The 115,873-nt window shown below is 57.8% G+C and overlaps 2 protein-coding genes across 6 annotated transcripts; both read left to right on the top strand.

Annotated features, from left to right (window-relative positions):
• Positions 1 to 3,654: 3,654 nt before the first annotated feature.
• Positions 3,655 to 6,555, top strand: DAND5 (DAN domain BMP antagonist family member 5). The gene is made up of 2 exons (XM_044255384.1): positions 3,655 to 3,981; positions 6,310 to 6,555. Exons 1-2 carry the CDS (start codon positions 3,655 to 3,657, stop codon positions 6,553 to 6,555), a joined length of 573 nt encoding a protein of 190 aa, XP_044111319.1.
• An 11,799-nt stretch (positions 6,556 to 18,354) lies between these two features.
• Positions 18,355 to 113,801, top strand: NFIX (nuclear factor I X). Of its 5 annotated transcripts, none has more exons than XM_044254082.1 (11): positions 18,355 to 18,431; positions 46,228 to 46,759; positions 92,079 to 92,141; positions 92,488 to 92,562; positions 92,911 to 93,031; positions 94,163 to 94,299; positions 97,069 to 97,191; positions 99,338 to 99,513; positions 104,923 to 105,070; positions 107,170 to 107,261; positions 111,792 to 113,801. In XM_044254082.1, exons 1-11 carry the CDS (start codon positions 18,405 to 18,407, stop codon positions 111,804 to 111,806), a joined length of 1,509 nt encoding a protein of 502 aa, XP_044110017.1. In that variant the 5' UTR covers positions 18,355 to 18,404; the 3' UTR covers positions 111,807 to 113,801. The 5 variants fall into 5 exon arrangements, with proteins under 5 accessions (XP_044110017.1, XP_044110018.1, XP_044110021.1 ...); XM_044254083.1 differs by lacking the exon at positions 18,355 to 18,431 and adding an exon at positions 44,751 to 45,232; XM_044254086.1 differs by lacking the exons at positions 18,355 to 18,431; positions 104,923 to 105,070 and having other exon boundaries at positions 46,189 to 46,759.
• Positions 113,802 to 115,873: the final 2,072 nt, after the last annotated feature.

Here is a 115,873-nt window from a genome sequence, read left to right as displayed (position 1 = left end):
CGATGCGGGACTCGATCCCAGGACCCTGAGATCATGACCTGAGCCAAAGGCAGTGGCTTAACCCACTGAGCCACCCAGGCGCCCCCAGCATGGTTTTTAAAAACACCAGTGCCTGGATCCCATCCCCAGAGATTCCACTGTAATTGATCTGGAGCAGGGTCTGGGAAGGAATCACCCAATTAGAACTGACTTTAATGGGCAGAGTCATATTCCAGATTGTTTCTTGCAGGATTCATTGTGGTGGGCAATGGAGAAATAAATTTGGGAGATAGGTGTGCAGCAGAATACTCTTCAGAGTAGAAATGAAGCAATATGAAGTGGATAGATGAAAGTTAAAAGGATGTGTGTGTGTGTGTGTATAATACCATGTATCCATGTATATTAAATTTAAAACAACAAAACAATTTTATGTATCCGAATGGATACATATGTAGTAGAACCATGAATACAGGCATGGGAATTACAATTGATCAATTCAGGAATTAGGAACAAGCATAGCACCAGTTTCTCTCATATCTGTAATTTTTAATTTTTTTATTGGGGTAATGAGTACAGGGTGTTTGTTATATATATATGTATTTTTAAAAATATTATTTACTTATTTGACACAGAGGGAGAGATCACAAGTGGGCAGAGAGGCAGGCAGAGAGAGAGAGAGGGAGAAGCAGGCTCCCTGCTGAAGAGAGCCAGATGCAGGGCTCGATCCCAGGACCCTGAGATCAAGACCTCAGCTGAAGGGAGAGGCTTAACCCACTGAGCCACTCAGGAGCCCTATATTTTTATTTATATTTATTTGAATGCCTGAAATAGTTCACTTATAAAGCAAGGGGGCATACCAATCATATAGATTGCTTTCATTTGTACTTTTTTTAATGTATACGTAAAAATTTTTTTAAAAGATTTTATTTATTCATTTGAGACAGATACAGAGAGAGAGAGAAGAGCATGAGCAGGGGCGGGGGAGGGAGGCAGAGGGAGAGGGAGAAGCAGGCTTCCCACTGAGCCAGGAGCCAGATGTATGGCTCAATCCCAGGACCCTGGGGAGATCATGACCTGAGCCAAAGGCAGAAGCTTAACCGACTGAGCCATCCGGGGATCCCAAAACAACTTTTTTTTTTTTTTTTTAAGTAGTCTCCGCACCCAGTGTTTAGCCCATGGTGGACTTGAACTTAAGACCTTGAGATCAAGACCTGAGCTGAGATCAGGAGTGGGAACTCTAACCAACTGAGCCACACAGACATCCCCAAAGCAATGTTTAAACTCTAGGGGCACCTGGGTGGCTCAGTGGGTTAAAGCCTCTGCCTTCGGCTTGGGTCATGATCCCAAGGTCCTGGGATCGAGTCCCACATCGGGCTCTCTGCTCAGCAGGGAGCCTGCTTCCTCCTCTCTCTCTGCAATGTTTAAACTCTAAAGTGAAGCCCTTCCCCAAAACAAAAGCTGCTGCTCTTTTCAACATGGAAATTCAAATGCAAATACAAGTAACACATAGCTGTAAATTCTTGTCCTTCTCCCTCAAAAGGTCAGCACACAATAGATATCTAGTTTGTTTTTGTTTTTGTTTTTTTTTAGAGATCTGTTCATTTGACAGATTGAGAGCACAAGTAGGCAGAGCACCACGGAGAGGCAGAAGCAGGCTCTCCGCTGAGCAGGGACCCCGGACTTGGGGCTCAATCCCAGGATCCTAGGATCATGACCTGAGCCGAAGGCAGACACTTAAGGACTGAGCCACCCAGGCACAACTAGACATCCAGTTCTGAGTTTTTTAAAATTATTTTTTCTTGGTTATATTTCCAGGTACAAAGGAGCTTCCTTAGCCCTGTACCACTGGGTAGTATTATGGGATTATGCCTGGTGAGTCTGGGGAACAGCAAGGAGGCCCCCTGTGGCTGGAGGGAGTGAGAAAGGGGGAGAGGATAGGAAAGCTGAGGTTGAGATAGTGGTGATAGGAAGGGACAGAAAGACATCGCTGGACTGCCGTGAGGACTTGGGCTGTTACCCTGGGTGAAGTGGGAGCCTTGGAAGGTTCTGCGCAGAGGAGAGAAATGCCTGGACACAAGTATTCACCGGCGCCTTCTGGCTGCTGTGGAGGCAACAGACTTGGGGGAGAGGCGTGGGGGCGGGTGTAGCTGGAGCACCACTGTGGAGGGACAGTATTGGTTCAAGTGGGACATAATGGCTGTGTCCGGGTGGGGGAACGAAGAGAGGAGTGAGAAGTAGATGGATTCTAGGTAGACTCTGAAGCGGACGGGACTTGCCGTCATATCAGATGGAGGGGAGGGGGGCGTCAGAGAAAGAGGGGTCAGCAGGGCTCCAAACTTTGCGTCTTTGGCTCCTGGCAGGAGCTGCCATCAGCTGGATCTGGAGGACAGCGAGAGGGCGGCTTGGGGGACACTGAGGAGCTCGCATGTAGCGGGGTGAGCGGGAAGCCCCCTTGCACCTGTGGCCAGGTGGGGGCATCCTGAAGGTAGACAGCCTGGGCGCGGCCGCCGCGCAGTCCCGAGAGCTACCGCCAGAGGGCGAGCGCGCCCCATCGCCCTCCGCAGCTCCGCGGGGCGCGGGAAGGACCGGGTTTGCCGCTTCTCACGGCCCTGCCGCGGGCAGCTCCTCGCCTGGGTGCGAAATACGGGCCACGGAGGTGCCAGGGCCTGTCTCCGAGTCCCCGACCCCACCCCCAGGCATCCCCGGGGCTCCAAAGCCTGGGACGCGGCTCCCAGCCTCTTTCTGTGTTTCCAGCCCTCCAGCCTCCACCCCCCACCAGGCTGTTCCCACCACTTCCAACAGCAGCTCAAGGCTCTGCAAAAATGTCACCTCCTCTGGGAGGCCTTCTCTGACCACCCTGAGGGCAGAAGGCCCCGCCCTGACACCTGTAAGGCACATCCTATTTAAATAACTTCTTTACACCGGAGCCTCTGGAATCTTTGTCTGTTTTCTGAACCTGTTTTCTACACTGAAATGTCAAATGCATAGTGAGGACCCATTTCTGTCTTGCCCCCACCCTCCCACGCCCCCTCCCCCGGATCTCCAGGGCTCAGAGTTATGCCTGGCCTCTAATAGGTGCTAAAGAAAAAGCAGCTCTAGAGATGTTCATCATAGTTTACTTGTAGTTCTACAGTGTATCAGCCTCTGCTCTAAGCTGTTTACCTGAAGGATCCCACCTGCCCAGGTAGGAAGTGTTCATAACACAAGGATCTCTGTAACAGTAGAGGAAGCTGGGGCCCAGCATGGCTGAGGGGGTCGCACAGCCAGAAAGTTGCAATGCTGAGGCTGCCACTGGGAGGCCTGGCTGGGATGACTGGTTTTGCCCTCTGGAGGGAGGGTGCCCTGGACCGGAGAAGAAGCTCCCTTCCCCCCCAACCTCCAGGCATTGTGCCCCAGAGCCCCTGGGTTTCGAGTGGTGCCTTTCCCTGTCCCCACAGCCCACCCACCCACAGACCCAGCCCCCACCCAGAACCCTGGCAGGCTGAGGGGGAGGGGTGGGAAACCAGCAGGCCTTGGTTTATTTTCCTCCCCACTGTGGTGTCTCCCGCCAGAGCTGCCCAGTTTGGGGGCAGGCCATTAAAAGCGGGTCTGAAAGGCCGAGACTCACTCACCAGACAGCAGGGTTGACTGCCCAGGACCCTGAGCCCAGTCCCAGACTGACTGACAGACGGACGGATGTTCCTCGGCCAGCTGACCACTCTCCTGAGCCTGCTCAGTGGGGCCCGGTTTCACACGGGCTCCGGGAGGCCTGGACTCCTGGGGCCCCCACCTCAGCTCTGGGATGCCACCAATCAGACCCGGGCCCTGGGCCAAGGGACCCTAGGTTCCCAGGGACAGTCCTCTGCCCTCAGCAGCTGGAAGGCCTTCTTGGGCCTGCAGAAAACTGGGCTGCTGGGGAGAGGTAGCCAGCACCATGGGCAGGAGGTGGCCCCGACCGTGTCTCTGCCACTGGACCCGCAGGAAGTGGCCCAGGAGATGTGCAAGGCTGTGCCCTACACTCAGGTGAGGGTGGGTGGGGGCAGGGGAGGGTGGTGTTTCAGCATGGGCAGAGGGCACAAGCTGGGGTCCTGCACAGATCTGGGGTCAAGCCCAGTATCCATCTGCATTTCTCCTATCCTCAGTTTCCTCCTACCCAACCATGAGGTTTGCCTCCATCCTGGTCTCCCACCCAAGTCTATTTTTCCACTTAACAGCCAGAGGGCACCTGCGCATACCTGAGTCACATTCCTTCCCTCCTCCACTCAGAACCCTCCATGGCTCCCACTTCATCCAGAACAAAAGCCATGTCCTTCCTGAGGTCCACAGGGCCCTGCACTCTCTGCCTCTCACTTCCTCGCCCTTGCCCCTCACCCACTTCACTCCTGCCATACCAGCCACCTGGCTTTTTATCTGGACACATTCAATGTCACAGCTACCTCAGGGCCTTTGCACTGGCTGTTCCCTTTTGCCTCTACCATTCCCTCCCAACTCCCTGAGCATTCTGTGGCTCCTTTTCTCACCTCCTTCAGGTTTTTACTCAGACATCATTTAAAAATGCAGCACCTGCCCCCCTGTTGCCTGTTTCCTGCTTTTTTTCTCACTGCGGAACACATCACCTAACATATAAAACTGATTTTGAAATTGCATCTATTGTGTCTCCCTCACTAGGATGTCTGCTCCAATAGGGCAGGGATTATGTTATGCCTTGTTTGCTTCCGTAGCCCCATCTCCAGGCCTGGGAGCAGAGCCAGGCACACGATAACCCCTCAGTGTTTGTTGAATGAATAAATGAATGAATGAATGATAGTATCTGCCCCCTAAGGGCTACTGGGCAGTTGAACGAGACAGGTATGGGTATGGGCACCCAGTCACTGCTCCGTAAGTGTTGTGAGAACTCAGGCCATGTGTTTAGAACACAAGCTTTGGTGCCCGGTGTACCTGGCTTCAAGTTATGCCTTAACTAATGATTTCTGTGTGACCCGGGGGAAGTGGCTTCCCTTCTCTGAGCCTCATTTCCTATCTTTGCAACAATAGACATGAATTTACGCAAGGTGTTTGGAGCCATGCCCTGCAAGGCATCCGTTCCCAGCACCCCCTGGCTTGTTATTCATTCAGCAAATTTTCGCTGAATCCAGGTGACATGAGGGTGACTGCGTGGCCTTGGACCAGCTACCTTGCCCTGAATCCTGCCTCAGTTGCCCCAGGCAGGCAGGCAGGCACACTGCACCCTGCGGAGGGAACCCCTGGCTTGGGATCCAGCTGTGTACCCTCTCCCAGAGCTATAACTGCCCCAGGATGACACAAAGAATTTCTAAGGGTTCGCAGTCCCTTCATTAAGGGGAGGGACTGCTCAGAGCCTCTGGTCTCCTCATATATAAATGAGGATTCCAAGGTTCCGGCCTGGAGCATTGTGGGAGGAGTGAGTTCACCGAAGGTGAGCAGCGCGGGCCCTGGCCTGGTGTTAGGGCTCAGCAATGTCAGCTTTCTGCACGATGGGCCAGCTGAGCCGCCCGCCATAAACAAAGCAGAGAACGTCCCTGTCTCCAGGTATCTTATGTTCTAGGAGAGGAACATCCAAAGAGACAGAACTATCAATTACTAGCAGCCCGTGAAGAAAGAGACTGGCCGCAGGGATAGAGACCAGGGAGAGACACTTCCTGTGGGGGTGCTTCTGAGGAAGGAGCAGTCGGGATGATCTCAGTCGGGAGGAGCTCAGGTGCAGGGCTCTGCAGGGACAACGGGCCAGAGGTGGGCTTGTGTTTGGGGTACCAGAGGAGCAGTGAGGAGGCTGGGGCGGCTGGGGCAGAGTGAAGGGAGGGTGGTTCATGGCGGGGGTCGAGGGCCGGCAGGAATGCAGGGTTTAAACAGAGAAGGGCCATGATCTGGGGACGAGTTGATAAAGCCACGAGGTTGGAAGGGACCCCAGGAGGAACTTTTATTGAAGGCCAACTGTGTGCCCAGCAAGGGGCTAAAGGCTTTCTGTTAAATCCCCCCAGGCTCCTATAATACCACCCCTTCCTGCCATCCCTCCTCCCCGGAGGCGCAGCAGACTCCTCCGATGCCAATCCCCAAGTGACCTCCTCTTCATCTCCTTCTCGGAAGAATCAGCCCTTCCCTGTAGTACTCCTCTCTGTTGAAAGGGCAAGACTGATTTCTTGCTTGCCTGGCTGAACTTCCACCGTTTCACAGGGGAGGAAACAGGACCAGAGAGGTTAAGTAGCTTGCTCCGAGTCACACAGCCAGGAGGTAGCATTCAGGACCAGAGCCCGGGCCTCTAGAGGTGGGGTGGATGATGATTCTCCCCATTCGGGCCCCAGATTCTGCTGCCCTTGACCCATTTCCCGGCCCCAGGTGCTCTCCCGGCCCGGCTGCTCGTCAGTTCACCTCCGCAATCACCTCTGCTTTGGCCGCTGCTCCTCCCTCTACATCCCCAGCTCGCAGCCCGCCCCGCTCGTCCTCTGCAACAGCTGTGTGCCCGCTCGCAAGCGCCGGACCCCTGTCCTCCTGTGGTGTCGGGCGAGTCGCCCAGACTCCCGTCGACGGATGAAGACATCTACTGTGCTGGTTGAAGGCTGTCAGTGCAGCCCGAAGGCGTGATCTGCGCTTGATGGACAGACACACAGATGCAAACTCCTTGGGGAGATGGGGGGGGGGCAGAAGACGCTGACCTGGATCATGAGCACTGGGTCAAGAGACTGGGGACACAGGGACAGCCAGACAGGGCTCCAGGGACACCGGATGTATCCTCACTGGGGGTGTGGGGGTGTGGACCACTCACAGTCATAGCATACACTTTTGGAGCGCTCCGTTTGCCCCGTCCCGCACTGAGTGTTTGACACCCACTACTTCATGTCCTCCTCGGAGCAGCCCAATGAGATACGGGTTGGTATCATCCCATTTCCCAGAGAAGGAAACTGAGGCTCTAGGAGGCAAAGTCACTTGCTCAGGTCACACAGCAATAAGTGACAGATCCGGCATTTGAATCCTAGGCCATGAGGCAACGAATTTTAACCACCAGGCCAGACCCCATCTCATCGAATGGAAGACACGCTCCCAGCTACAGGGAGGACGGATGCTCCTGCACAGAGCAGGCGACACAGGGATGACCCATTCTTGGGACCTCAAGAAACCAAGGCAGGGAAGCCCATGGAGCCGCGGGGGGAAACGTGGGCTCCCCAAGTCAGGGGCAGGACCATGTGATCCCAGCTGCCCCTCCAGCCCCAGCCCCTTAAGTCTCCATACAGCCCCATGCACAGTGTGGAATTAAACAGGAACCGTGATGGTTGGCCAAGCCCAGTTGTGCGTGTGTGTGTCTGTGTCTGTGCGTGTGTGTGTGTGTGTGTGTGTGTTCCTCCAACCAGGGTTCCCTGGGAGCAGTGGCCCTGGGCTGGGGTGTGGGCAGCAGGGGTGCTCCCTCCATAGCCTGGTACAGGGTCTGCGGCGCAGGAGGGCAGCCTGGCTCTGGGCGGCTGGAACCAGGGCCCTAGCAGATGGGCCCGTCTGGCACAGACGCAGGGACATGTGGCGCTGTCAAGGTTGCCTCCAAATGCCCCCCGGAGCGTGGGGTGGGTTGGGGGGGGTGGCCAGGCCCCTCTCAGCCCTCTTCCTGCCTCAGGAAGGAAGGCCCCAGGTGAGGGGAGCAGAAGGAGGGGACCCGAGGAAACAGATGGGCCAGCAGGGCGTGGGAGCTTGTGACCTCTGACCCTACAGGCCTGCACAGCGGGGTGGGAACAGGCCAGGCCGCCAGCTCCCAAAGCCTGGCTCCAAGGGCCCTGGGTGGGGGAGGGTCGCACGGGCCCACAGGGGGCGCACTATCCCTCCTCCCTCCAGGGTTCTGGGCCAAAGCCCGGGCAGGGTCCGAGTGGGCAGCTCAGCCCTGGCACCGTAGGTACCCCTCTCTCTGGCAGGCACGAGGCGCCTGCTACCCCCCTTCAGCTGTGCCCACCTCCTGCCAGCCGGGGAGCCAGCTGGGAACCTTAGTGCCAGGGGGCCCCCAGAGTCCCTGCCCCCTCCTGGGCAGTGCCAGCCGGCCCCCACCCCCGCCCCCCAGGCCCAGTAATGGGTGGGTAATGAGTGCTGGGGGAGCGGGGGAGGGGCAAGGGATGCAGGTGCCACAGGCGCTGGCACGGGGGCTGCTAATCAGGTTTGCCAACGCCATCTGTCACCGCGCGAGCATCTGGGGCTCAAGGTGACCCTGTCACCCTCAGTTACAATTATGAGTTTGGCATCTGTATTAAAGCCCGCCAGCCGGCCAGGCAGGGGAGGGCTGGGGTGGGCACGGGGGTGCACGGCAAGCCCTGTCCCAGGGGTCCTGTTCCCAGGGGCTGCATAGCTGCCAAGGCGCGGGGCTTCTCCATGCTTGGGGGAGTTTGTGTGTGTGTGTGTGTGTGTGTGTGTGTATGCCTGTGCCAGCCTTCACAATCCTGTGAGTGTGTTTGGATGCAGGGCACAGAACCTGGGGTGTCCTGGGTTTTTGTGTCTCTGGGTATGGTGGCTGTGTGCCTGAGCTTGGTGGGATGGGTTGGGGGCTCGGGGGGGAGCTCTGAGACTGCATGGGTGCACAGAAGAACATGGGTCCATGTGCTGGAAGAGGAGCATATGGCAGTTCTGGGTTTCTTTAGGTGATGCTGTGTTGCTAGGCTCTAAGTGTGTGTGTGTGTGTGTGTGTGTGTGATTGTCCATGTGTATCTGTAGTGTATGACGTTGTACGTGTGATGGTCACAGGCTGTAGGTTTTGGGGTGTGGGTCTGTAAGATCCTGTTGAAGTGTGTGTGTGTAAATACACAGGGACAGCGGCTGGGACCAACTCCTGCTGCCTAGGGTCTAACGTGGGAGGCTTGGGGAACATTGGGACCTGGCTCCGAGGAGGGTTTTGGGCTCTGAGTCCTTGGTTTTGGGTTCTGGGAGACAGGATGTAAACGTCTGGATTCTAGATCCTAGGCATTTGGACCTGGATTTTTAAATTCTGGGACCTGAGTTCTGGGATCTAGATTCTAGATCTTGGCATCCGGGCATCTAGATTCAGATTCTGGATTCTGAACTCTGATTCTGAATTCTGGGATCTGCATTTCACGCTCTGAATTCTGGGTCTGGGTTCTCGCTTCTGGACCCAGGCTTTAAGTCTCTTCAGGTCTCTGTACTAAGCCTGGACCTGTCCTCTCTGCCCTTCTATTCAGGCTGGGCCACTGGGCCGCCACCATCTCCCCACGTGATGGGTGCAGGGACCATATATGGCCACCAGGGGACACCCTTGGTCCAGGTTTGGGCCAAGTTGACCCAGACAGTCAGAAGTTAGGGGAACACCCTGGCCTGGCTTGACCAGCTCTTTGAAGCAGAGTGAGGTGGGGTTTCACTTCCTTCCGTTCCCTTCCCAATCTCCACCAACGACAGTGTCTGTATCTGAGACATGGGGACTGACCCTGCAGACCCACAGACCCCCCAATCTGGATTAGGGGACAGGAAGCCAGTCAGTGGGTCAGACCAGGGGGACAGCACATGTGTGTCGTAGAAGGGGTCACTGAATGTAGGGAGAGGTGGGCAGATGAGAGCATTCTGTGTCTGGGCGGGGGACGTATGACAGTGTTCCCTAGAGGGTGAGCCTGTGTGGTGATGTGTGACCATGTGTGACCAGGACCACATGTCTGGCAGGGTCCTCATGTAATGGGGCATCTGTGGGGCAGGTGTGGGGTAGGAGTCCCTGTCGTGGGTGTGCCTGACTGTAGCCATGACTGTAAGTGTCTCTGGGTGTCTGTGGATGGATCAGTAGGTGTCACTGTGTCGGAGTCGTGTCCCCAAGGACCAGATTTCTGTGTCGATGGTCTCTTATAGCAGGTGTGTGGAGATCTGTAGGACAGAGGTTTGTCTTCTGAGAGTGTCAACCAGGGGGAGGCGAGTCGTGGAAAGGGGAGTGGACAGAAAAATGAAGGGAGTGGAGAAGGGACTGAGGTGGGTGGGACCAGAGACCCACGGAGCTTTCCCTTCATTTCCTTCCTGGGTCTCCCTGACCCTCCATCTGGCTGGGCTCCCCCCACCTCCTAGCATCTCTGACTTTGTCTCCCGGTCCTGGTCTTCTGCCTCCTCCCGTTGCCAGGTGCAGCGCCGGACACAGTGGGCCTCTGTTTCCCCTCAGCCCTCATCTTCCGTCTTGATCCCCTGCTCTGCCTCTCCTTAGCCCTCCTCCTCTGTCAGGCTTTCCTCGTTTGGGCATTTTTCCCCATCTCTCTGTCTTTCCCCAGCTCGCTCTTCCCCTTGTCTTCTAAGTATCTTTCTTTTCGCATCTACGGCTCTTTCGGTCTCTCCCTACCTCCTGTCTCTCCCTGTCTCCCCATCTCTCCCCAGCCCCATCTCCCGGTCTCTGCCGGCCCGGGTGGGTCCGGGTGGGTCCTGGACAGCCTGGCCCGGGCGCCGCGACGAACAATGCCCCATTCACGCGGCCCGTCGGCGCCATGGCAACGCGCCCGCCCCGCCCTCCCCGCGCGGGCCGCGCGTGCCAAGAGGATGCCATGGTTACGTCAGGCGCGTGCCCGCCCCGCGCGCCGCCGCCCCGCGCGCTCTAGAAGGGGCCGGGCCAGCAGGGGGCGCCCGGCCGCAGCCTCGGCCTGGAGCCGGGAGGGACTGTCCCTTCACACGGCCTTCAGGGACTCCGTGCCTCAGTTTCCCGTCCTGTAAAACATCAGGGGTGGGCCGAATGAAATTGTGGTGGGTGCGTGCGTGTGTGCGAGAGAGAGAGCAAGAGAAAGTGAGAGAGACACAGAGATGGTCCATGAGGTCACTTTTTGGGGATTGTTGTGTGTCTGTGAGTTTGAGAGTCAGTGGAACTGTATGTATGAACATGTGGGTGCATGTTTGCACACTTATGTGGGTGTTTCATGAGAATTATCTTGTAGTTTGGAGGCGATCGTATGCCTGTGTGTGTGTGTGTACATTTTCATGCCTGTGTGTGATACTGTCTATGTAGTTTGGGTGCGATGGTGTATCTGCGTGTTTGTGGTCGTGTGACTGAGTGTTTGTTTACCTCTGCTTTTGCACGTCGTGTGTGTGTGTGTGCGCACGTGTGTTTTGTGTCTGTGGTTTTGGTATGATTATGTGTGGTTGTGAGTTCATGTGATTGTGTGTGCGCCTTTATTTGCAAGTCTGAGGGGTGTGTGTGTGTGTGTGTGTGTACACGCGGTGGATGGCTATGTTGTTGGGTGTGGTTTTGACTTTGTAGGACCGTTGTTTGTGTGTCTGGAGGTCCGTGTTCACAGATTCGTGTGTATTTATGTGTGGAACTAGGGGTGGGCTCTGAGGACTGCTCGGGCTTGGCTGAGCCCCCCCTCACCTGAGGGCCTCCTGGCACAGAAGGGGGTGCCCAGCTGCCTGGGACCTCCGACTCCCCACAGGTTCAAGAGCGCCCCAGCTGATGAATATTCATGAGCTGGGGGGGCTGGCACCCACTGCCTACAGCTGCGAGTCCATTAGCCCCCTGGCTCTCCGCACACTGACTGCAGCGGGCGGGCCGTGGCGGGGGGGGGGTGGTGTCAGAGCGGTTCTGTCCCTGTCTCCATGACTTGGGAGGCTGGGGGGTATCCTAGTGACTATTGTGGGGGCCATGTCAGAATGCTTGGCTGCTTGTGGGGACAGCTAAGGGGCTGTCTCAATGTTGTGACAGGCGCTGGGGAGAGCGACTGTTGTGTGACAGGATGTTCTTGTAACAGCGGTGGCGGCTGTCATCCACTGTTTCTTTGTAGCTCTGTCCAGGGACTCTGGGTGTTGTGTGGCAGTGTGAGATGTGTGCCTGTCACCTGCAATAGCGTGTACGTCCATAAGTGTATGTCTTCAGAGTGTCTTTGCGCACTTCTGCAGTGGCCTGTACCTGCTGGCTGCCTGCTCTGTGACACCATGACAGGGAGGGTATGTCGTTGTGTTGCTGGAGTGACTGGTCTGGTTCAAATGTTGACTGAGGGACAGCTGTGTGCCACAGCCTGGGGATGAAGTGATCAGATCTGCTTCCCCTCCTTGTGACCGGGGGTGGGGGGGTGAGCAGTGACTCTGTGGCCACGTGGCAACCACAGCTGCAGGGGCACCCGGACTGGGCGTGTCAGTGTGCCTCTGCTGGTCAGTGTGACGCTGAGGCAGTCCGAGGGTCAGCGTGTCAGGCTAGCTGTGAGGACATCGGAGACCATGTGGCCGAAGGCGTGTGTGACCAGAATTGTTGAGGGTGTGATGGTATTTCTGTGTGTAACAGCGTGGCTGAGGGTGTGACAGACAGTGTCGCTGGTTGAAGGTGTGACAGTGTGGCTCTGTGTGTGGTTGAAGGTGTGACAGCGTAACTATGTGTGACAGCATGTGTGACAGTGTGGTTGTGTGTGACAGTGTGACTGAGGATGAGATAGTGTGGCTATGTGCGTGGCTGTGTGAGAGAAGGTGTGACAGTGACACTATGTGTGTGACAGTGTGTGTGATGACATGAGCCAAGGGGCTATGCCTGCCCCACCCCCATCCCCAGGCTGCAGGGAGCCCTGCTACACTGTCACACACAACTACACTGTCACCTCCTCAGCCATGCTGCCACATACAGCCTTGCTGTCATACGTTCATGCTGGAGCAAGGGGCCTCCTGGCACGAGACTGCCAGGGCCTAACCTAGGGACACACGTGGGCCTGAGGCAGGGACACCTGGAGAGCCAACCCCTAGTTGATCTGACTTCTGCCTGCGGGCTGGGTTTTGGGAGTGGCCTCCAGATGCAGTGGGGATGGGTGTGGGGAGGGATCCCGTGGTCTGGGGGACTCCGGCCTGGGCCCTGGTATGTGGCTGGGTGGCCCCTGAGGCTTGGCTGGGGACATGGCACAGCCAGCCTCACCCCCCTGATACCTACTCCCTGGGTCAGCTGGGTGGTGGCAGCATACAGAGGCCCCATTCAGGAGCTCGGGCTAGGTTTCCAGGGCGGGGGTGGGGGCGGGGGGGCGGGTCTCCTGCCGCCTGCAAATGAAACATTTCCCCAATTCCTTCCCTTTGCCTCCAGATGAGTGCTGGCTGCCGGAGGCCTTGCTGCCTGCCTACCCTCGGCCCTAGCCAGGCTGCGCCACACGCAGCACGTGGCAATGTGTGCCTGTGGGCCTTGTCTGCGGCTGGGGGCTGGCCTCACAGTCCCCTTTGTGATTTGGGGATGTTTATGGGTGTCTTTGGGTATTGGTGTAACCAACTCTTGTGTGATCAACTCTTTCTATGTTTGAACATTTGTGATCGTTGGTGACCTTGTGTGTGTGTGATCTGTATATCTTCGTGTGACTTTGTGTGTGCCACATGTCTAGATGATTTGGGAAGCATCTGTGTGTGGGACCACACGGACTTGTCCCATATGAGATTTTGTGTGTGTACCTGTATGATTTTGAGTGGCCTTGTGTGTGTCTGTATAACTAGGCAACTAGGCTCAGGGTGATTCCAGGAACCCGGGTAACTCTGTCTCGGAAGGTCTGAGTGTGTCTTTGTTTGTCAGTGTATGTTTGAGTCTCTTTGGGGGTCTATGTGTCGGTGAGGGTCTTTGTATGTCCCTGGGGTGTTATTGGTGTTACTCTGTGGATGGATCTGGGAATGTCTGTGTGGGATTGTGTGTGTGTGTGTGTGTGTGCGCGCGTGCGTGTGCGGGCTATTCTGGAAGAGTGTGAGCCTGTGACGGGATGTGGTGATGGCTCTTCATATGATGACCCCCAGAGGAGGTCGTGTGTCCAAGTGTGCCTGTGTGTCCTCGGGATTCTCTTGTGTGTGAAACATGGTCCCAGGTGCCTGACCAGGTGTACCCCGGGAGCAGGGCCCGAAATACCTCGGGCTCAGACCCCCTTAGGGACTCCCAGCTTGGGGTGAGGGCAGCAAGCACCAAGCTAGGACCCCAAGTTTGGGGCACAGATCATGCCTGCCAGGAGGGGCAGGGGAGGCAATAGGCCCTCATGGAGAGTGAGGACTCTCAGACTTGTCAGGAAGGCCTAGAGCACCCCTCTCCTGGATCCTGCCGCGATCCACAGGCTGGCTCTTGGCCTACCCTGCCAGATGTTTACCCACAGCCCCAAGAGGCCTCCCTAGCTGCCCCAGAACCCAGTGACGCCTGGCCCCATCCTCAGTAGCCCTGGGCTGCCAGAGCCCAGATGTTTCAGTGCCCTCTCCTCTACCAACCCCCAGCATCCTGGCCAGGTAATGCCATGGGCCTGGCTCCCGATCCTCCCTCCTCCTCATTCCCCCGCACACCTGCATGGTAAGAACACACCTGCTGCCAGCTGCAGCCAGGTGGGCAGTCCCGGCAGGGAGGAATGTGGGGGATTCCAGCTGTGGCATCCCAGCTGTGCCCAGCCTCCTGGCAGCGCCCTCCTCCCCCTCGGTTTCTCGAAGGCCAGGTGTGCCCTAAGACCTGAGTTCTGTGTGGGGAGGGGTGGAGGCACGGGTGTCCTCTAGGACAGCCCCCCTTTTTTTAGAGCGCCCCTTTGCCTCATAAAAATCCTCCCAGCTGGCAGCTGTAGTGAGGGGAGCCGAGTGGATGCATGTGTGTGCGTGTGTGTGTGTGCGTGCGTGCACATGCATACGTGCACACGGTGGGGGGGCGTTGTGGGTAGGGGGAGGTGGTTCAGCATGCAGAGAATTCTGAGTGCAGATATGTGCATGACCTTGGGGTCAAGTGTTTTGTTTGCGTGAACATGAGTGGATGTAGTTTGCGACTATATAAGGAAGTGAGTGTGTATATGCACACAGTGGTGTGAGAGTGTGTGTAAATGAAAGAATGGGTATTGTGTGTTTATGAATGGAAGGAGGGGTGTCGTGTGTGTATCTGGATGTTGTGTGACTGTGTGTGTGTGTGTAAACGGAAGAATGGGTGCCCTGTGGGTGTGTGTATGGATGTTGTATCGTGTGTCTGTGTAAATGGAAGGATGCGTGTCCTTTTTTGTGTGAATGTGTCTGAACGGACGGATGGGTATCCTGTTTCTGTGTGTGTGTCTGAATGGGTGTTGCCTGTGTGTGTTGTCAATGGAAGCATGTTCTGTGTGTGTATATAGATGTTGTATGTGTGTGTGTCTGTCTGAATGGAAGGATAGGTGTTGCCTGTGTGTGTGTGCGTGCACATGTGTGTGTGAGTATGAACAGAGGGAGGAATGTTGGGGTGTGAGTGTGTATGTGAACAAAGGGTGGATGGTGTGCGTGCATGTGCAAATGGAATGGTGGTGTGAGTGCGGGTGTGAGTGGGTACGGGAATCTGGTTCCAGCAGAGCCTGGGTTTGGGGACAGATGCAGGACCAGGAGGGAGATCAGCGAGTGGGGACACCCCAGCCCCAGGGTCTGGCGTGACTGGCTGACGGGGCTGGGAGCGCAGGCCGTCTAGTGGGGGGAGGACCGGACCCAAGTTGGCGGGGGGCTTCCGAGGGGCGCCGCCCTTCATGCCCATTTGCAGAGGAGGTCTGGCGGCGGGGGGTCGGCCTGGCTCTCGAGATCTCTCTCAATCCTTCCAGCTATACTAAAGGTGCCAGATACTCAGCCCTCTCCATTTCTTTCCTGAGCTATCCAGCCCCCAGTCCTCCTTGATCTCTAAATCCCTTTCCTGTTCCTTCTTTCAACCCCTCCTGGTGCCCCCCCCAACCCTGGTCCCCCACGCAGCATGCAGCCTGGCCCCTTCTCTCCAAACCATTTCTCACAATTGACCCCCCCCCATCTTCCTCCTGCAGCGGTGCTGGGGAGGAGCAGCAGCAAAGGCCCTGAAACTTTAAACGGTGTTAAAAGTTTCTGTTTACGAGAAGCCCTTGAATTTTTAAGGACGTATCGATTCCCTCTGCCACGGCCTTGGATCGGGAGCGGCTGTGGCATAGTGGGGGAGGCCGTGTGGGACCCACAACATTCTAGGGACAGAGCCTATGAAGCGCTGAATGACAACACAGGGACCCAGACATACCCTCAGGCACACAGAGACCCCCTCCCTGGCACACGCACACACACAGAGATCCTCATCACTGCTCCCGACCCACAAAGCCCACCCCACAGGAACACACTCCTAGTAACACCCATGGGCACTTTCTGCCACCCAGACCCCTATCACAGACACACTCAACGGGACTCTTGCCCACTTGCCCCCTTGGTCACTCGCCCTCTGGGACACACAGACCCATATCCCTGCCACACATACACAAGGTCATCACACGCCCACGACACTTTCGGACAGAAAGACCCTCGGAGCCGCCGTGCACGCTGTGGTCAGCTTAAAGCACACACGTTCATTCCCCCCATGCACCCCCGTCTCCAGGACTTCCTGCCAAGCCCAGGCCCCATCCACACGTGACTCCCACTAGAATGTCAGCTCTTGGAGGGCAGAATCTTTTGTCTTGTTTCTTCCTGTGAGCCCAGTGCTTGACATGGGGCCTGGCAGGTGCTTACCATCTCTGATTCACAGACACTCCCAAGTCCATAGAGAGACCCACCACGACACAATGCTGGTCCCCACAAAGAGACTCCTGGGTGTATACTGACCTGTGTTTCAGTGTACACCCAGACCCACACAGACACCCGAGGACACAACTCCAGTCATCCTGCCTCAGTGATGTAATATGACCACACACACACACACACACACACACACCTGTGTCTGCTTGCAGGGACCCAAGGAGTATAGCCTTGGCAGCCCTGCACAGCCAGCCCAGCACGAGCGCGCGTGCACACGCACACACCTGGGAACCTGCACCCCTCCCACAGACAATGCAGGGCTTAGCATTGCCACAGCTTCTTGGCCCCGGGAGGGTGAGAAGGTGTTGGCTGTACCTGGCAGCAGGAGAGAGCTTTGTCTCGGCAGGAGCTGCCCAGGGGCTGCAGACAACGCCTCCCCGCCCACCTCAGGGGTCACCTAAGGGCTCCCCCTGCCCCACACCAGGGTCCTCAGTACCCACTTCTGCCCCCGTTCCTTTCTGAGGGCTCAGGGGCTTGCATGAGAGACTGGAGTCTCACAGGGGTGGAGGTGGGGCAAGAGTGTACGTGAACCTGAGGCCTCCATGCCCATTCTGTCCCTGCAGGGCTCTGTGGTGCCTGCTAGATCTGTGTATGTCCACGATCGGGGCCAAGTACAAGTGCGTATGTGTGTGTGTGTGTGAGTGTGTGTGTGTGTATTTGCATGAGGGCCATAAGGCTGGGGTGTGGGAAGGGCCTGGGTGTATGTGTGTCATACCTGTGTGCATGGCTGGGTGATCCCCTGGACTACTGGTCAGTGTACCCAAGGCCCAGGGGTTCATCTGGGCACCAGGTGTGTCCTGTGTATGTCCTTGTGTTGTTGTGACTGCCAATGTCAGTTTGTATCAGTGACACTTTGTATCTCTTTGTATCAGGGTCAGTGTGCTCCTTCCCTGTGTCACTGGGCATGTGCATGCCATGCCGGTATCTGATGGCTTATGTTTGTTTGACAGTGTGTTAGCACATCTTCATTTTATTAGTGTCATTCTGTGTGCCCGGCTGGCTACTGCCAGGATGTTTCGGTGTGGCTTTGTGTGTGCCTGTGGGTGTCTATATATAGGAGTTGTATGTCTGGAGTGCGTCACAGTGTGGTTGTGTGATCATGCCTGTCAGTGTGTCAGCGTGAACCGTACGTGTCAGTACGCAAGGGTGTATGTGTCTCTTGGTGTGTATCAGTGTGTGTCCGTGGAAGGCCCATGTTCGCCTGTCTAAGCATGGTTCATTGCTGGAATGTGTGTGTATAGGTTATCATCGTGTGATGGTGGGCCTGTGTGCCTGTCAGCGTGTGGGTCGCCGACTGGTGCACCAGGGCGTGTGTCTATGCTGTGTATGTGTAGGTGTCTGTGTGTGCTTCGTTGTTGGAACGTGGAACGTGTGGCAATGCGTTCTGTACGTGACATGTGTGGCGGGGTCCGAACCCTGCTGTGTGTCAGCGTGTGTCTGCGATGGAACGCGGGCCAGCACGTGTCGGGGTGGCTGTGTCGGTGTGCGCCCCCGCGCGCGTGTGTGCATGTGTGTGTGCATGTGTGTGTGTGTGCGCGCCGGCCGCCGCTCCCCCGCCCTGCCCGCCCCTCCCCGCGCCCCTCCTCCCGCCCGCGCCGCCCGCCCGCTCCCTCTCCCCGGAGTGCGCCGCTTCCAAACTTTGTCTAAACTTTCACTTTCACAGCGCGGCGGCGGCGGCGGCGTTGGCGGCGGCGGCGGGCGAGGGTGACCGGCCGAGCGGCGGCGGCATGGAGTAGACGCGCAGCGGCGGCGGCAGCAGCGGACGCGAGAGGCAGCGGCGAGCGCGGCGGCGGCGGCGGCGGCGGCGGCGGCGGCGGCCCCGGAGCCGGCGGGGCCGAGCCTGCGAGCGGCGAGCGCGGGGCCGCGGGCCGGGCGGGCGCAGCGCGGCGGAGGCCGGAGGAGCCGAGCCGGAGCCGGAGCCCGAGCGCGGCCGCCGCCTGCCGGGCCTCCCCTCGCCGCGGCCGGCCGCCGCGCTCCCGCCTGGGCGCCCAGCTATGTACTCCCCGTACTGCCTCACCCAGGTACCGGCCGCCGCCCCTGGGCGACCGGGGAGGGGAGCGGGCGCAGGAGGCCGGCGGGCGGGCGGGAGGACGGACGGAGGGGGCGCGCGGCGGCCCGGTGGGGGGGGAGTGAGACTGCGGGCGGCCGAGGGGTGCAAGCCGTGCTGTGGGCAGTCCCTGCACGCAGGCGGGCGTCAGGGTGCGCGTGCGACCCTGGCCACCCGGAGGACTCCTGGTGGGGGCTCTGGGGGTGGCCGGCTGCGTGCGTGGCGCTGCCCCCGGAGCGAGGAGCGGGAGTGCGTGTGTGTGTGTGTGTGTGTGTGGTGCGTGCGTGTGCGCGCGCGCTCGACTGGGGTGCGGTGGACTCCCGCCGACCGATGGGCGACTGTGGCGTGCACCCGAGCAGCGTGGCCACTGGCAGTGGTTGCAGGGGTGACAGAGTGGCAGGGGGTGGTCCCGAGGGCTCGGAGCTGGGACTGGGTCCCGCGGCGCTCTGTGGGGCGGGCGCAGCTTTTCCGAGGGTGGCAGCGGCCGGTATGCGTGGCGGCGGCCCCTGCGTGCAGCCGGGGTGCCCGGGGCCGGCCGAGCGGCCCGGGCGTCGCCCCAAAGTCTTTGTTCAGGCCTCACATGGGAGCGGGGCTAAGAAAATGGCGGGGCTCCCAAATTTCGGAGGGTTAGGGGAGGGGAGGGAGGGACGGGCGCGCTGCCAGCCGGGGCCGCGCCTCTCGGCCGACCCTGGACGTCGCAGCCGCGGCCCCCCCACCGCCCCAAACTTTCCTCGGCGCAAACTTTCCGGCCCCAGCTACCCTGGCTGCGGCGCGGTGGACCGGGCGGGCCGGGGGAATCCCGTCCTGCCGCCCGGAGGCGGGAGGGGCGGGAGACAGCCGTGGATGCCGCCAACCGTGCTGCGGCCACGCCGTCGGGTCAGCCACGGGCACAACAGAGCCGACCTTGGCGCGCTGCGTGAGCAGAGCACGTCCCGCCTCCAGCGAACTTCCCTTAGCGGCGCTCGGCGGCGGCAAACGCGCGGGGGATGCCTGCCCTGGCACTCCACCTTTCCTGGGCCATGATACCCAGGCTCTGAGAGGGCACAAGAACTGTCCAGAGCCCCACAGTGGCCCTGGCAGTGCTGCCTACGGGGGGCCAGGCTACTGCGGGCATTGCGGAGTCAGAAGAGGGGACACCTGGGGACTGCCTAGCCCTGCCTGCCAGTAGGGCCTGCGTGTGTAAGGAGAATCTTTAGGTCAGGCCTGGGGTCCTAATTGTCTCCTCTGCCCAGCCTGAGCCCTGCCAGCCTTCTGCCAAGTGTGCCCACAGATGGGAGTGGGAGTCCAAGTGAATACAATACGGCTGCTACCAGGTGGCAGAGGGTAGCGGGGGGCGAGCGAGTTGGTCGGGGTTGTGTGTCAGCCGTGGCCGCACCACACTCCTAGATCCACAGATGCAAGTGCGTATGTGTGTGTCAATCTTGGGGTCTGCATGTGGCTTCTATGAGTTGGTGGGGGGGAGGCCTGCATGGTACCGACATGTGTGTGGCCCAGGGAGCAGGTTTTCCTATGCAAAACTGGGTGTGAGTGTTGGTGAGGGTACAAAGGTACATGTATGTATCACAGTATGCATGGAGGTGTAAGCAGGCACTCTGGCCACTGTGGCAGCCTGGGGGACCCCCCCCCAGATCTGTGCCTCTGATGGACCAATCACTCTATCTTGGGTCCCATGACAACCCTGCCCACCCAGCGGGGTCTGAGCTATGGCTGCCTTTGGGGCTATGCTTGGCTGGACTACGTGCTGGTGTTTCGGGGGCCTAGTGGAGTCAAGACCCCATGCTTGAGTCACCCCTTCCCCACCAGCTACCCGCCCAGCAGCCTGGCCTGCCCCCTGAGCCCTGGGTAAGACTTGGTACCCTGGGAAAGAAAATGCCAGCCAGTCCACTGGTGATAAGACCAGGAAGGGTCTGGGTAGCAACCGGACTCAGGGGCATGACCAAGGCTTGAGTCTGTGACACCCCAGAGCAAGGGCTCAGCTCTGTGTCACAGGCCTGAGTGTGTCAGGGTGGATGGGGAGGAAGGGGCGCATGGTGTCTCTGGGTCGCACCCTTCAGCTCCGAGCAGGCGGCGGCTGTCAGCTGGTCAGCAGGGTCTGTCTGCCCCTCCCGACAGTCATATCTCTTGGATCCAGAGTCTCTGTTTTTACAAATCTTTCTGCTTCCGTAATTTGCCCTGCCAGTCTCTGTCTTTTTCTCTGTCTCTGTCTCTATATCTGTTTGCTCTGCCCCTTTTCTGTCTCTCTCTCTTTCTCTGTCTCTCTTTCTTAGCCTCTGTCCTTCCATATCTTTGACTGTCCCTGTCTCTGTCTCTGACTTTGGTTCTGGCCCCGTCTCTGCTTCCCCCCACCCCCCGCCATGAGTCTCGGACTGTCTCTGTCTCTCTGGCCTCTCTCTCTCTCTCGCTCTCTCTCCCCCTTTTTTTCAAACCAAAATTGGCTTCGATTTTAAAGTCAATAAATGATTGAGCAGGAACGAGCTTGGAGCAGCGGGGCCCTGGCGGGGAAAGGCACTGTGGGCGAGGGGGAAGGGCGGGGGGTGGGGGGGGAATCTCCTTCTGGAAAAAGCATCGAAATCCAGGGCGGCTGGGCGGGGCGCTTGCTGGCGCTGCTTGAGCCCACTGCGGCCCTAGGCCTGAGTCCTCAGCAGACAGGAGGGGGTGGATGGATGGGACCCCTTCCCCAGCAAACAGACACACACTAGAATGAGGACATACATTACATCACCGCCACCCCCAAAATGGGGACATGAATGACCCGCTCAGGCTGATCATCCAGACACACGGCCATGGAGGAGCCTGCAGACACAGGAAACGGTGGACCCGTGTTCGCTCTCACCCCCAACACACACGCATAAGCACACAGGCGCGCCCCCCTTGAGATGGGACATGGGTATCGACATAGGCTTACGAAGACACGGCTGTATCTCCCGGATACACTCGGATACACGCTGACTCAAGTGTGTGTTCACCCCTGCGCTTGCTCACACAGACTCAAGGACAGATAGATGGACAGACACATGCTTTTATATAAGACGTAACCCTTTTGGCTCACCTGGGTGTGCACGCACCCGTGCACACGGGCCGACATTTCCTGCCACACAGCCACGCCAGCAGCAGAATGTTCACGCACCCCTGTTTTTGTGAAGCCGCACACACAATCCTTCCAGGGCAGGGGCTGTGGGCTGGGGCCTCCCCGATGCCCCCACCTCAGCTCTCTCCTTGGGGCACCGTGGCCACGTTTCTGTCCCCACAATGCTATTGCTCCCTGGCCTGGCACAGTGTAGCGCCCCCTTTTAATGGTGCCTTTTCCCCCTGGCTCTGGCCCTACCTGCTTCATGCCCGCTTCTGGGATAGGAGGTGTGTGTAGGCATGAGCGGGGATGGGGCAGGCTGTGCTGGGGGCTAGCTTGGACTCAGATTTTTTGAGGCTGGACCAGGCAGGCCATGCTTGGGGCCGAGGGCAGGATGCTCTCTTTTTGCTGGGTGCTGGAGTCAAGGGTTTTTGCTGAGCCAGGAATGTCTTGTGAGGCCTCAAGGGTCCCCGATGGAGGCTGTGGGTGCAGAAGTCAAGAATTGGGCTTTGTCGTTAGATGGCACAGGGTTTGAACTCTGGGTCTACATCTTCTAATCCTGTGACTTGAACTGCAGATTTTCCTGGTCCGGAGAACGGGTAATAAGAGCCCCTAACTCTTGGACTGTGATTAGGCTTTAGCGTAGAGCCTGGCCTATAGCACATGTTCAGGACATGGAATGACTTGTCATCTTGGTTATCATCATTAGGTCTCCCCTAGGCCTTCCCAACTGAGGGAAGATTACTTCTAGGCGGGTGGAAGGCAGGGAGGAGCACCTCCCAACCATAGAAGTTCTAGAAGACTGCCTGGAGGAGGAAGCCAGAAACGAGTTTGGGAGGAGGGAAGCCGGCTTATGGCCCAGCTCTTTCCCTTGGATGGAGTCCTATCAGCCAGGCAGAGGGCAGCAGGGGTTCAAGCAGGGAGAGGGGATGTTGGGGATGGGCAGGGGACAGGAAGGGAGGGACGAGCCCTGTAATGCCCTGCGGGGACCAGATACCTTTTTGGGGGCCACTGGTTACCCTGACCCTTTCCCTAGTCTCGACCCTAGCCTCAACCAGGCCCACTTTGGGGCTGGGCTCTGAGGCCTTGTTCTGAGCACGCAGGAGCATCCAAACGTGAGAGGGGCAAAGAGCCTGGAGTTGGGGGTGGGTCTTGATGACTTCAGGGACGTCTGCATGGCTCCAGAGCTGCTTCTGCATTTGGACATGAGTGGTGTCACCTGAGTCCACCACAGGGCTAGGATGCATATGGGGGATCCTATGTGGGCACCTGGCAGGGTCAGGCAGCCACTGGGGGTGTGCATAGGAGATGGGCACACAGCTGTGGCCGCCAGTGTAACTCCCCTGGTAGCGAGTGTCTGATCGCTGGCTTCCATCTGCAACCTGCTGGGAGCCTGGCCTTTTTTTTTTTTTTTTTTTTTTTTGTCTTGGTCCTTGTTCTATCTGCCCTTGAAGCACAAATTTGGGGTCTCTCACTTCCCTCCAGCTGGACCAAGAGAGGCAGAGGATGCATAGACACCTGTGTTTTCCTCCAACAAAGTGCAGAGGATGGGCTCCTGCACACCACCCCACCCCCCGCCCACTGAGCTGGGGTAGGGGAAAGAAGGGTGTGTATTCATTTTCCCATCCCTGAAGCCCCAGATGTGGAGGCAAAGGAGCCAGGAGGAGGGCTGTGAATGGCTAACTGGCTTCTTCTGGATCTGCGTGTGTTCACTGGTGTGTCGGGCTTGAGAGCCACCATTTTGCTGTAGGTGGCCATGTGGCGCAAGCATCAGCACGGGTCCGTCTGCCAGTTTCCCCAGGTCTCCAAGTGTCCGTAATTGGGTGCCGCCTGCCCGTGTCTCCAGGGGTCATTCCAAGCTCCATCTCTCGGTATCTGGGAACCATAGAGTTGCGGGTGCGTGTCCCTGTGTTTATCAGGTGCCTGGTGTCGTCTTTGTGTCATGGTGCCCCTGTAGCATGTCAGTGTGCCACTAAATGTATTCTCTGGCTGTCTGACGGTCACAGCCAAGGTTGTATCGGTGTGGCTTCCCATGCACGTCGACCTATGTTGGCGAACGTATCAATGCCTGGGTCTCCGGGTGTCACCTGCCTGTGGCATTTTGCATGCTGGGCTTGTCCCTGTGGCCACCAAAGTGTATCTCACCACGAGGGCCGCCTCTCCTTGGCCCCCTTTGGCTTCCTGGCAGCGTGTGAAATGCCTGCTATGGCGGCCAGGCTAGCGGCTGGGAGCAGGCCGGCCTCTCCATGGCTTCCCATGAGGTCGGGCAGCCGCGGTGGCCCCGCTGTGGGCCCCGCCCGTGCCCCTGGCCCGGCATGGACAGAAGCCCGTTGTGTGGCGAGGTGCGGGTGTGTGTTTGGGCCGCCCACAGGCCTCCCTCTGTCTGCCGGGTGCGCATTGATCTTGGCTTCTGCCTATGTCCGTCCTGGCCTGGCCAGCTGGGGTGTCCGGCTGTCTCTGTGGGCCTGAGCCCTCCGCCCCCGCTGCCCCCGCCATCAAGCCTGCCCTGGGTCCCACACCTCCCATGCCACCCGCTGTCCCTCCGAGGCTCTGAGAGCTCAGATTTGGAAACCGAGGCCCCCCTTCTTTCTCTCTTTTTCTCTCCTCTCTCTCTCTTTCCTCCCTCTCTCCTCCCCTCCTCCCGCTCCCTCTCTCCCTCTCTCTCTCCTCCTGCCAAACGCGTCTTGGCTCCGTCTGAATATCTCTCCTCCTCGATTTTTGGCTCCAGCTCTGGGCGCGTTCACTAAAAGAAGGGCTAGCTCCCCCCTTCCCTGCCCCCCCTCCTCGCCGCCTCCCCCCTCCTGAGGAGCCCCTCCGAGAGCGGGAGTGGCCGTGTGTAGGGGCCTGGGCCCCCCAAGTGGGCTTGGCCAAGGGGGCACAGGCCTGATGGGTGAGGGGGCTGGGTGGAGGGGGCCTGGCAGCCTGAGGGGGGCCAGCAGCCAGGGTGACCGTGCTGCCTGGCTGGCCGGGCGGGCAGGTGGGGAGGGGTCGGGGCCATGGAGCTGGGGTGTCTGGCTTCTGGTGGGGCTGGCAGGCCTCTGTGAGGCGCAGCTGTGCCCAGAACTCGGAGCTGTGTTTGCCACCACTACCGATGTGGCTGCGCCAGCCGGGGAGGGGGGAGGCGGGTGGCGGGCACTGCGGCGATCCGTAGCCAATCGGAAGCCAGGGTTGCACTGGGGAGCTTTCCCCCTACTGGGGCCCCACCCTGAGGGGAGCTGGGGGTGGTAGCCAGCAGTGGGCAGGGGGCAGTGCCACCACCACTGCTGAGGACTCTGCCCCCCTTGGCAGAAAGCTCTGTGCCAGCCTCCCTGGCACAGATCGGGCATGGGCAGGGGTCCGTCCCCACCTGAATCTGTGGGAGCCAAGACGGAGAAAGGGGCAACTCAGAGGTGCATCCTACCCCCTTGGCCTGGGGAAGCGGCTCTCAGTCCCGGGACAGTTGGGACCAAGGGGTGGGGGGCAAAGCATCCAGGAGATTTCACCCCCATACTGGCTTCCGCAGAATCATCTTAGGGGTTTATTCTGGGTCCGTCTCACACAAAGTCGTACACTGTCACCGGCACGCGCGGGCATAGCACACCTTCCTAAATCAGGAGCGCAGACACGGGCGACCCCACACAAAGGGACTCGCCTTTCCACACAAACACCTAGAGATGCCCGCCCCACCCAAACACGTCAGCGTGGGCTACCCTTGCGGGGACATGCACACGGGTACACGAGGTCCTTCAATCACAGGCCACGAGCCGCACAGCACAGACACATGCCTCGCTGTGGCCCAACACACAGGACCACGGAGTGTCGCACGGACCCACAGACACTCGGCGAGAAGCACATGGCACGTGCACGAATTAACACTGTCAGACTCCCAGAAACATACACACGAGCACGGATGCACTCCCGCCCACCATCACAGAGGAGCACATGCACACAGCCACACACTCACAGACACACAGCGATACACACACGCTTGGCAATGTCTGGGAACATATTTGGTCATCACACTTGGAGGGGAGCTGGCTACTGGCACCTTCCGAGGGGAAGCCAGGGACGCTGCCCCGCCCCCTCCAGCGCACGAGACGCCCCCACCACCACCAACGGTGATCCAGTCCCCTGATGTCAACAGTGCCGAAGCGGCGACATTCAGCCCCAGTCCTCTCAGACACACACAGTCACACACACATGGGTACGATGGATACTCATCACACACGCAGGTGCACGTGTGTGTGCACACACACACGGACAAGATGCTGTCAGTGCCACACACACAGTCTTGCTCGTCAGGACCCAGGTGTTGTCACAAATGCGACCTCATCCCCATACATAAGCCCAGGCAGAGACGGTGTGGAGTTACAGTCCTGAGTTGCCCCAGTGCGTGTGGATGAGCGTCACAGCCACATAGGCGTTCACGCCGGGGTTACACCTGGCTCTGTTTGGAAATGGCGGCTGAGCGCTGGAACCTGCCCTCCTCGGGCCTCCCCTCTGCCTGCCTGCCCTCTGGCTGTCTTTGAGCCTCTAATTCCACTACCTTCACCTCTCCAGATAGAATTTGGGACTCTGAATCCCTGTGCTGGTTTGTCACACCTGAGGGGAAGAAGCGTGCGAACCCACATGCCTGGGCTGGCCCAAGACACCCCAGTCCTCTGGCCCAGCGGCCCCACTCTAACTGTCCTGCTTCTGGAAGCCATCAAGACAGTCCGGGAGGGAGGCGAGGCTAATTTCTGAAACTCTTGTCCTCCATGAGGCTGTCTCCTTAATCCTCTGGCCATGGACTCTTCATTTCTGACTCTGGAGAAAGAAAAGCGAGGGCTGGCAGATTCGCACAGGGAGAAAGCATTTTATGGGATTATAATGAGATGTCCTAAAAACTATAGTGATAGCTAAAGCGTGCTGTATGCTTGCTGTGTTGTACCCTGTGCTAAGTGCCTTCCCAGCTTGTCCCCAGAATCCTTCCATGTGAGGCAGGCGTGGCAGGGGTTAGCTGTGGCTGTGTGTGCGCTACTCTGTGTGCGGATGACAGTATAATAAGGCAGGGTTTCTTCAGTTTGGCACTGTTGGCATTTGGGACACTTGGATGTTATTAGGAGAGCGGGGGCTCTGAGCCAACTTCCTGGGTTTGAATCCTGGCTCGTTCATTAGCTGTGTGACCTTGGGCAACTCACTCAACCTCTCTGTGCCTCTAGTTTCCTCTCACAGGGTTATGGTAAGGATGACAGGAGTTGGCTTATAGGAAGTGCTTTAAAGTAGTGCTTAATGCGAAGTAAGTGCTTGGTTTTATAGATGAGAAGCTAAGAGAAGAGATATCTAGCGCCAGGGTCAAGGGCTAGGAGGTGATAGAGCCTGAGCCTCTTCTCTGATTGCCACCACTCCAAATCCTCCTGATGGGACAGAATTGAAGCTTCTTTTCTGGCCTTTTCCAAATTTCAGAGTGAGCCTGTATGTTCCGCACCGCCACCCCCACCATGTGAAGCTTGCCCCAGCTGTCAGCACTGGAACCCTCCTTACCACCCTGACCTTCAGATCTTCTTCCATCCAGGACTCAGAGTGAGAGTGGGTGGTCGGCTCACCCACTCTGCACCACCACTGGCCCGGCTTGCCTTCACTCCCCCGACGGGGCGTGATGTCTTCTCCCACACCTTGCTGGGCACCCAGCTGGAGCCTGCGTGCTGGGGGTGCTGCCGGGGGCCTGTGCATTCCTTCAACAAATATCTACTCAGCACCTCCCCGGTGCCAGGCCCTGTTCTAGGCCCTGGGGGCTCAGCAGAGAGCAAAATCAGCAGAGGTTCCAGCCCCGGTGGGAGGGCAGACAGTGAACCTGAAAAACAAGGGAGTGTCCAGTACTTGAGACAGTGATAGGTACGAGGAGGAGAAGGACAGGTAGGGCCCTCGGAAGAGCTGGGCAGCTGCTGTTTTAGCAGAGGTGGTCTGAGAGGCCTCGTGGCCCGTCGCTGACCTGCCACTCCGCGTAGCTCTACCACAGCTCAAGCATGGCCTCACAGGCCCTTTTCCCTCTCAGGAGGGGGCAGTCCGGAGGTCAAGGGTATGAGGCTTAGCCTGGTTGCCCCCACCGTCTGCCTCCGTGCGTGGCCTGTTGTTGGTGCAGCCTGAGATCATCCATTATCCGTGTTTGTGGATATACCGTATGCTGCCTGCCCAAGACGGGGAGACAAGATGGCTGGGGTTTCTCCTGTACAGAAATTGGGCCTCGATGGGCACCCGGTGTTCTCAGCCCTGCTGCTCTGAGCTGGGGGTGGGGCAGGGGCAGCTGGTGGCCCGGAGTGGCACTTCCACCTGGGCCCCTCGATTTAGCTCCCCCGGGGCGGGCCCAGTTTATTTTTACCCCAGCCCGTCACTTTGGCAGTGCCAGGCCGCGCCATCTTTGTAGGGTCTTGGGGACCTGCCCACGGGCTCGAGGGGACCTGGCTTTGTCCCTTGGACCTCTGATTTCTGCGGGGCCCCCATATTCCCCCACCCCCAAAGTTCTAGATGTGAGGGCTCTGGGCTGGGGCTGGTGGGGTCAGCGCTGCCGGCTGGCAACCACCGTGCCCAGCCTGGTGGCATTTGGCTTGGCGCCCTGCCCGCCCGCCACCCCCACCCCATGCCCGGGCAGAGCCCAGCGGCTGCTGCTGCCAGTCTCCATTTCAAAGCTTGGGGTGGGGGTGGGGGAGTGTTGGGCGCCTCCCGGCCCCCTGCCTGTCCCGTGCCACCTGGGGCTTGTCCCCCCATGCCTGCTCCCTGGAAGGCCCAAGACTGCTTTTCTCGCTGCCCCTTTTGCAGCCCGGAGCTCCGCAAGGATGCCCGCCTGGCTTCCATCTTCCCTGCTCGTTTCCTCCCTTGCTTGCTTGCTTGCCTGTAATGGCTCACCATTTTTGGCATCTCCTCCTCCTCCCCCTCCCATAGGCACCAACCTCACTTCCAAACCCGCCATTGCTGGCTCTCAGGCCTTCTCTGCTGCCTGGGGCCGGGACCCTGGAAATGAGGGTTTGGGAAGGCTGGCTCTGTGGGCACCAGGGGCTTTCTGGGTGCGTGTGTGTGTGTGTATGTGTGTATGCATGTCTGGAGGGGGACACAGGCCCTGAGCCAGCTTGTACAACCTGCCTCAAGGCTGGCAGAGCTGGGCTCTGGAAAGGGGGCAGCACAGAAGAGTGTAGACCCTTCCATTTCTAACCAGACCCAGGGACAATCAGCCTCCGGGCCACCCGGAGACCAGGGTGGGCATTCTTGCCAAAGTCCAGGGCCCGGACTGGCAAAAGCAAGGCTTTTCTCTGTGGGGTGCCCAGATCTCCCCCCCCCCCAGGGTCGCCCGGGGCCTTCAGGATTCCTGCTCCTTCTCTCTGGAGCTTTGGGGAGGGGAACTAAGCCCCATGTTGGGCACTCGTGCCCCAAGAGGGGCAAGGGACTTCGGAGGAACCGGTTTACTCCCCCCACCCCACCCCAAGCCCGCTGCCCGGGCCTCTCTGCCTCTCTCGGCACTAAACAAAGTTTGCTAAGTAACTTCAAATGTTATTTGAGGACGGCCTGGCCTCAGCCCAAGGCGGCCCTGTGGAAACTTGTTTTTCGCTGCCGAGGCTGCAAGTATCAAAGACACACTTTCGGGGGGGGGGGGGCTGCTTCGATGCCTCTCCCCACTCTGTGGCAGGGGCTGGCCCTGAATGGACACACAGACGCACAGAGGCCTGTACCGACAGAGGGACACATACATCATTCTGTGGCTTGCACACCAGACACACGACAGCCGTGGACCACAGCCCATGCCATCACGCACAAAACCTACACATCCTGACACACCAAGAGGCGGGCGGGGTTCACAGGGGGCTGCCCCCAGCCCACAGGGCCTGGGATTTTTCCAGCCGTGAGGTTTCTCCAAACCCGAAGTCCCCTATCCTCAGGTCTCCTGGGCGCAAGCTGGTGCTCGGGCAAGTCCCTTCCCCTCGCTCAGCCTCAGTTTCCCCAGCTGTAAAGGGAAGAGGTGGGCCGGGGTGGTAAAAGAAGTAGAATCCCACACAAATTAGGAGAATCCCCGGCTTTTCTCTCCCTCTGGCTGGGTTGATATGCAGCGTCCCTAAGATCAGGGGTCTGAGCGCGGAACCTGGAACACAGTGCCCTTCCGCATCAGTGGGTGTTTCTGCCAGTCCTGACCTCCCACCCACCCAACCTGATGTGTGTCCAGCCCGACTGGAGGCCCCAACCTCAAGCAGCTCCAGGTTCTCCAGGTCCCAGGCAAGTCTCCAGTCTTCTCACCTTCTCCCTCCATTTTTCCCCCTGGCTTTTCTGGAGCTTTCCACATATCCCTCCCTTCTCTTGGTCTCCACCATCCCTGTCCAGGCCTGGAGCTCAGGGAAAGTGTGGGAAATAGGCTTGGGGTGTAGGCCCCCCACTGAAGCCAGCCAGACCTGGGGTCCTTCACACCCTGAGATCCCTGATGACCAACCCCGGGGTCTTCCAAACTCAAGCAAGAAGCGGGGGGCCGGGGGACCTGAGTTGACAATAGCGGGTGCAGGGGCGGCTTTATCATAGGGCCCCTCTGACCGGTCACCTACTAAGGTTTGCAAGCAAGTGGAGTCCCACTGGACACGACAGAAAGGTCAAGGCCTGAGGGGCCACTGGACCCTGAGAGCCTCCCCCTTTCACTGTCAGCCAGAGCCTCACTGAGGGAGGTTTTCGGGAGTCCCCCAGCCCCAGCCCCACACACCGCCTCATCTCCACTCACAGTCGGTACCCGCAACACCCCGCCACCCGCAGTCTGTCGCGCAGTGACAGCCTGTCACAGGCAGTGCGCACACCGGCACAATCTGTCGTCCACGCACAGTCTCACACACAACCTGTCACACACACGCACACACACACAGCGGCACAGTCGCACGCACAGCCAGCCTCACGCGATCACACCAAGCGTCACAGCTTGTCACAGCCATAGACTCCTCACAATAAAAATAACAGCTACCAACTCCACAGCAGTTATGCCTGGGCAGCAGGCGGAGTGTGTGTGTGTGTGCGCGCGCGCGCGCGTGTGTGCTTGTGTGTGTGTGCGCATGTGCGTGCACATGACCTCCTGTAACCTTCCCAATGTGAGGCAGGTATGAGTAACCTGTTTTACAGATGAGGCAACAGAGGCCACAAGGTCAAGTGCCAAGGTCATGGGGCTGGAAGTGGGGGAGGGAGAAATTACTCAGTCAGGCCCCCAGGGGCAAGCAAGGCTTAAACAGGTCACCCTACTTTTCAACTCACTCCTATTCAGCGGAGACTCCCCCTCTTGGCCCTCCCTGTGGGAGTTCTCTTCCCATTCCCCGGATGGGCAGAACTGAGGTTCTAAGCAGTCCAGCCAAGAAACAGGGAAGGGGCCTCAAACTGTCTGCCCTCTGCTGCGGAAATTTGAGCCCTGCTCTCCAACCCAAATGCTATTTGGCTCCTCACCCGCGCATGGGGTTGCAGGATTCCCAGTGCGGGAGCATTTGACTGGGGCCAGGGTCTCAGTCCATGGGGTGGGGGAGGCGGAGAATGAGTGGGGGAGTGGGAAGTTGGCAGCTGTGGGCACTGGCGAGGTCCCTCACCCCAAGCCAGGGCCCAGAGTCTAGGGCTGCCCAGCACCCCTGCTCCCCAAGGCTCTCTGCATTCCAGGACGAATCCTCCTCCTCCCCTGCTGCCGGCCTTCCCTCACTTTCCCCTTCTTTGTTCCACCCCTGCTGCTCCCCGGGGCTTCCCCCGTTTGAGCTGCTTGAGCTGCGTTGGCCAAAACCAACACGCCTCCAGTGACTTCCCGCCGCTGAGGCTGGCTGGGCAGCTGGCCCTGCCCCCTGGCCTGCTCAGGGGTTACATCCAGGCTCTGCTGGCCTCAACGGTGGCCCCAGCACACATGGCTGCTCCTAGGGGGCTTGAAAACCCACGCGGGCGGCCCCCGGGGCAGCATCCCGGTGCCCTCTGGCGCTCGAATGCCCGTGTCTGACAACCCAGCAGGCCATGCAGGCGGGCTCTCAAGGGCACGCATAAGCACGCTCCCTCACAGAGGCTTAGACGTGGTCCCCCAGGGGGATCCCAGGCACCACCAGTTTACATGCACGCATAGGCCTAACCCCTAGTGAGACTTCGAGGAGCACACAAGCCCATAAACTCGCCCTTGCCCGACATCAGATGGGGTCCCCCTCACACACACACACACACACACACACCTCATGCTCTCCCCCGTCTTTTGCCTAGACCTGGCTCTGAGCACTGGTACTGCCCTGTGCCCCCATGGGTGTGCTGGGCTCCGGTGAGTCAGCAAGCCTACCGGACTGTTGATGCCCGCACACGTGGCTCCAGGCCCACGCAGGTACACACCTCCCCAGCCTGCACATGCGTGTGTTTCACGTGAGCTGCACACCTGCCAGGCCGACCAGGGCACCTGGCTCCAAAGCGGCATTCAGGTTGTTGGGGGAGGAGACCGGGAAGCGGAGGCCTAATTCCCACCCCACCGCCCTGCCGGATTTCTCTTAGAACACCCGCCTTCCCAAATGTCCCTGGGGTGAAGGCGAGAGCCCCAGAGCTGCTACTCAGTGGCACCCCTGCATGTGACATATATATATATATATATTGGAAATTTGTACTTTATATATATAGTTTACATAGAACCTCCCCCCATTCCTGCTCCACGTTTGCATTTGGATTTTTACCATCCCCCCACTCGGCTTGGTCCCAAACCTGCAAACCCTTTTTCGCCAAGCAGGGACATGGGGCCAGGCAGCATCAGCCTTCCCCCCTCCCTCTGTGGACGCCCCACGTTTTTTAAAGGCCGGGCCACACCAACAAATCCTGCAGCACTCCCCGAAACACAATCGCGGGGGTGGGTGCTGGCGGCCAGACGTTGCTTTTTGGTGTGTGTTTGCTGTTGCTGCTTAAATTAATCCTGAGTGACGGCCCACAATTCCTCTCCACAAAGAGGCCATTTAATGCCCCCTCCTCGGGCGAAACTTCCATTTGCCCCCCTGAGTCCAGCTTGGTAGCTCAGACCCTGCCCTGGCCTTCTGGCCTTCCCCTCAGGTGCGCCTGGGGCAGAGGCAGATTCCCCTTGGACACCCCACCAGGGACCGCAGGAGCCAGTGGGTGGATTTTGGAGGGGTGGGAGGTATCTTAAAATAGAAGCGCATTGCTGAGCAGAGGTGGGGCAGGGGTTGTCTCAGGACTCTGTAGATGGTCCCACTGCCCAACGGCGCTTTGATGCCCCAACCAGGCCACCTCCAACATCACCCAGAAGATATCCTGCACCCCCCACCTTAAGTGGGTGCATCCCATCATGTGCCTTTGCAAACCCCTGCAGAAAGTTGCCCCCAGGGCCATGCACTAGCCCCAGCACATGCATATGCCCCTTGCCAGGTGCCCACCACCTACGAACTCCTTTCATTGTCACCTCCGAGGTGTTCTTTATCCGGGTGGCATTCCTGGACCTGCTACAATTAGCTCACGCTGGGAATGGGGGTGGGGGCACAGGTGGGTGGAGGTCGTGGGGGGGCCTTCTCCTGGCCTCAGGCAGAGGGAGGGCTGTGTTCTTTCCACGCAGGCAGGACACGGGTGCTGACAGTCACGGTCACCTGCACTGCACACCACGGGGTGGAAACGACAGCGACAACATACCCCTCGATGGTGCGGATGACCCCGGCCCTGGGGCACCAGAGGACCGTTGGCCGGGCGCAAAGTCGGGCGTGCGCGTGCTCGGAGGCAAAAAGGCGGGAAGCCGTCGTCCCCGTCATGCGACCAGACGAGAGTCTGTGCGCCTGTGCGCATGACGGCTGGGTCACTTGGGCGGAACCGCGCCAGGCGCTGAGCGAGGACTGAGGACCACTGCCTCCGCGGGCAGGTGACGGGAGACCGGGAACAGGTGTGGAGGAGTAGAGCGGAGAATGACGCCTCTGCGGGGCCTCGGGCCGGGTCCCTGCGGGGGTCCTCGCCTCCCCTGCCCCGCGCCCAGCTGGCAAGGCTCCCTTCCACCCGCGCACGGCCTAACCCCTCGCGGCGACCACCCCAAAGTGACCCCGCGTGGCGTCGAGGGCCTGCCGGCTTCGCGTTCCGGGGCCCTCGCCATTTGCAGCAGCAGAGGCCGCCGCCAGAAGGGGCTCAAATGGCAGCGTTTTGGCCCGTCGGCCTCTTGGGTCCCCGGGCGCTCCGGGTGGGGCCGTGGGCCGCCTTTGCCTAAGTTCCCTCTTCGGTGCCCATCCGGATCCCCGACAGGGGCTAACGCGCGCGAGGGCTTTGGAATGAGTGCGATGCTGATAATTCCTGTAATTCTTTAGTCGCGCGGAGGACTTTTGGGGTGAAATGCCCCCAGAACCTGCAGACAACCTTAGGGCGCCAATCTGGAGAGGGTCCCTTCTCTGCCCCCCATCGTGCGCGCGTCGCTGCCTCCAGACCCCAGGCCTCCCTCCGAAGATCCTCCCCAGCCGCTGCTCCTTTGGGGGGGAGTAAGGGAGGGGAAATTTAGCAGGGGAGATTTTTGTTTGTTTCGAGGGTTGGCTGGGTTTGGGGGCGTTTGGCTTCCAGCAGGCACCGGGAAGAAATGTGACTAAGTGGCAGAAAATGTGCTTTCCCTTCCCCTCTCCCCTGCCTTCAGGCCGCGGGAGTTGCGCAGTCTCCAACAACGTTCAAAAAAAAAAAAAAAAAAATTCCCCTCTGATCCCCTCCGGTCAACACTGCCTTTCCTCTCACGGATGACTTCTTGAATTTGGGGTGCTAAGTCCCCCCCGCCTCGTCCCATTTCTCCCAGCCATTCTGCAGCACAACGTGGGCTGGCTTGTGGGGGTAAAGGATGGAAAAGCGGGAAAGGATCGTGTGCGCAGAGTGGGCCCGACTTAACCCGTTGGAGGAGGCTGGTGTCCCGATGAAGTCACCCAGCGGCCCCTCTGGAACTCAAGCAGCACCCCAGCCTTCAGTGAAAGTGCCCTGGGGGCCCTCCCGCCGGCCCATCGGAAACCAGTCATTAACGTGACTTCTCATTGTCCAAATTACTTAAATGCGCTTTGGTGGTGTTAGGTCCTTTTCCTTTTCCATGTGCAGATGACTCAGCCTACTCCAGCTGCGCCTGGGGAGGTGACCTGGGCAGCGGCTGACCCTGCACCCTGAACCCAGAGGCGGCCCATCCCAGCAGCACCTCCCTGGCCCCAGGCTCCCAGACCACACTTGGCTCCCTCCTCCCCTTATATTACAGGTCATCTTTTCCCTCCTTTTTTTAAAAAAAAAAATATTTTTAAGATTTTAAGAGTTTTGTTACTTTTTTTTTTTTTTTTTTAAAGCGTGAGACAGAGGCTGATGGAAACGGGCTGTTAAAAAAAGAAAGAAATACATGCCGGTGGCACTCTGTGGAGCTGGCGAGCCTCGCCTGCCTCACGACTGAGTTTTTGGTCGCCAGTTCCCTCGTAGAACCGGGCATGGGCACCTGGGGTATCCACTGCTGAAAAGGCACTATAGAAATGCAAGGAATTATTATGATTTTAATAAAATTGTGTCTCATTTAGGAGCGCGCTTCTGCGCTGCCTGTCGTCGGAGCCCGGGTTTGCCGCGGCAAAGTCTGTAATCAGAGAAAAATACCAGCTTTGTTGAGGGTTAGAATGTATCATTGGCTAATGTGTGTGGTTTTTTTTTTTTTAAATAATGCTAAGCATTGGAATAATTAAAGAGTGAGAAATAACTCGTCTCTTCTCTCCCCTCGTCATTGTCTTATTTAAGGGTGAAAAGCGTGCTTTTAGGCAGAGCTGGTTAGTTTTAATGCGGGCTTTTTTTCTCGCCCGCCTTTCCCTCCGCTCCGGTCTGATTCGCAAATCCCCAAACTGGCACAAGCCGGGAAACTTGCGGCAGCCGTTCTTCTCCCGGAGTTGGAGCCTCGCTTTCCTTTTTTCCCCTCTTTCAGAGACAACCCTCTCCTCTTCCCTCCCCCGCCTCTGGGCCCTGACCCACTGCCTGGTTTGCGCTAGAGCGATTTAAAAAAGAAAGAAAGGAAGAAAGGAGCCGGGCTCTGGTACCCCTGTGCCAGCCGAGGGCGCGTTTCCCAGGCGGCGGGCTGGTGGGAAAGTCAAACTGGGTGGGGGGGTGTGGGGTCTCAGAGGCAGTCTTGATGCCTACTCTGCACTCCCCCCCACAAAAAAGAATCAAGTATTTCTAAAGATCGAAGGATTAGAGGGCTCAGATCCCTTGTCATATTTTAAAATCAAGCTGAACAGTTCTTTCTTCTCGGCCCCATACGCAATAGGAAGTGAAAATTCGGTCCTTGAGCCCGCCTTGGCAGCCCCGCAGCCCGTGGTAGGGGAGAGAGCTGCCCACTTGGGCTGGGCCTGGCGTCCAGCCCCAGGACAGTGCTACCACCACCTACCGGGCCTAGGTTTGAGGCGGGAGAGCGGAGTACAGGGCCAGTGGTGGGCATCGCTTGGGAAGATGTGGGAATTGAGGAAAGGGCGCTTCGTCAGGGCTTCGGAGGTTTCCTTCGGGCTAGTGGGATGCAAAGTGGCTGCCCTGGCCCTTCCCCCAGTTGTGGGGTGGATGGGCTCAGAAAAGGGGGTTTCTGTAGTGCTTGGGGAAGTCGCAGCTCCCTGTGAGAAAGGAAAGGGAAAAGTGGGCAAGAAATGGGGGTAGGGACTAGTGCCCACAGGCACTGCTTCGAGTTGCAAAGGAGTTATTTATTTGCTTCAGGTGTTTTTAATTAAATGTGTTTCTCTTTTATTTTCCTTGTTATTTGGTGCTTAGACTTTTCCGCGATCCCTTGCATTTTGTCTTTTTACATAAGCAGAACCCCCCCCTCCTTGGAGAGATATTGTGGGAGGTACTTTGCCTTCAGTGCTTTCTCTTTCCTGCTTTTTTTAAAATTTAATTTTAAAATTATAAAGTAAATTTAGTGCGAGTGAAAGTGAGGGGGGAGCCAGCTGGGGCTGGAGCCAGGGAAAGGGGGAGGCAGATGCAGCAGGGTTGGGCCTCCCTTCCAGGGCAGCTCTGCCCCAGGACCCCCTCACTCCTCTCCCTGATAGACTTTTGGGGACTGGAATGAGGGCAGCCTGCCTGGATGGGGTGCTCATTTACCCTCCAGGAATCCCTGGCTCTGCAGAGCCACTTTTTCACCCATTATGCTCCACACCCCTGAGGGCCCAGGTCACTGCCTTCGGGCGGGGTGCACGGGGGAGTCTCTCACTCCCCCTTGGTCACTATGACTGTTGGCTTTCAGCTCGGTGGGCCCTGTTTGTCCACCACACACACGCCCGGCTGGTCTGTTACCCCGCTGCACAGTTGGTTGCCCTGTTGATGGGATCAGAGCCGGGCAGGCACAGAGAGAGACAGAGACAGAGAGGAGCGAAACCCTCTGCAGAATTTGAGGGGCTTCACTGCAGGTTTTTTTTTTTTTTTTTTTTGGTGGTCACATGAGTAGCGTATGCTGCTCTGTTAACACATGTGTATACATAGGTGCTCGAACTTGACATTACTGGTGGGGGTAGGAGCTGTTTCTAAGGCCTAGAAACTCCGAGAACTCTAAAGTTAAAAACTAAAGTCCTGTTCAGCGGTGCTGAAAATGTTCTATTTCTTAATCTGGGAGGGGTCACACAGGTGTGTTCACTTTGTGAAAATGTATCGAGCGCCAGGCTTAGAAGTGTGCGATCTTCTCTACTTTTTAGGCATTTCAGTTAAGACGTTTATTTAAAAAGAAAAAAAAGGAAGACCCAGCCTCAAAAGAAAAGGCCTTCCCTAACAAAATAATAATGATAATAAATGATGATTTAAATAAGAATGTCCTCCAGCCGGCTTTGCTTAGGTCTCCCGCTAAAGAAGGGTGGGAGGGCTTGTAAAAATTAGTGGGCTGATAAAAAAGCTCGCAGGCGTGTGGCCCACGAGGCTTCCAGACCCATCCGTGTGTGTACCGAGTGCCAGGAAACTGCCGGCAGACTCAGGTCTAGCTGTAGGATTTTGAACATCTCGGGACCAAAGGATGAAAAGTGGTAAGGAAGAAGTTACTTGCCAATTACATTTTGCTGTCAACATCTGGAAAGCAAAATTGCAGCTGTTCTCCCTGCCCCCCCCTTACCACCTCTTCTTTTTTTTCTGCACACTTAAATTTTTGTATGCATGCCATCCATATTTCGGTTTTCTGCTCTGTTAAAACATCTTCACGGATCTGTTCAAATCGAGTTGTTGGGTTTGGGCTTTAAAAAAAATATCTCTATGTCTCTCCTAGTATGACAGTATAATTTTTGGAGCAATCTATTTGAATAGGCTGTCCATTAGTTGATAATCCCTTCCCTTTTCTTTCTCCTTCTCGGCCTTCCCAGGACTGTTTAGGCCAGAAGCTTCAGGGAGAACGCTCTCGGCTGCCCTCGCCTCTGCTCCTCTGGGCAGGTACTATAGTTTCACCCTCCACGGCCCTTCTGCGGTGTTTTTGTTTTCCCTTCGCCCCCCAAAAATATTTGAACCAAAAAGCCTCTTTTTTTTTTCCTCCACCCACAGCAAACTGAAAGGGCTAGTGAACCGTGATTCAACAGAGCGAGGGCGCCTCTTTTCTTCCTTAGCATTAATTAACTCAAGTTCGTTAGGACGTTGGGTCTGTCGCCCACAGTTTTCTCTTGTGTGTGCTGAATCGGGTCATAGAGGGAGACTTCCCGTGCAAACAGTTTGTGTTGGAGCTGGAGGACACAGAGGGGGAGAGAGGGTGAGAAAGAAAGGGAGCCGGAGAGGGACGGATTGTGGCCGAGGGGTGGCCGGGTCCTGAGCTCCCGGCACCCTGGTGCCAGCCTCCGCAGGGGCTAGCCACCAGGGGAATGAGGATTCTCGAGTTTTCTTGGCCATGGTCCTGATAATAAATTAGTTGGGGGGAGCAACACGTTTTGAGGGATTGAAAAATGTCTTCCTTCCAACTCCTCAAATGGTACATTTTGGGGAAGCCGCTTGCCCAGACAGGGCCAGCCCAGCTCCCCTGAGCCCTCAGGCAGTGAAAAACCCAGGCTGTTTCTATCCTAGCCACCCTGCTCTCTGCCCCCGGCTCTGGGCACTGCCTGTTGCCGCAGCAACTGCAAGAAATAGGCTTTCTGTGGGCCAAGGGGGCGAGCAGTGCAGCCCGGTGGAGGGGATGGGGATCGGAGAAACTCTCCTCTTGCCGCGGCCCTTCTGCCTTCTGTCCCGTGGCTGGGAGTTGGGGAGGCGGAGTGGACCAGGTAGAGCAGGGGGGTGTCACTTCAGATCCAGACGGAGCTCCTGAAGAGGGCCTGGGAAGCCCGCGAGAGAGGTCTCAGAGGGGCAGGGGAGGGAGAGGAACACCTTCCCTGGAGGATCCCCAAGCCTTTTGTGGGGTCCGGGGTTACAGCTGGCCTGGGGCAAAGAGTCAACATTTTGCCATTCGCTCTAGCCTTCTCTCTGGCCCTCTGGGTATTTTTACTGGGAATGGCGGATCCCGCACCGACCTCATCTTCACGGGCTGGTTTCCCCTTGCCGTGCTTTTGCCAGTATTTTCAGCTCTCCCCGAAAGTTGTGAAGCTGGCTTGTGGGGTTCTTCCTTCCTCCAGGCGGCCTTGGCCATCGTGGAGTGACACTTTCCAGTCGCACCAGGTGGGTGAGACTCAGGCTCTGCCCTGCTCTTGCCCCTCAAAGCCCGTGGCAGTCCTCTGCCTTGCGTGCCCCGCGGAGGAGGATCCCCACGTAGCCCTCCAGCTGGAGGGCAGGGCTCTGGCCTTCCCGGTTTTATTTCTATTTGGTGACACAAGGAAGTTTCAAGCTAAATAGTGAATTCAAGGACTTGGGTTTTTGTTTTCTAGTATCTGTAGAGGATGAAAGTACATTTCCAGATGCACTAAAGAGAATAGGTGGTCTTCCCAATACCTGTATTCCTACCCTATTTTATTTGGTGCCAGGAGGGTGAGGGGAGATGTGCCTGGAGCAGGGTAGTGTTTGGAGCCAGAACGAGGCTGCCTGTTGGCCCGATCCCAGGCCACCGCTCCCAGTTTGTAGACAGGAGGAGAAAAAGAAGGGAAAGGGAGGCGGTTTTATAGGAGAGGAATGTGCGGCCTGGTTCTGATGCAGGCCGTGTCCTAGACCCAGCATGGGGGTGCGGGGCAATTCCATTCAGCAAGCCGGAGGACGCTAGAAAAATCGTGTGGGGCTGCCTTTCCTGAGCAGAGGAAAACAGGCCCAAGTCAGCCAAAAACCCGCTTTGTCCAAATTCTGTGAACCTCCTCGCAGTGTGCATTTTCTGGTTTCCATGCCTGGCATTTCCAGATTCTTGGATGATTTTACTCTGGCTGCAGAGCCCCATCCCTCCTCCCCCCACCCCTGCCCAGAGAGGGGAGGCCCCACCTACCTCTAGGATAAGCAGCCTGGCCCCTTCCTTTTGCTTCCTACCGTTCTCTTGCCACCTTTGCCCCAGAGTCCAGACACTGCCTTCTTCCCTGCCTTCTTGTGACCCTTCTTCTGTGGGACAAGAGGGGAGATGTTGGGGTTACAAAGTTGACCCCTTTCTGATGGGACCAAGGATGAATTATAAAATCCCAAGAATTGGGCAGAGTAATCAGGGCTCTATTTGTGGCTTTTTAAAATTTCCTGCTTCCTTTTTCACCCAGGCTGCAGAAAGGCCGTAGTAAAATGGTTACTGAAATATCTGGTTGGTCCTAGGAAGGTTTTACTTGCACTCACTGTGTATAGTTATCCAAATTAGCATGGCTATACATACGTAAATATATATATTTTTTTATGTATAGCATGTGTCCAGGGTCATCTGAGAGAATAAATTTGGGTCTCAAAGCAAGTAGTTTGTGGACAAATAGGATTTTTGTAAACATAAGGAACAGTGGCCCTGTCTTTAAAGATATAACTTGTGTTTCTGGACATTTCGCTGTTGGCAGGTATGGTCGCTTTTAAAACCTGTCTCAAGCTGGGAAAATTATTTTGTTTCCTTGAAGACTTTTGAATACGGAGTGAAGTTCTCTATGAATTTTCCTATTTTCCCTTAAATAATCCACAAGACTTCATTTGCTTTGTGGAGTTTTGGAAAACCACACATTTTACTTTCTTGTGATAGAAGCAGTCATTTTCCTTAGCTAGTTTTTCTTTTTTGCCCCTGACCCAGAGCCCTTGGCTTTTGTCCTTGTTCCTTGTTTTCTTTTTTTTTTTCTCTTCTTTTTTTTTCTTTTCTCTTTCCTTTCCTTTTCTTAATTTTCTTTTCTTTTTCCTTTTTGGTCCTGTCTTCTCTCCTTCCATCTTTGCCTTTCTTTCTTTGCAGTTTTGGGCCCAACTTGGCTTTTTCTCTCCAGGTTTGGCTTTCTTCTCTTTCTCTTCCTCTTTCTCTCTCTCTCGCTCACTCGCTCTTTTCCTCTTTTTCTGTGGTCTGATCAGTTTTTTTTTCTTTTGGAGGCACATTATTGCTAGTGATGGCTGAAACTGCCATGAGTATTTCTGAAGTGTTTCAGTGAAAACTGTTGCTTTAAAAAAAAATCATATTCTATATACTTGACAGTAAGAGAGGCCTTTCTCTCCCAAAAGGAGAAAAATTCCTTTCCCCAAACTAAAAACCCCATGTTAATTTTAAAAGTCTTCTCTCTGGCTTCTTGATTTTTCTTTTAAGTGAAGAAAATACCTTTCCCCTCAAATTGTCTGCTTTTACTTTATTTTCCCCCCTTGTATTTAGTTTTCATTTTTGCTCCCTGCTCTCACCAGTATCACTGGTTCCCTCTCCCTCCCCCTGGTTTTTTTCTCTCATTCTCTTCCCTCCTCTCCTCTCCTTCTCAGAGGCCTGCCTGTCCCCTTGCTTCCTCCATCCCCCGAACCCTTGCACTTGTGGGTGACAGCCCTTGGAGAAGCCTTGAATTGTCTGAAGGTTTTTGTCTTGGCTCTTGTCCGTGTGCAGGGTGCAGAGCCTCTGAGCCCTCAACCCAGGCGGGAGGGGAGAAGGGAAGGAGGCTGGGTCTGGGACAGGTAATCTTCCAACAGAGCCTCCGCTCTCTTAACAAAAGGGGGACAGTCCCCTTTTGTCTGGGGCTCCTGAGGGGCGTGTCCAGGGCCTAGAGCCACCACCAGTGGCCTGGAGGAGGAGGCTGCAGCGGTAGGGGCACACCAAGTGTTTCTAATGGAACCTGAGTGAGTCGTCTCTGTTTGTGCCCACAGAAGAGAGAGAGACCTTCTCCCCTCCCTCCCAAGCCTTAGGAATACCCTGGCCTCAGGCCTCTCTTCCAGAAAACTCCCCCACACACGCCAGACAGTGGCCCCTGTGGGAACAGGGTGAGCGGAGAGTGCTCCCTGGGAATCCACTCAGCCCACCTTCAAGGTTACGACAACTGGCAGGAGAAGGACAATTGACGATTGTTCTCCTTCCGTGTTACTCTCCTGGAAGGGCCTGTTGCTCCTCCTGTTCAGGGAGCATTTGAGGGGGCGCACTGTGCTCTGTGTAGATCCCTGAGGCTCTATTGAGAAACTCCACTGGCCCTCCTGGGTCGCTTCTCTGTCCAATCTCTCCGCCACTCCCCCGACCTTTGACCCTTCCCTCCATCCCAGAGTGAATCGAGGATCTCGTCTGGTTTCCTTAACTTCTGCATGGACCCTCCCATCCGCCCTCTCCCCACCACTCACCCAGTTGTACCACGGGTCTCGGAATCAACCCATGCTGAGCGCATCTCTTCCAGCCGGCTCCGTGGTCTATGAGACGGAATATGCCAGAATCCTCCAGGAGGCCCATGTTGGCCATTTTCTGTTCGGTGTCTAATATTTAGTATAAATCAGAATGCCAGAAAAACACCCATGTGCTGAATATAAACTCACTTCTGGTTTTTACCATTTCATTTCCACCCTAGAAAGTAAAGAGTGCTTCTCTCAAGGTGGAGAGGCCGGGTTTGGTATCTTATGTCACTCAGTTAACATCTTTGGCTAATTGGACTGAAGCTGGTTATTAACATGATGTTAATTATTGAACGCTACTCTAAGAGGCCTGTCCGCAATGACACCTGCCTTCTGCTGGCTCACCTCTGTTTCTCTTGGTGTCAGCTGTGAGCTCACTTCAGACCACTCAGCTCAGGACCTGGAGCCCAGACCGGGGTCCCAGGTGCTGGCCGGTGTCTTTCCCTTTGTCAGGGCTCAGCACCAGCCCAGGGCTGCTTCACACCCCAGGTGTTCTTCCGGGAACCTTTCTGCCAGCATAAAGGCCACGGAGCACAGGGTTTCAGATGGGGAAGGAAGGGGCAGGAGTGAGCAGTGACCTTTCTTCCCCCTCCCCATGCCAGCTGAGGGCTGAGCCTCGCCTGGGGAGAGGGCAGCTGTAGAGACAGCTCCAGCGGGATCAGCCTCTCCCTGACTGTTCGAGGTCTCTGCCCTTCTTTTAATAACTGTCTCCTCCTTACAGCTTCTGCAAGGCCCGAAGCAGGCTGCTCTGTAGCCCCTGGCAGAGAGAACCCCATGGAGATGGCACTCACCCCAGGCCTCCCTCTCCCGGGCTCACCCTCCCACCTGGCTGGGAGCGAGGCCCCTTCCCCATGACTCGGTTTCCCCAAAGTTGTCCCGCTTTTCCAGCTAGAGCCCTTTCCTTTCCGTTTTGCTGTTTCCTTCTTCGCTTTCTCCCTTACGTATGGGTTTCTTTGCACGCTGGTGCACCCTGCTCCTCCGTAGGGATTTGGGCCCTTTCTTCGGAATTGAATTGGTGGGGGGGTAGGTGAGTGTTGCCTCTCCCCCAACCAAGAAACACTAAACACGGATCAAGTGGAGAGGGTGAAGCTGGAGAAAGCCAAGAATGGAGTGGCTGGGGCTTGGGGGGAGGCCTCGCGCAAGACTCAGTCACTGTTCGGAAGTAGTGTCCGTCTTCCTGCCTTTGTCACTTCTCCCTGGGATTGGCTGTTGTGTTTGTGGCTGCATGTAGTGCTTGTCAGCGGAGTGCTGTGACAGGAGGCTATTTTAATAAACTGTTGCAGTTTCTCGAGCCGAGCTGCATTGCGTTGGCATCCCTCGTCACTGCTAATGGAGCGTGCGTGGCTGGGTGTGGGCTGAGGGAGGCGGTCGAGCTCGCTGGGGGCCTGGGGGTGGGCGGGGGGGGGGGGCGTCTGGTCTGGGAGTTCTCCTGCCAGCGGCAGCCGGGCCCGGGGAGGAAGGGGTGGCCGCACCCTGGGCGCCAGGTCCCTGCCCTGGAAGTGCTGCTGGCATGGACACTTTCCGAGCTCTTTTTCTTCTCTTTCTATTCATAGCACCGCAGGCTCGCGTGTATGGCCAGGGAGGAAAACTTCCACTCGCCCCTGTGCGCTCCATAAATAAAAAAAGAAATAGAACCAGAAAGAGAGTGTGAGGGCCTGAGAGAAAGAGACTGAAACCAAAACACAGAGAAGGCGCAGCTGCTCTCCCCAAGGCCTTCTGGGGCGCCCGCCCGAGCCAGGCCTTTATTTATTTCTTTTTCTGGCTTTAAAAAAAAAAAAAAAAAAAAAAGAGGAAAAAAAAATCCGTGTCTTCCTCAATCCTAGTCCCCCCAGCCCTACCCCCCTCCCCAGATTTGCTGGCTGCTGCTGCCCAATGGACCCGAGTGGGAGCTTGGAATGAAAAATTCATAACTGCTGGACTTTGCTTGTTCATTAGACATGAACTTGTCGATTGGGCAAATTGTTTTTGGTCTCCAACTGCCGGGGGCTCTCCCCACCCTCCCGGCTCGCCTGGTTCCCTCCTCCCCTTGGACACAGCCATTGGCTGCTCGAGGATGTCTCACTGCCAAATAGGTGGATCCTTCTCTCTCTCTCTCTCTCTCTTCCTCCCCCCCCCCTTTTTACTGGCTTTGGCACAGGCAAATGGATGGGGATTGAGCATGAAAGGGGAGAGAGAGGGAGTTTGAGAGAGAAAAGCAAAAAAAAAAAAAAAAAAAAAATCCCAAACCCAACCAGCACACACACACACACACACACACACACACACTCTCTCTCTCTCTCTCTCTCTCACACACACACACACACACCCCACCATCCCATCCACGTCCTCCCTCGATCTCTCCCTCTCTCTCTTCTTTCCTCCCTCCCTCCCTTACTCCCTCTCTTTTTGCACGCGTCTGCCAGCGACGGTCTGCGGCCGGTCCGAACTCGTCCTCTTCCCCGGGAATCTGCGAGCTCCCCCTTTGCCTGCGATCAGGCTCAGAGGCGGAGGGAGGCAGCGCGAAGTTTACACCCCTGTGCCGCTGCCAAAGCCGAAAGCCTTTTTCTTCAGCTGCTGCTTTCCCCCTCCTGGTTTTTGTTTTTGTTTTGTTTTGCACGGGGGTGGGGGGTGGGGTGGGGTGGGGGGTGGGGTGGGGTGTGCTGTGTGTTGGGGTTGGTGATTGGGAGGTAGGTTTTGATTTTTAAATTTTGCATATTTTCCTTCTCTCTCTCTCTCTCTCTCCCTTTTTTAAACTGAAAGAGGATGCACAGGAGGCGAAATTGAACATTTTTTTTTGTTGGCTTTTGTTTACCTGGCGTGTGTGGCAACCGGCTCGCTCCCTCTCTCTGCTTGCTATCCCTGACCTTTCTTTCTTTTTGCTCCTTTTCAAAAAAATATTAATTTCCCCCTTCTGTGCAATGGAGCGTGGAGGGGGGAGGAGGGGGAAGGGTTTGAGAATCCACCCAAGCCCGGCCCCTATTCCCCAGAACACCAATAATAACCCCCTTTAAAACATTTACCTTCCTCCCCTGCTCCTCCCCCTCCCCCCTCCCCCCACCCGCCCCCAACTCACAACTCTGTTGAGTCCAGAAGCTCAGAATCGGGCGTTGGGCTTTGCCGGGTGCTTCAGATCAATGGTAATTATTTAATTTTTTCCAGTTTTATTTTTGTAAACAGAAATCAATTATTATTTAAACTTCAAACAAGCAAACAAGCAAAAAGAAAAAAAAAACAAAAACAAAAACAAAAAGCGGGAGCCCAGCCCTCTGTCACCTGACTGAGTGGGAAAGAGGGTGAAGGGGTCAGTGGGGAAGGGGCTGCAGGACGCCCCACGTAGCTTTTAACCCTAATGTGGCCGAGGCAACCACCTTATTTGTGCTAACAAGAAGTGTTTTGTTCCTTATGACTGTGATTAACATTAGTATCGGTGTCGGTAACAAAGCTGAAATCACATATTTAGGATTTAGATCTGATTAAAAAAAAAAAATGCTGGGGTGGATGTTCCAATTGGAGCAAGAGAAAAGAGAATGCAAACAGCTCGGGGAGGGGAAAGCCAAATCCGGTTCCTCGCCCGGCTCCTGGATGTCATGTTCTCTCTTTTTGGGGGTGGCCAAAAGCCGACCGGTGTCGGGACACGAGGCGGCCCCCGCACGCCTCGCCTGCGCGTCCGCGGGAGTCGGGGCAGCCGGGACCCGGCGTCGGGGCGAGCTGACAGGAGTTTGCGGCAGCGACAGAACATGGAGATGTCATGGGCGCGACAGAGCCTGGCGGGGATACCAGCAGCGTGTGTGTGTGGACGGCAACGTTGTCTGTGCGCGCGTGTGTGTGAGTGAGTGAGGGGGAGAGAGAGAGAATAGGTGTGTGCTCAGGCGCGGGGTGCCTCTGTCTGGCTGCCGAGGCTGACATGGGAGCGAGCGGCCGGCCAGGCTGGTGGCGGCTCCAGACCACACTTTCGTAGAACAATCACGACAGAACATTGTCGTGGGAGGGGGGGGCGGCGGAGGAGGAGGCGGCGATTTTTCTCGTGCCCCCCTGCTAACGCTCCTTCTCTGCTTTTCTCTTTCCCCCTCACCCCGTCTTCCCCTCCTCCCGTCCTCCCTCGCCCCGCATGCTCCCGGCTTGCCGCCTGCAGGATGAGTTCCACCCGTTCATCGAGGCGCTGCTGCCTCACGTCCGCGCCTTCTCCTACACCTGGTTCAACCTGCAGGCGCGGAAGCGCAAGTACTTCAAGAAGCACGAGAAGCGGATGTCGAAGGACGAGGAGCGGGCGGTGAAGGACGAGCTGCTGGGCGAGAAGCCCGAGATCAAGCAGAAGTGGGCATCCCGGCTGCTGGCCAAGCTGCGCAAAGACATCCGGCCCGAGTTCCGAGAGGACTTTGTGCTGACCATCACCGGCAAGAAGCCCCCCTGCTGCGTGCTCTCCAACCCCGACCAGAAGGGCAAGATCCGGCGGATTGACTGCCTGCGCCAGGCCGACAAGGTGTGGCGGCTGGACCTGGTCATGGTGATTTTGTTTAAGGGGATCCCCCTGGAAAGTACTGATGGGGAGCGGCTCTACAAGTCGCCCCAGTGCTCGAACCCCGGCCTCTGCGTCCAGCCACATCACATTGGAGTCACAATCAAAGAACTGGATCTTTATCTGGCTTACTTTGTCCACACTCCAGGTAGGTCACTCTCAACCCCCTTCCCCGTTTGAGTGTACTTGCCGGCATTCGTTTTGTGTATGGTGCCTCTTCTTTCCAAAGGACCCATGCCCTGGGCCTAACTAGCGCGCCTGTCCTGCCTGGGGCCGAAGCCCGTGCGGGAGGCCCCCTTTTCCTTCTTCTGTTTCCCTCCACCCTCCCGGTTCTTCCTCCTTCGCTCCCTCGCCACCCTACCTACCGGATTGCCCTGCGTCTCCCGCTTTGGAGGACTCGTCTTACCCAAAAGACGCTGCAGGTCTTAGGACCGGGGCCAGGCTGCCCCAGAATTATCCGCGATGGTGAGAGTTGGTGATGAACATTACCACACACACACAAAAAAAATCACTCGTTGCAGAGATTTAAAATGAGTCAGAAGAAGTATCGGGAGCCAGGTGCTGGCTTTCCTGCGGCTTCCTCCTAAGTCCTGGGGAAAAGCGGGATTTGGCACAAGCGGGGTGGGCAGCAGTTCGGTGGAGAGAGGGGCGTGTAAAACCCCCGGTTAGGAGCCAGAATGAATAGAAAAGAGGAGAGAGGGCAGAGGCGGGCAGATTCTGGGGCCCAGATGCCCAGGCGGGAGCTGGTATGGCTGGGTTTTGGCTGCCGAAGAGTAGGAAAGTCCTTGGACTTCGCAGAAAGTGAAAAGGAGCAGGGGATTCCTTGCGCTCTCCCTTCCGCAGTCTGGCTCCAGTGGGGAGACCCCAAGGCCCCCACCCCTCTGCTGGGAAGCACAGAGGCTCTCCCAGGCGCAGGCATGGCAGGGAGGGGCAGCGGTGGTCTTCGAGAAACAAACAGTCCAAAAACTCTGCAAATTTTCCTTTTCCTTTTGTGTCCCGAGTAGTTCCAGTTCTCCTCTTTGCTTTTCCAGTTTTACCCAGCATTTTGGGTCGGGATGGTGCCGTTCTCTTCCTCTGTTCCTTCACCGCCCCCCCCACGCTTTCCCTTTTTATAATTTCTTTCCGCTTTTGTTTTCTTACAAATTGAAACAGAGATGGCTGGTTAATTTTTAGCCTCCACTCAGCTACGCCCAATTTACTGCCGCCTTTGAAACCTAAACGGGCGGCACTCTGTGATTAAGCAAGGCAGAAGTGTGTTTACATTATGCCCAACCAACTTGTAATGAGAGGGCTACCAAACCTTTTTCTCTGTGTGTGTGTGTGTGTGTGTGTGTGTGTGTTTTTCCTTTCCACCATTCCGGTATTTTTTTCCCCCTTGTTTCCCTTCTTTCTCTCTTTATGCAAATGTAACAGAATGTGGCTTAACTTCAACTCTGGTGAATGTTCTTTCCCCGCAAGAGTGTGTGAGTGTGTGAGTGAGTGAGTGAGTGTGTGTGTGTGTGTGTGTGTGTGTCTTCCTTCCTGTTCATTCATAAAAAAGAAAAGCAACTCACTTTTCTGCTGTGGTCACTCACTTGCCTGTTTGGGAAGTTGGGAGGAGCGGTATGACTTAATCCAGACATGAAATTTTGGGGAGCTTTTAGCACTGCGTCAGGAAGGTAACCTGGACTAGAATGAGCGATGAGGGTTTCTATGCTGGACAACTCTGGGGAAGAAGAGGCGGCGCCGGAGGCCTCTGTGCCTGCTCGTTCACATTCTCTCTCATGAGAAGTGGCTTTGGTGGTTGTTTGGAAGCAGCGAACAAACCCCCTCACCTTTGACCTGGCCGGAAGCCATTGCCCCCTCCATGGATCTTTCTAGGCCTGCACCTGGCCCTGTGTGACTCTCGTGACCCCTCGTGAAGAATGCCCAACCGCCCGTCCTCTCCTCTCTTCGCCCTTTTTTCCTTCTGGGAAAGAAACTGAAGAAAGATTTGAAAAGTTATCCTCTCATTCTCTGTCTACACAGCAAGTCCGAGTGGGGAGGGTGTGTGCCTGGTGGTGCTGTAGCTTCGGGGGAGCCTGGAGCCTTGAGTTTGTGTCTGCCAGGCAGACCTTCTAGAGGGGATTCGGTACCTTCTGACTTCAGCACTGGGGCCTCTAAGATGGAAATCAGAACTCTTCTTTCTCTGGCTTCCCCCTGCCCTGCTCTCTAGCTGGATCCCTGTAGCTGAGCTGTTTCCCTTTCCTCTTTCATTGTAGGCCAGATTCTTGACTGCTGCCAGCATGGGGCTGAGTTAGGATGAAGTGTGTGTGATGAAGGAGACGGTTTGTGGCCAGCCTGCTGGCTCCTGGACTAACCAGGCAGGTGTCGGGAGAAGGGAGGCATCCCCGCCCGCCCCCCACCAGCCCTAATGAGATCATTTGCCCAGGAATATGAGAGAATTCATGCCCCATCGAATGTGGCCACAGCCATTTCTGTCCCGGCTGAGGTCCAGTTCCTTGACAAAAGCTGAGTGGAGAACTGAGGACATTTTTAAATAATTCATCCCTACTCCGGCTCTCTGGACTCCAGATAATTTCAACGAAGGTAGGATTTCTTGCCGGAATGGCTTTAATTCAAACGTGCCTCACTGCAGGAGCAGGGGTGAGTCGTTGGAGCACGGGCCACAGTGGGCCCGGGGTAGATGGTCTCGAGGATGCGAGGAGCAGGCATGGATTTCCTCCCAGGCCACCCCAGTTTGCTAGAAGATGTCTTCTTCTGACTAAATCCCCGCACAGCAGCGATGGGACAGCATAGCCCTCTCCATGCCCTGCGCTCCGATGCCCTCAGCAGCCCGCCCCACTTCTTCCTCCCACCGGAACCTGGGAAGGCAGTCTGGGGTGGCAAGGGCTCAGACAACAGTTGCTGTGGATTCTAAAGGAAGTACCTTTCTTTCCTTAAAACTGGGCCGAAGGACCCGGTCTGGGCTGCGCCGGTGGTGCCCGGTTTGATGGCAAGCGTATGACACGGTCCTAAGCTAGGGAGCGCCGCTTCACCTGCAGGTGCCGTCGTCATCCGTGGCCCTTGGTGCTCTTGTTTTGCCCACATGAAGCTTTAAGAGGAGCCGTGGTTGGGGAAGAGATCAAGGACAGGGCTGTGTGATGTCGGGAGCTGCACTCCCAGTGTGCGGGGTCCCAAACACCACCCAGAGTCTGTTCCGGCCTCCATGAGGGCTAGCCTTCCTGCTGGGAAGGAATCTCGCCATGTGTCTGTCCCGTTTAGGAGGGGATGTTGAGGAAGAGCAGGGTCAGAGAGCACTGTCATGGGGAAGAGAGGTGTATCCCTGGTGATGTTCTGCCATCCAAAGAGGTGGCCCTAAGGCGGGCGGTCGCAGATAGGCCAGAAGCGTGGGTCCTGGAGGCCCTTGCTTGTGTGGGGAAGGATGGCGGGGCTGGGCTGGTAGTGGGCTCAGTTCCTTACAAACCCTCCACAGGGCCCTGAGGGTGGACTGGTATCTTCAGACCTGCCCTGATCTAGGCTTCGGCCTTAGGAAATAGAAAAAAACTGGGGCACCTGGCTGGCTCTGTCGGTAGAGCATGTGCCTTTCGGTCTCGGGTTGTGAGTTCAAGCCCCACGTTGGGTGGAGAGATTGCTTAAAAATTAAAAAAAAAAAATCTGAAAGTGATAAAATGCTTTACTGAATGGAAATGGCAGCTTCTTGCTGTCAGATTCCTCCGACAGGCCGGTAGTGCAGGCCCGTGGAGTCCAGATATTCGGGTGGTGGCCCTTTCCTTTATCTCTGCCTTTTCACCGTGGAGAATTTCACATGTAGACGGAACCCCCTTCACCAGGGCCAGTAGTTTGCCAACTTATGGCCAGTCTCGACTCATCCATACCCCCACTGCCCACCCACGCTGTGTTGTTTAGAAGAAAATCCAAGCATTGTAGCTTTTCTTTCTTTCCTTTTTTTTTTTTAAGATTTTATTTATTTATTTGGCAGAGGGAGAGAAAGTGAGAGTGGGAATACAGGCAGGGGAAGCAGGAGAGAGAGAAGTTGGCTTCCCTCGGAGCGGGGAGCCCTATGTGGGGGCTCGATCCCAGGACGCTGGGATCGTGACCTGAGCTGAAGGCAGATGCTTAACGACTGAGCCACCCAGGTGCCCCACGTTGTAGCTGTTCAGCTGTAAATATATCTGTGCACATCTCCAAAGATAAGGAATTGTGAAGAGCATAACTGCGATTTCCCTGTCACACCTAAAAATAATCAACAGTTTCTTTAGTATGGTCAGGCTAGTCAGTGCTCACATTTTCCTAATCATCTCCTAATTCTGTTTGTTTGTCTGGGTCAGGATCAGGGGCTCGCAGGGGCGCCTGGCGGGCTCAGTCGACAGAGCACACGACTCTTGATCTCAGGGTCGTGAGTCCAAGCCCCATGTTAGGCCTAGAGCTCTAAAAACAAACAAAAAATCAGGTGCAGGCAGTGCAGTGGGTTGATAGGTCTTTCAAGACTCCTAACCTCTAGGTGGTCCTCCTCTTCCATCTTGGTTTCTTTTCTGGCAGTTTTTGGGTCGTTGCTATTGAAGGGCCTGGGTCATTTGTCCTGTAGGGTTTCTCTGTCTGGACTCTGCAGCTGGCGCTCCCTTCGGCTGTTGGTGCAGTGCTCTGAAAGGTCCTCACCTGCAGGTCCTGGGACGGCTGGAGCGAACCTGTCACGGAACATAGATTAGCACCTAACGAATTGTCTAAGTGAACCTTTCCGAGTGCGTTGTCACCCTCTTCAGGTGTAGGAGTCCCCTGGTTTTTGCTCTCTGCGTCAGAGCTCAGGGCTTTGCCGCGAGCACTGGTTTCCAGGTGCGACGGAGGACTGCTCATCTGGGTCCTTCCCTGGTGGGAGAGGGCATCATTTGGCCAGGTTAGCCCTGCCAAGATGCAGCCGATGCCAGCAACGCCCCTAAGTCTTTGCTGGACGTTCGGCCCATCTGGAGGCTCTGGGGTCCATGCGTGGGAGGGGCCCGAGGAGCACCCACCGCGCTCCCCGGGGGACCGACCCCTGGCGTGGCCCCTGTGCCACCTCACCCACGGCCTCCTTTTTCAAGGCCCAGAAATGCCACTGGTCTGCGTCGTTGAGGCAGCACCATCTGGTGCCAGGGCTAGCGGAGACTGCAGGGTCTGGGAACCAGATTCCTAAGATTTGCAAGATTTGCGAGTCATCTTTTAACCCAACGTAAGGTCCCCTTTAGAACACCCTGGAGGAGACGTTGGTGTCGTGCAAAGGTCAAGTTCGGTTGTAAAATTCTTCTGTTGGTCCAACCCAGAGACTGGTGAAAGGGATGAAAGCAGCTAACACGTGCCGAGACGGGCACGGGGCACAGAGCAGGCCATGGCTCACGGCGGCCCCGTCACTGCTGTTAGGACTTCGTGAGCCCAAGACTGCCTCCCTGTCACCTTCACCTGCCAGCCTTGTTTCTGGTAAGGGACGGCGGAAGGTGAGAGCCAAGTTTTCTGTAACGTGGCAGGCTCTTAGACGCCGAAGCCCACTCTCGGTTCCTTTCCACCGTTCTCCCCAGGAAGCTGTTCTCTCTCCAGGCCAGACGTTGCCAGTCCCTCCCACCGCCCGCACTGGACCCAGCTCCTCGAGCCCTTGCCATTTTGGTTACCACTTCCTGGAGGCCCTCTTAAACTGGAGCATTTGGTACAGAGCACACAAACTCCGGGCACGATCAGATCCCATGGTAGCCACAGGATTTGCCCGGCCTTCCAGCTCCGTGATTTGTGGGGCCCAGTGCAAAATGTAAGTGTGGGGCTCCTAGTTCAAAACGCTTAGGGACAGCAGTGTGACAACAGTGATAGCATTAAAACCAAGCATGGGGCACGTGTGACTGTCCGGGTTGCACACTTGTGAAGCTGACCCAAGCCCCCTGTGCTCTGTTAATGTGACCGGGGATGCTGATGTCTTGCTCGGTGGGATGGAAGAGTGATAGGGGGTCAGGCTAGCCTCAAGAGGGGGTGTGACCCCAAAGAGGAGACCAGAAAGACCTAGACCCAGTCCTTTGGCTTGGTCTCATTCTAGGACTCCCTTGACTATCGGCTCCTGTCCCCTTTTGTCCACAGCCTGTCTGCCCCGCTGGTCAGGGGTCCGCACTGGCCATGATGCACAGAGCTCTTGGTGGAGTGCTCACTCTGCTGGCTCAGTTGGAAGCTGTAGCTCAAGGGAAAAGAAAGACTCACCCTTGTCTGAGCTTGAACCGGCAGAGCTTGGGCTGTGAATAAGCCGGAGGGGACCCAGATGCCTGAGCATGGTGACCAAATGTACTCCACTACCCAGAGGAAACAGGGCCGCTCTGCAGCAGGAGGGCTGGGCTTCAGACACCCAGAAGGACTTACTTCCTGAGGATTCAGTTTACTTTTTGGCACTGCCACAGGGTGGTCGAATTTCCTTTTTTCATGAAATCCGCACTTGGTGAACCTACTGTGAGCGAGGCCCTTCTAAGAACGAGAGTCTCCTGCTTGCAGCTGGCAGGTTTTGCGTGAGGGCCTCATGATGACTTCTAGAAGGCGCTGTCCCGTAGGCGTGAATGTGCAGTGATCCATGCTGGAGGGGAGGGAAGACCCGCGAAGGCTTCACCAGGGGCCGTGAAGAGGGAGGCAGGGCTCATCTCTGCCACTTCCTAGTGTTGCAGAGACCTGGGGCGCCCGGGAAGGGTGGGCCAGAGGGGCGGAGGGCAGCGCCACGGTCCCCCTCTGTTCTGGTGTCCTGCAGCAGCTGCGCAGAGTAGGGCCCAGCTGAGCATCCCCTTTTCTGCCCAAGGAAGAGAGGGTGGCTCCCTCCCCACCCCTTTCTCTCTTTGCCCCATCGGTCCCACCCCCCACCCCTGTCTCAGGAGCTGCCACGCTTCAGTTATTTTATCCTTCAGTGTCCGATTCAGAAGTCCTTTCAAAGGCCCCAGCCGTGTCAGCGCGGTGCTCGCACAAAAGGCCTCTTTGATTTCTTGTTTGTTTTCATTTGCCAGTGGAGGGGGAGGGGGCTGGAGAGAAAGAGCTTCTGGGTTTTAAAATTTTTATTTGGGTTGCTTCATTCTCAGAGGGGTCCATTCCCTGGAACGCCTTCCTGAGTTGGGGGCTTGGAGGCGATGGGCGGTCTTCTGGGGAGAGGGCTGACGAGGGAAGTGGGGGCTGCCCCCACGAAGGGAGAGGAGGAGGTGTGGGGGTTTAGGATATGGTCGTTGGTTCACCTTCAGACATCCAGTGCTAGGCCCCAGGGTGGGAAGGGTCAGGTTAGAGCCCGCCGCTTGGGTAGGGAAAGGTCTGACATGCCTGGCACCCAGGGACAGTCCTGTATTGGCCCCGTACGTCCCGCGTGTCCCTAGTAGAGGCCTTGGCATAGCTGTAGGGTTTGAGTAGTCCTGAACCTTGACTTTGCCGTTTTCCCTTTAGTGTCCCAGATTATGCCGTTTCTCCCTCGGATGGGGAGGGAATGGGGATCCTTCTAGCATGCACATTCCTTGGAGAGTCTAAGTGTCCTCGAATACAGGCTGGGTCTCCCTGCTCTCCGTCAGGGAGTGAAGCGGAGGGGTGACAGGTCTACGCAGCAGCCTGGCGTCCTGTAGCCTGCTGGCCTGAGACAGCCCCGGTCCTTCCAGGCTGGCTCTCTCACGGCCCCGCTCCAGACCCCACCCCGTACCTCTTGTCTCTCCACCATGGCTGGTTTGTGAGACGCTGCAGCCATGGTGCCCCTCCCAGAGGACACGGCCCCCCCGGCTCCTGGAGGACTTTGAGGACAGGGAGCTGAGGCCGAAAGGAGACAGAGGGCTGCCCTCGCCGGTGGCTTGGGGCTAGAGACACCAGGACCGGTGCCCGTCGGGGTGCCTGCTTGTAGCTCATGTGGGTGCGTCCCAGCATGCGGTAAGGAGAGGGGCGGCCCGTCGGTTGCTGTGTCTGTGTGGAGGCCTCAGTGCCACGGCTCGGGAAGGGAACGCTGGAGCGTGAGGCTTGGGCAGGTGGTCACGGGCGTCAGCAACGGGGAAGCGTGCCCACTGGGTGAGGGGGCTCCGCGGGGCCTGCTTGGCAGACGGGAGGAGGAGGCTGGGGGGCTGAGAGATAGATAAATATAGCTGATGGCATTTCTGATGATAGGTTTTTCTTGGCACCAAGGGCACCGTGGAAAACAGCACGACAAACGCCGGCCCCACAGGCCGCCGTCGCCATTTTAAGCATGTTTGAGCCGAGGGGTTGCTGGCATTAGAAGAGGGTCCCCGCGGGGCGGAGGGGCTGCTCTGCGCAGGGAGGTTTGGCTGGACCGGCCTCACCTCCTGGGTGCCTGTGTTTTTTACTCTGTCGGAGGGATATCTACTAACTGATTTTCTGGCCCTTTGGGGATTAAAAAAATATTCTGGGGTTGCTCTTTGTGGGCTTGTCTCCCAAGTGACGTGCCCCCCCACCAGCCACTGTGGCCCGTCTGTTGGTGTGTGTGTGTGTGTGTGTGTGTGTGTAGGGGGGGTGTTCTGGCTCTTGTCTTCACTTTTGATGTCTTAATGATGGCCTGGCATGCGGCTGCCCCAGGTCAGGACCATTGTTCGCTGTTATCTGGGGGACATCCAGTAACTTAAGGGGCATCCATTCGTTCAGGCTCCCAACAACTTCTTGTTCCCTGTCCAATGGAGGAAGGGGCACACCCCTGCTCTCCCTTCCCTGCCTTAATTCCGTTTTTTTCCCTCAAAGGCCCAGTTCTGACTACGGCACCATGCTGAGTCCTGTCTGTGTGTGTTAACCACCCAGATTCTCACACCGACTCTAGTTTTAAATCTGTGCTCCTGGCTGAATGTGTTTGTGCTCAGGTGACACACAGCAGTCTCTGTGTGCGGGGGGGATCAGTGAATCAGATCCGGGGGGCCTGGGAGTCTTCTGGAAGATGACCTGTCTGAACCACACCTTGAAAGACAGTGAGGAATTAGCTCATTTTTGTCAGCTGGCTGAGCCTTTTCAGCCGCCAGAAGCTGAGTCCCTTCTCACAATGGTTGAGTGATATAGGCAGGGCAGGAATTATTATCCCTGGGCCCGTACGGAGACGGGAACCCAAGTACAGAGGTGTCGCGGCACTCAGATCACGCGATGAGTTGCTGGCAGAAGGACCCCAGGATCCGGGTCACTGAGCACTTCCACCTGTGGACTTTACTGCTCCTTGAACTTCATGGGGATTGCTGGCCTTGGCAGAGTCTCACAGGAGAAAGCTGTGTGGGTCCCCATGGTCTCCCTTGCTCTCTAGGAGCTGAGACCGTGGGGCTGGAGTCTAGCCTGTGGCTCGGCTCAAGGGCTCCCCCAGCTGCTGAGCACGTGGGGTGGAGACAGTGATCGGGCACCTGGCCTGTCCTTGACACTGGCCTCCCCACCAGCTGGCCTCCTGCCTCCGACCTGAGAGGCAGCATGATATGGGTCGGGTTGAGTCCACTGGATGTCTTCACCCTGCAGTGGCCCGCTTGGCTTCTTGGCACCCCTCCCTGGAGTGTGGGGCAGGGGAGGTAGAGTGGGCAGAAAGTCCAGGCCTGGGGCCAGGCAGCTCGGCTGGATCTTGGGATCCCTGATCCTTGCTCTGTCACGCCCTTTTCCTGGGAGTCTGCTTGGAATCAATGTTTGAAATAAAAATGAATGTAATTATCCTAATTAACCAGATGATTGCTGGACCTTTGCAGTAATCTTCCCTACATTGTCTTTGATGCTCCCTCGCGTAAACTCTCGCCTTAGCTCTTCCTTAAAGTTTGAAAACTTTAGGTCTGTGTGCATAAACACTCTCCCAGCATGTGGAGAGGTGGGCTTGTAGGGAGAGGCTAGCGCACTCTAGACATGTTCCTGTTTCTGGGGCTAGTGAGACGGGGACATACCCTCTCAGCCACCACCAACAGCTCCCGTAGAGCCAAGCCTCCCAACCACGACACTGCTGGCTTTCCGGCCAGACCGTTCTGTCGCGGACACGGTCCTGTGCCCTGTGCGGTGGTTAACATCATCTCTGGCCTCCACCTGCTGGAGGTCGGTTGCAGCACCCCACCCCAGGTGTGACAACCAAAATAGCTCCAGACAGTTCCTTGGGGAGAGAATCGCCCCAGCAGAGAGAGCCTCTGGCCTGGAAGAAACAGAGGGATTCAGAACTTTGCCCGCATTTACTTCGTGCCTCTCCTCTCAGTCTCGTGGCAACAGAACCTCTGAGCCCCCTCTGCTCTGCATGTGGCATGCCATTTTCCCTTCCTGGGCAGCAGAAGACTGGGCTCAAGCAGCCTGGGGGCTCCTCTTGCTTGTAAGAATCAGGAGCCCATCTAGGAGTGTCCTACGGAATGTTCCTCCTAGTATCTTGCGTCCTGGTCTGTGTCCTGGGGGTGCTGATCTGGGGACTAGAGCAGGGGGTCTGCTATCCAGCAGACGCAGGCCTTTATGACCAGCTGGTGACACTGTCAGGGCCATCCCAGACCCCGAGGAACAGCAGGCATTTGTTTCTGCAACGTGGGACGCAGAGACCAGAAGTATCACCTGAGCCTCTGCGCTACTCTTTTTAAATGATGCATTCAATTTTTTTTTTTTTTATTGCGGTAGTAAAACACACTCTTTCTAAAAAAAAAATTCAAACAATAGAGAAATGAAAGAGACAGACAAGCTCCCCAAACAACCCTCCTGCGCCAGAGGGAAACTCACTTCCCTGATCTGTGTAGGCTCTTCTAATTTTTTTTTTTATCAATTCGTAGATCAAATAACTTAAATATGGAGATAACTATTTTAAGAGCCAGTGGTATGTTTGGGCTAATTGAATTGGGTCCATGGAGTACCACTGCGGTCTTGATTTTTCCTACTCCTGGCCCATTCTACCCGGGTCTCCCGTCACCCTAGGTGTGGAGCCAAGGTCCCTGACCTCTTTTCCCCCTAGGTGACAGTTTCTGCTTGTCCTTTCTGGGAGCTGGGTGACCAGCAGAATGTGCGTTAGTGTCTGAGCAGCCAAGATCCTGTGGGGGGGAGTGATGTGCATTTCTATCGGCTGTGTAACCCGGATGCTGGAAGTCAGGGCCTGAGCCCCAGCCTGTGCTGAGACCCCCGCCAAAGGCTCAGCCACCATGGGAGTGGGGGTGTGGCAGGGGCACTGAGGGAAAGAGGGGCTGTTGAGAAGTGGCCTGCTTGGCTGTGCCCTGCTTGGCCCCAGCCTCTCCTCTCTGGAGCCAGCTTCCCAGCTCTTTCCTGGAGGGCCAGAGTGAACCTCTGCATGGGGTAGACTCTTCGTCAACTAGCCTGGCATCCCAGAGGCTTTTCTAGACCCTACAGGCTCCTTCCAGGGTCATAGGCGGCTACTGCTTTTTTCCTTTCTTAAAACGGGGGTGGGGGCGCCTGGGTGGCTCAGTCAGTTAGGCATCTGCCTTCTGCTCCGGTCATGATCCTGGAGTCCAGGGACTGAGTCCTGGGTCAGGCTCCCCGCTCGGCGGGGAGTCTGCTTCTCCCTCTGCTCTCCCCACCCCTGCCGGCTTGTTCTCTCTCTCTCTCTCTTTCGCTCTCTCGCGCTCTCCCTCAAATAAATAAATAAAATATTTTTTTAAAATGGGGGGGGCTGAAGTGTGCCTCAGCCTTCCAGGATTTACCTCATCATAATTCTTTGCGTTGGGCTTAAAACTATGGCAGAGAGAAGAGTGTTCCCTCCAGGCCAGGGGACGGATAAGACTGGGAGAAGGAAATCTGGAGAGAGCTTTGTGGCTGGGTCAGCTGGTCTAGGGGAAGCTGCAGATGACAGCCGGAGTAGGGTGACACCTGGTGACTCTTCTGGAGTGGGCGGAGTAAATGCAAGAGATCAGGAGATCCCTGGAGGCGGCCTGCAGGAGGCTGACTGAGTGCGGCCTTTGAGGAGTGTGTCCTTATTATGCCTGCAGATTATATCCCCATTAGCGCATAATTATTATATAATGGGTGTTATTGCATAATGGCAGTTATATAACACGTGGCCCAGAATACGGGGTGTGTGTGTGTGTATGTGTGTGTGTAATAAGTGTATATTCTCTGACTATAAATAGCTGCCAGCCCTGCACTGAATCTGTGGTCACACCAGAGCCACCTTATAAATACCCGGCGCTGGGCTATAAATTTCTGAGTGGTGACGTAGGCAGGCAGGGTACCTACTTAGGAGGTGGTGGGAGGGACCTGCAGCCTCACCCGGCCACCTGACATCACTGTTTCCATAGTAATAAGAACGCTCCCTGGGGGACCAAGCAAAGAGAGGCCTTTAAAGGGAGGAGGCAAATGGTTAGAAAGCTGGGAGGGGGTGGTTACTGTGCCTGGGGCTGAGCAGGGTGGGGTCCGTGGGGTGAGGACGGGCCATCTACCCTTCGGTGTTCAACCAGTGCCAGGGCAAGAAACTCCATTTTCTTTCATCTCTTCTTTAGAGGGTCTCAGGGTCCCTCCTCGTGTGTAGCAGGTTGTGAGAGACTCAGCTGCCTGTTAGCGAGAACGGGGGAGCCCATGGTCTCTCTTCATTCTTCCCTGTCCTCGGTGACTTCTTCATGGCTCTAGGGCCACCAGCTTAAGGGGAGCTGAACATGGGCAAACCAGAACCCTGCACCCCAGTCGTGTCCTCCCCAGGGCGGGACAGCGTTCCCCACTCGAGGTTTTAGGCCAATTCTGGCCTTAGTAATATAAGAAATATGTGAGCAATTTGGAGCACGTCTCAGAGAGCCTTTTGGAAGTCATGGCACTGGGAGTTGGCGCCTGGGAAGACACAGGAGACGAGGATAATATTTTGGCCCCAGAAGAAGCTATGGGGTGGGATGTCCTCTATTTTGGTGTATGAGACGTAGTTTCCTGTTGGGTGGTGAAGAGGTGTTCTTCACATTCCCGAGGAAGAAATCCGTTTGTTGGCAGGTGGCAGGATGGAGGTTAGTTGGGAGGAAGGAAGGGTGGGTGACCAAGTGGTCACAGTACGACCAGTAGTTTTCTGGTTTCAGCTCTCAAAGTCCACTGTCTCAGGAAATCCCTCTGTCCTTTGCATGCGAGGATGGTTGGTCACCCTAGAACAGTGGTTTTCAACCAGGGTTGACTTTGACCTCCGGGGAGCATTTGGCCATGTCTATGGATGCTTGGTTCGCACACGCGGGAGAGGATGCTGTCAGCATCTAGTGAGTAGAGGCCCATGCCCAGGATAGTCCCTCAACAAGGAATCGTCTGGCTCAAACATCACTGGGTGGTGAGACCGAGAAGCCCTGCCTGGGGGGTACGGGGGGGTGAGGGAGAGGGTAAGCAGAGCTTCTGTGCCTCTCCTCAAGAGAGCCCTTGCATCTGGCATCGGAGAGGGCACTCCCCCACATACACCCCCAGCCTCCGCTCTGTGTATCTTGCAGCTCTGTTTCCTGTGCTTTGCTTGGTTATGTGTAGGGCTCTAGGGCCAGGAGACTTTTTCTAGGGAATCAGGAGGCTTCTGAGAGGGTCTTTCCCCCTCAAAGCTCAGAGGCTTGTGCGGCTAAGACAGTGTCGAGTGTAAGGCCTTGCTAGGCAGCCTGGTGCTGGTGTGGATCTTTTGCCTGTTATTACAAAATAATGATAATGGAGAAATCATTAGATAGCAATTCCTTATTGCCTGTCGAGGAGTTTCCAAGAGGCAAAGCTTGCCTGCTTCCCTCACCTTCGAGGCAAGCACTTCCTGTGCAGACCTGAGCAGGCGGCTGTGGCTGCCTGCCCAACGGGTCCCCCAAGTGTACCGGGTCCAGAGCCAGGACTTGTTTCCTCAGAAGCCCACTCCCAGGCCCAGCAACTAGGGCAGGACTCTGCCACTGAGAAGAGACTTTACCGGTGGAACAGGATGAGGGAGCTGCAGCCTCTGCCGACACACGGAGGTCACAGAAATCGGGTTTCCCCGATGTCACTTGTAACAGATTACATTTTGCATGCGCACGGGAAAGGTAATCAGCGGAGCACAGCACCTTCTTCTCACCTGTGTTTAGTGCCTGTTGAGTGGACCACGTGGCTGTAGTCTACTCGGTGCCCTCTGGCCCTGACCACAAGCATAGTGTGGCCGCTCAGGTCATTGTTTCTGCTGGGGTGGGGCCCACAGACGGCGGCCAGTATGGTGGCTCATTGGTCTGCTCTGCACCAGGTAGTTGGCCAGAACCGGAGCATCAGCTGGCTGCAGTCTGCCCCTCGTATGTGTGGAGCTCAACTTTTGAGCTGGACTCGGGATCGAGATGCTAGCGAGCGTGGACTGGGGAGGCAGGGCCCAGAAGTCTGCAAGCAAGGCCCTGCCTGCAGCGCCAAGGGAAACTCTGTGGGGAGCAGCGCTGGCTTCGAACACAAAGGCCGCTGCTCTGCGGACTAGTAACCCTCAGGGTATTGCCAGCCCGAGAGTATGGCCAAATGAGAGGCCCCTGCCCTGAGGATGGGCCAGATTTCTCTCACTTATTTATGGTATTGTGGTTTATAAAGTGGGCCCGGCACACAGATCTCTGGGCACCGTTTCAAATACAAGCATTTCTTTTAAATTAAACAACACACACACACACACACACACACACGCACACATGCACACAGACACACATGCACACGCACGGACTGTTTAAGCCATGCTGCTGCCCAGGACTGTTCGGCCACGTGGGTCGGTAACTGAGGATGATGGTCCCGAAGCCACCATTTAATATTAGATTTTTTAACTCAGAGATTCATTAATATAATTACTCAGATGCCAGCCTGGCTTGGCAAGGTCTCTTGAATTGTGTTCCTTTCCAACAAAGAGCTCCGACTGCAGGGATGCCCCTGGTGTGCCAGAACCCCACTCGCTGGTTTGTGGACTGTGGGCAGAGGCATGTGTTGGCCTCCTTGGCACACCCTCTCTGGGAGAGGCTGCATGATCCCAAGGCGGCGAGTCCTGCCTTTCTGTGTCTCATTAGGAGACAGGCTCCTCTGGAGAGTCTGCGGCAGAAGTGAACAGTCAGCCGGGCGAGGCCCCATTTGAACACAAGTTCGACTCCGGGGCTCGGCTGGTGGCTAGGTAGTTCCGTTTCCCCATGACACTTGCACTTAATTGTATAGGTTTTCCTGCTTCTGGAATCTTGGAACTAGGACTGTGTTTTATCTGCCCTCGCATCTCTTGCCCAGCGTAATAGTCTTGTACAACCCCAAAACCCATTTTGAATATCGAATTACCTTCAGCTGGGAAGCATCCTGTGCCCATCCCTGAAATGACACAAAGGCGCAGAATGGCATAAAAATCAGAAAAAGGGCTGATGAAGGAAGGGAGTGAAGGCAGGGGAGAGCGGCCCGTGTGCCGAGGAGGCATCAGGAGGGCAGAATTCTGACAGATGAGGAGTGGCAGAAGCTTCTGGAGGGCTGGAAGGAATGTGGCAGGCAAGTGAGAAGCTGTGGGTTAATGGGGTGAAAGAGACTTCGTTTCTCAGAAAGAAAATGTGTTTTTCTGCTTTATGGCTGTTGAGGTGTCAGGAAGATAGGGAAAGAGCAGCCCTCCTCCTGGCCCCCTCCTTCTGTTGGCCCTTTGTTACAGGGACCACCACGGGGTGGGCCACTGGCTCCGGTTCACCCTGCCCCCACTCCCAGGCCTTTGCTCTTGTCTTTCTGGCCAGCCCTGTGAGACGGAAGGGATGCGTGGTCCCGGGAGCCCACGTCCTCTCCAGAGACACCCGCGGGCCGGCTGCAGCCCTCAGCCTTTTGCAGGAGCATCAGACATCGGGACAGTTTGCCTCTGGCTCCGAGGCACCCCCCCCCCACCCTGCGCCCTCTTCTTTCCTCAGAAGCCCCCACCTCCAGTCCTCTTGTGTGGGTGTAGACTCATGGCTGGCTCTCCAGGCCTCTCTTTCCTGGAGACCCCTCTAGCCCTGGCCTCCCCCGTCCAAATGGCTGCTGTCGCCCAGCGGGTACATGTGCACCCGGCTCTGGTGGCTGCGTGTGGTTCTTAATAAATTATTAAAGAAATGTGAACAGTGTGTTTCTCACACACTGGCACACGCACGGTCACTTTTCTGAGCCAATCCCCAAGTCTGTTCTGGCCGCTGCTGCCCCCTTTGCTTATCTCAGACCTCAGAGTCGGTCTCATTAGTTTTTCAGGTGACTCCTAGCTCTCCCTTTCCACCTTAAGCTCCTCTAGCCAGCCTCCTTCTCCCTGGCCGTGAACCTGCTTTCTCCGGCCCCATGTGCCCGCCTGTTACTTTCTTGGAGACCAGTTTCCTTTCCAAAGTCCCCTGTGTCCAGTAGGAGAGCGGCCCCGGCGCCCAGTCGCAGGAGCGTGGCCTGCTGCAGCGTGACCGTGCTTTGGGGCTGTCACCCTCCTCCTTGCTCTGTGTCATTTGGCGTAGAGTCCACTTGAGCGGGAAAGTTCCACGTGAATCCCGATGGACCCACGGGGCTGTGGTTTCCCGTGGCCTCATGTTGTTGTTCTATGATGAGGCGGTGGTCGCAGGTTGCTCACCGATGACCGTTGCTCATCGGTCCTCCGTTTTAAAAACAGGTATTTTTCTGATTATAAGACTAGTGCACATTCATCATAAAAACACCAGATAAGCATGAAGTCGGAGGGAGGTCAGTAAAAAGTCAACATTCTGTGACTTAACTAACCACCTTTTGTTGCATTTTTTGCATCTATTCATGCACATATCTAATTCTTTAAAATTTGGAGTTTATGATACAAACACTTCCGGGTGCTGCTTTTAAAAAATTTAACACCACCGTGTGTCCTACCCCATCACAATTTTTTGAAAACTAAATTTTGGTGGTTTAGCATCTTTTCTTACCTGTATTTCCCCTAATTTTCAACATTTCTAATGACTTCTATTCCCTTTTCATTTTGGAAATGAGAAACTACCTTCTATGGGGCGCCCGGGAGGCTTATTTGGTTAAGTGACTCTTGATTTTGGTTCAGGTCATGATCTCAAGGTCATGAGACCGAGCTCTACTTCAGGCTTTGCACTGGGCAGAGAGACCGCTTGGGATTCTCTCTCTCCCTCTCCCTCCCCCACTCACTCTCGCTCTCTAAATAAATAAACAAGTAAATGAAATTACCTTTTGTTATTAATGAAATAGATGCTTATTAAAAAAAAAAAATACAGGGGTGCCTGGCTGGCTTAGTCGGAAGAGCCGGACTCTTGATCTCGGGGGAGTGAGTTCAAGCCCCACGTGGGATATAGAAATTACTTAAATAAATAGAACTTAAAAAAAAAATAGAAACATGCCTTTTAAATGGCTGCCTGAGACTTCAGCATGCCAGAGTTGATGCCCTCCCTTCTCCGGGAAGAAGCCCGTATGTCGTGCATTCTGCTGGGATGGACATCCTGACGCACCGAGCGCCGTAGCTCTGTGTCTGACCTTCAGACAAGACTTGCGGGCAGCTGAGTCACCAGGCAAAGGGTGCACACTCTTCTGAAGATGCTTCATATGGATTGCTAAATTGCCGCCTGGAAATCTGGCTCCTGCAGACGACGTGGGACGGTTTTTCTGTCCACATCCTCAGCTGTACCCTGTGCATGCTACCCAGAGCCTCAGAAAGACACTCCCGTCATTTACACACATCACACACATTTCACGTACATATTACATCAGGCTGCCCCTTCAAAACAAAACAAAACAAACTGAAGTACAGTTTACCCTGCAGCGTGAGGCTTGAACTCGCAGCCCCAAGATTCAAGACTTGCATGCTCTCCGGACCGATGGATGCGTGTTGCATCGGCTCCCGTATCCCCAAAGGACACATGCTGTTGTACACTGTAAGAGCTAATCTTGGACGTCACTCTAGGCCTCTCTCCGTTAGCCCTGCTGGCGGGGAGGGGTCCTCAGAGCTCTGGCATGGCGGTGTCTGTTCCCTTGGGAGCCCCGGGGGCTGCCTGACAGTGAGCAGGTGTGGGACACAGCATCTGCGTGGCAGCCGCCTCCCTGCGCCACTGCCGAGGTGCAAGCCGTGAGAACTTGCGAGGACGCAGCTGCTGCTGACCGCTGAGGCCGCCCCGCTGTTGGCTGCCAGGAGCCGGGCCTGCCTGGGGAGACGCGTTCCTCCTGTGACTGAAGGGGAGGCTGAGGGAGGGCAAGTCCCTCACTCCGGGCTAGGGACACACACCAACACATCCATCCTGTGCCCCAGAGGTGGCATCCCCCAGGGCCACGCAGGCTGGGACACACAGCCCCCTGTGCCCTACCCCGGAGCCAGGACGATCTCCTCCTGCAAGTCTCCAGGGGCACGTGCGTGTGAGCGTGCTTCCCTCGGGCTCCGTCCCCCTTGCGTCTGCCGGTGCACGCGCGCATGTTCACTCACCTTGAACGCAGGCCTCGTGTCACTGTCTACATCTCTTTGGTCCGTTGAGGCTGCAGCATCTCCGACCTCTTGTCCCCCAGCCCTTCTGCTTGGTGCTCCCATCTTGCCCAGAGCCTGACTGTCCCCCGGCACCGAGAGGTGGGGGCCGCCCCGCGACCCCTGAGGCCCAGCAGGAGGCCTGGGAGGTGCAGCCGTGGAGAGAGCCACGGACGGGGAGAGGCCTGTCCCCCGAAGCCTTTCTTCCCTCCTCTTCTGCGGCGGCAGCTGCACAGTGTGGCAGTGCCAGGCATCCTTTGCCTCCAGGGCCCTTGGCCGTGCCATCGTGGGTGGGATGCATGTTTACGAAACTTCGTCCGTTCTTTTCCGCTGCGAGTGTGCAGCATGTGTCACCCTGTGAGTGTCTGTGCGTGTGTGTCTGAGCGTCAGGAGGTGGGTGTCTGTGTATGAGCGTGGGTTGGAGTGGTGTGTGTAAAAGTCAGTGCGAATCACACCCTTGGGACGGAAGGGGAAACTTGGAGGGTCACTGGATTCCAACTGTTGGTGCTCCCATGAGGCCACAGAAGCCCAAGGAGAGCGCAGTTCCCGGCCCCCCCACTCCCAGCCCCCGTCACCCAGTGAGTACCCCCGGGTCGCCCAGGGGCACAGCCAGCAGACTCCAGGCCCAGAGCCGCTTTAGATGGAGCAAGTGGGGCCATGAAGTGCACTTGCCACAAAGCGTCAGGCCCTTCCCTGCCTGCTCCGCAGTGAGCAGCTCCTTTCTAGGGCTCTTTGTGAACCTGCCTTGCTATTAATCTACCTGTTAGTAAAAGAGATTACAATTGCCCTAATTACAGGGCGCTGTGGCTGCACCGTCAGGAGCCGGGCTGAGTGAGAGGCGAGGGGTGGGGGGAGTCCAGCCCCACAGGAAGCTGCTATTAAAAGCCCCATGTTTTGATATGGCACAGGGACAACAGCCCTTCCCGGGAGCTGGGCAGGTTTGGGGGGCGGGGGCTGGGTTCCCACTGTGGGTGCTGGCATGACAAGGGAGGTCAACAGGGCTGAGGACAGAGAGGGCCCCCAGGCACCCTGACCTTCTGCGGCCCTATGCCCAAAGGTACAGGCCTTTGCGGGAATAGACATGGTGGCACTTGTCCGGATGGGGCGGTGGCTCTCTTCCAAAGGGACTCTGCAGCCCCCAGCCCCCCATTGATTTGTGTGGACACACAGAAGCACCTGGTCTGTGCCAGCCCGGAGCTGTGTGTGACCTGCTCCTGGGAGAGGACGCAGGTGATTGTAGAGCACAGCGGTTCTCAGCGGGGTGTGTGTGTGTGTGTGTAAAAGATTCTGTCCCCAGGGGACTTCTGGCAATGTCTGGAGACATTTTTGGTCATCACTACTAGGGGGAGTGTCACTACTGGCATCTAGTGGGCTGAGGCCCAAGATGCTGCTAACTGTCCTGTAATGAACAGTGTGGCCCCCCCACAGCAGAGAACGATCCTGTCCCGATGGCAGAGGTGTCAGGGTGGGGAACCCTGGACAGAGCAAAGGAAAGGGATGGCAGTGGGCAAGTCGGACCAGAGGAAGGCCCCGAGGACTCCCTGGTGCTAGGATTAGAGACTTTAGCAAGTCTGTCCCTGGGCAGGAGTGGGAGAGAACAGGCAGCCCAAGCCAGCAACCCCGGTGTGTTGACTACTGGTGTCAGGGACCACAGGCTGGGGACATTTCTGTGCATTCCCCTCCCTCCCTTTTCTGGCAGCAAGAGCTGGGCCTGGAGTGGGACACTTGTCCTTTCTCACTGCCCCCCTGCCCTTGTCCTCATTGCCCACCGAGGCGCCTGGGCATGAGGGACTCAGACCTTTTCCTGCCGTTGGAGCCTGACGGGCCCCTCTGGGTGGGGGAAGTCGGGAGGAGGGCGTGCAGGGATGGGAAGGGATTTGTGCCCTCCTGCTCCCCTGCAGGGACACCAGGCACACCCTGGCTTCTCCAGAATGCACATCTGGTCCTCTGAGGCATAGAGCAGAGCAGGCAGAGGCGTGACCAGTAAACCCAAGTTCGTTCCTTTCTGGATGGGCCAGGAAGCCTGCCTCCACCATGCATTCCTGTCCATGATGGGGACACTGCTGCCCCCTTTCCACTTCAGTTTCCGCTTTTCCTTTCCAACTTTGGTCTCCTCCAAGGTGCTCCTTGGGAGAGAGGACAGGATGGTGGGATAGAGGTACAGTAGGAAGTGGCCTGCGGGGGTGGCCCTGGGGGTGTGGGCGCTACTCAGTCCTATGTGTCTTAGGGGATGTGCGCTGCTTGTGAGCAGACCGGGCTGTGTGTGGGGCGGCTTCTGACGCCTCTCAGCCCTCAGGCCGCCGAGTCTCTGTTATTCCACAGACAAAGCGCCAAGATTTTCGGCTGTTGTGAATTCTGTGCTTCACACCGAGTCTCTAATAGTGGAGTCACTTTGCCTACCCCCCTCCTTCTTTTGCCTTGACAGCTCCAACCTTATAATTTTACCTTCTCCCGTCTCATAATCGCTCCTTTTCTTCCCTCTCCCCTTCCTGGGGTTTTTGCTGCTCATCTCTGGGAACCCCCTTTAGGAGGGATCGCTCCTGACAAGAGGGGAGGGGCTTCCTGTCAAACATTGGGAGTTGATGTTTTGTTTGGTAAAATGTCTGTAAATAGGCTGTGAGGCATTAATTCTACACGGATCCCTGTGCACTAGAGCGTCTTTTTGTGTCTGTGCACGTCTCCGTGCGTGTGAATGTCAAGAGCAGAGAGAAAGGGAAGGGAAGGGAAAGGAAGGAAAGAGGAGAGAGGAGGGGGATGGCCTCTGGGGGTCTTCCTTCTGGGACATTGCCTTGGCCTACATCAGAAGCCCTCATCAGGAGAGGGCCTGAGGCCCAAGTCCTTTAAAGGCCAAGGAGAACGTCCGAAAAGAAGCCGCTGTACCCCCATGGTTCTGGGCTGGCTGTTCAGAGAGTTGGGATGGGACAGTGGGCCTGTAAATCCAGGGAGCCGGCACTCTGAGGCCCTGAGAGATGGGCCGTGAAGGGAGCTATTCCTCCTGCGCAGGCTTTGCGGGTCACTTTAGATTCTCCAGAACAATGGCGGTCTTCCACCCATAAATGGGAGCCTTTTTTTCCCTGGACGTGAGGCTCTCTCTTAGGTAATTGTCTGCAGAGACACTCCCTAGACTCTTTTGGTTTGTTTGTTTGTTTGTTTAAAGTGAATTAATTGATGGATGGATTAAAAAATTTTTTTTCAAGTAGCCTCCACCCCTAGCTTGAGGCTCAAACTCATGACCCTGGGACGGAGAGTCGCATGCTCTCCCGGCTGGGGTAAGCCAGCCCCCCTGGTCTGCCTTTTTTTTTTTTTTTTTTAAACTAAGACTTCTTGTTGCTGTAGATTGGCCCCTTTTAAGCTTCAGGTGGCTTTCGTATCCCAGGATTTGACTTAGAGCAAACTCACTAAAAGCCCTAGTGTCCTTGACATTACAGACTCAGCTGCGTCCGTTTTCCCGCCATCAGCCTTCCAGACCACGGAAAACGCTCCCTCTTTTAGCTGCTCCTCAGCTGACGCCCTCCCTGAATCCATTTTGAGTTGCTCTTCCCCGGCCCCGTTAGAAAATGTCGGCTCCGACTGTACCATGCCCGCCAACAAAGGTGCAGAACGATTTTGGCTGCTTCGTCCAGGAAATAAATTCCTCTTCAGTGCCAGAAACCATAGCGTGGTGCCATGTGTTGAGCTCCGGGGCCCAGCACCATGGGCAGGGCTCTTGCTCCAGGCAGGGAGGGTGGAAGCACGGGATCAGGAGGCCCTGGGGGCGAGAGCCTTGCTGCCCACACATCCTTGATGTGTCCTTCCTTGGTCAAGGACCCAAGAACTTGCCACTTGGCCTGTTCTCCCAGGCCTGGCTTTCCATATGCAGTTGCCTGTGGTCTGCTTGGTCCCCGGACCCAGAGTAAGACCAGCCCCCTCTCTGCCCTGCGGCATGCAGCCTTCTTTCTTTCCAGCTACCTTGCCCAGGTTCTCCGGCTCCATCTGCCTTGCAAAGGTTGGTTTCCCCGGGGTCTGCCCACTCCCCTCTCCTCTACTCATAATTGGTGATGCTGTCACTGTCACTGAGCCCCAGCTCACTGAAGCCCACGACAGTCCCATGAACTACACGCTGTTCTAAGCCCCGAGTTATGCCCGGGAGCCCCGTGGACAGAAGAACCTTGCTGGAGGCCACCCCCACCGAGCCCATCACACATCCGCCTGCCCCCCCACTCCCACCCACCCACCGCTGATCCCTGGGCTCATCTCAGGACTGATTTCTCCAAACTCTTCTTTTCCAGCTCTTGGGCCAACAGCCAGTTGATACAGTACCCGTAGTGACCTCCCGACACTCCCTGCTCCTCCCTTTTCTGTCCATTCCATGCCTGGCTCGGTGGGGGGTCGTCCCCAGCCACCCAAGCTTGGGAGCCCGGGGGAGCGAGTCACTGCGGCTCTGGTGGCTCTAATCCTTGCCTCTTCACCACCGTTGTTGCTTTCCAAATTCAGCTTCTTCCCCTCGCTTCCAGATTTGGTTGAGGGGGATATAAGTCACATAATAAAAGTCCCTATTTTGAAGTGTCCGTTTCAGGGGCACCTGGCTGGCTCAGTCGGAAGAGCATACGGTTCTTGATCTCAGGGCTTGTGAGTTCCAGCCCTGCGTGGGGTGTAGAGGTTACGTAAAAATAAAATCTTAAAAACAAATAAAGTGTACGATTCAGTGGCAGTTAGTGCATTCAGTGTTGTGCAGCTTCCACCTCTGTCTAGTTCCAGAACATTCTCACCACTCCCGCCCAAACCCCATGTCCGTGAGCAGTTTGTCCCCATTCCTGCCTCCCAGCCCCTGGCAACCCCCAGTCGGCTTGCCATCTCTATGGTTTGCCTGTTCTGGACATTTCCTGTCAGGGGCTCAGACATGTTGTGGCCTTTGGTCCCTACCTTCTTTCACTGAAGGTCCTGTCATAGGAGCTCAGGACTTCATTCCTTTTTCTGGCTGAATAATATCCCACCGTGGATCTACCCCCTGTCTTTAATCCATTCTTCTGTTGATGGACATCTGGGTTGTTTCCACTGTGGGGCGACTGTGGACAGTGCCGCCGTGAACATGGGGGTACAAGGAGTTTACGTGGACATACGTTTTTGATGCTCTTGAGTGTATACCGAGGAGGGGAAATCACTCTCTCCTGTAGAGTTCTGTGGCCACCCTCGAACGGGCAGCTGGTCATACCATCTCCCAGAGGTGTCTCCTTCTTAGCTGGGTTCCTGGAGTCGTTCACATTCTAGCCTCTGCTGACCGTCCCAGGATCATCTCCCCTCACACCCCCCGTGCTGTGTTCCAGCAGACGGACCCCTCTGTGGGCCCTGAGTGTGCTGGATTGGTCCAAGCCTCTGGGCGTCAGTTCCTGTTTCTCTCCATCGTCCTTTCTCTTTCTCCCTTTGTCCAAACACTACTGTCTTTCACAGACAGCTCAGCTCTCACCGCACGGCCCCCCCTTGGTGCAGCCTTCTCCTCCCTCACCTCTCACCCCCGCAGCCTGGCCCTCCTTCTTTGGGAGGCTCTGCATTTCATTCATTAGGCACCGCCTTCCGACTGCAGGGGACATTGCCCAGGGCAGCTTCTCTGGTTCTGTACTCGTGGGCATTTGGCAGGTCATAGGTGCTTAACAAACATAGCAAACAGATTAGAGTCACATTAAGGCATGGTGTGCGCATTCCCGGCCTGTCGCAGACCTGCAGGTGAGCCACCTGCGTGACCCTGCGGACACACGAATGAATGTCCTCCTGCGCTGTGCCTCCCACCCACCTCTGGGGCCCAGCGTGTTAGTGTCCTCGCATTTGCTTCTCCAGGGCCTCCTGGGACCAATTAGAGTAAGTGTGGAGGCCCGGAGGGCAGGAGCTTCAGAGGGAACCCAGCCCCCTTTTGCCCAAATAGGTGAACAGCAAGTCACATGTGAGCCGGTCCCTCCCTTTCTTGCCGTTCCCCCCTCTTCCACTTAGCACAGAGGGGTTGTTCTCTCCTTCTGGTCTGAAGCAGCCTGTCTGGAGGTGATCCCAGAGTGGCCTTTGTTGGCTGAGTGTTGTGGACTAGCCTCTTGCGCCCCAGGGCCTTCCCCAGGCCAGGGAAGGGGTGGAGCCAAGGAGCCCGGAGGCAGCTGCCCCAGGCGTGGCTGGATCCCAGATCCTGGCACAGAAGGTGGGAATGAGGAGGTCCCAGCAGGTGTAAAGAACACTGCGTGGCCCCTGCACCGGCCCCACCCAGGGTCTGCCAGGTAGCCCAGATGGGTGGGCGGCTCAGGGGACACAGCACCACCGCAGCCACCCCCCTGCAGGCCCAGGGAGGAGCAGGGGTGCAGTCACTCAGGGCCAGAGCAGGGTTGATGCTGTCTGCACCAGAGGGGTCTGCATCAGTCAGTCAGGTAAGGCCGCCCTTCACCTCTGGTCTCCCCCGGGGGCTGGATCCTCCCCAGTCCTTGCCTAGTTGGACATCTAGCTCTAGTCAGCCAGCCACACACAGGCAGGTTCCCCAGGCAGGCTGGACGCCTAGTGGCCCAGCTCCTGGCAACTCGCCGCCTTCTTAGGCGCAGCCTGGCCCTCCTCCTCCTCCGCCTCCCTCCTCAGCCCTCTCCTCTCCCTGGGCCTCTTCCCCACGTGGCTCATTACAACTCCAGTTGTTCAGGTCTTGACCTCAAGAGCCTTCCCTATTGACCCCTGACCAGCGATACTAATCTGTGTCAACAGGCCCCAGGGGTTAAAGAAACACAACCGGCGCGAGCTGCCTCCTTAGCAGGTGCCTGGAGGGGGCAGGGTGGCTCCTGGAAGTGCGGCTGGCGGAAGGGAGCGTCCCCAACCCCGCCTCCTCCCCACTTCACCCCGCCCTCCTGCTCCCCCTTTCCTGCCCTCTGGGATTCTCTTCTTCCGCCACAGACCCCCTCCAGCCCACGGTCCCCTCCTCCCTGCCACCACTTTGCTTCTGCCTTTTCTTTGCTCTCTACCCTGCTTTTTAGGATTCGGGACCAGATGCCCCCTCCCGACTGGGCAGTGCGGCCCGTGTGCCGCCGCCCCTCACTCCCATTTTCCATCCCAGTCAGGATCCTCCCACTTAGCTAGCGGGTCTCACACCGGAGCCACCATCAGAATCCCCAGGAGGGCTTGATGCCACACGGATCCAGGGCATCTGCATTTCCCGCTGGTTCCCGCGTGCTCCGGGCTGCCCCGCCCCCAGCCTCCGCTGGCTGCCCACTCCCTGCCAGGCTCGCCTGCACCTTTGTCTCCAGGGATGGAGCTATCCTTGGGACACTGAGGAGGCGAACTTCTGGCCCCCTCGGCGGGATGCTCAGAGGGGAGTCCTCCCGATGGGGCCGGAACCCTCACTGAGCCATTGCTGTGTTCCAGAGCAGCAGGGGTGGGTCACCTGGTGACAGTGCAGAAGCTGGGGTGCTAGGCTGGCTCAGACTGTAGAGCATGCGATTCTTGATCTTGGGGTCATGAGTTTGAACCCCATGTTGGGTATAAAGATGACTTAAAAAAAAAAAAAAGGAAAGGAAAAGATACTGCAGGGACTGCCATGTGGGAGCCACTATGTGTTCTTGGGAGTCACGCAAAGGAACCTGCCCTGGCGCTGACCGGGGTTGGGGGGGCACATCAGGGTGAGGGGCCACCCTCCTGACTTAGACAAGACAATCTGGGTCCTCTTGGAGAAACAGGCATCTGACACATGGGTCCCCTTTCTTGGAATGAGCCTAGAGTTCTGCTTATAATGCGCCCTTACCCCTACCTTTTGATGAAACCGTGGGCCATCTCAGCCCAGCCTGCACTGCTCTGTGCTGTAGGGGGGACCCCCCCCAATTCTCACACACACACACACACACACACACACACACACACACAACTGGTGGAGGGAAAATGCTGGGCTCAGGGACGTTGACCTCTGTCATTGTCCAGTATGGCCTTGGCACCTGGAAGTCAGGATTCCCATGTTGCCCTCATCCTGCTCATAGCAAGATGGAAACCCAGAAAGAAGAAATCCCACAGGCCTAGAGTTCTCCTGCCTTCCCTCTTTATCCCTGTTTTGAGATGCTGTTATGGCCCCTGGTAGCCCATCTTTTTTTTTTTTTTTAAGATTTTATTAATTTATTTGACACACAGAGATCACAAGTAAGCAGAGAGGCAGGCAGAGACAGAGGGAAGCCGGCTCCCTGCTGAGCAGAGAGCCTGATGCCAGGCTCAAGGGCTCTATAGGGGCTTCATCCCAGGACCCTGGGATTATGACCCGAGCCAAAGGCAGAGGCTTTAACCCACTGAGCCACCCAAGAGCCCCCTGGTCGCCCATCTTAACGCGATCTCTCCTTCTGTGGGGGCCACAGTCACAGGCTGCCTCTCCCACTGGGTGTCCATGCATGTGACGGGGATGGCCCCAGGATGTGCTGAACAGGGGACCCCAGATGTGCTGGAGGGACCCCAGCAGAGGGAGAGACCACCAAAGACCTCGTGTGCATGGGTGGGCTTGACAACATTTTGTGGAGGTCTTTCTTGTTGGCTGAGATACTGGTAGGTCCAAGAAATCCAGCCAGGGGTCACCCACGGGGTGCCCCATTTTCCTTAGTGCTCTTATTCTCTCGTGACTTTCTACTCTGTGCCCCACTCCCCCAGACTCCTCCTTCCCTTTTTCCTCTTGGCTGTGGCTCCCTGGCAAGGCCAGGGAGAAATAGACAAACTCTTCAAAAAAATTTTTTTTAAGTTTCCCAAACTTTTCCAGATGCCAAGAAGAGGCCAGAGAAACCCTGCAACTGCAGGCTGGGGTGAGGGGTGCGGTATGTTTCAAGGCCTCCCCACCCCACCGCCCTGCTGTGGAAAGGAGGGAAACTAGGGGAGTGGGGTGACTTTGGTGCCTTGGACAATCCACCTGAAGGTCAGTCAGGGGCTGCTTTGCCATCCCCAACAGCCCCCCCCATCCTCACTGAAAGCCCCTAGCCTGTGTGGGGACGCAGAAGGAGAGGGTCATGTCCGCAGAGCTCCTAGGAAGTGCAGCATCACATTGCAAAGGAAGTGACTTCTGGGATTCAGGATTGGATTTGGGACAGAGCACCCCCCAAGCTCAGTGAGGTCAGGAGCTGAGAAAAGGGGTAACCTGGCCCCAGGGGCTCCCTCCCCTGTAGTCTGGTGCCTGATATGAGAACCCAGTATTGCTGAAGCCAGGGGCAGGGGGACAGGCAGGAGGGGGGGGTGTGTGGGGACAGTGCAGACACCACTGTCCTCCCCCGGTCTCACCCATAAGGGGTGTTGCCCCCACCTCTGCCGTTCTGTCCATCCACTCCCTGGACACCTCCTAAAACAAAGGCCTCTTTGTGGTCCTGGCCTGCTGGCCCGCTGCCAGCCACATTCTTTGCGTGTTTCCTGAGCACGGATCCCAGCTCAGTGGTCAGCTCCTCCCCCATTGGCCCAACTCCTCCGGGCTCAAAGCAGTCCCCTTTCTGCTGCCCTGCCCAGGGTCCTCCCACAGCTCCGATCCCTCCTGTCAACAGATCTGGGCTGAGAAGGGAGAGCCTGAGCCTGAGGAGCTCAGCCTTCTGGGCCTGCGGAGCAATCAGAAGCAAGTGGACATTCCATCCCTCCCGGCTCTGACCGATCCCAGTCAGTTCCACTGCGCCTTGATGTTCTCATCCGTGAACATGGGGAAAATAACTACCCCATGGGACTATGGGGCAGATTAACTGTCTCCCAAACACCCAGCTCCTGCCTGCCACACAGTGGCTGCACCAAGTAACTCCCCACTTGGGCAATGCACCCCGGGGTGGGGGTGGAGGGGGGAGCTGGTGGGGACTTTGGTGGATGGCTAAGGAGCTCAGAGGGTCTCCACAGCCTTGAGCAAGACATTTCCTGCAGTCCTTTGGGAGACCCAGAACCTAAGGCCCACTCCTAGGGGAGTCCTTCCCCTCCCCCAGGACAGAGCTAGACCCTTAGCAAGTGGCCCACCAGTTCTAGGCACGCTCCTGCTCTCTGTGCCCGTGCCCCTCCTGGCATCTACCTCAAGCTGGAACAGCACTGGGGGACACCATCTGGGCGAAACATGGGGAAGGGCAGGGGCCAGATCTCTGAGTAAGAGGACCTGAGGAAGGTGAAGGCAGGGAGCCCGGGGGAGGGACAGCTGGGATTTCAGGCATAGCCCGCTTTGAAAAGTCGGCAGATAAATGACCCCTCCAGTCACCAGTTACTCATGGTCACGCACGGTCCTAATGAAGGTTCCCCCCCCCCTTGTTAAAAAAAAATGTTCATAATTTGGAAAGAAAAGAAGCTTTTTACAAGCTGGCGGCTCTAGGGAACTTTCCGTCGGGTTCTTTCTGGCCTCGTGATGGGTGGGGCCCACTTTTCCCTTCCCCTCTCGTGCTCTCCTAATAATCCCCCCCTCCCCAGCCCCATCAAACACACACACACACTATTTAGGCGACCTACAGCCAGCTGTCACCCCAAGAAAGCTGAAGGCAGGCTGAGGACCTGTCTGTGCCCTCCTAGGCCCCAGCCAAGGCCCCGCACCACCTCCCCTGCCTGCGGAGGTCTCGGAGACGCGGGCCTCCAATCCTCCGATAGCAGCTCTTCCCAGAATCTGCCCCAGGACCCAGCCCAGTCTGCGCTCCCCCAGGGCTTGCCCTACTCTCCTCTGAGTGAGGGTCCCCCGAGTCCTCCAGGAGTCCTGGGGCCCCTCCGGGGAGGAGGCGAGGGGTGCTGAGCTCACCGCCTCGGCATCTGCCCTCCCCCTCCCTGGTGCGAGGGCCGGCCGCACTCCCGCCAGCGCCTCGCTCCCTAATAGCTTTTTAAGTCCAACCACATGTGTCTGCAGAGCAAGGAGCCGCCCCTCGAAGGGCCTCGGCTCCCCTCCCTCGCCCGAGACCACCCTCCACTCGGAGCAGCCCCGGGGCTGGGGGAGGGGGTCTGCCTCCCGCCCGAGAGCCCATCTGCTCGCTGCTGCCGGCCCAGCTGAACAAGAAGGGCCTTGGAGCCGGCTGAGTGCTCGGGTCTCTCTCGGGAGTGTTAGTCGAGGAGACCAACCAGAGGCTCCCCTGGGCTCAGGGTCTCCCAGCCTCCCTTCCCGTCGGGGGTCTGGTATCCTCTCTCCCTGTGGCAGCAAGGAGGGGCCAGCTGTCTGGGTTTGGGGGCCTGAAGTAGAAGGCTAGGAGGTGGGTGAGGAGCTCTGACCTCCCCTTGGGGCCTCCCTGGCCATGGCTTTGGGCCAGCACCTCTCTCCTGCACGCGGCCCCACTGTGGTGACCCCATGATCGCCCCTCTGACTGGTACACGTGTGGCTCCCTGTGCGTGTGAGTGGTCTGTGGGGAGGCCTGTGGGGTGCGGTTTCGCAGAAGGGGAGTGAGGGCTGAGAACCAACGGGCAGGCAGGCCTGGGGTCCTAATGAGAAAATTGCTTCCAGCCAGGGAGCCCTGCTCTGCGGCTGAAATTGCATCCAGGCCGAGCCAACTCTGCGGCCGCAGTCCCGCCCTTCGGAAGGAGGTGGGGGAGCCGCCTGGGGCAGGGGGAGGAGCGGGGCTTGCACACGACTCACCGCCCCCCCAACACCTTGGAGAGAGTCTTCTGCCTTTTGGGGAGGGGGAACTCCAGTGAGCTCCGGGGCCAGGCTTGGCTCCGGACCCTGCTGCCTGATCCTTGGGAGGCAGAGGCAGGAGAGGGGACTGGGAGATTCTCCTCTCCCTTCTGCTCAGTTCCGCTGAATCTGCGGGGGCCCCCACCGCCTGCAGGGGTTCTCAGGGAGGCGGACCCATTTACAGGCTTACTGAGCAAGGGTGTGAGGGGCGCTGTGTTTCCACAGAGGTCCTGTGTGCAAGTTTGCCCACCTGGAGTAATTTGAAATCCAGCCGAAGACTTAGGGTCCGGCCCCTCTTGCCTGCTTCTCCACTCAGGAGGAGCCCAGTGCCCGCACCCCAGGCTAGGGGACCCGGTCGGTGAAAGGCCAGCTTAGCTTGCTTCTGTTACTCACTCTGGCCTTTCAGGAGAACCACCTACAGGAATAGCAGAAACCAAGGCCACGAAGCCAGCCCCGCTTCTGAGGAAAGCTGGGACCTACTGTTCTGCTGCCAGTTGGCTCAGTGAGTTCCAGCCCCACGGATTAACCAGCCTCGGGCGCGCCCTTGCCCTGCCCCAGTGAACCAGAAGGTCCACCTTCTGGTTACCTATGGGAAAGACACATCCCACTCCTGGGAAAATACTTTCTCACCTGGGGCTCTGGTCTCTGCTGCCACTTTGCTTGGAGGTTCTGGATCCCCTGTTTCCTAGATTCTGGTGGTTAGGGAGGAAGATTGTGGGGGAGGGAGGGAGCAGAGAGAGAATGGGCCACATCCAGGCGCTTAGCTGCCCTTGCCACCTGAGGTGAACCTGACCATGGGATTGCTCCCCAGAGAGGCCACCGGTCACCCTGGACCATCCTGTCCCCTCAACCCCCTGGGTGGGGCCTCACCCGGCTCTGGCAAGTTGTAAAGACTGTGCAGAGCAGGGAGTGAGCAGGAGTGCTTGGAGGGAGGGAAGAAGGCAGGAGGAAGGAAACAACCCCATTGTCATCCCCCAAATTACTGGCTGGGATGGCAGGGGAGGAGGCGGAAAGCCGACATTGTTTACTTAATTAAAAGTAAACAACAATTTGCCGCTGCCAGCCTCCCATTAGCTGTGTGCCGAGCCCTACGAGCTGGGGACTCGGCTTTAGCTCCCGCCAAGCCTGGCTCCGTTCACCACACCCCCAGCCTGGGCTCCCCCAGGGCCCTGCGCCCTTCCCTGGTTCTGCCTTTCTCAGGCTGAGCAGAGGAAGCAAGCGGGCTAAAACCGGTAGTGTCTCAGCATCCTTGGGGTGGGATAAGAGTGTCAGGAAACTGTCATTCGGCAGGTGAGTGAGAGGCCCCTGTGAGCCGAGGCTTTGATGCTGGGTTGTGGTCCCGCAGGACAGCGCAGGAAGCACCACCCGGCCAGGTTAGGTAGGTGTCTGGCTCACTGGGGGAGGCGTTCCCCCCACTTCCCTCCCCACCTGGGTCCCCAGTCTATACTACCTGGAGGCCTGGGCCTCTCTGCCCCACCTCCCCCTCCTTTTTTCCTTTTTCCCTTTTAGTAGCTTACAAACATCCTTCTCCCATCTTTTTGGCTCTGCTCCCAGAAGGGGGCTGTTCAAGGCTCCAGGAGGGCTTAGGGAGAGAGGCAAGCTCCCTGGGCCTGTGGGGAGAAGGGCTGCTGGAACGGAGTCCCCCCACTCCTGCCAGGACAGCCACAGGTGACCCCAGGAACAGGGGAGGGGAGTTGGTCTGGGTTAGGCCTGACCTAGGGCTCAGCTAGGGTAGGGTTGTGCATTGATTTCTGTTGGCCTCCAGGGGCTAAGCAAGGTACCTTGCCTGCGGCCTTTCTCCCCACCCCACCCCCACCCCGCCTTTGTAGAGCTCAGGCTGCAGATCTGGCCCAGGGCACGACTTTGGCTCATGACTTTAGCCGCGACAGCTTTCCCTTTCCCCGTTGGAGGCGGGGGCTAAGTCATTTTCCAGCACCTTGCTGCTGATAAAACCCTTGCTGAGCCTGAGTCGCTCTGGCCAGATGTGTAAGTGGGGAGAATATCTCAGAAAAAAAGAGCCAAACCTGAGACAGTTGGGAAGCCAGTCACTGGGATTTAAGCCCAAAGGGGGTGAGGTGAGGCAAGGCACCGGTAGTAAATACACAGTCCGTCTGGAGTCTCGGTTTGTATCTTGTGCCCCAGAGTGGTGGGTCCCACCAGGCTGATTCTTCCCCCAGGGGACATTTGGCAATGGTGGAGACATTTTTAGTTCTCACAACTGAGGGGGCGTGATGCTACTGGCATCTAGTGGGTGGAGGCCAGAGATGCTTAGGGCTGCAGTGCAGTGCACACAGGCCGGCCCCACCACAGAGCGGTCCATGGGGCAGGGGCTGAGAACCCCAGTCTGGAGGTCGGCCCTCCAAGAAAATTTAGACACCTACCCACTCTCTCCAGGAGCCATCCGGGCCCACCTCTGTCCTCCCCCAACATTTGCATCCTTTCATCTTCCTCTTCTCCCGTCAGGATTCACACATCCACATGCGTGCACACATGCTCTCGGCTCCCGGGATTCACACGCATCAGGGTTTTCACATGCACTCGCACACACAGAAAAATCTGGGAAGTCTGTCCCGCGCTTAATTGAATTAAGGGACTGGGGTTTGGCAGGACATTGTGTATCTGAGCTGCAGCTTCTTGCCGCCGTTTCAGGATGGTTCAGGCTCCCTGCGAGTCCAGCTGCTGCTGCTCCTCTCCACTCCCTCCTTCCCCCACTTTCCAAGCCAGAGGCCTGGGAAGGGCCAGGCCAGCGACACAAGGCTCCTCCTCCCTGCTCTCACTGCTTTGCTTTGTGGTACTGCGGGTAGGAGGCTGGGGCCTCTTGAAAAATAGGTATCCCCCACATTGGAGGCCAGAGAACTGTCTGGAGCATGGAGCAGACTGGCCCAGGCCAGTCCCTTATTCCATTTTCTGCTGCCCATGCATGGGTTGGGAGGTCGAGGGTGCCGCTGATTTGGAAAAGGGTTGCACTTCTTGGCTGAGCCTAAAGCCCTCCAGCTCTGCCTGAGAGGCCGGAGGGCTCCGGGGAGCCTGCACCCCTGCCCTAATGGGCAGAGGGCACACAGTGCTTGGGGGTCTGCCATCCCTCAGGTCCTTTCCCCAACCTGAGCCAGGGATGGGGTGTACTTCGGGGCAAAGGGGACACTTTTCAGTGTCTCTTCCCTCCCACTGCTGCCAGGCTCCCTCTGCAGCCTCTGCTTTGGCAGGCTCTGGAGGTGGGCCTATTCTCAGTCCCCCTTTAAAACCCCATTCTAGCCCCTGCTTCGGGAACAGAAGGAGCTCAGGCCCTGCTTCTCATCTGAGGGTGCTCCCAGCGCCAGAGCCCAGCCCTCACTTTGAGGAAGCTCCACACCAGCCACCTCTATCCCAGAGAGAGACCGGGGCTGTTAGAAAGGTCCTGTGTCTAGAATGGGTACAGGAGATGCCCAGGGCCTCACTGTGGGCGGGAGGGGCGTGGTCAGCCAGCCTGTGCCTCCTGGGGTGCCATCTTCTAGCATGTGCCACCCTCTCTGGCCATGTCTTTGTGGGGGACTGCTGCATGCAGAATCTGCCCCCTAAAACCCAGCAGCTTAAGAGCTGCCTGGGCAAATCGCTAGTGGCTGGTAGTGGCCCCGTCCAGAAGGCCCATTGGAGGACCCAGCCCAATGGCGTCCCACATGTGTGACCCCTGGTGTTTGGACAAGGCCCGGGGTAGGGAGAGTGCCCCCCCACTCCCCACTGCTGGGCTACTCCGCTGGCTGGGAGGAGGAGTGGGAGAAGGATTGGGGGGCCAGAGAAGCCACCAGGCCCAGTCCGGAGCCCTGAGAAGCGATCTGCAAGGCCCAGGGTCAGGGGGGGTGGGGGGAGCGGGCCTCACCTCGGCTAACCTCCCTGCGGAACAAAGGGGCCTTTCTCCACACCCGCCTGGGAGGGTGTGCCTGCCCGACGGCTGCCGCCACTGCAGAGAGCGCTGTTGTTTTCTTCTTCTTCTTGACTTTTCTCCATTTTTCTCCCTCTCCTTGGTTCCTGATCTCTGACTTTAGTCTCCATTTTTAACTTTTTGAGAGGGGCGGCGGAAGGAAATCTTTCTCTTCAAGCGTTTATCAAGTGCAGGGGCAGGTCTGTGCTGCCAAAAGGTGGGGGCGTCGTGGGAGTGTTGGGAACAGCCCTGGGGTCACGCGGCAGCAGACTCACCCACACCCAGGGCAGCCCCGCTGCCTGGGGGAGGCAGGTAGGGACCGAGAGCCGCGGTGGCGTCGCGCAGGGTGGGTCTGAGCTCACTGGTTTACCCCCACAGCCATGCACCTGGCAGCTCCCCCCCCCCGCCCTCCCCGCTCCTCGCTCGCCCATTCCCCGGCCCCCTTCCATCCGGCCCCCGCACCGCAAGCTGTTCCTAATCAATGAGAACGGGAAGCTCGGCCCTCACATCACATCACGGGATGTGCTTGGCAGCGGTAACGGCAGCAACGGGAGTCGCCGCCTCGGGCAGTACAGCCCGGGGTTCGAGCGCCTGGGTCTGGCCGGGGCCTCCTCCTTCCTACTTAGGCCCCGTGCGCGAGCAGAGGGAACCCCGGCCCCTGGAGCCCCCGCCGGGCCGCGCGCAGGTTGGCCACCCCCGCCCCGGGCCCCGCGGCAGCCGGCGGAGGGCAGCTAGTGTTAACTAGCTGCGCCACCTAGCTACGGCGTCCGGGAGTGCAGCGCGCCGGTCCGTGCGGGCGCGGCCCCTGAGCCCCGCTGCCCCCGCGGCTCGGCTTAGGGGAAAGCCCCTTTTGGCCCTTCAGGGAATTGTCACGGGGATGTTGGGCACCTGCCAACCTGGAGGGTCGGTATCGTTTGGTCTCTTCAGCAGCTTAGACGGTCCCAGCCCCGAGTCTGGGTAGCTGCCTCCTACCAGGTGGCCCGCCATGGTACTGTGTGCAGGTCCAAGCTTCTGGAAGACGACCCTCAGCTGCTATTCAAGATCCCAGCAAAGCTGAAATATAGGGTTCCGGAAGCCAGCCTCCTTACCCCATTTATACCTTCCTTATGTGTGCTTGGCGCTTTAGAGCGTATAAAACTACCCTCTGCTCTTCTCTAAAAATTCCTGCCCACAGCTCACTTGTGCCGCCTGAGTGAGGCTCAGGGAGGGAAGGGAGGCCTGGGAGACACACTGGGTACCTGAAAACAGCAGGTCTAGGATTGGGATCCCAGGCTCTTTCTGACACCCAGAGCCATCTCATGCCCTCAGGAGGCCACCTGCCTACACGGTTATTCAACCCAGCCTGGGCTTTCCATGCTGTAAGTTGGAGATTTGATGTCAGAGGCCAAAATTCTTCAGGTCTTGTCTGGGTAGCTCTGGACAGTGGCTGCCATAAGGTCTTTGTGGGTGGGGGAGGGTAGGGAGCAGAGCAAGCTTGCAAGTGTGCTCCCCTTCCCTGCCCTCCACACGGAGACTCTGCGTCCTTTCTCTGGTCAGTCCAGCCGTCAGGTGTGGGGGTCCATGTGACCAGTCCTGCGGCGCGGGCCCAGCCGGGCTTTGCAGGAGAATTAGTGGTACTGAGGTTTCCACATCAATTCCTTGGGTGTTGAGTGTTGAGGATGGACCTGCAGGAAAAATGTTCTCTTCTTTAGAAGGGAAGGTGCTAGCCACGTGGTGCTTCTATCCCCTGGGTGGTCAGAAGTTGGAAGAAGGATCTAGAAGGATCTATTTAGAGTTTCGTTATTATTTCCAACTGTACTTCCAAGTGTGGTGGATACACAAGTGTGGTGGATACACTAGTGAACAAAACGCTGGCAGGCCTTGACCCCAGGGGACTGATGCTTTGGTGGGGTGCTCCCTGCTGGGAACCCCTGGTCTGGGAGGCCTGGTGGCCAAGTCCTTGGGGCTCTTTTTTTTTTTTTTTAAAGATATTTATTTATTTATTTGACAGAGAGAGACACAGCAAGAGAGGGAACACAAGCAGGGGGAGTGGGAGAGAAGTCGGCTTCCTGCCAAGGAGGGAGCCCGATGCGGGGCTCAATCCTAGGATCCCGGGATCATGACCTGAGCCCACGACAGACGCTTAACGACTGAGCCACCCAGACAGCCCCCTTGGGGCTCTTGAGCCTTCCAGAACCAGAGTCTCCCCATCCCCCAGCCCTGGTCCAGCCAGAGGCTCCCAGTGTAGATGGGATTTAAAGGAAAGGCTGCTTGGCTTCCAACCTCCAGGCAGAAGTTCTGCACTTAGACCTTTGATTATGGCTTGTGTTTGTGTTTGCTGCTCTTCCATGAGCCCAAGTATGTGTCTCCCCAGAAGGCCTCCCTGGTAGAGGAGGCTCCTTTAGAGGGACCAGCCTGGGTGTTAGGTGCTGCACCTTATGGAGCTGAGGAAACCAGAGCACCTGAGGATGGGAGCCAGGTGGCCTTGGCCTGCTCTGGCCTAGTGGGTTCTCTTTCTCCAGACCCTTTGGGTTCTCCTAAGGAAAGGGTCAGTGGGAGGCAGGGCAGGGGTAGGACTCTGCTCATGGCCAGAAAGAGAGAGGTAAGCTGGAACGCAAGGAGCCCAGGGAGCCGTGATGTTCTCCCATCCCCACCATCTCCTGGCCAGCCTGACCCTTTCCCTGTTAGCAAGGAGGCTCCGTGTGTAGGAGCCTTCCTCTGCCCAGGGCTGGGCGAGATTTTACTCTCTGAGGGGACTCACTTCTCCCACCTTCTTTTCCTGGTCAGTTGTTCCTTTTCTGCCTCCTCTTCTTTTTTTTTTTTTTTTTTAATATTTTATTTATTTATTTATTTGAGAGATAGACAGTGAGAGAGAGCATGAGCAAGGAGAAGGTCAGAGAGCGAAGCAGACTCCCCATGGAGCTGGGAGCCTGATGTGGGACTCGATCCCGGGACTCCGGGATCATGACCTGAGCCGAAGGCAGTCGTCCAACCAACTGAGCCACCCAGGCGTCCTCTGCCTCCTCTTCTGATCCTTTGCCCCCCACCTCCCTTCCCTGGAACATTGCAAAGGTGTGTGGGTAGAGGCTCCTTGGCTTGGGGCCACTCCAGTCCCTCACCCCTCTGAGTCCCCCATCAGGTGCTGGCAGCTGGCTTGGGCCGAGCTGAGCTGCGCTTATGAAGCCACTGCTGAGTGTTCTTAGGAATGTTTTCTCCCCTTGTGTTCCTTTTGTTTGTTTGTTTGTTTGTTTGTTAAGCAGTCACTTTCTCTTGTCTTCCTTTCTCTCTCCACTTTCTTCCTCCCTCTTGGAACCTTCTACTTCTCTCTTTTGCGGCCCTCTTGCTTTGAACTACTTAACTCTAGTTCTGATGTTCTATCTTGGTCCCTCCCTCTCTCTTAGTTTTAATTTTATCTTTTTGTCATTCTCTTGCTCTGAGGTTCATGGATTCCTTCCCGCCTTTCCCCAAACTCCCGCTTGTTCCAGGCATGTCCCTCAGGTGGCCTCCAGAACTTCTGCACCAACCCCCCACCCCCGCCTTTTCATCCCCGGTTGGCGTTAGTGCCTGGAGGACTCTGTACCTTTTACAAGTAATTAGACCAAGGGCAAGTGTATTTAGGGGATGGGGGGAGGGTGAGGCCTGACCCTGGGAGGTGGGGACACTATTAATAGTCCTAAGAGCAGCTGGAGGTGGGGGCAGTTGTCTGGCCAGGCCTGGCTTGGGCAGCTCAAAGGGTCAGAAAGGGCAGTGCTGGAAACAGAAAGCAGGTAGGGGTTGGGGAGCAGCTCTGCATGCCCCTAGCCTGGATGGGGGTGCCCCCTCCCCAGGGCCCAGTCTTTTCTTGGCATGCCAGTATGGAGGGCATTCTCCACTGTCCGCTTCTGTCAGGTGCAGGAGGGGACAGAAGCTTTAGGGGTGCGGGCACTTTTATGGACCCAGCTATTACATGACTCCCGGCCCCGGGCGCTCTTGGAAGCGGTGGCTGCAGCTGCTGGCGAGCTGTGGTACCAGCTGGCACTCCCAGGAGAGGCGGCTGGCCACCCCGTGGGGCAGCACCCACGCTCCTGGTGTCCCCGGCTCTCTGTATCCTTAGCGCTGGACTAGGAGAGGCAGGGCCCAGCGCCCTCAGAGTCCAGGGGCAAAAGCTTTTCCCCCCCTTCCCTGTCGGCCTACCCATCCCCTGGCCTTCCCTCTCACTGCCTCTCCCCCACCATTTCCAGTGTGGGGACCATCCTGAGACCACTGACTGACTTCGGAGAGGGACACACCCGTAGAAGGCATCCTGCTCTTTTATGTCCAGAGGAACCTCTCTGCTCCTCTTTGGAGATGGTTCTGGGCCAGGCCAGGCCCTGAGGGAGCCCCTCAGCTTCCTGGCCGCGTTCTCTAGGGCGAGACACCAAAAACCAGTAATCTAAGGCATTCTTATCGTGTCATAATGCGCCCCTGTGGTAGGGGGAGCTGAAGCTTAGCCATACTTCCTTCCCTGAGGCAGCCTTTGAGCCGAGCGGGAGAAGGAGGCGTTTCAGCTAACGCTGGTCCACGTGGAAGGACGAAGGACCGTGACATTGACGAGTCGGCCCCGGGCTAAGCACCTTACACCGGTTTTCCCATTTAGTCCTCGCCCAAGAGCCTTAGAAGGCAGGTGGCATCTGCATTTTACAGAGGAGGAAACAGCTCAGAACTTGCCCAAGGTCGCTGGGCTGGTAGGTTCTGGAGTCTGGATGCGAACCAAGGGAAGCCTCTTGCCACCGCTGCTGGCTGTCCACCTCCATCCCCCACTGCCCTTGGTGTGCCCCCTTCACCCTCTCTGTGCTGGGGTGAGGCCCGCCCTTGGAGTGGACATGGGGTCTAGACCAAGGACATCTCCTGGGTAGGCCAAGGGCAGGCCTGGGGTGGGGAGCTCCTGCCTCCCTCCAGCTCTCCGCAGGCCCCTCCTTTGGCTTCCTTCAGTAGCAGCCACTTCACTTCCACCCCCTGTCTGCTGGGAGTTCTGCTCTGACGGGACTTCCTGTCCCTGGGCACCTCTGGCACCCCCCAGATGTAAGGTGTCCCGGGTCTGCTTGCTCACAGAGAGCCTGTGGATCACTGGCAGAGGTGCTGGGGGTCAGTGCTGGGTCTCCTGCAAAGGGGCAGACCCAGGAGGGGCCTGAATGTCAGTTCACATCTCCCAGGGCTTCACTGCTGGGAATTAACTGCTTAACTGCTGGCCCGGGCTTGGAGAGGCCCCTAACAGGCTGACTGGGCTTTTTTTCCTCCATCCACCTGCTGGGTGTTGGCCTCCGCACCACAGTGCAACCATCGTTGTCTCCGCCATTTTGGCCACTGTCTGTCATATCATGGGGATGAACAACTGGGCCCCTGGATCCCCGGGGCTTCAGTGACCAGACCCCATCTCTCGTTCTTCCTGGGCTGGAGGTAGTGCCGAGGAAGGTTCTCCCGTCAGGTGCAGGGCAGAGAACGCTGAGCAGCTCACACCGCGGGAGCACCCCGGAGGCACCAGGGTTATGTGCCTGGGTCTGGCCTTTGGGGCCCCTTCTGCTGGTCTCCTGGGCGCCAGAGGAGCCCACTGACTTGCCTTCTCCCTTTCTACGGTCGCACTGCTGGGCAGGGAGCCCTGCGGCAGACAGATCTGGCCCGGGCTCCCCGAGGACCGCAGGCGGTGCTGGTGGAGGCAGTGCGGGTTGAGGTGAGAGAGAGGTAGTCCCCAGGGCCAGGGACTGAGAGTGGAGGGCCCCACCCTTGTGTTCCCTGTGACCCGTGCTGTTGGCCTTGCCTCACCCTCCTTCCATGGCCTTCTTGAGCGCAGGCCCCACAGACAGCCAGAGCAGGTCTAGATCGTGCAGGGGTGACTGAGTCTCTTCCCTGGCCCTCAGCCTTCCTCCCCTGCACAGGAGACTCAAGGCACAGGCTCAAGCCCCTTCAGATCTGTGGGTGGAGGGGAAACAAGGAAAGGGGAGGTGAAGGTAACGGGGGAGTGACATGACACGTGTGTGCATCTTGTCCCTGGCCGCACCCTTGCCCATATGTTCAGGGCTGTGCTTCCTGGTCATGCTCCTGTGTCCCACCCTGTGCGGTTCTAGGTTACCTCGGGATGGCTCCAGGGTCTGTGTGCACACGCACAAGCTGGTTAGCTCATGGGGGTGGTCTGCAGAGCGGAAAGAGGGAAGGAAAGATCCTAGAAGCTCCTTACGCCTGGCCTGTCGGAGGCTGAGCCCCTCCTCTCTTCGCCCTCTGGCTGCCCTACACTCTCTAGGACTTCCTCAGTCCCTGAGTCGCCTGTTTGCAGAGATGGGGAGAACCCCTCTGTGACCCATCTCCCTAGCCCCCCATCTGTCCACCGCTCCCCTCCTCAGGGTGTCTCAGATTCTCAGACTTAGGTTTCAAGAGGCACAATAGTTACATTCTCCAGCTCTGATTGCTGCGGGCCAGGCCTCTGGCTCCCCTTGAGATTGGGTTTCCAGTGCCCTGGATGCTCCGGAATCACAGAAGAGTGGGGGGGGGGGACAGGTGGGGGAGGGGAGTGCCACCCTGGGGAGGGCCAGGATCGGCTCCTGAATTGCATCAGTCCTTCAGAGGACAGCATCCCTGGAGCGGAGCACACCGCTGCCTTACTTCTCGAATCTCAGCCCCTGGGAGAGCCTGGGGAAGGGCAAGCAAACTTGCCCAGAGGTCAGTGGAGCGGCCGAGCTAGAGGCGGGCTCCTCTGCGGCCTGGTGCTAAGCACCCAGCATGCTGTGCACAGTGGGCCCGCAGCTCCCAATGCCTCCTCTCATCCTACCCCTGTGGGATGGCAGGAAATTGCTGGTGGCGTGTGCACGTGCGTGCGTGTTTGTGCTTGCCTGAGTGTGTGCCCGTGTGGGTGTGGTTGAGCTGGGTCTTTCCCTCCTTTTGGCCACCTGAGCGCTCACTCTGTCAGTGATGTGCGTGGAGGCAGCTGGCCAGCAAGTTCCATGTGGCCCCTTTCACAGAGGGAGCTTGTTTCGGGTGGGAGCCGAGGCAGAGCGTTCCCGGCAGCAAGCAGGAATTCCTCCTTTACCTAACGGGAGCCATAAATATCTGCCCGTCTGTCTGTGACTGGAAACACACGTACACATATATAACGTGCTGTCAGTCGGGGTTCGTGTGCAACACTGGGCCCCTGCTGGCTGCTGCAGGTTCCCCTCCAGGGCTCCCACGAAGAGGCAGAGCCCTTCTGGGGGACACACACACACACACACACACAGAGAAACAGGCAAGGTTGGGAGAGGAAAGAAAGTTGGAGAAAGGGAACGTGAAGGAGAAGGAAGGACAGAGGGAGGAGTGTGAAGCCGAGAGAAAAATGAGACTAGAAACGGGATTCCAGAGGAAAAGGTGAAGAGCTCCGTAAAGCAAGGAGGGGGCCTTCGAGGACAGAGAAGGCAGTGCTGGTGCTCAAAGAAAGGCAGTCCAGGGTAGGGGGGCCTTGTGGCTGTTCCAGGGCTGTGGAGGGACCTAAGGAAGGGGGACCCACATGCCAGCTGTTGGCTGAGCTTGGCCTGGGTCTGGGTACTGCAGAAGGCCACAGGCCATCTTTGCAAGGGGGTTGACTGATGACACGTGTGCAGTTAAACAGGGAGTAGCCCCAGACCCAGGAGCCATGCTGAGACAGAGTCCAGATCCATTACCTGCCCCCTGCGTAGTCCCCCCTTCTGGAAGCCTCCACAGTGGCCAGGGCCCTCAGGCACTATGGGCAGGTGGCCTCTGCCTTTAAGGTGTGGATCCCACGAGTAGCACAGGTCCCACGCAGAGGGCAGTCAGCTGAGCATGCTTCCGTGGGTGGCGTGGGCTGGCTTAACCACCGGCAGCATGGAGAATAAGCTGTGGGCTCTGAGATTCTCTCCAACCCCAAACCTGGCCTGGGCTCAGGGACCCTGATGCCGGTCTGCACAGGGCATCAAGCCCAGGCATAGGACACAGGCTTGGACTGTTTTCAGGAGGCTATATTCGATGGGCCTCATGCGAGGAAGCTCAAAACCAGAGATGATGCCCTCTGGTCCTCCAGGCCAGGATAGAGGGAAAGGTTGAGTTGTGCCAGGGCCAAAGCGGTGCCCCTGGCGGCTGCTTCCCATCTCCAGTCGCTAGCGCGTGAAGGCAGCAGTGGTCTCTGATGAGAGGTGCAGGCAGGGAGCTTAGGGCTGCTTTGCTGACCTTAGGGTGGCCCCAAACCGGGGGTGTGTACTTCGGGGCCCCACTGCTCTGGCAGCCAGGCAGAGGAGAGGCGAGGCCAGAGAGGCTCCTAGGGGATGTGGCCCTGGAAGTCTGGGGAATCAGAGTGACAGCCTCGGGGGCGTGGGCCGGGGGAGGGTTTGGGGGGAGGATAAAAGATGGAGCTGGGCACCTGTCTGCCTTGTGCTAGCCAACACTGTCCCTGCCCCTCCACTGGCCCACAGGCCACCAGCTGGCCCATTATCCCTGGCGAGAAAGCAGACACTGGAGGGAGGCTCCCACGTGGCAGCAGCTCACTCATGCAAACCCGCCCGGCTGGGACTGCCAGGGGAGAGCCGCTCCGCTCTGGGTCCGAGGCAAGGGGAGAAGGGGGGCAGCGCAGAGAGGAGCCCCCGCTGTGCAGCAGTCAGGTCTCCTCCTGCGCTGTTGGCAGGGGGCAGTGCGTGGGGCCTGTGAACAGGAGATAAAGAGTTCAGGCAGAGGGTTTTTTCTCACTAACCGTGGATTTGTATGTTTGTTCAGCTGGTGGCTCTGATAAGCCCCATTCTGCCAGATAAAAGCTGAGCAGCCATGAGGCGGGGCGTGGGGAGGGATGTCATAAAGGGACCTTCCTCCTGTCTGTCCTGAGCCCTGGGGTTATCCCCTCCCCCGGGGAGCCCAACAAGGAAAGGAGTCAAGATGCTGGGGTGTCACACTCCCTGGTGTGCTGGCCTGTGGTGCGGCTTCTGATCCCAGAGGGCTGTCTAGAGTAGGCCCGGAGCTGAGGCACGGCTCCTGGAAAAGCCCAAGAAAGCTAGCCTGCTGGCTCCCTGCTCTGGGGGTGGGGGGCGGGTGGTCTCCTCACCCTCCCTAGGAGCCTGTCCACCAGGGCCCGCTGCTCTTTGGCCCTGCAGCTGCTCTATGGGCTCCTGTTGGCTCCCCCCCACCCCCCTAACCCCGTCTGCCCCCCGGGTGGACCAGGGTCTGCCCCATCACGTCCCTTACTGTCCTGTCTGGGCAGGGTTCATAGTTGAGCCCCTGGGCCTGGGGCTGGCCTGCAGGGGCTTCAGCTGCCTCTGAGCAGACCATGGTGTCCCCAGGGCTGCTGCTTTAACCCTCCCTTCCCCTCCTGCTGCCTGCGGGCCGCGAGGGTGCAGGGGCTGCTGCTAGAGCGGGCCGGTGGGGCCCTGGCCGGAGCTGCCCCTGCTGCAGGGCTGGCTGGGTCCAGATTTCCAGCGTTTCTGCCTTTTGTCCTGGAGCTGAGCTGAGCATGCCGGGGGCCGGCGGGGGTGGCATTGTGGGGACGCTGGCTGGGCCGCCAGCCGTAAGATGGCTGCCAAGGGCTAAGATGGCTGCCAGCAGCGCCTGGAGGCGCGTGGCAGCGGGCCTCGCCCGCGCTGGATCCTCGCTCCCGCTTGCTCCTTTACATCTAGCTAATAGTAATAACAGCAATAACGTTTCGGGACAGTGTCCTGGTTTAGAAGGATTTCCTGTCTATCGCGCTCTCCTGGAGCCCCATTTGTCTCTGCCGTAGTCGCTGGCCCACCTCCATCTCTTTGTCGGGTTCTCTCTCGCCTTGCTGTCCTTGGGCTGGATGTGCGCATGCGCGCAGCTTTCTGTCTCCACCTGGCCGCGTTCAGGGGGGCCCGGGACCACACCCTTGAGTGGACGCCTCTGGCTCCCCCAACTCCACGGACCCGGACCTGGAAGGCTGGTGGGGACTGAGTCGGTCCCACGATGGGTGGGGTCAGTAGCAGGCGCCCCCCGGGGCCGCAGGGGAGCTGCAGGCGCCGGGCTGGTGGGTTGGCCCTTCGGAAGCTTTGAGTGGCGCACAGGGCAGCCCTGGGAGATGAAGCAGGCTCGCGGCACCCCCAGTCTAGGGATGTCGTAGAATGGACCGCGCACACCCTCAGCCCCTCACCTGAGTCTTCCTGGACTGGCAGGGGGCGTTGAATCAGACCTAGAGAGCCAGAAAGAGGCCAGGAGGAGAGAAAGACAAAACTGATACCCACAAGACTCTGTGCCCTCCTGGGAGCCTGGGAGGAGGTCCTGTAGATTCTCTCCAGAGCGGAGAGTGCCACTAGCAAAGACGCGAGGCCTGGGGTAGGACTCCCCGTCCCTAAACACGCCACAGGCGTGAGTACAAAGGTTGGTGTAGCAGGATGTGCCCCAAATTGGAGGGGTTGAGAGGACCTCATTAACATTTTCCTTATAGATTTCTGTTTTCTTGATTTGTGACGAGACTTTTTTTTTGGGGGGGGGACTTAAAAAAAAAAACAGAACAAGGTAAAGAATGGGGCAGGTGGGGACTGAAACTGTCCTGTTGTAGGCAACCTGTCCTTTCCCGCTGGTCACGCTGAGGCAGGTGGACAAGAACTTGGCCTGAACCAAGCCTGGGCCTTTGCTCCCAGGGGGACGCTGTTCTTCTTACCAGCCCCCCTCAGCCATCCCTCTTCCCTTCCTCCCGAGTGGCCGAGCGGCCACAGGCCACCTTGCTGCAGTCTCTTGGGCCTAGGCCTTGTTCTTCAGGAACTTCCTTGCTGGTCACCCCCAAGTGTGAGCAGCTTGGCTGTGAGGCCAGTGAGGTGGGGGGGCTCTCAGGCCGGCAGGCTGACCGTGGGGTGGTGGGTGAGACCCAGGAGGCCGGGTCAGAGAGCTGGCCAGAGCCTTGGGCCGATATCAGGGTGCAGTTTTCTGATGCCACCCCCATGTTTTTCCCTTGAGCGGTCGATTCTTTACCAAATGCCTCGCCTTCTTCCTGCCCCCCAACCTGCCCTGGCCCCCCTCTGCCACCCTCTCGCCAGCTGTCGTGCCTGGGCAGGCATTCTGGAGGTCCCTATTGTGCCCCTGGCACACAAAGCTTTGAGGACCTGGGGGGCGGGGGTGGGGGGGCTTTCCCAAGCTCCGCAAAATATTCACACACACACTCCACCCTGCCCCAGCCCTCTGTGAGCTCCCGCCGCACAATGGGCCCTTGTCTCGGGGCTCCCTCTGAGCAGCTGTGGCACTGGGGCATGAGACAGCCCAGACAGGCTGGCACAGAGCGGGCGACAGCGTCAGGGCAGACCTCCCCCCTCAGGGTTGCCAGGCACTGCCTGTGCGCATAAAGGTGAGGTGTAGGAATGGCTGTAATTAATGAAGTGAGAGAAGGAAGGGGCTGCTCCCCTGGGAGCTGGAGCCGAGTGGAGGAGGGGGGACCCTTGGGTTCATCCCAGCTGTGCAAAGAGGTGATCGCTGGCTTCTCTCATGGGTATCGTCCTCGCCCTGGTCCTCAGCCGCTGCTAATCTCCCGGGGCCGACTCTGCCACCAGGCACATGGGGCAGTGTCCACAGCCCGTGCTGGCTGTCGCACTGGGGCGCTACTGGGATCTGGTGTGTGGAGGCCCGGACTGCGGCCAACCTCCCCACAGTGCCCAGGACACCCCGCCACCGAGAAGGAGCTGGCTCCGGTGTCTCCGGTGTCCATAGGACTTCCTTCTTTCTCTCTTCAGGTGTCCCTAGGCTGCTTCCCTCCGAGGAGAGGGTGCTGTGAAGGTGTTTACAGGGCTGGAGGGGCAGCTGCTTGGATGGTGTGCGGGGGACACTTTGATCTTGACCCCTTCTCCCCTTTGTGTCTCCTGCAGAATCCGGACAATCAGATAGTTCAAACCAGCAAGGAGATGCGGACATCAAACCACTGCCCAACGGTCAGTGCCCCTCCGACCCCGCTCCTGTGGGCCCACGTCTAGCCTCTGTGGCTTGCCCTGCCCCTACCTGCCTTCCCTCCCCCTGGCCAAACTGGCATCCCCTCTCCTTCATTTCTTCCCCTTTACTCAGCCATTCCTTAGCTGAACTTCAGCTGATGCCCCAAGGGCAGGAGCTCACCTGAAGCCTGCTCACCCTTCTGTGTAGACATGAGGGGCCCTGAGGGCCAGCCGGGGTCTGGAATGGAGGGGAGGGAATCAAAGCACAGTGGGGAGAGCTTCAGGGACACGGGCAGGCAGCACCCCCCAACCTTGCCTGACTCACTCACTTGTTCTTTCCCCTCTTCAGGGCACTTAAGTTTCCAGGACTGTTTTGTGACTTCCGGGGTCTGGAATGTGACAGAGCTGGTGAGAGTATCACAAAGTGAGTTCTTTCTTCCAGCCAGGGCCGAGCTCAACAGACTGGGGGTGTAAGGAGGTGGGACACGGACCCCGTGTGTGGCCCCTCCGCTGGTGGGGGTCTTGGCCGAGGGGCAGACAGGGTTTCCTGGGATGCTCTGCCCGTTGGTCCTGGGCCGGGTAGAGCAGAGGCACCTGGAGAGCCCAGTCTCTAGTCCCCACTGCTTCGGAGGAGAAAAATCACCACCGAGGGCTCTTGCCCAAAGATGCCCCATCCAGGAGGAGGCTTTTGGGGAGTTGTTTAGGACGATAAAACAAGGCTCCACTGGGGCTTCCACACCTCAAACCTTATCATCTTCATGCCTTTTCCCAGCTCCTGTTGCGACAGCCTCAGGGCCCAACTTCTCACTGGCAGACCTGGAGAGTCCCAGCTACTACAACATAAACCAGGTGACCCTGGGGCGGCGGTCCATCACCTCCCCTCCTTCCACCAGGTGAGCCCAGCACCCTGCCCGCCCCCCCCCCCAGCCCCAGGCCATCTCAGGTGCTGCAGCCAGCTGCACCTCCAAGGCCTGGGAGCCTTAGAAGGTCACCCCTTGTTGAGGGCGTGGGCTCCGGAGCTCCAGGGCCCGCCACGCTACCAATCGCCTGAGCTTCCTGCTTCGTGCTGTCGCTGGCCATTTGGTGCCGGGGACATAAGCCTAAACAAGGCACAGGTCTGCCCGGAGGGCACTCCCAGTGGGGATCTGAGAAGGCCTCTCTGTTGCGGAAGTGACATTTGAGCCCAGACAGGCCTGGGATGGAGGCTCCAAGTAGAGCAGCCCCATCCCAGCCAAGGGTGGACAGCCAGGTGGGACACCCCCCCCCCAAAGAAGGCTCTAGAAGATATTTAGACTTAAAACCTACTGAAGGGTTTGAAGCAGGAGAAGCGGGGGATATGGGTTCCAGAAAGTGCCCCTTGCAACAGCATGTGTGGGCAGGACTGACGGCCAGTAGAGGCTGGAGTAGAGGGGGGCCTCAGCTGGGGGTGGGAGAGGCGTGAGAGGGAGGGGTGGAGCTGAGAGGTGTTGGGGGGCGGACACATTCAGCCTTTGTCAGGTCCAGTTGTTCAGGGCCGGAAGGGATCCTGTGCTTTAAAAAAAAAAACAAAACAACTAGGACTTCTGGTTCATTGTGAGGTTTTTGGCATTCACTTTAATTTGTTAGAATATTACGCTGTAATACTATAGTAGCTTCATGGTAGTACTATTTTCATATAAAATAACCTAGTGTCTTGATGTCTGAGTTTTGCAGCACCGCTTTGGGATTTTTGTGCCTGGCAAGTGCCTCTCAACTTGCCCTGGCCCTGGGGGTTGATGGGAAATAGAAGGCGGGGCCAGGGAAGCAAGGGAGGAGGCTTTTGCCCCCTCTTTGACCTGAGCAGCTCAGTGGATGAGGGTTTCATGGACTGAGAAGGGGCTTAAGGAGGAGGAGCAGGTGGGCTGGGCCCTGAGGGACTAGTCTAGTCTAGATCAGGGCCGGTCTAGTCTCAGGGGTGGGCACGTAGTGAGTGCCAGGGAACCTCGGCTTGAGTAGCCGTAGCTCAGTCTTCCCTTGGCCTACCTGATCCCTGTCCTCTTTCCCAGCACCACCAAGCGCCCCAAGTCCATCGATGACAGTGAGATGGAGAGCCCTGTCGATGATGTCTTCTATCCTGGTACAGGCCGCTCCCCAGCAGCCGGCAGCAGCCAGTCCAGTGGCTGGCCCAACGATGTGGATGCAGGTATGGGCGTTGCAGGGCCGATGCCGAGCAGGGCAGCCAGAGCCTCTTCTTCCTGCTCAGCTTCCCCGGCGAGCCTCCTTCTGGTTCCCCTGCTGTGGTGGCGCTACCTGTCTTCTTGCCTCCTGACCTTCCAGAGGCGGGCAGACCAGGCCGAAGGAGGGGGTGGAGGCGAGCTGGGCTGTCCCTACATGGGCAGCAGAGCCATGGGTGTGATGGAAGGAAAGCAGAGGCCCCAGGCCCTGAGCTCTCGTGGTCTCCTTCTCTTGCTGTTTCTCTAGAGAGGTCTCCCCAGCTCTGTGGTCCCCTGGTGTGTAGCAGTTTCTCAGTCTGGGCACCAGGGACATGTGGGGCCACATCATTTTCTGAGGTGGGGCCGTCCCATGCACTGGAGCCCTGGCCTCCAGCCACCAGCCAGCGGCAACTCCCCACTCCTCCCCAAAGTATAATGACCAAAAACGTCCCCGGATATGTCGCTGAATATTCTTTGGCATGGGGAGAGGCGAAAAGAATCATCCTGAGTTGATGGGTCTCGTTTGAAGGCCCTGGGATCACAGAGAGGAGCAGAGTCTCGGAGAGGATGACCAAACCATTGTCCAGTCAGCGGGAAAGCTAGGGAAGGGCAAAGGGTCTAAAGGAAGCCGGGTCAGTCCTCCCAGTACCCTCCGGCTGCCCCTTTTTCCGGGAACCCACCCACCTTCACTTCCAGTCTTGACCAGAGGCCTGAGCAGACCCAGAGAACCCAGATGGGAAGGAGGGGGAGTGCGCGTGTGTCTCCCGCTTGTGGGTCTGCATGCCCGATACACGCACGAAGAGGCTGGCTACTCCGGCCGGGCACACTGCTGGTGCAAACTGCGTGTGTCCCTGAGGTGCGAGTCGTGGTGCTGGGGAGCGCAGCCCCGTGTGCAGGGCTTGTACACGGGGCTTGTACGCTCTGGTCAGCCCTGGGGACGGGAGCCCTGCTCTGGAAGCACGAAGAGGAAGGCCTGACTTGCTGTCGCTTTGCCTGGTGTTTTCCAGATGTGCCTCTACAGAGATGGGCCAAGCGAAAGGGCCGGGCAGGGGCTCAGGAAAAGCAAGGCAGAGGGGTGGGGAGGGCTTCTGCTTTGCTGTGGTCCAAGGGACCCGCTCTCAGCTCCCTGGGACGAGCGGAGGAGAGCTCATCTCCAGACCTTGGGCTGGGGGAATGGACCAAGAGCAAAGCTCACCTTTATGGAACAGCTCCCCGGGCAGTCTCTGGGTGCCTCTCACAGGGCTTTGTGTGGCAAGCGGGGAGCTGGGTCGACACAGCCCAGATACTTCTCTGGGAGAGAGAGAAGGGGTTGAAAAGGCCTTGAAGACTCTGCAGCCAGGGCCTCAGTGAAGTGACTGTCTCTGGGGGACTCAAGTACCTTGAGAGCTGAATCTGTAGCTGCCTCCTGGGGCTCAGCTTCCCCGTCCCTCTGCCCTGACCTGGTGCCCGAGGAGCTGTCCCCTCTCTGGCTCCCACTCTTTTTTCTCAGCCGTCTGCTCCGGTGCCTGCCATTTCTGCTCCTTCCAGCTGTCCTGCCACGCACGGCCCCCAGCATCCTCCTGCAGCACCCCCAGCTCCTTGCTTTCCCCTCTTTTCCTCCGCCCCCCACCCCCGCGGCGTTGTTTCCCCGTGCTGCGACAAATCGCCAATTAAGCAGCCCAGCTGCAGGACAGGGAACAGCTGGGGAAGCGCTGTGCGGCCATGGGGACAGCTGTGCACAGCTGGTGGGGGTGCTCCCCACCCCCTCACCGTGCCAGCTATCAGGTGGCACACAGCTGCCGCCAGATAACACCTCTGCTGGCGGCTGGGAGTTCGCCCTTCCCCCACCTCTTCCCTCCGCAGCCCCCCCCCACTCCCACTCAGACAGAGTCTGTGCCTGAAAGACGGCAGCTCCGCGCATCCGCTCCATCCATCTGAGCCCTCCAGCCTCAGCCTAGGACAGGGGACGAGCTCCCCTGGAGGACCTGGCCCAGGGCCCCTGCTGTGTCAGAGCCTCCATGGGACATCCTGCTCTCAGGGTGCAGAGATGACTCGGTTGGCAGCATCAGGATCCTTTAGACAGAGCTGCAAGGCGGAGGGGGGGGACTCTGTGCCCCTGTCCCAGTGAATGCCACCCATCTCTGGCACCAGGAGGAGAGCAAAGCCCTGAAATGAGGCAGAGGCAGCCGCCCAGCCTCTGGATCCCCTGGAAGGGGGTTCCTTTCCTGTCTCGCTCTGCCACCCAGGTCCTCTGGTCTCTCCAGGTTCTCCTGCTCTCTCATCGGGTGACATAGCATGTCACCCCTGCAGTCCCTCCCAAGGGCTGTGACTTCTTCCTACCAGAGCCTCCCCCAGTCCAGGGCCCCACAGAGCAGACCCCACCCCATTGCTCTTCTGGGTCGCCCCTCACTCTGAAGCTGGCTCCCCGGGGCTCCTCCTGCACACACACACCCCGCCCCCGCATCCCACCTTTTCATCCTGTGCCCTACGTGCTCATTATCTGCTCATCAGGGAGCAAGACGGGCCCCCTTGCTCGTCTCCTACCCTACCCGAGGGTCGCGTTTTGCTCTCCGGTCAGAGCACCTGTAGCTGGCCGGGGGCACATGGGGCCCAAGAACCAGAGCCAGAATGGGGCAAAGGAGGCAGGAAGGGGGTGTGGGGGGGGAGGGATAGCAGGGAGGGGGCAGAGGAGAGAGGAGCTGGCTGCTGGCTTCCCGCCTTCCCTTGCTCTCACCCCGGCCCAGCTAAACCTGCCCTGTGTTGCTGATTCCTCCCCCCAGGCCCGGCTTCTCTAAAGAAGTCAGGAAAGCTGGACTTCTGCAGTGCCCTCTCCTCTCAGGGCAGCTCCCCGCGCATGGCTTTCACTCACCACCCGCTGCCTGTGCTTGCTGGAGTCAGACCAGGTGAGAAATGGGGGGCCTGGCGGGGGGGGCAGTGGGGGAGGCGGTGCAGCGCTTAGGGGCAGCTGGCCAGGTGAAGGAGCTGGGGTGACAGCCCGAGTGACAGCCCCAAGCTCTCTGAGTAGGCGGCGGCGGTCCAGCGGAGGGTGGGCACGGGAGTGGGCCCTCCCTCTGTGGCAGCCCCTCCTCGCCTTGTCCCCAAGCAGCCTCCCGCTTGCTTCTCACTCCCCATGTGCACGTCTGTGCATGGGTGCCTGTCTGTGTGCTGTGCAGCATGGGTCTGTCTCAAGGCCCTCCCTGACCTGCCTTCGGTGACAGAGGTCTCAGATCCGCTCCTGCCCCCTCTCCTTGCCTCTTGCTAGTGGAGGGCGGGAAAGCACAAGGCTTCTCCTTCTGTACTCCTTTCCCTCTTCCCTCCTAGCTCCTGGCTGAGCCTGGGGTCCGATTTCCCAGCGCCAGGGTTGGTCCCTGTGGGGCACAGACTGACAAGAGCACTCAGGGAGCCCGGGCTCCCTTCTCAGGCCCTCCCTGCCCTTTGCCAAAAGTCAAGGGCTGGGCCCAGGGGCTGGTAGCACCTGGGTTGTTCTCCAGGGAGAGGAGCAAGCCCACTGCCTTGATGGGCTCTCTTGCTTTGGTCTCGGGAGCGGGTGCTTGGTGGTGGCAGGGTGGGGGGGACATCTCAGTGTTCCAGAGGGGACAGCATCCGGCAGGAAGTGGTAGGAGCTGAGTCCTCAGCCTCTCCATTCCCTCATTTGCTTTTTCCCTCCCCTGGTACCCTTCTGGCAGAAAGAGGCCTGGACTTTTTCTCTGCCTGCCGTCTTGTGGGCTTGTCTGTAGGACACAGAGAAGAGTGAGGTTTACCCTCCCGGCTTCCTCCTCGGGGCCTCCTGGCTGAGAGCCCAGAGGCAGCCTGCGCTGGGGCAGGGTGTGGTGGCCACAAGGTGGGGGCGGGGACCCCAGGCCCTCTCCGCGCAGGCAGCAGGAGGGCAGCAGGCCCAGCTCCGCTCAGCTTTTATGAACTCCAGAAAGAAGCCAAGTTTCCTCAGCCCCCTAATGAAACTGAGAGCAAGAGCGAGCTGATTGGAAACAGACCGGAGGGGGAGGACTCGGCCCAGGGAAGAGCTGGGGCCGGCGCCGGGGTGTGAGCTGTTTATGGGGAGGATGCGTGTGCAAGGACCGCGGGGCTGAGCGCACGGGAACGCGGCCTGGGCGGCAGCGGCCACAACCACCGTCCTGTGCGCGCAGGAGCGGGTGTTATGTGTTTCAGGGGCTCGTCCTGCACAGGAAAGGCGCCGGGGCCCTGTCTCCAGCCAGAGCCTGGGACCCCTTGGTCCCTTCTGTCCCTCCCCAGACTCACTCGTAGGCCCTGGATCAGGGTGAAGCCAGTGAGGCCCTCCCCACGACAGACTCCCAGGAGACCCCAAAACCCTAGTCATCAAGATAAATAATATTTAATGTAATAATTGAAACGGTTGCAAACAACACGCGAGGAACAGCTATCAACATTTTAAACAAAAGATGGGGCTGGCCTTGCACTTGCCCAGCCTTGCTGTGTTCACGTCACCCAAGCTCCAGCCCTGGTTCTAATCAGACTTGATTACAAAGACCAGCAGCTGGCTGACCAGCCCTGGTTTGCCAATTTGACTTTTTATTTTAAAAAAGTAGTAAAAAAAAAAAGTAGTTTGGCGGGAAGGGGCCAAGGGAGAGAGACAATCTCCAGCTGACTCCCCGCTGAGTGAAGCGCCAGGCGTGGGGCTCAGGGTCACAACCCTGAGATCACCACCCTGAGGTCATGACCTGAGCCGAAATCAAGAGTCTGATGCTTCACCGACTGAGCCATCTGGGCGCTCCGCCGGTCCGGCTTGTGAAAGTACTGTGTTAAGACATGGCTTACCCCGATTGTCGATTGTCGAGTTATCTGGTGCTGCCTTAACTTTCTCACCAGAGGCCGGTGCCTCACTCTCCTCACCCTGGTTCTGGCCTTGATCTTAACCCCATTCTCCCTTCTCCTCTGGCACCTCAGGGCTCTGTCTGACCAGCATCATCTGGTTCCATCATCTGGTTCCCCCCAGCCAACCCCATCTTCCATTGCGCTCCCCTCTGCCTCCTAAGCCCTGACGCCCTCTTCTTCCTGCCCGCATGTGCGCAGGGAGCCCCCGGGCCACGGCGTCGGCGCTGCACTTCCCCTCCACATCCATCATCCAGCAGTCGAGCCCGTACTTCACGCACCCGACCATCCGCTACCACCACCACCACGGGCAGGACTCGCTGAAGGAGTTTGTGCAGTTCGTGTGCTCGGACGGCTCGGGCCAGGCCACCGGACAGGTGAGTCCACAGGCCCCCGGAGCCCTGCCACAGCTCATCTCTGCATCTGTCCGTCTGTCTCGGGGCTCACAGGGAGAGGGTCCAAAAGCCGGGAGCCCTCCTAGGGCTGGGGCAGCAGAGGGCCGGTAGTGCCAAACACCTCCGTCTTCTGGATCTGGGGTAGGGGTCCATGTGTGATGCCAGGGCCTGTCACCGTCCAGAGTTGGGGACGAGGGCAGTGGCCGGGCCCGCCTTGCTCTTGCTCGGGCTCCTTGCCCTCCCCGCAGTCTCTGTTCCCCCATAAGAGTGTGTCCGTGATCTATCCAACCCAGCCTGGGCTCCTGACCTCATAGCACCCCTCTTAAAACCTCAGGGCTACAAGGAGTGTGTAGGTGCTAGACGGAGACTTCCTCGCCTTGGCACTATTGACATCTGGGCTGTCCATTCTGTGTTCTGCGGGGCCGTCTGGGCACTGTGGGGTACTGGGCAGCATCCGCGGCCCCACCCACTCAATGGCAGCGGCACCATCCCTCCCAGTCCCGATGATCCAGGATTTTTCCAGAGTTCAGCGTGCCCTGGGGGCATCACCATTCCCTGGTGAGAAGCCCTGGGTGGAGCAAGGCCCCCCCTCCTTCCCCTCCAGCAGTCACGGAGTCTCCCGTTGGCAGAACTCTCAGCAAGAGGTTCCCAGGTCTGTTTTTGTTCTGGAGGGAAGCCCTTCTGCTCCTCAGCCTAGGAGAGATGCTGGTTGCCCACGGAGTTCTGCTGCCCCACCGCCCTTCTCTGTCAGCAAGCCCTAGGGCCCAGGCCCTGATGAGCAGAAACACAGGCCACTCAGCAAAGGGCTTATCCCAGACAGTGGTGGGTCAGAGGTGACCCTTCAGTGGGACAGTGGTCCTCTCTTAGTCCCTGGGTCCCTGAGCACTCGGGTTGGGACAAGGAGGTCTCTAGGCCTCTGGGAAGATTCTAGAGTCCCAGCAACACACGGCGCTGTGAGAAGGTCCAGCTTCTCTTTCCGCAGCTGGTCCAGCCTGGAAACCTGTTGTGAGAAGTCAGGGGGGAGGTCACTCAAAGGCCCGTGGTGGGGAGAGGCGTTCGGAACCCCATGCCATAGGTGGCCCAGGGAGAGCTGTGGGCGGCCCTTGGCCACACAGCCCAGTGCTGCCTCAGGGCGGCCTATACAGAATGGGCATTTGCTAAGTGCTGGTGCATTGATTTGGGGCAGGGTTACGGCTCAGCCTCCTCGCTCTTGCTGTCCAGAACAGAAGCCGGTTTTCTTCCCTCTCTCCTGTTCTCCCTCCTTCTACTTTCCTCGTCTCCTTTTCCCTGTGAGGTTCTCTCTCACTGGCTCTGCAGCCCCTTAGCTCACTCAGAGCCTTGCCTACCTCTCTGGACAAGCTCTGTCCACTTTTAGGGGCATGGAGGGGAAAGTGGCCGTGACCCCCGACAGCTACTACGGTTCCTTCAGAGATGACAGCAGAGTCTACGGGAGCTACAAGCCCATGTCCCAGCGCCCAAGGGCCCTGGGGTCTGGAATATGGATCAGAGAGTCCAGGAACCCCACCTTGCCTGCCTTCTCACCCACAGAGGCAGCTGGGATTTGGAACCAAAATGAGACTGACCTGAGGGGCCAGTTTAGCCCAAAGAGCCAAAGCTAACGCACAGGACTCTCGGGAGTATGGGTCAGTCTGTCCTTAAGCCTCCTGATGATGGCTGGGTCCTGAGCCTCTCCCTTGACTTGAGCGTTCAAGATTAAGGGCTCATCTGGTCCAGAAGGCAGATGCTTGCTCTGAGCAGACCATGGATAAAACACTGCCGGCAGGAGGGTGAGCAGGCAATCTGGTTAAACAGAAGAGCCTAGCCCAGCTGGGGAGCAGTCTCTGGGTTTCCTCTCCTGGCCTGTTGTGCCCAGAGAGGAGAAGGGCGTGTCTTCAGTGAGCCTGCTCTCTGGGGCTCGGCCGCAGGCTCTGGAGGAAGGAGCCAGAGGCCCCAGGCTCTGCAGCTGACCTGGTGACCGCCAATGGCAGTACCAGACTGCTCTGGGTCCGTGGCTGCCTCCAGAGCAAAGGTTCTCAGCCTTAGCATGCACGAGTCACCTGGAAGGCTCGCTAACACACAGGTGCCTGGGCCTCACCTGATTCTGATTCCCCAGACCTGGGTGGGGCCGAGAATCTGCATTTCTCCCCAAGTTCCCAGCTGATGCTGTTTCTGGTCGGGTGACCCACTTTGAGAACCATTGATCTAAAGCCTGAAGGAGTAAATTCCTAACCTCTTTGAGAATGTGAAGTTACAGAGCATCTTTGCAGAAAGAAAAAAGTACGCCTACGAAATTTTTACGATTTGCGAAAGGGTTTCCAGGCACCACCCCGTGCTCATCCTCGGACTGCAGCAAGAGGCCCTACTTGAGAAGAGCCAGATCGGTAAAGGCCAAGGCCAAGTGGACACGCCACTCAGAGGAGACACAAAGGGCAGAAGGAAGATGCCTGGTTAGCTGTGTTTCTGGCAGAGAGAAGAGGCCACCAAGTGAACCGATGGAGAAGTCACAGGGCCCGATGGGATAGCGTGACCCCGGGAGGCAGAAAGACCGGTTGTAGGTCAGCCTCAGGCATCAGCGCTGGAGCCGCCGGGCCTCGTCTTCATCTGTTGAAAGTGAAGAGCTATCCCATCTCCAGGTTCCTTCTAGCTTTTAACTCGTGAGGTTTCAAGGCACCGCAAAATCACAAGACCTCGAGATTTTTAAAACCTCAACCTGTACTGTAATCAGAGCTGAGATACCGTAGCCTGGTTGGAAGTAGCTTCCAGAAACTAAATGTTGTAAACCAGCGCTGTTCCATGACTGGCTGTGTTGGGCTGGGATTGGCTTCATCAAGAGCGATGAGTGATGTAGGTCCTCCTGAGGGGAAGCAGGGTCTTGAGGACTAGAAGGAGGCACAGGGTGCCCTGTAGGAGCAAGGGCTACCTGGAGGGCCGTGGGTCCCAGCCCCTGGGGGAGGGGGAGCGGCAAGCCCAGGATGGCGCAGAGTAAAGGAGTGAGGCTGTGATCTCTGGAGACTTGCGTTTCCTGCCCTGCTGGAGGAAGGCAGCTGCCTATTTCTGAAAGGGCACCTGGCATGCAGAGGGCCCAGGATGCAGAGACCAGCAGCCCCCGCCTGCTTTTGTCAGGGGACCTCTGAGTGGGCAGGAAAGAGCAAGTCAAGGGAACCATTTAGAGGGACAATGTCAGACCCAGGCGCTGGTCTTTAGAGGTGACGGGAGGTGGTGGCCAGAGCTCAGAAGGGTGTGGCTGGCACAGGTCAGACATGGGGCTCGATGGTTTGAAAGTGCAGCATGCCTGGGCCGCACAGAGGTGGCTGTCCCCGGGCTTGCTGGGGAGCCTGGGAGGCAGCCTGCTTCAAAGGCTTTGGTGGAGGTCACGACCACCCTAGGAAAAAAAGGCAGAGAGAGAGAGAGACGGATGGTGATTTAGGGTATCTGGCTGGTCCCAGGTTGGGGATGGTGTTTTCTGAGCCGGACTTAAGGGGTATGGGAAGGGGTGTTGTAGACAGAGGGTTCTGCAGCGAGCATGGGTGCAGCCCCCAACTGCTTGGGCTATGTTTTGGAAACTCCAGTTTGTTTGCAATGGGAAGTACTTGGAAGGAGGTGAACGTAGAGGCATGAATGGTGGAAGACCCCATCTGGGCTCCACCACAGTGGCCTTGAAGGCCCAACCAGGGGGCTCTTACTTGATGTTACACGCAGTCACATCCGTGGGAGGGGAGGGCAGTAGCCTGAGTGCTTTTGGATTTCGGGATGAGGGCTGGGATGAGCCCACTGGAAAAAATCCCCAGGATCCCTGGAGCGAGAGAGACATGGTTATGAATTTCCGGCCTCACCAGTCACAGCTGCGTGACTTTGGATAAACCACTCAGCTGCAGAGCCTCAGTTTCGCCAGTTGTGCAAGGGGGGAGAATCAAGTTTCCCTTGAATCAGGGTTTCCCAGCCACGGCACTAGTAATGTTTGGCTTGTTGGGCCTTTATCCTGGGGGCCATCTCGTGCCTTGTGGAGTGTCTAGCAGCACCCCACCCGGACTCTGCCCCACCCCAGATGCCAGCAGCACCCCCAGAAGTGGTGCTACCCAACATGTCTCCAGACATTGTTAATGCCCCCTGCCGAGGCAGAATCCACCCTGTCACCCCTGACCCAGGCAAAAACTGCTGCCTCGTGGTGGGTGGGGTGGGGGGAGCATCGGCCACCACCTGGGTAAAGTATGCGATACGGAGCCGGGCGCCGAGACGCTGAGTGTCCTTAGAGGACACTGTTAGGACAGGGGAGACCCCTTGGGAGTCTCGTGGACCTAGTCCAGTGGAACCAGTGAGGATAGAAGTTGGGTCGGCTGGAGACATCAAGGGGGTGGACTCCGTGGGGTTCGCCCACCAACAGAAGGGGCAGCACGGGAGCCTCCCTGAGCCTTGCACCTGGGTGGCTGGGGGGGCAGAGCTCTGCCCCTCGGGAGAGGGGACCATTTAGGACTCAGAGCTCTAGCCCCCTCACCCTGAGCCCAGGCTGCAGGTGGTCATCGAGAGCACTGCCCAGAGCTCCAGAAAGCTGTGCCTACAGGAGGCCAGGGACCTCTGCCCCTCCCTGTGGGGCCTCCGTCCCCGAATCCCAAAGGCTGATGCGCACAAGGCATACACGAGGCTTAGGGAGGAGATTCAGGTTTGAGGCAGAAGACGGGATAGAGCCAAGCAATGGAGCTGGCAGCCAGGTTCCCAGGCTTCTGAGGGCCCCGTACAGGGAAGTTCTCTCTAAGAGCCTCGGGACTGCGGCTGGCAGTGACGGATTTTCCTCTTGGGCTGTTCTGTAGAAAATGGGCCGGCACCCCACAATCCTCAGGCTGCCGGAGTCCGGGGCAAGACCCCCAGCACGCGGCGTCTCCCTGGGCTGTGATGTGGGGTAGAGGCCCGAGGGCCTGTGGTCCTTGGCTGGGTCGGCCAGCCCCACCCCAGGGGCCCGCAGAGGGGCGGCCTGCGTGTGTTTTCCGGGGACGGTAGGGGGTGAGCTGGCGCATCTTACCTGCTGAGGCAGGTCTTCCAAGAGCACGAGCGTGCTAGGGGCAGCTGCCTAGGTGGCGAGGTGGCATGTTTTGATACCTAAAACATGTTCCCTGAGAAATAACAAACTACTCGTCGGATACCCCCTTTCGTCCCTCCCACAACTTCAAAAGAGGACCACAAAAAAAAAAAAAAAAAAAAAAGAGAGAGAGAAACACCTGAGAGACCAAATAGAAGCCTCACACCCTCACCCACCCCGTGCCCCGGAGGAGACGACCCCGTCCTGCATCTTTCACCGGGAGCGCCCGCTCTCAGGAGCGAGCTGGCGTGGCCGCGCAGGGGAGCGTGTGTCTGTGTGGGATGTGCCTTCATGCGTCACTCTATTTATGTTGTTCGCAGCCCAACGGTAGCGGCCAGGGCAAAGTCCCGGGGTCATTTTTGCTACCGCCGCCGCCTCCAGTGGCCAGACCTGTGCCCCTTCCTATGCCTGATTCCAAATCCACCAGCACTGCCCCAGACGGCGCCGCCTTGACTCCTCCATCACCTTGTAAGTGGACGATGAAACCGAAACCACAACGCCCAGCATCCCTGGCCCATCCAAACAGTCTCCACGGCAAAAAGAAAACCCCCCTACCCCGCCCACCGCCAGAGCCCCCCCAACCCAGAGCGCCACGGAGCCTCCCACCCGGACAAGAGCAGAGCTGAGCCCCCAGTCACGGCCTCCGGGGCCTCAGTTGCACCAGCCAGCACCCCACGAGCCCCCCTGCCCACCCGCGGCTCCTAGCCGGGGGGCCCCTGGCCCAGGCCCCTCCCGGGGGCGGGAGGGGGAGCACAGTGGGGCACGCAGGCCAGGGGTGCTGGCCAGGGTGGGAGGGGGGCGGGGAGGCGCAGCCATGCCATCTTCATGCCTGATTGCTGTTTTTTTTTTCATTTTTCGTTTTTTTGTTTTTTGATTTTTGTTGTTTCGTTGTGCCCCGCTACACCAAAAAAAAATTAAATGTGACCACAAGGTGACGCCACTGCCATCCCCTTTTGGCCTTGCCCCCTCACCTCCATTCCGGGGCCCTTGGGCCTCTAACTGTACAGCAGGCCAGCCCCGACCTCCTCCCCTTCAATCTCACATTTGGTTTCTCGTTGTTCCTCTTTTTTTTTTTTCTTTTTTTTTCTTTTTTTTTTCCTCCTCCCATCCCTCTCCCTTTCCCAGGTTGACTGTTCCAAGGACAAGGGAGGGCTCTGGGCCTCGGCTTACTTCATCTCTTTCTCTTCCTCTCTCTCTCTTTTAACCAGTGACAAATTTTGTTAAGGGAAAAAAAAACCTGAGTTGCGAGGCCCAAGGTAGACCCGACGTGTGAAGGACAGGAGAGGTGGAGGGTGGGCGGTGTGCCGTCTGTGGGCAGAGGGTGGGCTGCGCTTCGGGCGCTCTGGGGGCCGGCAGACCCCAGGCCAGGACTGCCTGGTCCGCAGCGGGAGGGGTGGCCTGGCTCACTTTCCTCCGTCTCGCGCTCTCTGTCGCCCTCTTTCTCATGGTTTGAGTTCTTTTCCCCTCTCCATCCTCTTCATGCCATCTTCCCATCTGCATCCGCCATAAGACACGAAGTCATGGTCATGGTCATTGGAGGTGGGCAGGGTGGGAGAGGAGGCGCTAGGCGGCAGAGTGGCTGGGGCGGGGTGGGGGGCCCTGGACAGTGTCTGGTGAGCATGCAGTCCCTGGGGTGTGTCTGGTAGAGGGTGTGTGTTGGGGGGGAATCCCTGGCAGCCTGTGACACTCTTGTTCCTTCTGGGGACATCCACCCTGCTGGGGGTGCACAACCCATTCCCTCCCATAGGGTTCCAGCCAGAAAACCCAAGAAGAGCTCAGGGGTGTTGGGCTGCCCCTTTGCCCCTCAGGCTCCAGAACTGCTCACGGGCACCCAAGCCCTGGGGCTCTGCCACCTCCTCCTGTGCTACGGCCTGTGTCAGGCCCTGGGGACCGCGCGACCACAGGCTCTGGCTCATGCATCAGAGGAGGAGGACGCCTGCTGGGTCCAAGCTGGCAGCCAGGTCCTCTCTCTGCCCCTGTCCCATCCAACTCAGCCCTCCACTGGACCCCTGCAAGCTCCCTGAGCCATCAGCCCCATCCTTGGGACTGGGCGGCGTGGTTCTGTGATGCAGCACCCGCCCAGCTGCCCTGGTCGGAGAGGAGGCCTGGCTGAGCCAGCCTTCCCTGAGCAGGGTGGGGCCGGTCCGGCTGAGCCCCCAGCATCCCGCCCTCCCAGGCTCCCTCTTCCCAAGACCCAAGAGAGTCCGTGGGAAAGCACGGGTGCCTTGCTTCAACGAGGGCTAGCCTCAGTCCTGCTTGGTGCCTGCTTTGGGGACACAACAGGGTCTCTGGGACCTCAAGCTAAAGCCTCCAGGGCCCCTCCCACACCCTGGGCCAGGAGAGAGGACATCTGGCTGAGGTGGAATGCTAGGGGTGGGGGACAGTGTGTGCTCCTGGTCAGTGAGCGGGTGATGGGACCCCTCTGGCCTGTCCTTCCCACGGCCAGCCTAAGCCCTGGCAGCGTGGTCTAATCCAGTCTCTCCCTCTCTCAGCAGCCCCGAAGGGCAGTGCCCGGGCAGGCCCCAAGGCCTCACGGGGTCTCTCCCTCTCTTCCCTGCTCCCCACAGCATTCGCAACGACAGGCGCCTCCTCTGCCAACCGGTTTGTCAGCATCGGACCCCGGGACGGCAACTTTCTGAACATCCCACAGCAGTCTCAGGTAGGAGGCTCCACCCGCGATGTGGATGTGGGCACAGGGGGAAGAGGCAGGGGCGCGGGCATCACGGGCGGGAGGGAAGACGCTGGCTCCTTGAGGCCAATCCGGGAGAAGGGGCTAGGGCAGGGCTGGAGGGCCCAGGCTTTTGCAAGCCCAGCTGAGCCTGCCTCCCCAGGCAGCCCCCAGGTCCCCTAGCTAATCAGCTAATTGGATAATTAGCTCTGACAGCCCCGGCCCTGGGGAAGGCGGCCAAAGACCTGAGGCTAGAGGCGCTCTGGGCCAGGCCTTGTGGTAGCCCGAGGCCCCGTCAGGAAGAGGACAGCGTCTGCCTGTTGCTCTGCTCCCTCTCCAGCTGGAAGCCCTGGCCCCCAGCCCTCCCCTTCTTCCTTGGCTTTGGGTGGGCTGGGCAAGGGGTGGAGGAGGGACAGAGCCGTCCTGGTGGGCTGATTGCCCAGAGACTCTGGCACCCAGGGTAGGGCAGGGCCTGTTGCCACCCTGGAGGCCCCTCCCTCAGGTCCCCATGAATCCCGTTAGAGGGGAGGCCGGGCTGTTGGAACCTCCAGTCCAGCTCCCGCCCGCCCATCCCCAGTTCTCATAAGGAAAACTCCAGCCCTCCTGCTGGAATGCCCTGGATCTGGTTTTGTACAGGCATCTGTGCTCTCGCACGCACGTGGGCCCCTCCTCCCTGTGCCTGTCCCCCAGAGGCTGCGACAAGCTCACAGAGCCCGGGGGCCTTGGGGTGCAGGGAGGACCCACCTCAGCAGCAGGGTGGAGGCCGTTTTACAAAGCCCCAGGCTTCTCGGAAAGGAACATGCAAATAATCTTTCTCTTTTGCGCATTTTACCAAAACACCATCCTGTGAGCCCAAGGCTTGGAGGCTTTCTCCACCCCAGGAAATCCACCCCAGCCCAGAGCCCCAGGGCCACCTCTTGCTGCTCCTGCTCCCTTACTGCTCTGAGGCCTGAGTCCAGAGAAAGTCGGTGGATGGAAGTTTTGTGTGTGTGGTTTGAGGTTTTGTTTTTTTTTCCCTTTTCCTTTCCCTCCCTCAAAAAAAAAAAAAAAAAAAAAGGCCAAAAAACTTTGTCAAACTTCAAACTTCAGAGCTCCCTAGTGGCAAGGAGGGGAGGGGAGGGGAACTTCAACCCCCTCCAGCTTCCCACCCCCTTTCCCCAGAGTCACGTCTGACCCGTCTGGTTTCCAGGAGCAACCAGACATGATGTAACACCCAGATGAACTTGAACTTGGGGGTGTTGAGAAGAAAAACAATGGCTCCGAGCAGGGGCTGGAGCCAGCCCCCTCCGCTGCTCTGTGCCAGGGAGGCCGAGAGAGCCCTGCTGGCAGAGGGCGGGAGGGGGTGCCAGAGGAAGGGACAGCAGGCGGGCCTCCCCTCCTGGCGCTGGGCTGGCACCAGGCGGCAGGGCTCCATCGCTCCCGCCCGCCCGCCCTCCCTCCCTCCCTCCGCCCCAGCGCCTGTAACTCGGAGCTCCCCGTTGCTTGCTTGCTCTTGGGGACCACTGCCGTGAGTCCTCCCCGCTCACCCTGTTTCCGCCTGCCTCCGTGTGCTTTCCCTTCTTCACTTTCTCTGCTCACTTTGCTTGGACTTTGGGGCCAAGGCAGACTTTGAGGCAAGTTTGGGAAACAGTTTTTCTCCCCCTTGTTTTGCAAAGCAGCCTGAGCCCCGGGCCCCAGCAGGCAGGTGTGTCTGGGGGTGACGGTGGGGGAGACTGGAGCCGGACAAGGCCCACAACAGCCGAGAGCCCTTGGGCCTGGGGGCAGGCAGGCGGCTGCAGCGGGCGCAGGGGGTACAGTGGGGGGCGGTTTCCACAGTAACCAGTGACTTTAGCTGATCTCTGGAGCACCAGATGGAGAGAGAACAATAGAATGAGGGAAGAAAAGAGAATTTTAGCAATTTTGTCATTCCCTGGGCAGCGCTTTTTACTTAGTTTTAATCAATTTTGGACCTGGCTCAGGAAGCAGAAAGGGTGAGCAGAAAAAGCCACTTTGTGCTTGGCAGCAGATGCCCCCCCCCTCCTTCCTGGGACCTGTGGGGAGGCACTGGGGAGCTATCCTGGAACCACCTTTGTCTGAAACTCCAGGCCTTGAACTGGGGTCTTCCTGGTCTGTGGGGCGGGGAGGGGGCGGGCAGGAGGGGCTTCCCAATCTGAACACTGGTGGTTTTCCCCCTCCTGTGCAGCTCCAAGGGAACCAGCCTGGCACCTTGGCTTGGTCCCACAAAGAGGGGCCAAACGAGCTGAGCTCTCCGAGTCCCCGTTGTCACCTGCCTCCTTCCCCTTGCAGGGAGGGGGCGGGCCAGGCTTACACAGCGGCACTGTAAGGGTTCCTCTGTGGTCTCCCCTTGCGAAGGGGGTCCCAGAGAACACAGAGGCCTTAGACCGCAGGGATAGGGGCTCTCCCAGGCGGCTCCCTTCTCAGGCCAGGACTGGAAGCCTAGGGGCTGGCTGCTGACTTAGCTTCTGCCGAACTTGGGGTGCCTTCGGCCTGGGTTTCCCCTACACAGTGCCAGGTATCCCGTGAGCCTCCCTTTAAAGACCTGTAATTAGTTGATGGGGTTGGACCTTGGGCAGTTCCTCCAGGAGCTCGGCCACAGGAAGGCAGGTCTCTGGGTGTGGGCCAGCACGTGGCAGGAAGTTGGGCATCTCTGCCCACCCAGTGAATGCCAGCAGCACCAGTCATTGTGACAACCCCAAGCCTCCAAATGTCCTCCATCTGCACCATCCAGCGGGGCAGGTGCTGGCCACATGTGGCTGTTGAAGTTCAAATTAAATAACTAACTAGAGGGGCACCTGGGTGGCTCGGCCATTTACCGTCTGCCTTTGGCTCAGGTCATGATCCCAGGTTCCTAGGATCAAGTCTCACATCAGGCTCCCTGCTCAGCGGGAGTGGTGGGGGGTCTGCTTCTCCCTCTCCCTCTGCCTCTCCCTCTGCCTGTGCGCACGCTCTATCTCTAATTTAAAAAAAAAAATGTAAATAACCAACTAGAGAAAACTTTAGTCCTCAGTAACGGCAGCCACATTTCCCTTGCTGAGACGCCACATGTGGCTCGTGGCTACCACACTGGATAGGGCAAACAGGGAACGTTTCCATTGTCGAAGAAGGTTCTAGGTAATCTTCCAGGCCCTTTTTAACACTACAACTCCATGTGTTCATCCCTTAGTAGAAGTTTGCCCATGGTCCCAGACCAGAGCCTGAGGGGCAGGTCCAGCCAGCGGGCATAATCCGTGAGGCTTAAACAAGTGGTTTTAAACACTGACAGCTTTCACATGCAATGCCGTCAGGACTTCTGGCTTCTTTTGAAAAGCTGGCTGATCTCGCTGCCCCGGGGCCCTCACTCCGGTGTGGCAGCCTTGGCCCTGGGCTCCCTGGGAGCATGCCACGTGTGGCGGGTAGGAACATCGACTTGGAACCTTCCTCTGTGTCCGAGTCCTGGCGAGTCCTGGCTGGGCTGTGTGGGCAGACCATGTAGCCTCGGGCAGGCCAGCCCCACTCTCCCCACCCGGCTCTGTGTGGGCATGGAGCACGGGTAGGATGGGCTACTACCCAGTGCCAGCTCTGTGGTTAGCCCTGCTCAGTATTTCAGATCTGTGACCCAGAGCCTGGAAGATGCCCCGATATACATTTTCAGGGACCCTTTTCTGGCCCCAAGGGTACTAGTAGTTCTGCACAGGTCCTGTAGACCGGAGAGGAGAAAAGCTCCCTTCCCTCCCTTCCCCCGCTGCCCCTTGGCCACAAGGTGGGGCCAGAGCCTTTGATGGAGGGCATTGCCAGGCCGCCCAGCCTCTGGGTCAGGTGTATTTTGTGATGAGGAGCCACGGAGACTGGTTTGTGGGAAGGCGGCTCCCCCTGCTGGCACCCTGAGGGAAGCGCCTCCGCCCCAGGGAGACTCGGGTCCTTTCCCCTGCGCCAGGTGCCCTAGGGTAGAGGATCAAGCACAGTGGGCTATGGGGCCCCTCCCCCAGGCCAGGGACTGCTAGGGACTGAAGCCATGTGCTGTTCCCCCTCCCCAGCCTTTCAGCCTGTGGGACCTTGGCTGGGGAGTACAGACGGGAATTTCTGCTTTTAATCCAAAGAGACAGAAAGAAAACTCAGCAAGAAGCTGAGCCACCCCCACCCCACTCCCAAAACCCCTCTGGGGACAAAAGCTCCAGCCTGGCATCCTCCCCACCCTGCAGGACCCATACAAAAACCTAAACAATTGGAAACATGGCCAGATCCCAGGTCTGTGCCTGTGCCAGCTCCAGCCATGGGGGTCCCACCCGCTGGGCACAGTGCCCACGGGAAGGCCAGCTGGACCCTAGCACTGGGGGGCAGGGTCTCTTGGGGGCAACAGGATTCCCATAGGAGGTACCGACAGAAGGGGGGTGTACCTCTTCGTGGGGTGTTGGTGTCCTTGGCTTTGCTGGAGGTGAGCCCTCCAGGGGCCTTGAGCTCCAGCCTGCAGTCTGCGGACCAGATGGGTGCAGAAGAGACTCACCCCTGCTATTCTCAATACGGCCTCTTTTTGTCCCATTTCAGTCCTGGTTCCTCTGATAAGATCGACAAAAAGAAATGACAAAATGTAAAGAAGAGGTTCCTCAAACGGGGGGAGAAGAAATTTTGAGACGTGGAAAAATCCCCCAGCCCAGCCCCACCGAAAAGCAAAAATTAGACGTCGTCAGCCACTCAGCCCTTCTCTCCTCCAGCCCGGGGAGCCCTGCAGGCCCCCAGAAGCAGCCCAGTTCTCGGAGAGCCCTCGGAAGAGGTCTCGGGGGAGCTGTGCACCAGCAGCCAAGCAGAAAGAAACATGCAAACGGACTCTGTTAAGTAGAGGACAGAAAGAAAGAAAGGATGCAGCAGAACTGCCTTTCTCCCCTCCCTACCCCGCCCCGACCTTCCGGGGAAGGAACAAAATCAACCCAACAAAGAAACCAGCACAGTTCTAAAGGGGCCTGTCCTCCACCCTCACCCTTTTTAGGGGAACCCCACCCCCAACTTGGGCCGGAGCTTCACTAGGGAGCCCTGGGGACAAGCTTGTACAAATGATGGAGGGGCAGATCCAGAGGGTTTCTCCCTCCAGACTCCGCCCCCTCCCTGCCTGTCTACCCGCCCCCCCCCCCCCAAGCCCCCACTGCCTTGGCCTCTGGCTTCTTCCCCCAGCTGCTCTGGACTAGGTGAGGTCGGTGCCTTCCTGGTTTCCCTGCCCTACTTTCGGGCTACAAGCCCCTGGGGCGGGGGGCAGGGAGAGGCCCCTGGAGCTAGTTCCTTGCTCCTGCAATGGAGGGTGTCCTGTCACCCCACCCTGAGCTTCGGGGTTAGTTTCAGGGCCCCAGACCCCTCTGTACAGTCCATAGGAAAAAGTCGGAATGCTACAACAGCCCGTCCCAGCCTGGGACAGGCCCCCTCTTCCCGCCCTCTGCAGGCCGGGAAAAGCACTCTCTCGCCGCGCCACGAGTGAGGGGAGGTGGGCCCCAGGGTCGCCCCCACACCCCAGCCCCGCATGCAGGTGCCCTCGCTCCGCCCCACCGGTCCCTGCCCCTGCCCCTCACGCAGACAGCCCTGCTGTGGCCGGGCCGGAGAGTGGAGCAGAAAGGGGACCCCGGAGCCGAGCGAGGAAGACGAGGCAGCCGCCGCTGCCACCGGCTAAGCCGCCCACCTGCGCTAGGTAGGCGTCCTGCTCGTCGCCGACTTTCAGTTCCTTTGGAGGGTGTTGGGTGTTGTCCTTTTTCAAAAGTTTTTTTGGAGCTTTCTCTGTCCCCCCAACCCCACTTTCTCCACCATATGGGCCTCTTGGCCACTTCTCTCTGGATTTCACCTGTAATGTCTTTACTCTTTCTTTAGGGGTGGGGCATTCATTGTTTGGGTCTTTTGCCGTCGCAACTGGGAACTCCTCCATTTGAGCAACTTGGGGACAGTTTGGTAACACACCACAGGAAGTAGCTCTCCCCCCTCCCCCTGCAGCCCCTTCCTCCCCCACCAAGGGATGGTTGGGGACCTGTCCAGAGGGTCTTCCGAAGCCCCCTGGGAGGGAGGGAAGCAAGAGCATGCCCAGCCCCCCTCCAGGGTGTGACTTGGCCCCTCTGGCTTGTCTTTCTGTGCCTTACTCCCTCCTCCCTGCATCTCCCTTCCTCGGCCCCCTTCTGGAGTCCTTGTGCCTCTCTCTCTTTCTTAGCTGTATGAAAACACAAAGCACAGGTCAGGATCCTCTGAAAGTCAACCCAACATTGCACCGTAGGGGTGGGTTGTGGGCTTTATTTATTGTGAATCTAGTTTGTGAGGCTGTGGCCCCAGCAGGGAGGGAGGGAAGGAAGGAGGGGAGGCAGCTGGCTGGGGAGGCGAAGAGGGCCCTGACCTGGGCCAGAGGGGGCCGGCGAATGGGGTCTCCTCACCCGGAAGCCGCCAGGCCAGGTGGCTGGCCCCAGCAGTGGCTTTTGTTGGAAGTTGAGCGAAGGCCCTCCCCCGTCTGCGTGCAGCCCCTGGGGAAGACCGGGACTGAGAAGCAGGGGATAGGGGATCCCGCGGGAGCCTGGGTGGGGGGGGCGTGGGGAGTAGGGCGGGGTGGGGGGGTGGGGGGCCGGGTGGGCCGGGCGTGAAGCGCGGTCAAAGTGCAATGATTTTTCAGTTTGGTTGGCTAAACAGGGTCAGAGCTGAGAGGGGAGCGGAAGGGACCCCCTGCCCGGCCGCACGCGCCCCTTCCCTCGAAGACAATCGGGGCCGCGGGCGCGCTGGGCCCGCGGGAGCCGGGGTCTGCGGGGCGCCCGCCCGGGCGAGGTCGGAAGCTGCAGGCCAGCTGGGCCGGGGCGGGAGCGCGCCCGGCGGGGCTGCCCGGGCGGGCAGGGGGGTGGGGGCCGCTCCTTTCCCAAGTGTCGTTGTGAGGGGGCAGGCGAGGGGCGACGAGGGCGACAGGAGATGTGGGGACGTGTTAGAAGAGAAAAAAAAAAACCCACAAAAAATATATATGGGGGAAATGAACTTTTTTCTTCATTGAACCAAGTGCAATGCATCAGAGAGTTTTCCTATCTTTGTATGTTAAGAGATTGTTAAGAAAAATTCTATTTTTGTTGTAATGTCCTCGCGGCTCTGGGGACGCTAAAAGAACTGGGCCTGCCCCGCCCTGCGCGGGGATAACGAAAGCTGAGTGTTTTTTCCTTTTTTTTTTTTTCGTTCGTTTTCAGTTTTTTTTTTTTTTTTTTTTTAAGTCGTTTTCCTGCGTTGACGAGGATGATCTGGGGTTTTTATTTGTTTCGTCGTTCGTTCTCGGTTTCGGTGGGAGGGCTGAAGGAAACGTTCACATTTTAGAGTTAAAAAAAAACAAAACACCTGGACATTAAAAAAAAAAAAAACAAACCACAAGATCAAAAAGGAAAAGGACGAGAGAAAATTATTTTTAAGATAATTCAACATAAAAACCCTGGTGCTTCTTACATTATAAAGTACGTTTTAAAAAAAACCCACAAACTATTATACATAAGTTTATGAATCAATTAAATATCCTGCACTTGTTAGGAACACGCATATCCCTTCTTTGTTGAGTTTAACGGAACGGGACAGCGGCATACGCCCGGCGGCTGGGCTGCTCTGGCCGCGGGTCTCCCCGGGCGCCCCCTCCCCAGGGCCCAGCGCCCCCTCCTCGCCTCATCCCCGTCCGGGCACGGGGGCGCGGCGGGGGGGTCCCCAGCCCCTCCCCCGCAGAGGTCAATGCCAACGAACAAACGTCCCCTCCCTCCCTCCCTCTCCGCCCCGAGCGCCCTTCTTTGAGCCAGACGCCAACTTGACCCTCACCAGCATTATCAGGAGCGCGCTCAGCAAGTTGGTAGTTACCCCCCTTTTCCCCGGCGCCCCCGACTCAACATCACTCCTTCCACCCCTACCCCTACCCCCGTCACCCACCGGGGAGCACGAGGAAGGCTCGAAGCTCCAGGACAGGACCAGCCAAGCTGACAGGTCGATTCGCCCAGGCCCGCGCCCGCACGCACGCACGCACACGGCCCCGCACACAGCCCCACCCCACCCTGCAACCAGCCCCGTCGACTGCCTTACACACCCGCCCCCGCGCTGGCCGGCCGACCTAGTGCCTTGTTCTCACCCCCGTGCTGGCGGAGCGGACGCCGCGCTCTGGGTCCCAGAGGGGCCGGGTGGCTCAGACGACCCACCATTTCCTCACCCCGACCGTGCTGAACGGACCCCCCACACGAGAGAAAATAAAGGAGCAATAAAGTCACGAGAAATTTCGTCCCCCAATCGAGAGCCCGAGGGGCACCCCAGCCCCGCCTCTGCTCCCCCCACCCACCCACCCTCGGGGCGCCCCCCTCCCCCCCAAGCCAGCCTGGGCCAGCCCCGCTTCGGCCCCTCCCGGGAGATCCGTGCGCCCGACCAGCACCAGCATCGCGGACCGCAAAGGCCGCCCGTCCCGTCAAACAAGTTTCTTCTTAGGCTAAGAAACGCAGTATATACGAGTATCTCTATATATAGTACTAATGGATTTGGTGTGCTTCCCCCTTAGCGTCCCCTGTCCCTCCGCTCCTCCTCCTTCAGCCTGGTCTCCCCCTCTCTCTGCCCTCCACCCCCGTCTCTGCACTGAGATACATAAGAAACAAGGGTAGTTTACTGTCTGTTTTGTT

The sequence above is a fragment of the Neovison vison genome, chromosome 6 (genome assembly GCF_020171115.1).
Source record: "Neovison vison isolate M4711 chromosome 6, ASM_NN_V1, whole genome shotgun sequence".
Lineage (NCBI taxonomy): Eukaryota > Metazoa > Chordata > Mammalia > Carnivora > Mustelidae > Neogale > Neogale vison.
This window is presented reverse-complemented; position numbering and strand designations above follow the sequence as displayed.

Excerpts from the sequence above, each read along its gene's own strand:
- DAND5 (XM_044255384.1), top strand. The coding sequence starts at position 3,655 with ATGTTCCTCGGCCAGCTGACCACTCTCCTGAGCCTGCTCAGTGGGGCC. Across the intron at positions 3,982-6,309 it reads AGGCTGTGCCCTACACTCAG|GTGCTCTCCCGGCCCGGCTG; the intron begins GTGAGGGTGGGT and ends TCCCGGCCCCAG.
- NFIX (XM_044254082.1), top strand. The coding sequence starts at position 18,405 with ATGTACTCCCCGTACTGCCTCACCCAG. Across the intron at positions 92,142-92,487 it reads CATCAAACCACTGCCCAACG|GGCACTTAAGTTTCCAGGAC; the intron begins GTCAGTGCCCCT and ends TCCCCTCTTCAG. Across the intron at positions 99,514-104,922 it reads CGGGCCAGGCCACCGGACAG|CCCAACGGTAGCGGCCAGGG; the intron begins GTGAGTCCACAG and ends TGTTGTTCGCAG.